The sequence below is a fragment of the Polypterus senegalus genome, chromosome 1 (genome assembly GCF_016835505.1).
Source record: "Polypterus senegalus isolate Bchr_013 chromosome 1, ASM1683550v1, whole genome shotgun sequence".
NCBI classification, from domain to species: Eukaryota; Metazoa; Chordata; class Cladistia; order Polypteriformes; family Polypteridae; genus Polypterus; species Polypterus senegalus.
In genome coordinates, this window is record NC_053154.1 from 31,647,712 (window position 1) to 31,791,890 (window position 144,179).

Sequence of the window (144,179 nt, forward strand, 5' to 3'; positions counted from 1 at the left end):
CATGACACACATAAGCAAACAATGCAGTGGCATAGGCACATGAGAATCCCCCACCAGACTCTGTTGAAGTTTGAAATAAAACTCCCAGACAAGAGGGGGTGCACTCACTAAATGTATTATCTCTTTCTTCCTCTTCAGTGCAAGAAGTGACCCAATGAGAGCAGCTAAGCCCTGTCCAGGGGCTCTGTCCCTTCTGGTCCCACACTTTAAATATCAATGCCCCCAGAATAAATGACATTAGATTAGGAGCAGTGTACCCACATATTGGACATCCCAGAATCTGATCCATTCAGCCAAGCAGTAACATTAGAAAGTCACAGGTTAGTAAGGCAGTATGTACACCTTTTTCCTGTTATCGCGCCTATGAGCCCTATTTTCAGTTTACTTTTTTAACCCCTAAAATAAATGGGATGGCACAGTTGGTCAAATTCTTCTAAGGACTCCTTCGCTATTTTGTACCTTCACAACAGTTTGCCCTTTAAAACACCAGAATCTATAATCAATTCATTTATAAAGGCCAAAGGAAAAAAATAACATCAAAAGCTTGATCATGACAAATAGTGGTTTTTAGATTAGCTACAAAGTGAAACACCTCTTTTCAGGACTGTGCTCATATTCAAGCAGCAGTTATATCATTTTATTATCTCTGTATTTCTTGTTCTCTTTGTCAAACCCATCCCTCAAATATCCACTTCCTTCTTCTCTTACACACTTACGTCTCTGTTTGGAGAGTCCGCTTTCTTTAATTCCTCGGTCAACAGACTTCTGGCCGTGATTTTTCCATACCATGAAAATAGGATTTAATGATAACCAATCAGATATCCTTATTGATAAATTGATATTTTTGCCTTTAAGCTATCTTCTGTGACCCCTCCCCATTATTGTTGACCACAGCTCACATCCATTACACACAGTCAAAGCAGGAAGAGCAAGGGTTTTCTTTATTAAGTGTAGGTCTAAACAGTTTCCATATCTAAAGAGACTATGCATGCATTTTTTTTCAAATTATCTTAAACTAATTTTGGTTCATGGTGATCAGAGTCTATTTCAGCAATTCTGAACACTAGGAGGGAGATTACCCTTCACATAGCACCAGTCCATTATGGTATATTCATACTCACTTATCACTGAGCTAATTTAAGGTTGTCAATGAACCTAAACTGTGGGAATGTGGGAGAAAAAAGAGGTAACTCAGATGAATACTCATGCAAAATGGAGGAGAATGTCCACACAGATGATGACCAAGTGCAGGGATCAAATCAAGGATTTACTGTATGTGTCAGTAGTACTAACCAATGAGTCTCCTTAAAGACAGTGCACAGTTTTTAAAAAAATCAAAGAAAAAAGAGAGAAAATTGCTGGATGTTCCTCAGCTATTCACTGAAGTGGAATTGGAAAAAAATATACTTGCGGTGGAATGGAAGGGATGAGGATGAGGAAGGGAAGAAAAACTGAGGTGATGAAAAGATCATAAAGGCCAGAGTGTGCAGGAAAAACTGTCCAACTAAGTAAGTGAAAAGCAAGGTCAGAAGATTAGTCAGATGTTTACTGCTGGGGTAATGTGAGAATGACTTTAGGGTCTGTTTATGTTTAATGGGCTTCTTTGGATACTTATGTCAAGACTTAGATGGACAGATCAATGAGTCAAAGATCAAAAGAAATGAAATTTGCCGAAAGCGGATGAAAGAGGCCTTTGAACTTGATAGCTCTGACAAGTTCCCTTGAAAAGATGTGCAAACTATCTACCTGTGAACGTAACACCTTTGTGAACTGCTTAACTTGTTCTGAAGGAAATATAGTAATTAAGATTATCTGGACAAGCAGGTGAGTCCCTGGGCTACATTAAAATGACCTGAAGAACTAGATATACTGTAAATGTATTGTTGAAGGTATAATTATGTGTGAAGTAGGAGATCCCATTGCAATATAAGGTCCTTGATGTGGGTAAAGATTTAGAGTTGAGAACTAATTGGAAAACGTTTTTGTGGGAGAGAGGTTTATGGTGGATGTGTTGAAATAAGACATCTGTAAAGGGAACAGTCTGTTTATCAGGAAAACTATAGTTAATGAATTGAAGAAGAGGAACATGTAAGAATGGAAAAAGGAGTATTAACATGCCACGGAAAGCACCTACAGTAGAGGGGGCCATGGAGGGGTCTGGGTCTGCACATATTATTATTATTATTATTATTATTATTATTATTATTATTATTATTATTATTATTATTATTACTAGAAAGAAGCAGACATCAATAATTCTATATAGATTTTCCAAAGTTTATTTAAAAAAGCTACAAATCACAAAGCTATATATCGAAGCCTACAACTGAAACTACTTCAACATAAAATAGTCTCAAATAAATGCCTTCCGACAAGAAACATTTCTTCATCATTCACTTTCTACCATTTTCTGAAATACAGCATGCACTGAAAATATCATGCTTCATACTGTTTCTTTGTAGCTTACCCTGATTGCACTTAGTAATAGAAATGCAGGCTTTTTCATAAATGTAAGGTTAGATTATGATAAAAAATAAAGTGGCATCATTTCATTCAGGTCAGGACTTTTATTGTTATGTACAGTACATACACAGTGCAATGAAATTCTTTCTTCATCTGGTGTTCCAGATCTCATCATGTTGGTTATGTAAAATATGTAAACATAATAGGCAGTGATGAGTGATAGAGCTTTGTAACCTATCGGATAATTCACCAAATAAACATTATCTCACATGCATAATGTGTTTGTTGCTATCACACCACTGTACATACACAGTGCAATGAAATTCCTTTCTTCATCTGGTGTTCCAGATCTCATCATGTTGGTTATGTAAAATATGTAAACATAATAGGCAGTGATGAGTGATAGAGCTAATTAAATAAACATTATCTCACATATAATGTTGCTATCACAAAACTCACTAAATAGTATTTTAGAATATTTAGCATCTTTTTACAGTTGGAAAGAAAGGAACATAAAAAATGCCAGTCAAAGTGGTAAAGCCTTTTTAGACACATGCATTTCTCAGAAAGAGTCCATATCAAAATAAATGGCATTTTTTGGAAATTGAGCATGCTTAAACACAACCCACAAACAGATTCAAAGAATTTACTAAAGATACAATTCAAATTGCGTGAGAAATTAACACTGTAGCTATGGTGCAACTGATATTTAAACTTTGTGAAAGATAATAAATGTGTCTTCCCATCATCCCCAGCATATTCCTGCTGCCTGATGGGAATTGTAGTCCATCTGTTGACACTGGAGAAAGGTATGCAAACAAAAGGAAAATGTTGGGAAAAAATGGTTTTATATATTCTTTTACTGAACTTATTTCTTTCTGGGTCCTGGCATGAATTTCACTGACCACAAAATGGCAAAGTTTCAAGATTTTTTTTTTCTTTTGCAGAGTGAAACTCTGAAGTTTTGCTGCAAATTCAGTTCAATTGCTCGGATTGCTGGCTTGTCACAATAATAGACTAATAGTAGCCCAGGCCTTAACTTGGGTGGCTGCCCCTGTTCTTTGGTCTATGAATATACTACTTCTCTTTGAATGAAGATCGCCTGGTCTACATTTAACTTAATAATATTTATAATTTCTTCTCTGCTGTTAAAAATGTGTTTTAACAAGATATAACCATAGTTGATGTTCTTCGTATGGTTTTATTTACTTTTTCATGTATTAATTCACTTCAGTGTTATTTTTGTGTAGTGTTCTAAAGTGAGTACTCACTTCTTTTGAAGCAACATGTGCACTGTTTTATTTTTCCTTAACCCTTTTACTGGATCACTACCACTACTACCAAATGCAACAGTGTACTTGCACCCTGTAATACCTATGAGGTTAGTCATGTAACACCCCAACTTCACAAAACACCTACAACATCAGTCACAAACGCCTATCACATGCCTGGCAACAGTATGGTTAAGAACAGGCTTGTGTGAGGGTTATCTGACTCAAAGGGCATTATGTGACTAATGTTGCCAGCATTACGTGACCTATGTCATAGGTATTGCGGGCTGCAGTTAAACCCATCTCAACAAATTCACAACTAATGTGGATCTTCACTCTTTCCTAGATGCATCAACTGTACAGCACTTTGGGTAATATTAGGGGTAGGCTTATGTACTACACAGAGGTTACATACAAGCCCATACAAAAAGGCATTGCCTTTAAGACTTGAATATACTGTAACATTTCCAGAATCCTTCTGCAAGCTTGGTTTGCATTTAAATGTATTCACAACTTTTCCACTAATTTTTACCCCACTACTAGGATCAGCATTGCATACTGCTCGCAGTGTGGGGGTCTGGTCTACTGTCCTCTCCAACATTGGCTGCTACACCTCTAAGATGTGTAGCTGGCTTTGCAAAGCATCATTGGGCACTGGGAATAAAAAGTTTGTCTAAGCTGTCTGCACAGCAAATTTCCAGAAAATATTTGACAAACAAGGTCACTAACGAAAATAGCACTGTGAAAAATGTTTTGGTAAATTTTGCTGATCAACACTATTCATTGTACTTAAGAAGAGGCACACATTCCTCAAAAACTAAGTTATTTCATGTCAAGCCAAACACTAGCCTAAAAATGCCCAAACACATCTCCAGAAAAGTGGCAGAGAAAACATGTTCAACAGATAGACGTGTATAGTTTTTAACCCAAAGTACAGCAAGTAAATTAAAAATGCAAAGGAAAGAAATAATATATTACAACACAAAGGTAGCAATACAGAAGGGTACAGGGATTTGGAGGGAAATGGCAGAAAAATAACAGCGCAAGCAGAATGAAACCTTTCATATTCCACTCTGCCTATTTCTTCTAACATCCTTCCTTCTTGGACCTCTCATCCTCATGCCAGGTGAACATCCACACCCCTGCCAACTCAAAGTTCCACTGGTATGTGGTTAGTGGGGCCTTTTCAGTCCTTACCTGAAGCTTCTTCCGGAGAAAATCCAAGTACTTCTTCCAGGGTTAGAAAAGAGTCATCCTGGCAGAACTCCCCTTAACCGCCCCATGTAACCATATGTTCCTGGATCCCATCTTTCCAGTACAAGTCCAAGCACCCTCCCTAAACACTTGTCCACTACACTGAAAAGCAGAGAAGAGACAATACAATACAATACAATACAGTTTATTTTTGTATAGCCCAAAATCACACAGGAAGTGCCGCAATGGGCTTTAACAGGCCCTGCCTTTTGACAGCCCCCCAGCCTTGACTCTCTGAGAAGACAAGGAAAAACTCCCAATAAAAACCTTGTAGGGAAAAATGGAAGAAACCTCGGGAAAGGCAGTTCAAAGAGAGACCCCTTTCCAGGTAGGTTGGGCGTGCAGTGGGTGTCAAAAGTAGGGGTCAATACAATACAATACACAGAACAGAACAATTCCTTAAGACAGCATAATAATAAAAATTTTAGAATTACGGTTTAACAGTAGATGATATGACATAATTAGGTTTGGATATTTTTAGAGTCCTGGAGACCTCATCCATCTAGCTGCCTCCCCATTTGGCCATGCCACGGCTGAAACGTTGCTCCGATGAAAGGACCCCTCTTTCCCATGATTCCTGTGATCCTCCATCAGGGATGACTTTACCATAGGCAGGCAAACAACTTGGCAGGTGGGCCGGGGCACCAAAGGCCACATTTGGGTACCGAGAAAAGAAACAGAATAGGTGAGGGTTAGTATTCAAATATAATTATCATGTTACTTATGTTATAGTGCTAATGACTAACAACAGAGATGCAGTATGTACAGTTAATCAGCAGCTCTAGTCAGGATATGCTAAACTGAAGTAGTGAGTCTTCAGCCGGGATTTAAAGGCTGAGACCGAGGGGCATCTCTTATGGAAGCAGGAAGACCATTCCACAGTTTAGGGGCCCTGTAACTAAAAGCTCGACCTCCCACTGTTATTTTATTAATCCTTGGAATCCTAAGCAGACCGGCATCTTGAGATCTTAATGTGCGCTTAGGTTTGTAAGTCATGATAAGTTCAGACAAGTAAGCCGGACCTTGGCCATTTAATGCTTTATATGTTAAAAGGAGGATTTTGAAATCTGCCCTGAACTTTACTGGGAGCCAGTGTAAAGATTTAAGAACTGGGGTTATGTGTTCATATTTTCTTGTTCTTGTAATAATTCTTGCAGCGGCATTTTGGATTAACTGGAGGCTGTATAGAGAACAGTTTGAACAGCCAGTGAACACCGCATTGCAGTAGTCAATCCTACTAGAGATAAATGCATGAATTAATTTCTCACAATCCTGTTTATTTAGAAAGCACCTTAATTTCCTAATATTTTTAAGATGGAAAAAACATGTTTTGGACGACTTTGTAATATGCGCTTTAAATGACATGCTAGAGTCAAAGATAACTCCTAGATTGCGGGCTGATTCAGTAAAATTAATTGGGATTCCAACTGAGTTAAATGACGACAAAATATTGCTGTGATCAGTGTCATTCCCTCCAACAATTAACATCTCTGTTTTATCTGTATTTAAAGACAAGTAGTTCTCATTCATCCATTCCTTTAATTCACTAACACAACTAATTAAAGACAACATCGGAGAAACTTCATTTGATTTAAATGAAAGGTATAACTGGGTGTCATCTGCATACGAGTGAAAATTAACATTATGTTTCCTAATGAGAGATCCCAGTGGAAGCATGTAAAGTGAAAACAGTAAAGGTCCCAGTACTGAGCCCTGCGGGACACCATATTGAACTTCTGTGTATAATGATGGAGTACTGTCTGCACATTTCTGTACATACTGGAATCGATTTGATAAATAAGAATTGAACCAAGCGAGCACGGGGCCTGTAAGCCCAACATCATTTTCTAGCCTGTGCAGTAAAATCGAATGGTCAATGGTGTCAAATGCTGCACTTAAGTCCAACAACATAATTACAGTGGAATTTCCTTCATCAGAGGATATCAGAATGTCATTTACAACCCGTGACAGAGAGAGAGATTAGATAAAATGTCTTCCTTCTGACATTAAATGGCATAGTGGATTTCAGGCACTTGCTCCAGAGGTCCATATACAATATTGGGACATTGGCATGGTACATTGTACTTTTAGTACATCCAACAACCTGACTCCTTTCCTGCTCTGATGTAAAGGGTTAACCTTACAGAAAGAAAAATGTTTTTGAATATGGGTATGATTGTTGAAGACAGATATAGTCTTAGAAACACACCTGAAGGAAGACATAATTATGTGACCTTAAACTGGTTTTCAAGGCTCTGATCAAACATTTTTACAAGTTGTCATATTAGTGTTTCAAAAATGAACATCAAGCCTTTCATAATCATTCTATTTTACCCCACATACTGTACACAAATATATCACACTTAAAAAGTGACAAAACTATCAATTAGGAAATACAACAGAAAATGTGAATTAGCTATTAGCATTTTAGAAATAAGTTAAAAATCATAATCTTTTGATCTTGCATTTCACCTTCATTACAGACGTATATCTGGTAACAAGCCATGAACGTTCAAAGATGGAATTTAGTCCACATGATGCACTCACACACACCAGTATGTTTTAAAATCAGCATTACACCAAACAAGGTCACCTTTCACAACCATTAAACTCATTTAGTCTCTTGGTCAGGGATCAAGCTATGATTTCAGGAACTGTGTGACAGTGGAACCGATCATCACACTGCCCTTGACAACAAATGAGCTCTCATAATTGTTTTGGCTACTTAAGATTACTTGCAAATAGTTTCAAAAAGTAGGCCTGGCTATAGGAGCTTGGAGCTGTAGTGCACGTGTCAAGTTTTGTCTCTTTTAATCTTCTTATTCACAAACTTAAAAAAGAGCATTAATGTCTGAAATTTTAAAAAAAGATTTTTCTCTGTGTATTGTAACAGTTGTGGCAAAGGCACTATATAGGCATCAACCCGACACAGACTGACAATGAAGGCACAGGTGTAAATAAACAAAAAGATTTATTTTTCTTCAGCCGTGGGACACGTCTTCCCCGTGTCCCACAGGTCCTACACAGTCCCAAAACCACACTAAACGAAAAACACCCAAAAACACACTCTTCATCCTCCACTGCTACTCCTCCCAGGCAGCTTCGTCGTCTTCCTCCCAACTCTGGTGCCTTGAGTAGTGACTGCAGGCTCCTTTTATAGCCCTCCTGGAAGTGCTTCAAGTGGTAATTGGCCTAATTAGGCTGCACTTCTGGGCGTGGCTGCATTGTAGCCCACATGGGCTTGTTAAGCCATGCAGCTACTCCGGGTGGTGGCCACGGAGCCCAACAGGCCTGAGCCATGAAGTCCTACGCCTGTGGCTCCAATGTAACCCAGGAAGGCTTCCACCACACGTTCCAGGGGACGTAGTGTGCATCCCATGGCTGCTCCCCTGGTCCCAGTGTCAAAGGGGCATCCCAGCCAGGCATGGGTCCTGGCCGTCCACCACACAGTATATTTATTTACCCTTTTACACTATTCACTCAGTGTTTTATTATATTTGCAATTCCACTTCTTTGCAGTACAGAACAGCATATTCATTCAAAATAATGATAATCTATTAATTTTTCTCCACCCTTCTTCTTCCATGATTGGTTCCCAGTGACCCTAGGTCAATCCCAGTATCATTAGGCACAAAGCAGAATGCGTTACTGGATGGGAAGCCAGTCCATCAAAGGACATGCTGACTTAGGTTTTGTTCTTCCTGGAACTAGAGTATGGTCAGCCCCTTCGGTCAATCAGGTTTTAGCTCGGCCTCTGACAACTTTATGATTGACGGCAGTTGATGCCAATTCTTTTAGTGAAGGATTACAAAAATTAAGTTACTGTGGAAATTTAAATTTGTCTTTTTTTTCTTTTTTTTTATCATGTATGCATCACAGATTTTCCACACATTGTTCTTAAATGAGCAGGGTGTGTTCTCTTTCTTGATTCAAAAGGGTTATATTGCGTGCTTTTCTTTTTTTTTTTTTTGCACTTCCTGATTTCTAATGTCACATATTTAGTTTAAAGCTGATTGGCTGAAGGGAAATGACTGTCCTGGAACAACAGAAACTCCCAGATATTAGAACATCCTATAACCTACTTGTACAGCCTAAGTTTAGAGCTACAAAAAACGTGCAATGTATGTCTTTTGGAATGAAATTTTGCTAAGATAAAACCTATGTGGACACAGAGAGTAAAGAAGAAAACTCAGAACAGACAAAAAGAACACAACTCAAACCCAGTGCCCATATTTATTAAGTGCCTCAGAGTATGAAAACAATTCTAAAAAAATCTAAGAGTGACACAAATTGAGCAACAGCATTTTGTCAATATTTCTGATTTAGCGAACTACTCCTATCTTTACCAGGATTTAGGAGAACTCATGAGCTGTCCTAACTTCAGTAGGAGTTGCCAGAAAATGCATTCAGGGAGAGATTTGCATGTACATTCCAGGTAACGCTGAATGTTTTGGAAATGCTGGACAACTATGAACTTGTAAAAAGATTTTGATTTCATGGAGATGGAATAATATTTGTAAAAAATCTTTTACGTTATTTGATTAATCAATCTACTGTATGTTGAGAAGCATTGAATTGTCAACCAAATTGAAAGTGGTGGTACTATTATGATTTTTGTCAACAGGGAAAAGTCTGCAGCTTTGTAATAGAAATGATTTTGGTATTCTACAACCAACTGTTTCTCAAATGTTTCACCAAACTTTGAATTCCTTTACAAAACATGAAGTAATACAACTTACAACTCTATGTAAAGAAATGTTAAAGCAACACTGATTTCATGCGAATCGACACAACATACGAAGATCATTACCCCAAGTGTAGATAAGCAGGAATATGTAAATTTCAAGCGAGCATCTCAATATCTCAAGCATATTACCCTGAAGAAAGGAGGGGCTGGATGGGAGATTGATAGCAAAATGTCACACAGATACACTGAGCTTGATATTTGAAATGCCACTGGAACATTCGTACTGTACCCTTCAAGCTCAGGAAGGTTTTATAAAGTCAGGAAGGGACTAATGGGGATCATGGAGAGAGCAATGGCACACAAGTCTGGAAGATAATTGAGAACAGTGGAATAGTGAAAGCTATTTTTGAAACAGCTCCATGGCTAGTTTCAGTAACTGTTATTTTACAAGCTGTTTTCCATGGCTATAACAATAGGATTTTTTTTAAACTAGACTGTGGATTATTTATTAATTAATGGGCCTGTTATTAGGCTTTATTATCTTTCAGTGTGTGTGTCTCAGTCTATCTATCTAGGTATGTATTATAGCATTATTCTTGATGTTTTTGAGAAGAGGCAACAATTATGAGCAGCTTAGCACATGCAGTATAATTTATGTTTTACTTCATCATATTTTAATGCTTCTTTGTCTTCTTGTTCTTCTCTTACTACTTTGAATATTATCGCTATTATTATTGCTTTCTTTGTGGTGATGCCTCACCTTTAGTATCATAAACCTACAAAACGTCATCATGAGCATCAATCTGCGGCATTGGGATCCTGTAAAATTTTGATTTCATTCATTCTCAAATGTGGCCTCCTGCTCTGCAAGTGAGAGTAGGACACTTCATAGCAATTTCTAATGTCTTATTCTTAGGCAGGACAAATTCTGGTCCTATTCATTCTTTTAATACAATTCCTAGCAGTAATTCTGCTTGATAAATACAGGCACAGAATTCAAATATATGTCTATCAAGCTGTGAAGCAACATCACTGATTAGTAATCAAATAGTATTATGCATTTAAATTAAAACTCATAATAATTGTTACTGTATTTAGCAACAGATTTAATTATTCTGAATATTTTAATCTAAGTTTATCTTGTACATATGTGAAAGTATCTCGTACGTACGTGAAAACATCTTGTATGTACGTGAAAGTATCTCGTACTTACGTGAAAGTATCTCATACTTACGTGAAAACATCTCGTACATACGTGAAAGTATCTCGTACGTACGTGAAAACATCTTGTACGTACATGAAAGTATCTCGTACTTACGTGAAAACATCTTGTACGTACGTGAAAGTATCTCGTACATACATATCTCGTACGAGATACTTTCACGTAGGTACGAGATAAGGGTTATCCCATAATTTTTTTCACTGTGCGGTTCAGAGCTTCCGCACTGTTTAGTGTTAAATAGAGAATAAATTCTGGTTAATGATGCACAAAATTAATTTTTTTTTAAGAAATAATGCATCCAGGTCAGGATGGCCGAGCGGTCTAAGGCGCTGCGTTCAGGTCGCAGTCTCCTCTGGAGGCGTGGGTTCGAATCCCACTCCTGACAAGTTTTGCAATACAATTTAACACCTTTCCTATAACTATGTAACCAATACCAAATGATTTCACATGCTGCAAATACGCGAGTGTCATTATAAGTTAATGATCCAAATTAATATAACACTCCTTCACACAAGGACAACTGAAGAGAAACACGGAAGGCAATTGTGAAGTTAATTTCAGAAATCCAGAAGATCACATGCGGCTGAAGAAATCGGCGTTATCTTCAATTAGACAACCGTTATCGGAGTATACTTGACCAATGTGAATAAGTGTGTTTACTTGATTGAATTCTGCGCTGGCCCACCACTCTGATCAGGTTTGATGGTGTACATGTTACGAAGATATTGGTCTCACATTTTCTTCAGGTTTACAAACTTGGCTCTTGTCTGTGTCTGTGTGTTTGTGTGTGTTTAAACTTAAAAGGACATATGATCAAGAATGATAATAAAAGTCACTGCAGCCGAGCCAGTTGGATGCAAGGCGAAAATTCAAAGCGAATGAATAATATGGGTGTGGATTATGGCAAATTAATTTAGTACACTATTATACTACAAAATAATGAATACATAACACTAACAAACAAGAAAACTCAATACGTAAAGCTTGTCATCGATTGACTAATAGCTGAAATATTACCAATACAGTATCTAGATCTCCAGGTGCTTTTACATGAGATTCTATGTAAAGAATCTTTTTTTGGTTTCCACCGGCGATTTATTTATTTATTTATTTTTTATTTTCACATTTGTGGTAAGACTGTATCTTCTGAATGCAAACTTTACCTAGCGTATGTCGAACAGTTCCCTGCTATGTAGGCCCCGCCTTTTATTTTAATATCAGACCTTCTGATGGTACATATGGGTTTAAGAAAGTAATTGTAAATAATCTGTAAACGCGAACATTGTCACTAGTCATCTTAAATAAAACGGCCAGTTACGTATTCTGTATTGCCTCGCATGGTAAATAAATAAGACTCCATCTGTCAAAGCTGAAGATGCATCTGTTTCATTACTTTCTAGGATGACCTCATTGATTTTTCTTTTCATTTTCATTTTTTTTTAACATTTCACTTATTAGTCAGATACATTTTGCATAATTTAAATAAGCAGCGTAACGGAGATTCTTACAGGTTTCATAAAAATCGTTGAAATCGTTCTAAAGATGTAATCGAATTTGGGTTTGATAATCTGTGATGCGTTCCATGAAATCGTCGTAAATCTAAGAACATCATAAAATTTTATAATAGATTGTTAATTTCAGAGTATTCCTTAACCGTAAACCTTCGTAATCTATAGATAACCTAACCGTTTGTTAAACGTCAAGTGTTTCTTGAAAGGGATAGCCCTTTGAGAATACTGTACATTGTCTTGACAGTTCGCAGGACATTTAAAATGCTAAGATTTACAATTATTTTTGTGATGAAAAGCACTCATGCATTTGTAAGATTATGTTTGATGCACTAAATGTTTGAATTAATTTAAATAATTCAAACTGTTAATTACACTTATCCTTGTAATTGATTATGTGTCCGTTCTTTAAAGGTTTAAAAAATGTTGTGTTCTAATGTTTAGTTTTACTTTGACGGTGACATTTTCTATTGAAATTGGTTATGGGGAGAAGTGGGAAAAAAAGAAAAGGGAAGGACGGGGCATGGAGGCTGGCACGTTTGGACTGAGATAGTCCGGCTGCAATAAAGAAACCCTACCATGAAGAATATTAGCTGAATTCCGTGACTGTGTTTCTGACCTGCACCGCAAGAGCCTAACATTTACACGTTACTTAAATGAATGTAATAAGTTGCAATTGATACCCATTTTAAGCTGCAGTCTCTTGGAACCCAGTCACACTTGGCATATATATAGGTTCTCAGCACTGAACTCACAGGTGGCTTTAACAGCCCTAAGGATAAAGCGGCTGTGGAGTTCACGTAGCCTACTAAAGCGCAACGAAGGGTGAATTTAATAATGGGCGGCTACAGGATGATAGCTGGTATCCCCTACGTCCAAATCTGTTGACACGTGTACCTAACCCTCATACGGCGGTCAAAAAGCATTCAACGAAACACAGCAAGCAAGCTCGCAGCACGATGGACAGCAAGGTACTGGACCTTACGTGTAGCTGTAAGGAAAATGCACCTCTGCTGTCTTCATAAACTGTCGGGTGACATTCGATTTTCATCTCAGCCGCTGTGTATTCTGCACAAAATTGCAGTAAATGCTCGAGGACACCAGTGGAAATTAAGGGGAAGTGCCTTGAGGACTGAAGCTAGAAAACACTTATTTTACGCAAAGAAAGAATTGTGAAAATCTGAAAAAAAAACTATTGGGACATTGAAACCGAAACCGTAAAAATACCTGTACGAGATCATTGTTTTGCAGCAAAAGTCCTTTTAGAATCAAGGGTTCTTTCTGGTACTTTCATGTGGATCGTTCCTTTGGGAGCCAAAAATGGTTCCCGTTTATGACATTGCGCTGAATAATCATTCTGCTTTAGTTTTAAATATGTATGTGCAACTTGATGTATAAGATCAATAAAACCTTTTTAAAAATGTCTTGCACCTATAGCACACACGCTGCCCGATTAGTCCCCCAAGACCCCCTACTCTCAGCAACACTGAAACAGATAATGAACATTAGGGTATGTTAATTAATATTAATTTCCACACACCTATGGACACTATTATCTCGAAATATATTGAGAACCATGAGCGAAAAAAGATTTATTTTCCGTCCTTTTCCAACTTCTACAGTACTGCATCCAAGACTGTAACTTGCCCTGAGTGAGACAAAATTCCTTAGCAAATAAATTCAGATACATCTTAAAATACTGTTTTTAATGGCACTTTATGCATTTTTATTGGATTATGTGGTTCATCGGTTGTTTGAAAAAAGTATCATTTCATTCTGGGAAGGATTCTTTGCATATGAAATTCTTTGTGCTTTGCAAACAATCCTATAATGTAAAAAAACAGAAATCTTTAATGCATGTTATACTAGCAGGATATGATTAAGAAAACCAGGACTAACCCTCTTGTTAGTATACAATTGGTGCTTTTATTTCACAAATCTGTTAACTTCTAGTCATGGTTATATGGAGCCTATTACTGATCTAAATTAATTTCTTTTTAAAATTTGATTTGGAGGACTCTTTTCGGAATCAAAAATGGTCCCCTATGGCATCCCTCTGAAGAACCAATCTGACACCTTTATTTTTAAGAGTGGAGGATGATTCTTTGTGTTCCAATAGAAATAGCAATAACCTGGCTACTACTTTTCCTGTGACAACAATATCATCCAAAGAATAAACGAGTTGGTAAGATTCATGAATGGATTTCAGAAATGGCTACCTTCCAGTTCAGTTGAGCTATGTGTAAGTGTGTGGTGATGTTCTCCGTGTGCATACCGTTTCCACCAAGATTTGATTAAGACGTGGTTCATCTTTGAACCATCAAGAGTTATGTGTCCGAGCTATAGCTCGCTTTCCTAAACTGATAGAATAGGAATTTTCTAACCCGCTAGCCCTGATTAGGGTCACTGTATCCTAGGTGGCATAGGGCGTAAGGCAGGAGTAAACTCTGGGCAGTGCGCGTCCATCTCATAGCAAACATGGGGGCAATTTAATATCACTAACCCACCCAACCTGCACGACTTTGGACTGTGAGAGTAAACCGGGGTACCCGAAGGAAACCCACGTAGACACGGGGAGAATGTATGGGGGGACCCAGGACACAAAACCCTGGTCTCCTCACTGCGTGGCAGGAGCATTACATCTACACCACCGCTGATAGAGTAAGGTCAGCAGTAAAGATGAGCCCTTACTTGAAAGCTGTCAGTTAAATATGCTTAATGAATGCTTAGGTCATTCTACAAAATTAAGTCAAATTAAAGTTGCCAACCATGCATGTAGGGCGACGGGGGACTGCATTTTATATAGGAAGAACATATGGAAGGCTGGAGCCAAAAACACGTTCTGCTTTTGAGCAAACTATAAACTGTCTAGACCTACTCACATGTGTCATCTGCAATCGACTTGCCTGTCGTGCAGGATTATGTCTTTTGTTGTTACAACTGTTATAGGGACAGGCTTGCTGGAGCGGAAGAAGTCCGGCACTCGCGGTTTGTTTGTTTTTATCTGTTTATTTATTTTCTTTAACTTGCTCGTCACTTCAGGGGTGGCTCTGCCTATTCCACCAGTACTGAGAACAAGGAGAAATCTATTTAGGGGCATCGCAGCTATTCTGCACGGTTTGTGCTCACGAGTGTTAATAGTGTTGTTGCATTTCCTGTCCATCATATTCCTTATTACATCAAAGAAGCGTTGATATATTTACACTACTTTCCTATCTTTCCAGGACTTTTTCTTTTGATATCTTCAGGAGTTTAAAGTAAACATTAGCAAAGTGCACTTTGAGAATACTATTGCCCTTAGGGTTTTTTGTTTGTTAACCTAACGGGAGACTATTCACAAATTGTTCCGACATTTTATATAAATTCTCGTTACCTCGTTACAAACAATTATATTTGGTACATCTTTAAACATCATTAAGGCATGTTTAACTTTGTAAAATGAAGATCCTAATTACAGGGCCAATCCCACCGCACCACATTGAGCGCGCGTGCACACACACGGGACAATTTAGGATCGCCAATGCACCCAACTTGCACCATGACTTTGGACGAAACCGGAGTACCCGGGTCTCCTAACTGCGAGGCAGCAGCGCTACCCAGTGCGCCACCATGCCGCCGGTAAAATGAAGATGATATATAAAAAATGTATTCCATGATCCGTAACCGTTTATTATTTACATTCATAAAGCCTGATGTGTACCCTTTACCGTAGTTGTCAGGATGGCCGAGCGGTCTAAGGCGCTGCGTTCAGGTCGCAGTCTCCCCTGGAGGCGTGGGTTCGAATCCCACTTCTGACAAGCATGACCTTTTCAAATTGATTGCATGTGGTTGGGGGTGTTTTGCGATAAATCCATTCATAAACGTTTCAGTAACTCTGAATGACCCTGTCGTATACAAATATTGTATAAGAACAGTCAAAAGGATTACCATTGAAGTGTGGTACACTTGATATACAATGGTTTAGCAGAAACTCAAAGGGATTTATTCCTGAATTAGACAATATCTACAATAAGAAGTCAAGCACAACTCCAATGGAAGTGTTGGTAATAACAGAAGAAATAAGAGCACTGGGAGATGGCCAATTTGAACTTAAAGAAACATTCATACTCTGCAATAACAAGAAGTAGACACTCATTGGTAATGAATGGGATCACAAAGCGAGGGTTGAGAGATTGCTTACTGAGACATAAGTACATACATCTGAACCAAGGCAATTTGTTTAATCTTTTTTTTTCACTTTATGAATATGTTTATTCCCATAAAGGTCTCTGGAAGCCAGAGCCTTTCGTGACATTATTGGGGGCAAAGAGGGAATGAATCTGTTGATTAAGGTGTATGCAATTAATCATGGTTGACTTTTGAATGTGAAAGGAAAATGTAGTAATTGACGAAAAGTTATTGGCCATGGCCATGTTAATGCATGGACATGCTGGGCAGTTGCCTGTGGGCCCCATGCTAATATATGTAGATTGTGACTTGCTGAGTGATTGTGTGGGTAGGGGCCCCAGTGCACTGCAATGCTGATAAGACGGCCCTGATATAAGCGAACCTTGGAGTGACATGCAAACTCCACACGGCCGAGACCTCTCTATACTTAACGTTCATTGTGTTTGAAATTATTCTTATAATGTATTAAGTATTATGTTAATGTCACTGGTCAAGTACAGTGTCAAGTCACGCTCTGGGAATTCTTATTTTAAACCAGCTGTGAGCAACGTTGGCTCCGGAGGACCGCAGGCAAGCCTGATTTCTTATGAGATGTCAATAATTGCTTATGCTTTGTTTTAGATGCCTTGCTTCTTATGGTTCTCTATACTGTCAATATCTTATTTTAGAACAGTTGCATTCACTATTTGTATTGGATAGATAGATAGATAGATAGATAGATAGATAGATAGATAGATAGATAGATAGATAGATAGATAGATAGATAGATAGATACTTTATTAATCCCAAGGGGAAATTCACAAAGGGTCTTTATTGGTCTTTATTGATAATAAAAGACAAACATCAAAGGAACTAGCAGTTCACCATCTGGCTTGTTTCCATTTACACCTATCTATTCATTGTGTGCAATCTGTTTTAATCAATTTTATTAATTTAAATTTAATTTTTCTGATGTTATATGCATCTAGAGTTCCTCTTGGGCTTAATCTAATCTAATCTAATATTTAGAAGGAAAATAAAGAGAAAAAAAGTGAAGAACTGAGAATTATTCGTACATTTTAGATTTCAATACATTTGGATGATGTCCTAGGAATGGAAAAAAAGTCTATGATATAAGAAATACCTGACCTGGCAGTGTTACAACACTAACAGGCCATTATATGAAATAAAACCTATACTATTGGCAACTGGGTTGAAAAAAAGCTGCTGCCACTGCAGCCCTCCAAGACTGACGTTGCCCACCTCTTTATAAGCCAATTTTTTCTAACAATGTTTTGTATATTTACTACACTGTAATGCAATGTGCATAAAGATTAAGAGATACCTCAATATGAACTTAAGGTAAGTGCAGTTCATTTGTTAAGATATACGAAATTCATTTCCAGATGTCACAAAATATGTTCCTTTAGATTTAGGATACTGTATCTGCAATACATTTTGAGATATTTCAAACACATTTCAAGATAAATATATATTTTAAAATTACCACCCTATTTCCAAAATATCTCAAACTGACCTTGCATGAATAAAAACTTCCTACAAAATTTCTGATTCTTACAAAAGGACCTCATGTCTATTTTAAGATATTTTGAAATATCTCAAAATGAGCAGTAAGTTATTTTGAAATTTTAAATGCATTTCTGTTAAATGAAAATGGATAGGATTCTTTTGAGATACCTGGAAAACACCCATCCATCCATTATCCAACCCACTATATCCAAACTACAGGGTCACAGGGGTCTGCTAGAGCCAATCCCAGCCAACACAGGGCGCCAGGCAGGAAAGAAACCCCGGGCAGGGTGCCAGCACAGGGCACACACACACAGAGACCAAGCACCCTGCACTAGGGACAATTTAGGATCGCCAATAAACCTAACCTGCATGTCTTTGGACTGTGGGAAGAAACCAGAGTACCAGGAAGAAACCCACGCAGACATGGGGAGAACATGCAAACTCCACGAAGGGAGGACCTAGGGAGCGAACCCAGGTCTCCTAACTGTGAGGCAGCAGCGCTACCTACCCACTGGAAAACATAATATCTTAAACTGAATTTTTGATATCTGAGTAAGATAACAAATCTTTTACTACAAGTTTGTTTTTTAAAAGTGTATTAAAATGTATCTGAAGTATACTTTTAGATATTTGAAATGTACTTGAGATTTATTTTAAGATATCATGAAATGAATTTGACATATATCTATAAATGTATACCTGAATCATGAGTCAACATGCAGATATTTGAAAGGCGTTTTAAAATATCTGGATTACATTTCTAGAGGATTACATTTCTAAATATCTTAAAATAACATCCAGACTCTTCCGATGTCTGAAATGCATTTCAAGATATCTCAAAATAATTTTCTGATTATATCAAGGATCTCAAATTCATTTTAGTATAAATTCCCGATTCATTTTAAAGGAAGTGAGTTTATATATTATAGATTGCATTTCTGATATCTCTTAATGCCTTGACGTATTTTAAAATGTCTGAACATGTCTAAACATTTGACATGTCTCATAATTTTACATATTTCAAGAATTCAAGATATTTTGCAATCTTTTGGAGATACCCTCAAATGCATTTAAGATATCTAGGAAAAGACATTTTCTCATACCAGTAATTTATTTTAAGATAACTTAAAATGCATTTTGAGGTTAGTTTGCCATTGTGCCATTGCATTTTATAAAATCAAAAGAAAATTTAAGTCAAAACAGAAAAATACAGTATAGTCTATTTCACGATACACCCGATAGAATCAAGGTAAAGATTAAACTAATTTTATAATGTGCTTGTTAAACATTATATAGATGTTTCAGGAAAATGCCAGTTGTGCAGTTAAATTGCTCATTGCCAAAGATTCATAGATCACACTTTTTTCAAAGGCTTCAACTGAACAGGTTTGTTTCAGTTGTGATCCGCCTCTCCAATTGGCATCTTAAGAGATGGGGTCAAAACTGTTTTCCATGATCCGTAACCTTTAACGTAAATTCCTAATTTGAAAGATTTTGATCATCAACATTTAGGAGAAGCCTAAGAGTGTGGTCAGGATGGCCGAGCGGTCTAAGGCGCTGCGTTCAGGTCGCAGTCTCCTCTGGAGGCGTGGGTTCGAATCCCACTTCTGACAAGTTTTGGTCTTTCCTTACACGCCCTCTGAAACAGCTGGTGTCATAAAAACTTTGGACTGGTTGGTGCAACCACATCAGTGTACGATTCGAGTAAGAGACTGATTGTCTTAATTCGATAAAGTCGGGTTAAAAGTTGTATATGTTAAGAGCACTCTTGAAAATATAAGTTTCAAACTGGTTCTTGAGAGCGACTCCTTTAAGACGCATCCACATGAAGGTTGCAGGAAGAACGTTTATTTATTTCAAACCATAAAAGGCTCCATATTGTAAAAGACCATTAGATGTGGTAACAGCTTGGTGAAATTCCAGTGGGTATGAATGGACTCTTGCTGCAAACACTCAAAAATATTAAATTGGATTTACTTAATTGTTGTATGTATGTTAACCTTTTCCACAAATCTGAGTTGTGTAAATTGTAAATAAAGGTATTTAGTATTGTGTACATACACTCAGTCAAAACAATGTGGTCAAGTAAGATCAAATACATTCCTTATGTTCAGCAAACTAAACTAACACAACCTCAATATTGTTTTATTTTACTGGATTTAATGTATGAACTAAATGGACTTACATAAAATATACCATTTTATCTTTACATTGTTGTAAATAGAAATACTAATGAATTACATCTTGTGTAATGTTCAAACTATATCAACAGTGTTTAATTATGTGTATAGTTATTCAATTATTAACGAAGTTATATTTTGGCTGATTGCATTTTTCATACAGTAACAATGACTATATTGTTGTATTGGAAACAAAAAAAGGTTCTTGTCTGATGTCGGGTGTGCGACGTGTATCAAAAAAGTATTATAAATCGGCATCCATAACCTCGCAAAACCATGTCATTTGGGAAAAAACGCTTTGTTTCCAAGTATACAAAGGGGAGGGTGTCCTTTGGAAAACGTTGTGAACAAAAGATGTGTTTTTTAATGCAAAATAACAGACTTTGTGCCAAACTGGGATTATCGTGTACATAAAATGTGATTATTTTTAGTAAAATAAACTTAATTTAACTGTGTAAAGCGAAAATTATTGTAAAGCGAAAATTATTAATTTTGAGTAAGATTAACATAAAATACATAAACTGAAGATCCCAATATTTCATTTTTGGACAATAACATAGTCAAAGCGGTTTCCTTCATCTGTTAGTGACCTGTAGCCTACCATATATTAAAGATTTCAGATTTTCTCTGCCTATTAGGAAGTTTTTTTAAAGCACAGAGAACCAGCTTCTATAAAGAAATGAATGAAGTCGTGCTTTTTCAAACAATATTATACAAGAAACTACCCAACCCGGTAAAACACCATAAAGCGCCTTTAAAGAACCATTATATTTAAGAGTGAAGGTAGAGTGTCTTAGGAGAATTTACGATCCCTTTAATACCACTGCACATTCAAAAAATTTGTCTTCAGCGCTTTTTCCTTTTCAACTTAAGCTGAAAAGTAAAAAAAAAAAAAAATTACATTAAGCAAAACGTTTAAATCTTTTAAAATAATCTGACTAAAAGATGAAATTCATGCTGGTCATTTTTAATTTAATAATGTGACCACTTATAAACATACATTTTAATTACATTATTATTATTATTATTATTAATAATAATAATAAGGTTATAATTTCGGTTTCAAAACGTTGTTTTAAAATAAGGTACAACAACATGGCTTAATAATGTAGGTAAAAAAAGAGAAAAAAACCTTTAAGAAGTTGTATGTTCCTTGTCTTGATTGCTTTGTCATAAAGTGCATTTTAATGTTTTCGGCCACACACAGTTCCTTTTAATCGGAACTGCAGGCGATTGTCCATTAAATATGCATAAAATATTTCATACGTAATAATGTCATATAAAATATATTTTTTGGGTTAATATCCTTAACAGACAGAACCAGAGACCTGCGTCTCTTTTACTGCGCGTTTAGGTTTCTCTGTTGAGTTTTATGTTCACATCATCCTTAGGAAAGCAAGGTGTGCTTTAAAAGTTCAGAAAACAGACAACAAACACGGTCTTGAACAGTGAGTTCAAGAATTAAGTATAGCGTTATCCATCCTGATACTTACTTTAAGTGATTTTTTCCCCGTAATTATTCATTTTAGAGTTATTAGAGATTAATTTACATAAAACTGCATGAACATGGATATCCATAATAAAATGTTCAATTTTCAAAATTCAGTCATATTACAGTACTTGATTTTTATTTGTTCAGTTACATTTTCGTCTAAACGCACGATTTCTTTCAACAGTTCTTTTAATCTGCTTATTCCTCCTGTCACACATAGTAAGTATTTTAATCAGAGGTTATATGGTGGTTAGTATCTAGTTTATTTGTACGTTCAAGTCGTACGTTAAGCAGGCTGTTCTGTAATGCTAGCCTTCATGCAGTATACGGTCAGAATAACACACCTTAAAGTATAAACACGATAATGTTTTGGGAATTCAGTTAAGCACCATTTATCAAACGCTTTACACCAATCTACACCGGCAAGGCGATATTTCTAGGCGTCCGCTGGACTTGTAGAAGAGTGCCTCACGAGGGTCTTTTCAGACACTTTCTAGCGGTTGACTTATTTTCAGTCTCTGGTTCCGGTATCTCAGGCCACTTCCCGGACGAAAAGAGCTTGTGGGACTTGTACAGATATTCCCGAAAAAAGTGCCACACTTTGTAGTCCTGGAGAATCCATGTATTTTTATCGTGGTTGGAAGGTTTTGAACATTTGAAACTATACAGCTCTCCACGTGTGGGCGGAAGGAAAACGAGAGCAGGAAATTGTAACGAATATCGTTTCAAAAATCTCATCCACACCCCATACCTCATTGCCATCTCATCAAAAAGATCAAGATTTCCTTAATGTAAATGATGCCTTGTCAAGGGTTCTTTTTGGACGTCCAGTATGGGAGAGGCACTATATAAAAGAATACTTTCTCAATAAGCCTCCCAGTTACCAGACCAGCATTATACCACAAAGGCCCACACATAGTCAAAGAACGTTTTAATTAATATATAAATGCATATTAGAAAATTATATACTTTCCTGTATGTGTGAATTAAGCTAGTCTAGATGTTGTTCCTGCCTCACGCCCAATAGTTGTTACAGGTTCCGGCTGTCCCTCGACATTGCCGTTGATAAGATGCTTAAAATGGGTGGATGAATCGTTGGATAAGGTGTGATGCTTGTTCATATATTACATGTACAAAGTTAGATATTTTTTCTGACACTTTTATTTTTCTTGTGATACCACCTTCAGGTGTGGATTATTTAGGGATACAAACAGACAAACACGTATTATCGTAATTATTATTACACTTGGAAACTTGGAAGTGAGTTCATCTCTTTAAATGAAATATACCTGCTTCTGTATACAGCACATGCTGCTAACACGAAAATGTCATATGGAAGCAAAAGTTACCTTCAGAATCAGAAATGTAAGTGGAATATCTGTGGAAATCTTGATTGTAGCTTAGTTTCACCAAATGTTGTTTTTATATTAATGGAACTGTATAACAAATGCAGAACCACCTCTTTGTGTTCAGAAAAACTGGGAAAACGAGCCTCACACAGTCTACTTGTTGACCCTACCTTATACTCTTCTGCATATCAAACTAAGCCTTTGGAAAAAAACTTTGTTAATACAATGGATAAAACCCAAACGGGATTCATGCATTTGTGAAATGCATTTCCCTGGATCATGTGATGCCAAGAATAAGTAGGCATATAGTTCCTTATATCCGAGAAGTGTTAAAGATTAGAGACTTGAAGAAGAGTTAAACGAAGCTGAGAAATCTGTTTGGCAGATCTTCGAACGTTTCAGCACAAACATTTTGGGAAATCTTTAAGGATGACTCTCGCAAATCACTCACTCGAGTAATGTATAAGGTGCAATATGTCATTTCTGGGAATTTCGCTTTGAAACTTAAAACATGCCGATCAGCTCCATCAGGATATTTCCAACACAGAAAAGTATTACAAGTAAAGTGGAGTTCCACCATGCTGCATGGTGCTGGACTCTTAAGAGAGACATTCTGGAGGTGAAGTACACCATTATAGATTGCAGGTTTTTCATTTTAATAATGTTCCAGAATTTACACAAGATAAAACAGTAAATATCTGTAAGAAGAAGACGAATTTCGTGGTTTGTGCAGGTTGGGAGACAATCGAGATAATTCTTGATGCCTGCGATGTTGATGCCTTGGCCGGCGAGAGAGACGGATGTCCTGAACAAACAACACGAATCATTGAGGTTTGTGTTTGTTAAAGAATCTACTCATCAGTGACATAGTAGCCACTAGTATTTTCCTTAAAGGGCAGCACTGCTAGTCTGTAATTCTTATTTATTTATTTGCTTGCTTGCTTGTTTGTTTGTTGGCCCAATGCCAGCTAATTTTCCTTTTCTAGTAATTTAGATTTTTATCAATGTGCTGCGAATATCAATTTAATCAGAGCAGGATTTTACATTTTTGATATCATTCCGTTTTACCGCTTTGAGTAGAAAAGCGCTATATAAATGTAATGTATTTCTTTTTACGTTTAGAGAGTTTGCTTTACATTTTTCGTACATTTCGTGCATTTATTACAATATTTTCAAAGTTCAAAATTCGAATACTCTCTTCATTATTTCATGTTAAATTGCATTGTTCACATCAAAGCTTAAGGCGACCGCGCTACTTAAAGGATTTTTTTTAAATACATACATATATATTTCCTTTTTTTAGGGTGTGACTTCTTTTCACGTTCCTAAAATTCTCTTCTCGTCAGTCTTCTCGGAAGGCTTCGAGAAACGGTCGAAACATCTGAACGACAAAGCCACGACCGCTGGTAAATCCCTGCTTCTTGTACCGAGCAGTAAAATATTCACCCGCGGTCTATTATTATTTTCTTAAGGCAACTGCTTGAATTTATGTTTCGAAGATTTCAGGATGTTTTGGATGCACTTCTGTCTTGAGATGATTTTATCAAAGATAAAAATACATGCACACATATATGTAAACTTGGCTGGTACTTGCATTTAACAAGTCATGTTTACTGATTGTTTTTAATTTGGATAGTTGAAGATTTCAGTTAAGATGTTTTAAGCTAACTTTGAATACGAGCTTCCTGTTCAACGCTTTGACTTTATTGAACCACTGACCTGGATTCGAATGCCGCGCCGGACTTTTTCCATTTAAGGCTTGCACAGACTCCTCGTGACTGCGTGGGTTTTCCTCCCAGTAGTCGTATCGAGTCTGACCTCGTGTGAATGACAGAGTGGGTGTGAGTGAATGAGCCTTGACACAAATTTGACGACTGCCAAGGACTGCTTTCTTGCGGCTGTTTATGGGATGACGCCCGACCCTGAGTAACCCTGAATTGGATTAAGTGAGACTGAGATGCTCATGTTTCCTGTTCTCTTTATAGTTCGTAAGCATATCATAAATATTTGATTTGGGTTTCCGTAACAAGTGATATACCTTGTCACTGAAAAGTTATCGGGTGATTAATTTTCCTGATCTAAAAGTTACGATTTGCTCACCCAACTGTTACCCAAGTTCAACCTTTTTGTGATATTAAACTCTAAAATTAATATCAAACCGGTCAAAGGTTTCTTGCAACGTCACTGACGGTTATTTGATTATATTTAAAGATAAATCTAAAAGATTATCAGCGTATATTTTGAAGCACCGCTAAACGTCATAAAAAATGTATAAAGAACTGGCCCCATCTATTTTATACAGACTCCAGAGTTTTTTTTTGTTGCGTTGTCGTTTATAGCATCCGCAAAAAGCACTCGATGGACGGGTTCGTAAAACCTTCCTTGGTTCATCGTTGAACGTAACTCATTTTAATCAATTTCAATTAATTGAAACAACGTTCTGCCCTGGTTGGCTACAGTTATTGGTAACATGCAAAAAATATGCAGTGTAACGTACACCTCTGGGTACAGTTTCTGAGGCTTCATTCCGTGTATTGCTTTAAGAAATTCAAAAGGTGGCCGTTCATCCTTAGAAGTGGCCCATTATATATTCTTCAGATGCTTCAATTGACACTTAAAAGATGTTGACAAATAACCGGATGTTAGTACAGAAGTGATGTTAATATTACGGAAACAATCATTCTGCGCATAAACCATCTTAACCCACCGCCAACATAGTGCACGGCGCCCCCGATAGGTACTGTGGTCGGGTCGATTACACCGGAGCCAATGAGGGTGGTGCTAAGGTGACCATGTGGTCGTTGTCTCGCAAGGATTTGAACAGGCTAACTTGACAGAAAAAATGAAAAGGTTAATGGTGTTATAACTCCCACTAGAGCTTAATAACGACTATGGCCCTTTACGTACCTTATGATTAACGTAACTTATTGATGGTGGCAATTCATGATTGGATTTAATTTCATGGAGTGGGGGAAATGTATTTATTTGTTTGTTGATTGATTGATTGATTGATTGATTGATTGATTGCACTAAAGGGCAATAAATTCTAAGTGTGACATGGCTAATGTAATCGAACTGAGGAGCGAGGGTCAATTTTGCAATCACAGAATCTTAGAACACGCCTTGCAATTAATTTCAGGGTGACGACGTACCTACAAAAAACTGCGTGCAAATGTCTGCCTAATTTACTTCATTGAGAAATTAGGTAGTATATCTAAAATTATGTTTTAACAATAAATCGGGTCTCCTAAATTGTCAACAGAGTGCAACTACAGCCAGCAATACCTATGAAGTCAGTTACACCCTGAGGCTTTTATATGAGAGTTCCGTTGTTTTCACAATAAATATTGAATGGTCTATTAATCCATGCCCCTGGAAACTTTCCTTTATCTGCAAACCCATAAACATTAAAACATAAAACTGTAAACAACACTAAAGTAAAAATCTCAATAAGGAGTAAAATGAATTAATACACAACTAGGAAAACGGAATAAAGAGGCAGGACTGACAGATTCGGTAGAACAATTTTCAAGGACAATGAATGGAAATGGTAGGTAGCCTAACGATAATACACGACCTAATGGAAATGTCACAAAAAGTACTGAATATAATCCGAATACGTGTATAGTAATACTACATTTGAGACGTGTTACGTTTATTAAAAACCTATTAAGGGTGAAGAAAAGTTTGAATTAGATACAAAAGATCATGCTCTTGGTGTACATGCATTGTTTTTATACTGCATATTTCAGAATGGCTTGTTTTTGAATACTCACGTGTAAACATTTTTTTTTTAAATAGGGAATTTAAATGCAGAATTGTAAGGTTCAAAACAAAAGAATTATATTTTACAAAAAACGCAGGCAGCCGTCATGTTCTACATAATGTCGTGTGACAGACATTTGTAAAGGACGGCAACACACACACACGCACACACCACACACACACACACACATGCACACACAGAGAGTCCAAAATAAAAGTGACCTTTCACAATTTTCATTTTACAATTGATGCGTTTGTCTATCTATCTATCTATCTATCTATCTATCTATCTATCTATCTATCTATCTATCCTGTTTGCTGATGTCGGAATATTTTCTTGATGCATTTGGGTACTGAATTCAGACTTATGATTGAAGAACAATAACATCATGTTTATTTATCCTTCAGATTTTACAAACCAGCCGAAAAACAGACATAACATTTAAGACTTAATATACAATTGCAAGTCCCCGTCACTAAACATCCCCACACCCCAAAAATCTCAACCATGCTGACTAGCTCCATCACGGTCTGGTATGGGAACTGTGGAATTGCTTAGGGCATCATTGGTGCCATCAGGAACACACAGCCTCCATAAGGCGTCCAGCATTGTGGCTGACCCTTCGCACACATGGCTCTTTGAGCTCCCGCCGTAGAGCAGACCACGGTATCCAAGCCAGTTCATCCAAACTGTTCATTTTCTTCTCCCACGCTTTTCGACTCTTCAGTGCTTTAACACCCACAGCTACTCGCTGCTGAACTATGTACTTTACATTATATTTCATTGTGTGTATCTTTGAAAACTGTCAAAATCAAATGTGTGGTATACTTTCCAGATGTACATTTGTGATCAGTTTATATTGCACTTTAAAAAAAATAATGTTGCGACTGTTAAGCTGTTACTTATCCGGTTACAATTGATCTGCTCTATTTTGTCTTTGTCAATTTACTGAACGCTGTCTTTTTTAAATGCACTGTATGTTGTATTTGCACTAAATGGTGTACACGCGGTCTTGTTGCATTGTATTTGTACCGTGGTCCATAAAGGCATGCAATTTCGTTTTAACATATACCCTGTATCTGGATTAGAAAGAAACTTGAACTTGAATAGGCCAAATTAACGACACACATTTTTAAATATTTATTTGTTTATGTATTACAATTTTTACAGTGCAAGTGCATTTAGGCCAGTGTGTAAAGTATAATGATTATTTGAAAAAGGATTTCTATTCAAGGTAAATCTAGTACATACTGTCAACATATCTATTCATCCCGTGTAAACACATCTAAATCTAGTTTCGCAGGGGGAAGGCGTAGTATTGGGGGCAAGCAACCTCATCATATGCTATTGATTAGATCCTTACAAAGTTTTTGAAATCAAATCATCGAAATAGTAAAGAAAGAAATTGCTTACGACTTTAAATTGTTGTGATTTTCGTTTTCAGAGAGTATGCGTTACAAAAAACATGCTGCGCTTTCCCTTTTGTTTAGAAAAAATGCCGTGCATGACCGTACAATAAGTGATCTCATTTTGCCTTAATGATAAAGCTATACATTTGTTTGTAATGTGATGCAGTCCCTAAGTTATTAGATGTCAACGCCATTAAAGGTAACAGTTTAAACATCGGAACATTAGGATAGTTAGTAAAAACAATTGCTACTACGTATAATAAAAAGAAAGTCATTGCAAGCTACATTTTCGCATGTAATAATACCAATTCCGCTACTATTACTACTACTACTACTACTTCTGCTACTTATAATAATAATAATAATAATAATAATAATAATAATAACAAGAAGAAGAATTTGTATGTTGTATAATCATCATGATCGTCATTCTCACGACGTTTACCATAAGCGACTACACTTCCAAAGACATTTCTCTAAATTACTTCCAGGATATTCGAAGGGGATTTCCAAACACTTTTCCAACAATATGCCTGCAGAAAAACACAGCTGACGCATGTGCAGCATTCACCACATAACTTGGAATTTTGGAGAGAGAAGCACATGGCGCTCTTAAAGCTACAGTAGCTGAAGAAAACTGAACAGTGTCGGTGGGACAGGCGCCACGTTGGGTTTTAGCATTAAAAGACAATGCAAAATGTTAAAATATTATAATCATTTATTTGCGAGAAAATCGCTTGAAAGCTACGTTAATTGTATATTAGAAAATTTTGGCAAACCTCGACTAATACAGACTATGACAGAATCAAGTGAAAATTAGAACTAAGTGATTCAAATTTCTAACAGAATTGTTTAGACTCCAATATTTTGTGAAGTGAAAAGCTGCGGTTGATTTTGCTTCTTTTTTAACGTTTACTTTGTTTTCTTTGCATTTATTTCGAAGTAAATTTTTATATCTGTCAGGTTATTATTTTTTGCCTGATCGAGTAAAATGTCATCGTAATGTTCAGTTTTTCGAAAATAAAATACCTTTTAAAAAAAATTCCACACGAAAAATATGAAATACAATTTAGCCTTTAGCCTATTTGCAGGACGGCTTAGCTTGGTTTTGCAGTGGAAAGAAATAATATAAAAACGTTTTATGACACTAATTTGGTTAAATCTGTGACTCACCTCTTGTTTGTATATTTAATGATTGGGTTTAATCCAATCATGTAAAAGTGACTGCCATGGAGATTTCATTTTTAAATATCAAACAAAATGGGAAAATAAGCAGATAAATATATGGAAGTAATTAAGAAATATTCATTCTTTCTTTCAATTTAGAATTAGCCAACAATAGTAAAAATCTAGGTGAGGTGCCAGTGCCATGTCATATCAGCGTTAGGCACTGCACAGATAGAAACGCCGGAGAAAACCGCCAAGTCCGTCTCAAGGCCATACAAAGTAACACAAGCATCAATAAATAAACATAAGGAAAAAATGCAAATTACATCTAAACTAATCACAGTCAATATTGACCAAACTGAGCTTCACATACATTGTACAGTAAAAGTTTACAATAAAACATTTAAATGTACTTTTGGCAGTCATATTCTTAACTGAAAAAAGTTGTTTTCACAGATTAAAATACAAGATTTGTAACATAAGGATATTTCTATAGTAAAAACAAATAGGTTTAAATAGGTTGTAGTATAAAGCGATAATTCAGATATATATTAAATTATTATAATTTATTCAAATATACATTTATAATGTAACATTCCCTTATGGTTAAGGTAAGGTTTTCGTAAAAGAAGCTCTTTATTGTCTAGAATTGAATACCATCTGCTCTTCAACAAACAATCGCATTTCCATCCATGTATCTTCAAACACGCTTTTTGTATTACATGTCCGTAATCTGAACCTATCTGCCAAGACATATACTGTATATACACACACTCACTCACTCTCAGATGTGAATTGTTGATGTAAATTGGTCTGTGCGTTGTGTATGAGTGCCCCCTGATTTAGTCTGTTGTCCCATCTCGAGTTTATTGTTGCGTTGTTGGCTCAAGCAGCATCGTATGGTATTTTCAAACATCTAAAGCACAAGAAAATGTACTAAATAAATAAATACCGTAGACGATTATAGTATAATAGAAATATAGTGAAAGACTATATAAACACTGAAAATGGTATTGTACATATCCTCGAAATACTTTGCAGGCAGTCAAACAAAGTCACTTTCAATCTTTATTTGCTCACAGATTTACTTTTCTCTGTTTTATAACCTGCCTAAGAACAACATGACTCAAAATATATTGTATGTATGTATGTATGTATGTACAGTGTAATTTGTTTTTTTAATATCTATCTATCTATCTATCTATCTATCTATCTATCTATCTATCTATCTATCTATCTATCTATCTATCATGACATTGTCTCTTTATTTCTCCTATCCATCTATCATCCGCCTTTGCCAGGAGGTAGAAGCAATCCATACGAGTCCTTTACCTTTAAAAAAACGTGGTGCATTTTTAAAACAACTTCTTTCCGAGAGGCGATTGGCAGAGAAAGTTCCCCAGTTTCTGACGTCAATCCAGAAGCGAACAAAGCGCACTTCTGTACTTCCTCAAGTGCAGTTGTAGCGCAAGTGTGTATGTTGTAGCGTGCTTGTTCACAGATATGGGAGCTAAGTCTAGCCGCGCACAGACAGCTAATACAATTTTTGAGAAAAATAAAGTAAAATTGAACCACCACAGAAGGACAGGAAGATGCAGACCTAAAAGTTTCGACAATCTGGCCATTTGTGACAGAGTTTTAGAAGGAGTGAATGAACCGAATCGGTCTGGGGAGAGCATCGCGGACGTACGAACAGAGCGTGACAGTGGATCGAATCAACCGAGCACGTTTACATCAGATGTACCGCAGCATCGGCTTGGAGACAACAATAACCTCCTTTCTGTAACTAATGGAGCAAGCGGCACCGATACAGTGGGACTGTCCGATGGACTGCAGTTTTCAGATGGAATTGTGCCCTTACGGATTCAAAGAGGTTCAACTCGAAATAGGGTCTCCCAGAACCGCCCTGTTTCGGAGCCGGTGGTGGGGGTGTTGCGGATTACTAACAGGCATTTAAATTGCGGTAAGTGCTCATCTGTGTCTGTGACGTTATCTTGCTGGACGCAACTAGTAAGGAAGGAAATTAATAAAACGAGAAAATTAACAAAAAAAAAAACAACAAACTGAAGTGCCCTGGCTATTGTTGGAAGTATGCTCGGTGGTGGGTTCTGCATGTGTGTTTATGTCTTATTAATTCGACAATTGGATACAGCTTAACCTTAATAGTGTTCCGTTTGGCCTTGTGAAAATGTATCTGTTTTGGTATTCTTCTTGCTTTTTTGTTGGGTTTATTGGTATTACATTACAGTAAAGCAAGTTCTTAATCGTATAAGCACGTCTGCCTTTAAGATGCTGAAACCGCAATTGTGTTGTTCTCATGTATGCTGTGCCTCTTTGTATCTCCGCCTACGGTTAGACTTTTGTGCTCCCACGCGCATTTTGCAAGATAACCGCAAGTTTAAAGTGACTTGGATGATGCCATGCAGTATCCGAGTATTTATCAAAATGTGTGCGATGTATAAAAACCAGTTAGTTGCGTCAAGTATGTTGATGGTAATCATAAGATTTCACACTTCTGCAAAGACGATAGAGAAGTGTGAAAGAAGTATTGATGATTGTTTAACAAAAAAAAAACCTGCTCCCTAACCTGAAAATGTTTGATACTCCACAGAGTGAGGGCTGTCGGAATAAGTCAACAATTTGCATGTTAAATACTCTGAACTATCCAGAAAGGAATAAGTCCTGGACGGGATTCATGATTGTAATGTGAGCATTCGAGATACTGGTTGAGTGATGTGTATGAGTGTGTTTCATAGTCTTGGGATGCCACATATAAGAAGCATTTTATGATTTCTGAGGTTGTGTTTAAATTATATGACTAATTAATACTCCATTTACTACTGCTTTGTTCAAAGCTTCTCATTTTAATTTATCAAGTCAAGCTAACTGATTGCCATAGTAACAAGTATTTTTATTTGGTAGTATGGGTTTATAAATAAGATTAAAGTATATTTTGGATCTTTAAATGTTTAGTTGGTGATGTTTTTAATGGGGCTAAATTAATTACAGTTGTCATGAGGAAACCCCTCACCTTTCCCATAACCGTTTCCTGTAAATGACTGTTTAAAATGGAATCCACTGGGCCCAATTGTGTTGTACTTTGTCTTGTTTCAGTTGAGGCTTTGTCTTCACTGATCTGAAATTAGACTTTAAAATCCCCCTCCCCAAATCCCTAGTTTTAATTTTTATTCTGTTCTTGTTTCGTGCTTTATAGTAATCAACAATATGTTTCTTTTTCAAGCATCCTTGCCAATGGTCATATATAAATAGAATAATATACCAAACTATCAGCAACTGTAGAACTTTCAAGATTCTTGCATGGATTGCTCTTATAAAATACAGTCTGATCGTTTTGTAAAGATACTAGTTAAGGTAATGATTATCTGATTAACCAAAATGTGCTCTCAATTAGTCAGTCAGTCATTTTCCAACCCGCTTTATCCTAATACAGGGTCAAGGGGGGCTGCTGGAGTCAATCCAAGCCTGGGCAGGGTGCCACACACACACAGACACCAGAGACAATTTAGAATCACCAATGCACCTAACCTGCATGTCTTTGGACTGTGGGAGGAAACCTGAGCACCAGGAAGAAACCCACACAGACACGGGGAGAACATGCAAACTCCACACAGGGAGGACCCAGGAAGCGAACCCAGGTCTCCTTACTGCTCTCAGTTATGCTTTGCCAAATCTTTATTAAATGCATTCAAGGCTAACAATGGAAAATGTATGCAAACCCTCAGATTTAGTAAATAATGGAACCTCCTTTAGCAACCAAACACTTCTTGGTATGCTGATTAGACATAATCAGTATTTAGGAGGTGTTTTGGCTTTTCCCATTTTCTGTTTCTCGAATGTCTTGCCATTTCAATAGGAGTTTGGGCAGAACTCCTACTTGATCATTTAAAAGTATTATTACTTATTTAAAACCACTTTGTCTTGGGTTTTTCTCCGGCCATTATTTTGTTTGTATTATCCATCTTATTTTAAGTTTCTGTCATAACCGCTGAATGCAGCACTCAATTCCATAGTTTACCAAGACAGCTGGATGCCTTCCTTGAAGCTTCACATGAGGGGTCCTCATATTCCCTCAGAGTTTGATAATACAGTTTAGAAATCACTGTTCCTCTGGTAATTGCAAACTGTCATGGAAGGTAGCAAAGGAACACCACATCATGGTGCTGTCTCCAGTATGCTTCAGAGCTGGGTTGAGCCTTTAATGTTGGTGTGTAGAGTTTGTTTTCTGCAAGCCTCAGTGTTCTCAAATTCAACTTCTGTCCCATCTGTCTGGATCATTGATTCAGTAGTGTTGCAGTGGGACATCCAAATGGGCATTAGCTGGCTTGAGATGGGCAAGATGTTTAGTGCAGTGTAGCGATTAACTTTATAGTAGCTTACTCAATTTTTCACAGACCTTAACAAATGCAAGTGATTCCTGTATATTCTTGATTATCACACTATTTTCAAATAATGGTTCTTTAATGGCACTGTGTTGTTCTTTGTGGAACCATTCTTTGACAAAGAAGCATTTAATTCTGCAAAGGGTTCTTGGCATCTCAAATGGGTTGATTGGACATTGAATTAGTTCCTTATCTTTTCATAAATCAGATAATCTTTAATTTATTGGGTACCTAGCAGGATGCTGACAAGTCAAGAAGACCGGAGCCCATCTTTTGTTACAGCAAAAAAATTTAAAAAATCAGTAACTTGTTGGTATTTCACAAGTTTTATCATCTACATATAGATATTTATGGAGTCTGTTATGGCTCTAAATGAAGAGAGATTATTTTGAGAACCTTCATCTGGATTGTTCTTTTGGGAAACAATAATTGTTCCCTTATGACATTACAATGAAGAACAACTTTGGCACCTTTTTAGGGTTGTTTTTCATCCTATTGAACAAAATTTTGGGAGTTTCTGCAGTGATGTTAGTAGGACACCAACCACCTCTTAGGAAAAGTAGTGACATTACAGATTTTTTTTTCTCTGTTTTTGTGTTATCTGCCTGGTAGCAATCTAATGGAAGCCCAGACATTTGACAATTGTTTTTAAGCTTTATAAAAAATGGATATCTCTTCTAAAGAATTTGAACATCTGGAATTGGCCATATTGTCTCCCAAAAGATCTTTGTCCTTACAGGGAATGCACATCAAATACAAAGGTTGAAAATTATCTAATTTGATTGGAAGACCTGATTATTCTGGGTTTTGTTTTTAGTAGATGCTCACTTTCTTTTCCTATACTTCACATTAAATATTCAAATAATATGTAAAAATATCCCAATTTTGAGAATACATTCTGTTTGGACAGCCCTTATCATTGCTTACATATGTTCTCCTTCTCTACTGAGTGCCATTCAGGTATTCGTGAAACATCAAAAGTTTCGCAAAACGGTTTTGTCACAATGGTTGGATTTAGAAATGGATGGATGCATTATTTTCTGCTGCCCTTTTTTCGATGTGTGGATGTTTGTGTGTATTTACTGTTATATGGGTGCATAAAGTGTAAGTTTAGATTGTGATCGCGAGTGAGTTTTCTGCTGAAGTGTGAAAAGTGCGAGCACAGGTACTTAAGTTGAATGTTCAAGCTGGAGGGTCTTTCCACGGTTATCGTCGACTTTAAAATTCAAACACTAGCTAGCAGTGTATTCTCTTTAAACGCTTAGCCACTCCCATAAAAAAGAAGAACTTTGCTGAAGAGCTGCGTGTCTGGTTATCTAAAGCCAAGCCGCTTGTGTATTGCGAGCAGCGCTTGCGAGTGTCGCCTCGCCCACATCCTGATTGGTATCGCTGAGCAGAGCGGAGAAAGACGCTTTGTTGGCTCAGCCTCGGGCGCTGCACAGCGGAGGGGCTGTGGTGCCATCTGTGCCGAGTAGCGTCTCTCCCGGGGCAGTTAGAATCGAATTACGCTACTTACGCTAAGATTGCCCCCACAGACTTTTGCACAACGCATTTTGATACTATTGTTTCGTTTTCGTGTTGTCTCACTTTATACTGGAACTCGACATTAGGAAGACCTTAACCAAGGACACACGCATAATGCTCAAAGCAACCAGATTACAATTCTTATTTAGTCTATACAAGATAGTTCGAATACAGATAGTGCCATAAAGGCTAAACGTCTTGATACACTTAAGAGTAAATTAGCAATATTATCGGGATCACGAACTAAAATTGGCGAATACATGGAATAGTCGTCTGTACGGGAGAAACTGTAAACAATTATTGTGGTAATTGTTTGATTTGCACCCTCCTGAAGAATCATTTTAAAGTTAATTCCTGTAATAGATGATGCGGTAATGTCAGATCAGGATTCTTATCGACATGTTAGTGCAAGCCAAAAACTTGCAACAGAAAACAATTTGGGCTTCCAAAGAAATGTTAGGAGTAAAGTGAATGCATCACTTAATAAATAAAAGAAACGCCTGTCATTTGAATAATAGAATAAAAAGAGACAAGCAATTAACGTGTAGTATCAATACTGTATGGGCAGTGCCGCAGGTAAATTGGCTGCTTTGCAGCACTTGGACCCTTGCCTCAGTTTTTCTCTAGTGTGCCATCCATGATATGTTTGCCTGTTTTTCCTTGTCTTTATTTTCCTCTTCCAGTTATTTTGATTTTGGACTCTGAAATGCCTCAGAGTCCGTGATTGTTTATCAGCATGCCATAGGATGGACCGGGAGTTGGTCCTAATTTTGGGTTTCTTGCTGCCATATTTGCCTCCAGTATGCAGTGGCCACCTACTGGGGGAAAAAAAGCACGATCAGAGCAATACAAGATGCAGTTTTTAATTTTTCATTTTTTTAATAGTAAAGAGCTACTCTATTTTATAATGTGATGCATGACATAAACAACGTGTCACTTGATTTTGTCACAGTGATAGTTTCCCAATCTAATTACTGACTGGGGCATTTTTTTAACACATTTGCCTGCTGTTGCTGGATTTGAGTGAGTTTCCTATGAAGTCTCTGGTTTCCTGTCACAGACAGTACATGTGATGTCTGCCATCTGTAAATCGGCCCCATGGTCGTGTACCCTGTCCAGAGAGAGTCATGTATGTCTGGGTTAAGCTGTTGCTTCGTGGGATTCTCATCTGGGGAATGTAACTGAGACAAAGGATGGAGGAGTCTTATAAATACATTTTGATTTATTGATTTTTTTTTTTCTTTAAATGCTTCACATTTCTTAATGCACAGTCTATTTCCATCTAACCCTGTGCCAAGTAAAAGTCGGTCAGTGTTATCAAAGTCTGCAGCTAAAGTGCCATTTAGATGATCTAAACACATGGTGGTTGGGCCAAGGTTGAGTCCTTTTCTTTTGGAGCTTTGTGCAACCATTGTCCACTGTGCCGCAGCTTTATGCACTGTCATTTTTTGTTTTTAATAGAAACCCTGAAGAGAGCATTGACTATTTAATTTCAGGGGGTGAAGCGCAGGGTGATGATCTTAGTCAGGCTTTTTAGTCTTTAAAATAAAAAGTGCCACAGTGAATCTTCAGAGTGATGCCATAGGGCATGGTTTCTTAAACTATGGGCTCTGTGGGTTGCTGCCTTTTTGGTCACGCTGGATCGTGACTCACCATTGTTATTAATGGGAAAGGGTTACATAAGGTTTGCAATGCGTCTCGTGACGGTTTGCTACAGGTAGCGTAAGCAATCAATATTGCTCTGCTGTGATTTTTGGCAGTGATTCTCCAAAAGGAATACCATCCCCCAGAGATCTGATGGGACTCTGTGACACTAAGAAGGCCAAGATTAGGTCACTAGAAAAAACCTTTAAGAAACTCTGCCAGAGGGCAGCCATGTTTGGTTCCCAAAAGAACCATCCACATGATACTTCCTTAAGGAGCCTTTCTTTATTTAGATCTGTAATATAAATAATCAGTATACATGATTAAAAGATTTTTGAAATATGAAAGGGTTATTTATTCTGAAAGGACTTATGCTGCCTACAATAACATAGGCTATGTTCGTGGTTTCTTCATGTCTTGATGTCCTGTTAATTAACCTATACTATACAATAAAGATTTCTGTTTTGTCCACATTTGACAAACCTTTTCAAAGCCCAAAGAACCAATTTCATTTGCAAAGAATGCTTCCCATAAGAAATATCTCTCTTAAGCAATGGTTCTGTAAGAAACCCCACATCCAGTAAAGTGCCATTGAAGAACCATTATTTTTAAAAGGTGTACTGGTCACATGTGATACACAGTAGATTGAGAAAGTACCTAGGCCCTTCATACTGAAACCCCTCGTTCATATAAGAATCCCCTGTATACATTCTGATATTGGCTATTTCTGAATGTTTATGGCACATACAGTAAAATGTAAGAGGAGATCATTCAGGTCGTCAAGCTCGTTTCGTTAGGTAATGCCCAGGCTGTCTCAGTATCTCATCCAGATACCTTTTTATAGTTTGAAGAGACTTCTGCTTTCACTATGCTGCTTGATTCTTTGTTCTGCATTCCTGTGACCTTTCGTGTGAAGGCTTCAGTCTTGAAAGAATTCTAAGTATACGGATGGGTCTGTTTTATTGCCTCAGTTGAGAACTTTGAAGATCTGGATTAGTCCTTCTATGCTTAAGACTAAAAGAGGTGTATTTCCATTGTGCTGTCCGAGTAGGACATGCCCTCAGCCCAGGGATGTACTTGATTGCTTTTCACTGGCCTGCTTGTAGAGTTGCTGAGTTTGATCTGTAATGTGGTAACCAGAGCTACTCGCACGACTGCAGATACAGTCCCATTAGTAGGAATACTTATAACATCTCCTGATTTTACATTTAACACATTTTATAATCTAATATTTAATTTGCCTTTTCAATTGTTTCTGCACAGTACCTAGATGATGAGAATGGTTTGTCAACTTAAGCCCCAATAAGCTGCTTTTTATAGGTCAATGTTGCCCATTCTTTTAATTAATACAATTTATATAATAAATATATATATCACACAATGAGACATATCAAGGTTTGGGATAGCCACCCGTATAATGTGGTATCCTGGCTGCAAATCGTCTGTTTTAAATGGTAGCACTGTTGTGCTCAAAACCGAGTCCAATACAGAACTGAGGGAGAAAGGAAAAGGGGCAGGCTTTTAAAGGGGAAGGCAGGAAGTGAGGTCATAAGGATCGGGCACGTGGTCTTCAATCATTGGATCACACCCGGACGTGACATCAGAGGGGCCGGAGCTGGTAAGGTCTACTTCCATTGGCTCGGTCCCGGAAGTGACATCAAGAGAGCCAGGTGGAATCTCCCGGGGATGCTCTACAGGAAAGGGAGAAAAAGAATCGGTGCACTCTGCCACATCCCGTCATGCCTCAGAACAGCCTTCACTCAAGCCCTTTAGCTGCCTCCCATGCGCACGCGTGTGACAAGATATATATATATATATATATACCACACACGCGCACACACAGAGGGTGGTCCAGATCTAATTATGCCGATCCAGATCGTCTGGATGACTTTGATTTATGTGGGGACGATTCCAGTTTGGTGCGAAGACAATTAGTCAGTCGATGGTCCGGGATTTTTCAGGTGATTTTCTATGTAATAAACTTAAGTTATAGCTTAATGAAAATTGCATAATTAGATCTGGACCAGTCTCTCTCTCTCTCTCTCTCTCTCTCTCTCTCTCTCTCTCTCTCTCTCTCTCTCATATATATATAAGGCATATATATAAAATTTTACTAGTTTAATAACTATATATCACAATTAATGTCCTCAATATAACTTAAGCCCTTCTCACACTACACCAGTTTTACCGTGATTTCCAGTAATAGCCTTCATTTACATAATATCAGAGAGTTGGGGAATGTCATGGCGTACTCATCTGGCCACCAGTCTTGTAGTTGGACATCTCCAGTGACTCGGTGAAACCAGTCTAAAACTCTACCCAACAAAGTCAAGCAGGATTGATTTTTGTCTGAAGTTATTGTGGTGGGATCATATGTGTGCCAGAGCTGACAACCAACAAGCAATTCACCTGGAACTACAGTGCATAAAATGTGGCCGCAAGAAAATGATGGAAGTTAGTGTTTTGGACTGTGCTAATAGAAAAGATACTCATCTCTGTCTGACATCTCACATTTGTCATGTTTGAAAGGGTTGGGGGGGGATGCATGGGGTGGGGGCCAAGGGTCAGAGATTGTAGCTGAACTTGCCATACCAGGAATATTCATACAGACACCAGTGTTGTCAGGCAGCACGTTCTTGACTGCTAGAATGCTGCGGGCTCCTGATATTTTGGAAATTTAAAACTGTGCCGAGAAGTTGCGAGGTAGTTTTGCAATCAGTCATTACCTGTGATTTCTAGTCAATTTAATCTGAATTCTTCCAGGCAACAAGATCTAGCAACTACAGTCGTGAAGTTTTATAGACTTTCTGACTAGAAATTATGTAATGCGTTGCCAACTTTAGAAAGAGTAACATTTAAAGCACAGACTCCTGAGAGACCCCACTGATTACCTTATCAAATGCTCCTCTTATCTTTACTCTTTGTCTCTGACTTGAGTTACCAAGTCAAAATCCATTTTTAAGTTATCTTTGATACCAGTGGCTTTTATCTTCAAAATTAATCCACTGCATCAAAGGCTGTTGGAAAGTCTACGCAAATGATGTCATATGCTTTGATTTCTCTTTGTTTTTGCATTGATACCTCTGGTTTTCTCTTTCTTTTAACTGTGAATGTTATTTAGATTTGGTGTTTAAACATTTTAATCTCTTTTGTTTTAAATCCCTTCATCATGGAAGGTGGATTAGCTGATTGAAAGACCAAGGTTATCCCATCCCTCATGTGATAGGACTGGAGGAGGATGATGTCACAGTTAAAATGTATGTTATAGGGATAGAGACTGGTGATGTTTCAATAGAAGACCCTTAATTGGTTTTGGGGTCTCATTTTGACTGAAGAATCCTTTCACAATGTCTTTGAAAGCATCTTGTAATTAGATTCATTATCAACTTATACTTTGCTCCTTAATAGATAGATAGAACTTTGTCTCCAGGGGAAAATGTATAGATTTCTGCTGTATTTATCTTCTTGTCCCCAGTATACCTGGGATGAATTGTGTCAGCAGACATGATGTTATTGTGCAAGGCACTAAACTCAGTAATGCAATGTTATCATTAGAAATGGATTTTCCTGTAAGTTGCACGACTATTAACCAAATGTTTAAGACTTCCTCATCTAGTCACATATTGTTCATTTGTCTTTAACACGTTACATTTGGCTTCAGAACAATTATGATAGCCTGGTGAGTTGTTCGGTGAAAACTCGTCATTCAGGTTAGATTGCAATACCATAAGAATTTACGTCTTAGTGTGGTATCTGTTAGGACATGTACTGCCTTACCAGTCAGATACACCGTATGCACTGTAAAAATATTTCTGCTTCTTAGTAATTCAGTTTTCCATATTAAAATATTTTGGACGTTATTAAATAAATATAATGTTATCAACACCCCACTCCTCCAGCAATGCCTGAGGCATTTTTGTTTTTACTTGTTACAAAGGGACTTGTTTTACCGTCTTGTTCCGTAAACTTAATTAATTTACATTGTTTTCTGAACCTGCTTTTTCTGTTACTGAGTTTTATGGAGCTGGTTTATGTAGTAGTAGTAGTTTGTACAAGAATAGAACTAGCACTGGATGAGATGTCAGCCCTGTTTAGGACGCAAACCCAGACTCATTCATACCGGGTCAGACAGTTAAAAACATTTGGGGTACTGGAGCAGAAAATAAAACATGTTGACAAAGAGAAGGAGTCAAATCTAAGCAGAGCTTGAGTGTAAAATAAATCCTGGTTCCTCGAACTTTGAGAGGGGGTGCTATCCTTTTAGTTTAATTTATGATTTTTAATTTAAGTGTTAAATATTGAACAGTTATTGTTATAGGTAGCATAGCTGGTTCATTTACTCTCTGGGGTGTTTCCTCTTTGGAGTTTTCTGATCCTTGCTATTTACGCATTGTGTTTCTTTATATACTCCAGGTTTCTCCCGTAACCGAAGGACATGCATTTAGATTGACCCCAAATTAAACTGCTGTCGGTGTGTTAAGTGATAAACTTCAACCTTTAATGGGGTTGTTTCCTACACTAGTGCTGTAAGATAGGGAGGTGGTTTGTTTTTAGATAGTCTTTCCTTCCTTCCTTCCCTCATTCCTCCCTTCCTTCCATTTCTAACATAACACCTTCCAGCGCAGATAATCCAACTCAGGATTGTGGTGCACCCTATCCCAGCAGAACTGGGTGCAGGACAGGAGCTGGTCATGGACAAGATGCCAGTCTCTTTGCAGGCCTCCCTAACACATACTCAGAATCTCACTTACACTTATACTGTATAAGGGGACGTATTTTATTTTATCTATTTATATGTCAGTTTAGTTATTTTATCCAATCATTTTGAAGCAGAAGCCTTGACAAGCTTTCAGAAGAATCTGGATGACAGTAGTCCAGACATGACAAGACCAAAGCCTGGACCAAGAGTTGTGCTGCATGCTCTGTCAGATATTGGTTGATCTTAAGGATGTTGTAATCAAGTGTTGGTGGTGGATGTGCCATAACTTTTTTGTTCTTATAAGTCCTTTCTCCAGAACGCAAACACTTTGATGGCAGCTTCCCTTCATGTTGGAGATAGGAGGAATTAATTGAAGCCAGTCTGACTTCCTTTATACAGAGGGTTTTCTGTCCACTGCAACTGATGTGCTCCATTTCTTCTCATTTTTTTGTGATTAGCTAGCTTTGCACTTGCCACCTTTTTTTTATATTTATATTTGCCTTTTATTTGCTGCATTGTTAATCACTCTCTGAATTAAGTCGGTTTTCTTTCAAGTGGAGTCACAGTGTGTGAAATAAGAGTCACTGCAGTGCTTAGTCAGTGCAATGCTTAGTCTGTACATTTTGAAGGGCCATTTACTACAAATGATTAACCTCTTCCACAGAAAAAAGACAATTCAAAAGTGACGTTGGTTTCATGTGACTATGAATTGGGAATGCTTGTCTGAGTCACCTTCAACAGATGATTCAAAGTGGCTTAGAGCGGAGTATTGCTTTCTGTTGGTGTCACCAAGTTTGCAATTCGTCTGCCCATGTAACTTTTAAGAATAATTTTGTATGGAAGTTTTAGATAATATATAACATTTTACAATTTATTACAAGTGTGTGTATATATGTGTATATATATGAAGCCATAACAGAATAAATTATATTATACATAGGGAAAATGAGTGCGTGTAACTCATGTAACTAAAAGCTGAAAACTCAAGATGTCTCTGCTTCATCTTGGATGAGGTACCAAAATAATTTACCAAGGTTAGAATGAGAAAATTGAGTAACAAATACCCCTCTTAACTAAGCAATGTTCAAAGTAATGGGAGAATCGACATGACTCAGAAATTACTGGTGGCTTTAATTGATTGGAGGAGATAAAATATATATAAATTCCTACTGACCTATTTATCGATTATAGACCGCACTCCAGACTAAAGGGGAGGAAAGGATAAAACACTTCACATAGAAGGAAGTCTGCACCAAACTGGCCAGTCTTATTCCTGAAGCAACAACATTGTCAACTTAAGAATCCAGTAGTCAAGAGATGGTGGTTTTTAAATGAGGATATAAAGTATTTCATAAACAACATTTACCAATAGTTCAGGTATCCCAATGTTTTATTTGCGAAGTTGGTTTAGTTGCCAAGTACTGTTGCTTGTTTCACATTCCCAATAAATTTTTTGAATGGATGTTCTAATAGGAATGTCATAATTTCTGCTAGGTGTTCTCAAGTACATGGTATACAATTCTGCATTGTTTATTTTAATAGTTCTCTTTGTGAATTCTGTAAAGCTGAGTTTGAAGTCCATATTGCTTTTCCTGTTAAGGCCCTGTCACTTTATAACAACTTTTTCAATTTTGTTTTTTCTCCATTTGCGGACTTCATCACTGTAATCGTAAAGGGTTAGAGGCAGTTGCAGCACACTCCCATAATCTGACATACCCAATGACACAGCCCAACCAGTCTAAGATTAGCTCCAACAAAATCAAACTAGTTTGATATTTGTCTTAAGCTGTAGGGGTGGGTTGTGTGTCTGTGAGAGAGAAAGCTGACAACCAATGAGTGCTCAGTCAGAAGTACAATACATATAATGCAGCTATGAGTAATAAGAGACATGGGTGTTTTAGACTTGATAAACAGAAGAAAGGCTTTAATGTCTGATATTAAGTGTTTTATGTACCATGACAAAATGGCTAAAAAGGAAGAAAAAAAAAAAGGCAGTGATTACAGCTGAACTTGTAAATATTATAAAGCCATTGCATGGACACTGACTGTGTCAGGTGGAATGTTATTGGCTGTCAGAATAATGGATATGCTCGTAACACTTTTGTAATGTGAAACTATGTTGGAAAGTCATTACGCAGTTGTCTAATTTGACATTTGGTGTGATTTTTAGTAGTTAAATTTGAATCGGGTAATGAGATCAACAACTCGGTCATCAATCTGACGTTCCTTCCATCTAGAAGTTATGTAATGTGACATTGACTTTAGAATCTGCTAACATTAAATCCTTGTCAATCTGTATTAATAGTTTGGATTGAACAAACATGTCAGTGTCAATAGCACCTTCCTCAGAGTACACCATCACACAATGATTTTAACAAGTTTTAGTAAACCTTTGATTTTTACTTCTGATTTTTTTTTTTTTTTTCATATATCTTTATTATTATTTATTCATGCTGTCAACCAAGCTAACTTTACTTATAGGTGACTTTAAAAATATGTGACATAGGTAATGATTTTAATAGTGTGAGTCCTAAAGAAGTTCTGTCTTGGCATAGATTCTGTCTGGAATTGTATTACAAGGATACTTTACCATTTGTTGTTTTGTTTATAGTATTTGGAAATTCTCTTATGGTCCTCATTCCACAGGTACCCCTGCCTGGTGTTGTCTTTCTCTCCGATTTCCATGCCAGTATCGCTTGAGTCATTATTACTTGTGAAGTCTCAGCATGTTGAGCAAACTTAACTACCAGCCCTCTTGCAAAACTGTACAAATTTCTTCTTTGAGCTATGGTGTGTAATTTGATTTGCCAATCATTTCAGCTCATGACTGTATCCATACTGTGATGCTATTTGTCTAATTATATCAGTGACTTGTATAGAAGCACTTGTGTGTTTTATTTGTAACCTATATTTATTCATATCTACATTTTTAATATTTCTGTCTTCTCTATGTGCAAATTAAAATGAACAGTTTCTAAACTGGATACATGGATGTACCACTTGTTTCAAAGTTATTGAACTACTAGTGTTAAGAATCAAATTAGATTCTGGTGAACACTTTTGATCCATCTTTGTCATATAATGAGATTATGATCATCTTCAGAATATGATTTTGATCTTCAGTTTAGTTTGGGGTGCTTGTTGCATGCTTATTGTTATTTGTTTTTTCTCTGTAGTTTTAATTACCTTACAATGAGGTGAATCTTCTAAAACTATACAAAGGTGACAGTAACATAAGAAGATAACATTCTTAAACTTGCTTGAGGTCACAGTCGGGCAGAGCTGATCCTAGTAGCTTCAGGTGTAAGGCAGGACCTGGACCTGAACCTGAATAGTGTGATAGTCCATCGCAAGGCCTGGTCATGCACCTGCCCACCATGTGGCCTATTTTGAGATGCGGATTAACCTAACTTTTAACATGCACATGTTTGGGAATGTGAGAAAGAAAATCTTAGCACCACGAGAGAAACCCATACAGACAGACTATGAAAGATGTACAGGGACAACACCTGTATGTGGGGTTCAGACACAGGGTCCCGGAGTGCTAATTACATTCACACCGTGTTTCCCAAGCTATTCCCCATATTTATACCCATTCTGGTTCCTTCTAAAATCTGATTTGTGCCAGGGCAGCGATGTGACTGGCTTTACGAATCCTGTAGTCCATAAAAATATCTAGAACATTGTTTCATATAGTTTTCTTCTCTTGTTTCTTAGTTTGTATAAGATGTACAGGAGGAAACTCAAGCAGGTTTTATTGTTTGCTTCTGTTTTTTTTTTTTTATTATTTATTTGTTTGTATTTTTGTTGTCATGGGTGTGCTTGACGCAGGTAGCAGCTCTGTGTTTGTTTGTATAGGTGAACAGCTTTTTATTGTCTGATTTGGTTCAAGGAGGGAGGTCACTGTCTTGTGGGCATGTCCACCCCTTTCAGGTTTCCACCACTAATTAGTGTGTATTAGGTGCATGGTTTGTTGAGTCACACTCGGATTTTTATTCTGTTGTGATGTCTCACCTTTGAACCTGACAGCTTGACCCTGTGTTTAGGTTCAAATGAACTGGTCATTTTTTTTTGTAAACTGAAAATCCGCTTGGGTTTCTGAAAGGTGTTGGTTTTTTTTTTCCCCTGTAACAATGATTAATGTAAAATTAGGTTTATACAATATTTCATCAGAGCTTGTGCCTCCAGCAGTTTCTTTTCAAAATGTTTAAAAATAAAACTGCAACAGGCATAATCCCTTGGCGGGATGCAGAACTTTTATAGGACATACTCACACATACTTCAAAGTATTTATTTAGAATTAACAATTTATTCGTATTCTATATTAGGCAGGCAACTTTACCCAAGGTGACTTACAACATCATATCTATTTATAATTGTTCCCATTTATTGTTTAGGTGAAATTAGGTACTGAGCATCACACACTAAGAAAGAAGCAGGGACTGAACTTGGCAAACGTGGTTTAAATTCCAGCACCCAGACTAATGTATCTTGCTCATCTGTGAGATATACGGTCAACAGAATACCTTAAGGATTTCAACATGACATTGCAGAGAGTCTAAAAACTGTAATCTCTACAGATTCCTAGAGCTACATGATGATGATGACCCATGGAGATTCAATGAGAAGTTGTAGGTAACAGCCGAACCATTGGAGAGCACACAAAGACATCGGAGAACAAGCGGACTCCACAAAAGTGGTACCAGAGCCAAAAATTGAACCATCCATTCACACCAGGGTAGAGTAAACAATCAACTTAACATCTGTGAAATATGAATGGAAGCCAGAGTACATACATAAACTCCACAGTCTGTGACATCAGCCAGGAAAGAAAGGTTAGCATGGAGTTTTGTGGCAGTTTAACCCAAACAATGTTCCATTATCCTGCATTAAAATATTTTCCATGACAAATACAGTAGAAAAGAGCACATTAGCTCTGAAACCCTTGTAAGGTGTGTTACATAAAGAAATGTGACATGCGAGAGGACACCATTGAGTCCTTCGGTCTCATTTGTTTAACTAATAGCTATGTTGTCCCAATATCTCAATCAGAAACTTCTTCAAGGTTCTTACGGTTACTGCTTTAACTTCGTGACTTGGTAGTTTACTTGTACGCAAATCTAATGGAGGTTCAGCATCCAAAATATTTTTGTTTCTTACTTTTATTTTTCAGTAGTGGGGATTAACATTTTTTGAATCCTCTGAAGGAAAACCTCCTTTAGATTTCTTTTTTGATGTGCTGTTCCATGCCATGAGAAGGTATTTACTCCTCTCCTGAATTTTTTTTTCACATTTATTTGCATGTTTTTATTAGGGTGAACTATTGTTGAATGTAGGAGATTGTCTAAAGATGCCACATTATGTTGCTTGATTCATTGATGTGGTCTGCAAGCTCCCAGTGAAATTCACTTAATTAAATTATTAAGAGTAATTTGTCGGTAGAATTTGGATAACAGTGAGGCCTTATTTCAGTCATATGAACCCAGCATAAATCTGACAAAGGCTGGCCATTCCTGCTGTTGGTGATTTCTCAGCACAAAGGTTCAGGACACACAGTATTAGCCTCATTTTAATGGTCAAGCACAATGGTGATAATAATGCAGGACTTTGGACAGCTTTGCCGCATGAACTCATTTATGTTGTGTCAAAAAATCTGCTCCAAATCAGATCTTTGGCCATCCTTTGATGAGCTGAAGATGAAACTGTGAAGAAGGCAATGGTCTTAAATACATAAGCAAGTTTACCTCAGAAGCACAGGAAAAAGAAGGATTTGCAGTTGGTGGTGGTTATCTCCGCTAAGGTGGCATAGCACTTTATAGCATAACAAATTTGAATGCATAAATCAAACAAGTACCAAAAGTTTCTGTTCACTGCAAACTTTTTAATACTAGCATTTGGTTGAATATGTAATTATTAACTGAGAATAGGCATATAGTACAAAATAACTGGATTGGGAGTACTGTATATCTATTCCATGAGCACTGAGTGAATTCTTTTTAAAACATTGGGGTCATAATAGTATACTGGCTGTAGTGGATGAATGTCAGAAACCAATAAATGAATGGGATTAAAAAAAAAAAAAAGCCCTCCTTGTTTAGTATTTAGGTGGCATGGTTGGTTGGTTGGTTTGTGAGTGATATTGCCACATTACAGCCCTTGTGCACTTATGCCATTCTAGCGTGGAGTAACTTTGGTATGAAGTTTTGAAAGAGTTTCCTCCGGATTATATGACACGGCAGATGTTTGTTTTTCTGTTTATCTATGGCTAGTTTTAGGGCTCCTGGAATGACTTTGTATCCTCTTCAAGACTGATTTCTTCTTTGCAAAGGAATGGTACTGTTTTTACCATTTATCTTCTTTCAGAACAGGACAGCAGAGTGGCACAGTAGTTGGCGATGCCAGCCTCACAGTTGCAGAGAGTTGGATCTGAATCCCGGACCCCACTTCTCTCTGTACAGAGTATGCCTAAATGTTTTTGTTAGCTTCGAGTTCTCTGACTTCCAGCATTCATTCCAGAGATGTGCAGCATAACATACATTCATTAGCCATGGAAAATATGACCTTCCTAGGGGGACATTTTGTATGAACACCTTTCCAAGTGCCAGCTCCCAGGGGGAAGATTCAAAGTTTTCTTTGCCCAATTTTGCTAGTCTGTGATATAATTTCATTTAAATAGTTTGTTATAAAATGAAAAAAATATATAATCCTTTCAGCAAGAAATGGCATTTGGTAAACATGGTATGCTTGGAGTGATTCTGTATTTGCCGAAAAAAAAAAAAAAAATGTCGGCAAACTCTGTTGCTTCTTGTGTTGTTTAGCTAGAAAATCAATAGTGGCCTCATGCTTTTCAAAGATCTCATACTGGAAATTAAATGAATATAAATAGAGTAAACTTTGAAAAGGTGATGTCCCAATTGTTAGCTTAGAAAGTCACAATAGCACATTATCATTATTGTATCATTTGGGTGATTTGTGACTTCCCCCATCGGTGTGGTACATGTACTCTGTGTGAATTGATGATCTTGTTCAGGGTTTGTTCCTGCTTTGCATGTAATGTTTCTGGGATGATCTCAGGTTTCATAGAAGGGTAGGTGGATACATTTGGAGTATCAGTCAGTTTCATTTTTCAAGCTCCACCACAGTACACAACTTTACTAGCATAACCCCACCCACAGTCCCGTCCCCCCAAAAACGCTACAGTCCTCATATAAATAACCTTAGGGAGTTATGGACAGTCACAGCTTACACCTGTAAATTGCTAGTCATATATTGTAACATCCTGTTTTATTGAAGGAGTGTCCTAGGTCCTATTCTCACTTTCAGACTCTTTTTATTACATAGATCTGTGCCTTCATTTTTCACGTGTCTCGGAGAACCACGGACCTAACTGGCTCAAAAATCTCAGAGTGATGCAAATTTGGTCCAGTTCTTCGGAGTAGGAGTAAAGGCACTTTATTAAGTTATGAAACTACTCCTGACTTTACCAGGATTTAGGATATCACAGTATCAACACACAGATGGTCATGGGTGCAAACTGTATATTGTATAGCTGGCAAATTACCCCTAAGATAGCAGGGCTGGATTGGTACTTGAAAAGGAAATGTCAGGTACACTGATATATGTATATATGTGTTGATCTTTTACAAACCTAGAAAGGTTAAAGAAGGCTGGCACAGACTCCTGGGGCATTGGATAAATAGAGCCATACAGATGGTAGGGTGGGATCACGGAGAGAGGTATGGCATGCCACAGTGGAGTTCAAGGATGAACTTCAGTAATGTGGGTAGTTTCAGTATAACTGTTACTTTATGAGGCGTTTTCTCATGTGCTATAACAGCAGGAAGGCAATTCTTCTGGCTGTGAATCATTCATTATTAAATAAACGTGCCTGTTGTCATGTGTGTATGTCTTGGTCTTTCCATCTCGGTGTTCATTACAGTATTATTCATAATGTTGCAAAGTGGCAACAATTTTATATACAGCTTAGCTGAATATCCTACCTTATTCTGTTTTTTTTTCTTCTACATTGATGATTATTATTATTATCTTTGTGGTTACACCTCAGCATTACTATCTGAAAACTACAAAATGTCATAAAGAATGTTAATTTGTGGCAAGGGCTGTTTCAGAATTTTTCTGTCATTCATTCACAGACGTGGCTTCATACTCATTGCTGGTACTAGGTCTACAATGCTTCATAAATACTTATGTCCTATTCAGAGGTAGGGCAAATTGTTATCCTAGTGTGCCTTTTAGTGCAGTTCCTGGGGGTAATTTTGAGAAGCTTGACAAGAGAATGTCCCAAATCCCAGCTATAGCCATTTTAAGTTTACACCTACCAACCTGTCACAAAAAGATGCGGATGCAGTCTGTAGCTCCATTGTCCATTTTTTAATATCTACAATCCTAGATGCAAACATAGAATACCAAGCCAAGAAGAAGAGAATGATTATACTTTTATTATTGCATAATACTGCTGTGGGCTGGCGCCATGACCTGGTTTGTTTCCTGCCTTGTACCCTGTGTTGGCTGGGATTGGCTCCAGCAGACCCCCGTGACCCTGTAGTTAGGATATAGCGGGTTGGATAATGGATGGATGGATGAATATTGCATAATATATTAATTTTAAATTCCTGAATGTTCCCAGAACATAATGCAAATATGAGTTCAACAAAATCATACCACTAAGTAGCAGTTCATCTTGCTAGGAGTCCAGACTACCACATGGATCTTTGCCATTGTAAATTGAATAGTCTCTGATCTGGCATGGTCTCTGGATATACAGACTGGAAGAGATTATGGGACTTCTGTATTAGCCTGGTTTTATGCTGGTCTTGTCCTTCCTTGATGTACCTCTTGTCCCATTGGAATATCGTAGAGTAGGGACAATTCGTCAGTCATTAGTTCAGGCCTCATGCCTTTCCTATTTAGTCATAAATTATAACTTTGAAACATCTACCAACTCATCTTTTCCCTGTAGCCCTTGGTCTAGGCCAAACTTGTTGTTTGTAAAATAAGAAAGCAAACCACATTATTGACATATCACATCCCCAACGACTCAGTTATTGTGCTTTGTGGATATCCATGGCAAAATTAGACCGGTTTGGTTTTCTGGTAGGTTGTAGGGGTTGGCGCCTATGTGGGCAAGAGTTGACAACTAGTTTAAGCTGAGGCAGATGTAAAATGCATACAGTCTACATCCAAAAAATGTGGTCTCCTCTGGGTTTTATGACATACCCTCTTCTTTATTTTTCTTGTAACAGAAGAAATCACTGACAACAACCATAGCAACAGCTACTTCTTGGTTGCCCTCCCATATTGCTAGTGTACTTTAGCACAGTGCACCAATTCTGGAGTGGTGGATCTGAGGCTAGGGATCTGCACTGGCAATTGTAAGGTTTCCAGTTCGAATCCCGTAAAATGCCAAAAGGGACTCTGCTCTGTTGGGCCCTTGAGCAGGGCTTTTAATCTACAATTGCTCAGCGCTTTGAGTAGTGAGAAAAGCGCTATATAAATGCAAAGAATTATTATTATTATTAATTCCCTTGTGCTCCAGGTTGACTGATTGCCAAAATGAGTCAAACACGTGATACTTTCACAGCTCAGTAGTAAATCGAAAAATGTGAAAGAGTTCTGAGAAGTCACGAAGGTGTCAAAGTCCAAGCTGAAATCTTCTATCTTGCAGTCATTAAGTGTGAAATGCTTTCACAGGACTCGAAGTTGTGTAGTGCAACGCTGACCTTAGGGGTTTACTTTGAATCCGAGGAGGGTGTTGAACATGCAGTCTTCTGATTTGTAGTCCATTGTTTTGACAACTAGGCTGCTGCTGCTGCCTGCTAATGCTATGTTCACATACTCTAGGATTATTCAAAGCTCCAACTTCTTAGTTCATTGCGCTCATGTGTGTTTTCAGTTGGTCTATTTGAAAAAACTCTACTTGAATCGGAAATTAGAGCAATTAAATGGCATTTCTATGAAAATAAAGAGAATATTAAAATGTATTAAATGTGTGTCAGTTTGCTCCAAATACAATTCAACCCAACTCTGGCCTTTCTAGCTGACCTCGTTATATGTTTTATTTAATTTAACCAACTAAGGTGAAAGTTCAGCATTGCATTACAACTCTGAGAAATCAGATGGCTTTTTTTTCACCAAATTGTCAGACTCGTTGAGCGTTCACATGGTCTTTCTGACTTGGAAACTCATATTTGCAGTCTCTCTGAGGGCACTTGAGTGACAGCCATAAAAAATAGCAGAACTATTGTAAAGACAAAATGGGGTGGGGGTGAAATTTCTAATGTTTTAAAGAGGGTCCCTTTGTTTTATAAAATGTTTGTATAGGCTGAATAGCATCATCACTTTGGGGTTTTTATGCATATGTAGGTTTTCCATTAAATTCATTTTATGCAATCAGTAGACTAATTGATGTGGTCAAACCCATAAAGGCAGGTAGTGGTGAGAATTGAACCCAGTAGCCTTGTTGTTTGTTATCATCAGTAGGCTTCACTGCTTGAGTAATTTTTAGTAGCAGCTTATTTTTGGCCATTTCAAGAACAATGTATAAATATCTTGCCTCCACAAGTGTTCATGTAAATAAACAAAGTGGAAAAATTCTTTATTTGTAAAGGTTTAAGTACACTCACATAACACCTTCTCCTCAGATTTTTCCAAAGGATCTGTTTTTTCCATAGCTTTGTGGTTTTAAATTGGTACTGACTTTACTGCTTAAATATTTATGACCTTAATGTTAATACACTCGATCAGGCTCAGTTTCGGCCAAGACCTCCACACTCTCACACATGCTGGGACAGGAATTTACTGGCGGAGCTTAACAGTGAAGTGTCTTCTATTGTTAATAAAATGCCTGGGGTGGAAGGGGGGGGGGTACTGCAGCTTTTTCTGGTTTTGCTCAATGGAAACTTTATTCCCCCCTTTAGCCTTATTCCAAAACTCATTTTCTCAGCTGGTTGGCCTACCTTCCAGTAAATATTATTGACCTCAAAGGAAACTCTCTAGAGGGAGGAAGAAGTGACCTAAAATAGCTGACATCTGCCATCATTCATACTTGGTTATTTTGGGATTTGTGTACTAATAATGCAAACTTGCTTTTATTAGCCGAATATATAACAGTATTGAGGTTAGAATTTTTTTTTTTTACTTTGTGAGCCACACTCAATCCTCACCCCTTGTCCAAACAAAGTGCGCGTATTCCAGCAAAATCATTTTATTTTCAGTTAATTCTTCATCTATCCATACTTTTTTTTTTTTTGTCTAAACCATTTGTAAGGGGGTGATTTTGATGAAACAATGGGTTTGTCAAGAGCTACAGGGTTAATGACCCCTCCATCTTCTCTTATTTAACTTCTTCATGCCTCCTAGTGGCACATAAGAGCTGCACATGACATTACCATTTCTCTTTGTTTTGGGCTGTCTTCCGTGTAGTTCTCCAAATGATTCCTGAAGTCTTCAGCTATTTCACCATAGTACGTTTCCATGTTTTTCTGTCTTTCCTCGCTTTCTTTTCCTTTCAGAGCCCAAGTTAGTATTACCTTTGCTGAGTGTCCAGAAGGCATTAGGTACTCCTGTCCCAGGCACTTCCATCACAGTTTCTTCATTATGGTTGTCATTTTTTCCTTGTTGGTGGTATTATGGAGTCTTTCATTAGATATTGTGGCTGGCCGCAGGATTTTCACGATTCATTTTAGGCAATTTTTATGAAAACTACCTGTCTGTTTGTCTGTGTTCTGCTGCCAACATTCTGAGCCACACAGAAAGGAAAATGCTGTGATAAATTCTCAGCTTGGAGTTTCTTGAGCTGATAGATGAATGCCACGGAAGTCAAATGCTGGCAAAGGCTGCTCTGGATTTTTCAAGGCATGTCTTGTTGTCTTCTTAAATTTCCCCCTGAAGGTTTTGATATTGCCCAGGTAGCAGAACTGGTTGACATTCTCTATTAACAGTAACTGTTTGCACTGCAGTGCTGTTGGTCATAATGTTAGTTTTAATAGTGTTGATATTGAGTTTGATGGACTTGGCAAACTGCTGTAGAGCAATTTGTGACCCAATTATTCCTCTTTTGTGTCTCGGAGACCCATAATCTCCACCGATAGTAATCAGGGGCAGTCCTCTTCAAGAATCAATTCCACAGGTCATAGTGGAGCAAACCATACGTGATCATTTCCTTTTATATAAAATTCTGAATCGCGACTCTGTGTGACCCAAATTTGGACACACTTGGTGTCCCTTAGTTTAATAACCTATGCTCCACACTGATTTTTTTTTTTTTTTTTTGGTATGTGCTCAGATGTGTGGGATATCAGAACAAGCTCATCTGCAGAGTCTAAGTTATCTAGTGAAATAAAAACATTTTGTGATGCTGAGCAGTTGTCATCCACATCACCCTAATGAATCCTGAAGTCTTCAGATATTCCTCCATAGTGCATTTCCATGTTTTTCTCAGTCTTTCTCTTCCTTTCAGAGCCCAAGTCAGTACTACCTTTGCTGAGTATCCAGAAGGTATTAGGTACACCTGTCTCAGGCACCTCCATTAGTTTCTCCATTATGGTTGTCAAGTTTTCCAATTTGGTGGTATCATGGAGTCTTTCGTTAGATGTTGTGGCTGGCCACAGGATTTTCACGATTCATTTTAAGCAATTTTTTTGAAAACTGTCAGTCTGTTTGTCTGTGTTCTGCTGCTAACATTCTGAGCCACACAGGAGGACAGAAAGGAAATTGCATTCATTTTGTGATGCTGAGCAGTTGTCCTCCTCATCACTCAATCAATGACAAGGATGAAAAGAAAAGCAAATATGACACAATCTTATTGTACCAGGTTGGGAGGTTGGGAATCTTGTCCTGAGCTCCTGTGCGGCCCAGGATGGTCTATGAAAAAATTAATTGTTTTTGCAACACCACCCTCAGTAACAATATTGGCAAGAGTGGTAGCAAAAAAAATGAGTGGGGCTACTGAAGGCAGGGAACACACAATGACTTGAACCGAGTGGGCCATTCTGCAAAACGACTCTTTGCTTCTAATGTGTCACTGCCAGCCGTAAAACCAAAGTAGCCACTTAACTCGGCATGGTCTTATTTATTCCATAGTGGCTCACCAGGTGGATCTTAAACAGGCAGCTGTCTAAAATACAAGAGAAATGGCTGACACACAACGAAAGACCGAGCAGTCTTTTCTGAATGGGAGCTTGTTTGTCAAATATTTTGTGTTTAATTTTGCACATGTCATCGATAACGTTGTGAGGTAGATTCTAAAAATATTAGTGGAGTCGGATAGAATTTATTATATTTTTTCCATGATGTTTAAAAAGCTGTTTTGTTGTTTTTTGTTTGTGTTTTCTTACACTGCAAAAAAAAAAAATCTGTTAATGATATATTCAGTTCATATATATCCAAAAAAAAAAATGCATACCTGTAATGTTTTGCATTTGGGTTGAAATGTTACGTAACATATGTTAATGATGTTTTTTTATATGGTTTATAATCTTAAAAGAATGATTTTGATAATGTTCTGTTAACAACTATGTAAATGACAAATATGTGGTAAGGTTGAGCAGAGGCCCTTTAGCACAGTTCTATCCTGAACCTCCACATGTATAATGGCGTCTGTGCAAACAATTGATCCATCTATTCTCAAACTGTTAGTACGATTTAGAGTTCACTGGGTTAGAGCTTGGGAAGGGAGGGGTGTTAATTGGATTGTAATGCTCGAACATATTCCTCCAATTTCAGGTCCACAGGGTAATAAGCAAACCAGTTTGCACAATTGCACACACACACACACACACATATACACTTGCTTTTTAAATGGCCCAATTCAGAGCCACTAACCGACCTAACAGCAGCACATCTTTTGGGAGAAAAAAAATCATAAAACTAAGGTTTGAATTGAGAACATTGAAGTGTTTGTTGTTTTAAAATGAATTGGTACAGTGGATCCAGGCTGTTACTTTACTTTAAAAAGAGCTCAACTAGAACACAGAAGCACAGTTGGGAATTTTTGTTAAGGGTAAATTTCGCACAAATGTTGAAGTTTTTGTTCATATAGAGAACTTTAGACACATGGAGTAAGTTAACAAGTAGTGGGGTAGACAGTAGAACTTTAGGGGCATTCAACGCTCTGCTTCATCTCATTTTGGAGGAATGAGGTGGATAAGGTTGTCAAGCTCTGTTCGGCTAAGTGGCCTGTTCTCTTCAAACGTTTTCTAATGCTCTAAAAATTGTGGAGCTGTGAGGCATCCCTAAGCACAGTGACGCTCCTTCATTTATTTTGTAGGGCTTACTGCGAAAGGGACACAAATCATTTGCTGCTATAATAAAAAAAAAAATAAGAGTACAATGCAGGCTAACCTGGAGGATAAAATTGTGGTCTCTGACAACATATCTTAAAGATTGAAGAAGCTGCTTGGATGAGCAGTGAAACTTATCTGCCTAACAAGAAAGAAGTCCAATTGCCATGACTCAACTGCAGCACCAGATAATTTCACCTGGATGACTGAGAATCTTCACAGACAATGCAGGCTAGATTGGTGATAAACCAGAGGGAGTACATCACTGTGTGTATGTGCACATGTGTGCATGCGTGTGTGTGTTTGTTTAGGAAAGTGGGTCATTTGGTGATGATACAATCAGTGGGTCTCCTAGGAAATGGATTGTGTGCAAGAAAGGAAAGTTTGGGCAGCACTTTAATCTTTTATTGTATAATGAATCATGGCTTGGCTTGCTTAAAGACTCGGCGTGCATCAAGAGCAGGAGAGCACATACAGATACCACACATTAACTGTGTTTATTCCACACTTTGTTTTGGCTTGATACTGTGACCTTCACTCCCATAATTAACACTCTGGTTCTTTAATAAAGAACTGAATTTGGTTTTCTGACTTTAAAAATAGGCCAGTGTGTCACCTGCTAAGCTCTGATCCATGCTGGCATAAGGGGCTGACATATCTGACCTGCTGCCTGTCCAGACTAAGGACTTTATTGTTAGGGAATATGAATCAGCCTTCAAGGCATGGCATCTGGTCACAAGTGGTGAATGTGGAAAGCTTTTTTATTCTCATGCATCATTGATGAGATCAATATTACTGGCTGGCAGTTATGCCCGATGGTATTCTGCCTGCATACCAGCCAGTAACATTGCCAGTGCAAGTGCTAAGCTGTGTCTTTTTAATAGCATGGGTGGGAATGCTTTCTTGTTTTCACACAGTTATTTAATTTATTACAGTTGCATTATAACTAATTATATAAGGTTTTCTTTTATCGTCACTCTTAAATTGACATATTCCAACGTGAGATGTTAAGCCTAATACATCTACATCAGGATGAAATCATTCGTGGAAGGGCCCCATTCCATCACTGGGTACACCAACACTCTGACTGGGTTGATTTGCAATTCACAATTAACATTTTCTTCATTGGGAAGCAAGCAGTGGAGAAACAGAAATGATTCCCCAGAGAATGAATATGCAAGCCTTGCACTGATGGCAACAAGGCATGATGTTTGAGCACTCAATGCTAAATCTATGAGCCAGAAGATCCACCTTGTTGCCCTTTTCATTTTGTAGTATTAGATAGATACTTTATTAATCCCAAGGGGAAATTCACATAATCCAGCAGCAGTATACTGATACAAAAAACAATATTAAATTAAAGAGTAATAAAAATGCATGTAAAAACATACAATAACTTTGAGTAATGTTAGCATTTACTCCCCTGGGTGGAATTGAAGAGTCGCATAGTGTGGAGGAGGAACGATCTCCTCAGTCTGTCAGTGAAGCAGGACGGTGACAGCAGTCTGTCACTGAAGCTGCTCCTCTTTCTGGAGATGACACTGTTCAGTGGATTCTTCATGATTGACAGGAGTTTGCTCAGTGCCTGTCGCTCCATTGCGTCTATTATGATGGTTAGTTAAAGCATAACTGCATTATATTTATAAAAATGAATATTGGGGGGAAAAATACAGCATTTACTTGAGCATCATTTTTGACATGGTTGTCTAGTGTATTAACATGCTTAGTTCGACAGTCATGTGCCTATTTGATGGAACAATGTCATGGGCATGTAGTCAGCAGTAGTGGACATTAAAAACAAAAAGCTGGCTGCATCAGGGCAGAAAACTGAGGCACATAAACAACTTGTTGAACCAATGAAGATATTTTCGTCTCCTCCTCAAAGATGGACTAAAGAAAAATGTAATGAAAGCGATGAGCAAAGAAGGTGAAAGATTTTGATATTTGAGAGAGGTTTCCACAAGTAACTGATACCAACATTAAGGAAGGCTTTCTTAGCTGGGCCACATGTCAAACATGACACCAATGACAAGCAGTTTGAAGATCTGCTAGTGAGACTGGAATAAATCGCAAGGAAGGCATTCAAGGAGGTGGCAGAGAATTTTCTTGGTACCTACAGAGCACTAAACTACAGTCAATTGGATAACAACATGCTTCAAGCACACAAAACCAGGAAGTGCAAAGATTAATCTTCTGCCTTCATTCTTGGGTTCAGTCAGTGACAGGCGTTCAGTGCATTTATACTGCATGCGCCACACAAAGTGAGACTGGAATAAATCGCAAGGAAGGCAGCCTCATTTACTTATGCAACTAATCTTCTGGGATTCTCCTTTGCCAAAATGCTCCAATGTCCTTAAACTGTGCAAAAAAGAATTAAACGTCATAATTAGCTACTGTGAGTCCAAACATAAGCATGACGCCTGTGATCATTTTCTTGTGTTTTGTTAAATTAACACTTCATTTATGTTTGTTACCGGATTGCATGGTGCAAAATCTTTTCTGCTTGGCTGTGTGATTGAGACTTGCAAAGAACTGACCCAGTATGTGTGCCTGTTGCCTTCCACAATGTATTGCAGTATGTTACTTGTTACTTTAAAATGTAATCGGTCTACGTAATGCACGTTACATTTAATGTGTTACTCTACTGCTCTTGAGAGTGTGTTGCTGAGTTTTAGCCCTGTATGTTCAGCTCATCAACATAAATGCATCAATTTCTGGAATACGGATTATTTCAACCAACAGAAGTAATAAAGCGATCACCCAAACATTTACCTCTGGAAATGTATTATGTGGGCGCTTCTACCTGTGGCTGCTGAAAGTGTGTGAGAAGCAAATACATGTGGAGGCTCACAGAGCATAGACTACAAAATCCTTAACAGTAACCCGATTAAGAGTTTACATGTCCACATAATTGCATTATTCACAGAGAAATCTACCTGTGTTAATCAAGCTTCTCAGAGGCCAATAACAATTGGTTTAAGGGTTTCTATGGCATATTAGAAATAGGTTTCAGTGAATATTTGGGTTATTAAAACACATGTAAACATGCTAATAGTAAAAGATTTCACCAGGACATTGCAACAATGCAAGAGTGCTATCAGGACGAGTGTAATCCATCAGTGCTGGCTGCCTGCCTGTTATGGGACACTGAAATGAGAAGCTTCAGATGCTGAGTTCAAATAAAAATATGCAGCAAAATGTTTTCAGCTCAATTAAACAGTTATTACCTCTTTACCCAGAAGTCGTAAAGAATAAAATGTTACTTCCTAACTTACCCTCATATATTAATTTATATTGGCAGCTGGATGGCAGAGTGTTTAGTTCTGCAGACTTAACGGCCCAGACTGGTTCAAATATACTTGCACATTGAATTATCACTCTTATGTTGATTGCACTGCTTTTTAAATAACGCAGTGAAGAAGTTTTATGTTTGCTATTTTAATGATTAAGTTGAGCAGGCCTCCTCTGTGGCTATCAAACTAAGTTGGATCGCAGGCTGACTTTTAAAACCCATATTAGCTACATGTGGTGCTTTTGGGGTCTCTGCTTACTGCAGTATTGGCAGACTGGAGCTACAGCTCACTTCGGCATCTGCCATAAAAATAGCTTTTCTGAAAGCTGATACTGCCTTTTCCCAAGTCAAACATATTCATTTATGGATGTTGTATGTTGATAGTTGAAATTCTTTCAAACGTCATCATAGAATTTCCCAAAAGCCCTTGTAGAAAGTAAAAGTGGGTAGAACTAGGCCAGTTCCACTATGGACAATTTGTGTGTGTGTGTGTGTGTCTTTGGAGGGAATACCCAGAGGGCTGGGGCTGTCCGTGTATCTTTGAATTGCTTTTCTCTATTTTCTCACTTTGCAATTCAGCCACTGTTATCTTTGTATAAGCCCCCTCAACACCTGACACACCATCAGCATGCTGTATTTTTATTTCTTGAGGTTTTAACTGTAATGCCATCCATTCATGTCTGTCAGCCCCAGAGTTAAACCTTCAGAGTTAAACCTGGTGTTTTCGCAACTGCTTTTATTGGTGTTAAAGGCAGTGAATGCAGTGTGTGACTGTCTACGTGAATCACCCAAGAAGTGGAGGGTCTGTGTTTTTATTGCCTTCCTGCCTGCTTTCACCTGGCCTGGGCATTTCCTTGTTTTCTCATCTGTCTGCCTTGCTCCTATTGTCAAATTCAGACAGACAGTTGTGTGTGTGTTTCATTGTGGCTTTTTGAGTCAGCCCAGTTTCATTTCTCTATTTATTTCACTGCGTGCCTGAAGTGAGTCCTGCCTGAACAAGTTAGTTATGTGAAAACTTCAATGTTTGTAATGCTTATGGTCTTTAGTTCCTCTGAGGGTAGCATGTGCTGTGGCTGGGCATGCTTGTATTTAAAAACTTTAGATAGACAGAACTTTAATTGTCTCAAGGGGGGGATTTTGGATTTTTACAGAATCTCTTTAAATAAATATATACATTTTATTACTGCCTGGCTCCTATTGTACATGTTTCAACATAGCCAGCCATTACCCAATTAGAACTATATTGTAGTCTTGGCTAATGTATTTTAGTAAAATTCATGTCTCTCTTTTGTTAGTGAATCTTTATCTCCACCGCATGAGGACAATTCCTTACACACCAGGGTGTTTTCATAAGAATGGAGGAGAAGTTGATGTCCTTGAATTTACTGACTCGGCTGTTGGCCTTGTCTTGTCTGCCCCGATTGTACAATAAAGCTGCCTGTTGCTGGCTCCAAGATTGTTTTAAATTTTATCCAGTTATATTTTATTTTTCCCTTTGTGTATGTGATATATCTTTTCACTCTTTAATATATTCATGTATGTGTGTTGGGGGCTGGGTGGTGTCTAGTGGGGTCTGGGTGGTCTCATGGCCCCTGAAACCCCTGGAGATTTTGTTTGTTTGTTTTTTTCAGCCCTCTGGAGTTTTTTGTTTTTTCTGTCCTATCCATCGGACCTTACTTTATGCTTTGTTACTTTTTTCTTTCTTCATCTTGTAAGGCTCTTTGAGCTACATCATTTGTATGAAAATGTGCTATATAAATAAATAAATGCATCTAATCCAATTCCTTGTACTTAACCATAAAATGGGCCCAAGCTCCTCGTAAATCTGGATTAGGCTAATCTGGAATAAGGAAATGAATGGATCCATGTTTTTCCATATATCTGTAGTATCACTCATTTTATGTGTACATTCAGAAGCAATATATGCATCATCCACTGTTGAAGATTTTATATACTTTCCCTCCGTCATTGTCATTCAGTGTTTTAAAGACAAGTCTATGACTGTAATATTGATGGTAAATTAGCTCAGAAGGTTTTTATTTTTTTTATTATTTTTATGAAAATTTCTTAATATTTTGGTCATCCACTTTAATCTAATGAAGAATATTTTAAAGTATGCTGAACTCCATATATACTATGCAACTAAAAAAAAATACAATATTTTGCTATTTAATTTTTCAGGTGTACACTTTCTGTTTGTATGGTTTTAATATATTTTAACAGTAAAGTAACAAAAGATAACATTTGCAAAACCTGCACAATACACATCAGGGTCAAAAGAGCCAGGTAGGAACCGACCCTAAGATAGACCTCAGTTCATTTCAAAGCCCACTCACACAGAGCTAATTTGGAATTGGCAGCTAATCTAAAATGCAAATATTTATTATCAACCGACATTGAAATGGTTCTGAGTGCAGTCCAGCTCCAACAGTCACGTTCTTTGGAATGGATGTTCTGGTTTCGCTTTTTCTTTTATAGCTAGAAGGGGTGGGATGTCCCTCGTCTTCTGAGGTGCCCTCCTCCACTTTAGTGTTGGAAGAGGACAAGAGGAGAGTAAGTTTAACTTGTGAATAGTTCCTTCTACATCCTCCCTAAACTTGCATGCAGTCATAACAATGCGTATTAGAAAGTGGCAGCTCATACTTTTGGCAGTGCCTAATTTCACATACGATATGTATATAAATTGATGAAATCAAAGAGAAAACGGGCGAAGTGCCTTTTCATTCTTCCTGTAGTACACTGGGAGGCTACGCAAAATGTGCAGAGAATATTGTCCAGGTGTCCTAGCTTGTGATTGGTCAAACACAATTATTAATCCAGCCACGCTTCTTAGTCAGTCTTTAAGCGTACCTGAAAAAAGAACTGTTGAACCTGTTAAATGTTGGATTTTAATGATTGCTGAGCTGTTTGTCATCTGAACAACCTTCACAAACAAATTTATCCAAGGCAATTTACAAATTGAAGTCCAAATTGGTAAAATACATCAGAGTCATTAGCAGGAAAGTACACATCTATAAAACACGGATGTAAACTGTAAAGTAGAAGCCAAGAACCCTAGTAGTACCCTTACTGTCAGTAATAGATGAACATACACAGTCTAACAAAGCCACAATTGGTGGGTTGATAGGATCACCGGTGTCACAGACAGCTAAGAGGACAGAGGCGTTGAAGGCCAGATTATTCCCAAGAGGTTTTGTCACACAATGTGTTTTTAGAAGAGGCACTTGTCACAATCGTGTTGGCACTTAAAAGCACAACCTGAGGGACAGAGTATTTAAACACATTCTTCAAGCAACCATTTGTGAAGCTGAAGTACTCCATAACTGAAGACATAGTCTTTGACATCATTTGGAGTGGCTTTACTTGAAATGTAAATTCAGCCTAAAAGGCACAAAAACTCCACAAACAAAAATGAGGAACGGGGGAACCGGTGAAAGTAAAATTAACAAACAAAAGGTTTTCAATGATCCGATACACTGTAGATTATTACAGGGTTTCCAACTGCCACCAAATAACATGGAACTTGAATGAGTCATGAGAACCAAACTCTGCCCAACACACTTTGCTAGTTTAACCTTAACACCATGATTTGAGAAATATGTAAAAATATGTACTTAAGTAAGTTAGTTTATTATAATAATCACTTTTGAAATGTCCAATGCTAGACAGCGGACATCATTTGCTATCTTATAGAAGAACATATGTGAAGTTGCAAGAATATTTAATCCATACAGTATATCCATGTACAAATAAATTTGAACAAATAGATGTTTCTAATGTAAAACATACAACTTTAGATAATTATTTCAGATGATGGCTATGGCGTGTTTTGGTTTGTATGGCCCTTTTTATGATGATAATCCCCTGTTTTTCAGGATTTAGATAGTTGTTTTTTTTTTAAGTCATTCAGCAATCAAGGACCTTGAATTAAACTTAAACTTTTGGCCTTTAGTATTAAAGGATTTATCTGTTGTGTTTTCTTATTATAAACACGATAACCTTTACCTAAGAGAAATGTGTCTTTTAATTTAGTTTCACCATATACTTATTATTAATACTCTCTCACCAGCTGCACTGCATTTCTCATAAGGATTTTTTCCATAAGCTTATTTTGTTCTATTATTACATAGATCCTCATAAGATAAGTGGGTGTACACGACAAAACCTGCTTAACACGTGAGGCGTTGTGCATAAATGAACTTTGAAGAAATGGACACAAGCAAGAATGTTTCAGAATGCAGTTGAAAAGACTGAGTTGGTTTCTGGCTGAATTTTTCTTTGCTTCTCAAATCTCTTTCTTAATGATATCATGAGGAGTTTAACTTCTGAGAGCATGTTGTAGGCAGTTTTCTGCAGAGCAAGTAATTAGTCGAGAAATTGGCAAATTGTTGTTTGTGGTTGCTCTTCTGCCAAACATTATCTGAGAACAGTTTGGTAAATTAAGAGTAAAACCAGCACTGTGAGAATTCTTCATAAAGACAAGGGAAAGGATAAAAGGTGTACCTTTATTTCCATGTCCTAAAGCTTTCTTCTTCCTGGTTTACTACTTGGATTAGATTAGATAAATGCTTTATTAAACCCATGGGGAAATTCAGATGCATACAGCAGCACAAACATATAAACAAGTATATAGACTCACAGGACAAATAATACAGCCAATCAATCAATAAATTAAGAAAAATAAACTTGGTTGGAGGCATTGAATTGCCTGATAGCAGTGTGCAGATAAGACCACCAGAGGCCCTTCTTGGCACACTGTGGCTAAAAGTACTTCAAGAGATCACATTCTGGAGGGGATGGAGATTTTTCATGATAGCATCCAATTGTGCCATCATCCTAATTTCCATAACAGCTCCTAGTGTGTCCAGCCATTGTTTCCTGATACATTTTTTCAGGCATTGTGCGTCTTTTGAGTTCAGGTTCTGTAGATGAAAAGTGCTGGTATTGTACTGGAAGTCTGTTGTATAAAGGGTAAACATGAAGGGGGACAAGACAGTTCCCTGAGGTGCTCCAGTATTACTCACCACCGTCTCTGACAACACAGTCACTCGGCCTCACAAACTGCTGTCTGTTGGTCAGGAAGTCCATCATTGAGAAGATTGTGTGAGCATCAAGATTCAAAGATTATGCAGAACATAAGACATTTTTCAGAGCATGTTCATGAGCAGGAAATGGTCACTTTCAAAGGGGTAAAACGTTGTTTGCAGGCTAACCAATTTAAACAGTCCATCTTCTATAATGGGTTTTAAAAAATGAACTGCAGAGTTACCAAATTTCCTCTCTGTAGTGCAGCTGTGCCATCTTACAACAAGATTTGTTTGCTTCGGTAACTGACTTACAGACTTGTTTTTGTAAAGGCTCAAATCTTCTTCAAGGGTTTTTCTTTTTCTTTTTTTAATGTCCAAAAGGAGAAGTTGACAAGAGTACTACATTTTTCAATGGGGAAAATAAAAATACAAAGATGAGTTAGTTAATGCCACTCCGAAAAATAAAAAAGATAATTGAAACACAACACTTCTGCTTTTGCCATTTTAGCAGATGTGTCTCTCTGAGCTCCCTATATGCTTACAATCATTTTTTTTTTTTTCTTTTAAGATCATTGCTCAGTTCCCAGGTAATCTGAGCAGACTTGTGCAAGTGCTGAGCTGAGCGTTTTGTCCATTTTCAAGTCTGCTTCACTCATGGCTTTGCCTCGAGCTGAAACTAGAATTAAGGCGTCAGCCTTGCAGTATTCTACTCTAATTATGTCTCTGCGGCAAACTCACCCATTTGACAGACAGGCTGTGATGTGCACTCATGCCTCCTGGCCAGGACAGCATGACATCTGTCTGGCCTGCTGGCCCACATTTTTCCCTCATTAATTCATTGCAGGACAGTTGGAGTAGCCAGATGACAATGTGAACATCTTGTATGACTCCCTTGCCTTTAAGTTACGGTGGACAATTTTAATAAAAAAAAAAATTGTGGTTTGACTGCTTATTAATTAATTTGGCAGTGCTCCTCAGAATTATTTAGAGATGGTTGTAACATATTTACAGGTCAGTTTGATGTTTTGTGTTTTCATATTTGCCTTATCTATGAATCAGAAAGTTGGGAGGAGATATTCTTGTTTTTAGATGAATCTGCTTTGGTATCTAAAGGATTTTTTTTGTTTCTGTTTTGGAGCATCTTCTGACATTGTTATATGTTGGTGGGGTCACTATAGTGCCATCTTAGATGTTTTTTATTTCTTGTGATCATCACAATTCTGTGCTGTGTTCAGATGGCCATGGCCATGTCATTTATAACAACAGCATCCATTGCTAGCCATGGAACTGGACACCTTTTGAGGCATGCCATTTACTATATCTTCAAATGGTGTGGCAGACAATATTGTGTTAACAGAGCACTGGATAAATTATGAAAGAAAAAAAATGTTAATGATGGGTAAGAATGCAAGTTAGTGTGAGAACCGTTAGCGTGTTTCTTTCACTTTGACCTCCGGTTTGGGCTTTGGGGAGCAGTTTTGCGTGTGATCTTATGGTTTCCCGTCCCCTGCCTGTTAAAAGTATGATTTTCACAGCTTTGTTTTTTTTTTTGCTACCTTCATTTCCTGGTCATCTTTTATTTTTCTAAAACAATTTTGAACACTTTACTCTGTGTGCTATTGAGAACATTATCATGGTGTGCAATATTGCAACCCTTTAGTCCGCAAAGAAAATGTGGTGCCATTTTCCTGCCTGAAAGTTATTAAACTCGTGCCTTGAGTAATGACCAACAAAATGAGGTCACAGTTCCTTGGTTTGTCACAAAAGGAGATTTGTATCCAGGTGAACTTTTGTCCTTTAAAGTTGCATCATTTTGTAAAAATCCTAAAATAAGAGGTGATAAACCGAAGTGCTTGTTGATAGTAGTGATGTCTAACACAGGATGAATGCCCTTTTGGAGTTTTGACCGGGCAAACACCTTGGCATACACATCATTTCCTTGCCCTGCTCATTAGAACATTGGTTGTGCACTTCTGGAACTTTGAACAGGGAATTGTTACTCTGGAAAACCACCCTCTAATAACAGAAAATAAATGCCAAAGGTTGGGATGGCCATTAAGAGTCAAGGGTAAGCATTGACATTCTCGTCTATCTGAAACCAACCCAAACTATTGAGAAGAATAACGATTCTTCTAACTTTGTCATAATTCTCCATAGCCCAGCCATTCACTGCCTGTGTTTCATGCACCTTTATACTCGCAACAAAGCATGGTGCCATTTATAATATGTAGTTAAAGGAGTGTAGCATATACTGTGCTTTCCTATTCACTTGAAATACTAGCAAGGTGTTGGTTATGTGCCGTCCACTCGTTTTTGACTCCTAATGACCACATCAATAGATTTTCTTCAATACAAACTAGTCCTTAACCTGTCCTTTCAAGTCTCCCAAAGGTGCACGTGTCACCTCTATAACTAAATCCATCCACCTTGCTGCTGGTCGTATTCTTCATCTCTTTCCTTCTACCTTTCCCACTATTAGAGTCTTTTTCAGAGAGCTGGGACTTCATATAATGTGTCCAAAGTTAGGATAGTTTGAGTCTGGTCATTTGTGCCATGAGTGAGAAATCTGGATTGATTTGTTTGAAGATTTTAATGAAGCTGTCCATGCTTTTGGTTAGTCTTGCACCTCAAACTAACCGAAATACTTCAAAAGACTACATTTGTGATGAAAGTTGCCCATTCTTGCTGAGGTCATTGCTTGCAAGTTACATGCCGATGTCGGCCAGGACTATGTACCTTGTTAAAAAAAAAAAAAATCTGCATTGAGCTGTCTTCATCACAAAGTAATCAAAAACTCTTGACTCTGAAAAAAACTTGTAGAGAACTTGTCTTCCTGAAATGATTAGAAAGAAACCTAAAGCAAAAAGTGAACTGCAGTATTAATTGCTGCTTCATTAGTTCCTGTTCACAGTGCTCACTTTCAATATTCCATTATTTAAATGTTTTACTCACACATGCTATCTGGAATTGAGGAAACTATAGTTCTAGGTGGAGTATAGTGATGAGTGACACGATTCACACAAAATTGAATTTGCATCAGAATTCAGGGAAATAAATTGTGTTTCAGTTCCAGTGAAATCTGTGCCATTCACAACAAGAAGAAAATAATTTACTTTCTGTCTGGAAGCTTTTGCATGCATTAATTCTGCATGTATCTACATGCCATTTAGTATTTAAATAAAGCTCTCTAGTGAAATAAATAAATTACCTGAAGTGTGCATATTCTCAAATAGGATAAGGTGCTAGGTAACAAGCGTGTGAAGGGAGAGATCCGGCAGATTAGATTACAGCAGTGGAATGACAGTTACTGTTGAGGAAACACAGTAATGTGCACAATGGTGTGTTTTTGTGTCTTCATATGGAAAATATGCAGCCTGTCACATTAAAAAAAAAAAAAAAAAATTCTGTATTTCTTCATACTTATTTAAACAGGAGGCATCAATATTGATTTTACTGGTGTGATGTATATAACATGTGTTAAGCAGCTGCAGTGTAAATGATGCTTTACAAAGCAATGTTCATTATTTTCTACCCAAAAGAAAATGTGCCTGTAAAACTAATTGTAGTGTCGGTTTCACAAACTTGTATGCAAATTGAACCTTGCCTGTTTTGGTCATCTCAGTGTTGTTTTTGGCTTTCTGACCAACACATGAAAGCTCATCAGGTATACCTTGTACATGTACATAAAAAGGATCCAGTGGAACAATTTCTGATCAGGTCATCTATTTTTTTTTTTTAACCCCAAGGCTTAGGTCACCCCACGTCAAAGGCCACAATTAGCCTGATTTCTGTGCATTCCATAATGCTTCAAATGTCACCAGACTCGAGCAAGAGTGCCTTTTGGTTTGCTCTTGACAGGCTGGTCTTGTGCCAGCATTATCAAACACTGGATTAAGTGGCTTCACTGTATCCTGACTGCACACAAGGGTTCAACAAACTAGTAGGACAGTCAAAGATCTGTTTACCCTTGAGTTGATCACACTGGCCTATCTGAGAGAGAATTTTAGAACAACTGACAGGTGCAATGCCAGACAAGACGGGGAGTAGCAGGTGCTGTGCTGCTGCTTTTAGAGCAAGGCCGTCTGCCAGAGGCTGTCTGCTCACACCTCCTACCTAAGCTAAGCCCTACAGCAGGACAGTACCAGGCCACATACAGCTGCTGTAACCACAACTCTGCTGAGGATATGCTGGTGTTCAGGTTCTGCCTTGGACTGCCTTTTCTCTTGCCTTAGACTGCAGTATCCAGAGAAGTGGCCCTCTGTCCTCCAATGGCCAGCAACTTTAACAGGCCCTTGTAATGTCTCAGAGGATCGCAGATCTAGAGGCTGATTTGCGTTGTGCACCAGAGGCGTCAATAAGTGCTGGCTACAAGATGAAGCCACATATGGTAGTGTAGGACTGCAAGACAACTGTTTACAATGTTCACAGTGTGGTATACTGGGGCCGTACTGCTCCCCAAACCCGGACAGAGACAGGCACAGAGACACAAGTGCAAAACAACACACAGTTTATTTCTTCGTGGAGCAGCTCTGTTTTCCACTCCCCACTTAAGAGCACATTACACAATTACCCTCAGCAATACTGCTCAGTCCCTTCTCTCCCTCTCACTTTTCTTTTTTTTTTCTCTTTCATTTTCTCTACCACCTCCACTCTTCTCCCAGAAAGTTTTGTCTTCCTCCTCCCAACTCTGGCTCTCTGAACGGAATGAGACAGCCTCTTTTATAGTGTGCCCAGAAGTGCTCTCCGATCCTCTTCCTGCAGCTCTTCCGAGTGTGACACAAGTGCTACAGTCCAGGGCTTCGGAAATGTCCAGGCAGCCCCCAGCAGTGGCCACAGGCCCCAGCAGGGTTGAACTTCTAAGCTCCAAACCTGTGGCCCCGGTGTAAGCCAGGGGGTTTGCCCTGTTGTGTTCCGGGGGAGGTATTGCCCAGAATATGTCCTCCCCTCCGGTCCTTCCATCAGCAGTTATTCTTTTTCTATTAATTTTGTTGTAGAATGGTTTTTGTTTCTTATTATTCTCATTTGTTTATTGCTGTTTCACCAACAATGAGCATTGTGCTTCTTTTCTAATGCTATGTCCACACTGTTATGCTTTAATTTAAAATTGACATTTTTAAACAACAATCGCCATTCATACTAATGTTTTTGCATGGTTCACAAAAGTATCTCCACCCACTCTAAAAACACTGAAAACGCATATGATGTAGATGCTCACCTAATCCTTGAAGAGCTGGTAATGCCGTCAGCATGGGTATTTATCACAAAACATCGAGTGACCAGTAAATTACTTGTGTGCAGCATTCTCACTATTCATAATGCTGTTTAGATGTGTGCAGGTAAGCAACGCAAAAAGCGCCTTTTAAAGCAATTCCCCTATGTCCTCTATGTTATAATATAGATTTCTTCCGCAAAGGCTGACAAATCAGGGAATGATACATTTTAATTAGCAGGAACCAATCTAGGAAGGTATGTTACTAGCATGAGAAAATCAGAGCACAATAAGAGTCTGCATTTTGAAAAGTCTACATTTTCACTCACCCACATTGTAGATCCGAGCTGGTGTTTTTGACTTTTTCAGTTGTACCAGTAGTGTGGATGAAAGGCAAAAATGGAGATTCACATTAGCTATCTGTTAGTATTTTTAAACAAAATCATTGTAGTCTGGATGTAGCATCTTTATGCATTTGTGTGTATATATTAATAAACACAATTTATATATCTCTCTATTATAAAAGAAAATCCTGAGACAAGACTTTCTCAGAGATAATTTCAACTCCTGCAAGAGATTATTTCAGGTCCTGCGAGACCAGACTTTTTTTGCAAAGAGATTTTAACAAGTCCGGCCCTCCTCTCAAACATTTACAACCACGCCCATGGTCCACTCACTTCTCATTCATGTGAATGTTATTGTCAGACACAGTTCCTACACTCTCGGCTCCAAACAGGGTCAGAAATAAGACAAAGAATAGAAGACAATGTAGAATGTCGTAAAGAGGTTCAAAAACGTTGGCACGATACACATGCAGAGCAGGTTAGAGATTATGGAAGTACTAAAATTCGAAAGTCTCAAAAAACTCAAAAAAAACATTGCATTAGCGCAAACAAATGGAAATTGTTAAAATAACAGAACAGCAAAAAGAGATCGAAGATCTGGACATAGGTGATATGACAGAAGTATGTAGATAGTGTTCGGCTTTAAACTTTAAGTTGGAGACTTGTAGATTATCTAATTCGTCTTGCGATCAGAGAAAAGTACTGTTTCTTCCGAAAGTATCTGCGAGAATTTAAAGATTTGTTGTTTTGCGAAAGTGAAATCCACATACGCGAGCAACAGAGATGTGAAGTGGCAGGCGCATAGCGCCCGCCTGGGGGTTGACGAGCGAAGCGAGTAGGGGACAGAGCCCCCTAGTACTATATATTATATACAGTATTTGTTTTGTTTATCCAAAGGCCACCAGCAAGTTCCATAATTCCACTTTGTGTGATAGTATCTATACTAATAAAAGGCAAAGCCCTCACTCACTCATCACTAATTCTCAAACTTCCCGTGTAGGTAGAAGGCTGAAATTTAGCAAGCTTATTCCTTACAGCTTAGTTACAAAGGTTAAGCAGGTTTCATTTCGAAATTCTACACGTAACAGTCGACAACGTCCGCCATGTTGAGCTTTCTTATTCGTGGCCCCATATTCATGAAATTTGGTAGGCGGCTTCCCTACGCTAACCGAAACCAATGTACGTACTTATTTCGATGGTATGACGCCACTGTCGGCCGCCATATTGAATTTCCTACGTCACTAATTTTCCAACTTCCCGTGTAGGTAGAAGGTTGACCCCATCTTCACGAAATTTGGTAAATGGCTTCCCTACGCTAACCAAAACCGATGTACGTACTTATTTCAGTGGTATGATGCCACTGTCGGCCGCCATATTGAAGTTTCCAATGTCACTAATTCTCGAACTTCCCGTGTAGGTAGAAGGCTGAAATTTGGCAGGCTCATTACTTACAGCTTACTTACAAAAGTTAAGCAGGTTTCATTTCGAAAATCTATGCGTAACGGTCATAACGGTCAACAACGTCCACCATGTTGAACTTTCTTATTCATGGCCCCATCTTCATGAAATTTGGTAGGTGGCTTCCCTGCGCTAACCGAAACCAATGTACATACTTATTTCGGTGGTATGACGCCACTGTCAGCCGCCACATTGAGCTTTCCAACGTCACTAATTCTCCAACTTCCCGTATGAGTAGAAGGCTGAAATTTGGTACTTATTTCGGTGGTATGATGCCACTGTCGGCCGCCATATTGAACTTTTCAACTGTCTTTGTTACTTATGGGCCCATCTTCAAGAAATTTGGTACGCGGGTTCCCAATGCTAACTGAATCCTACTTAGGTACATATATACGTCCATAGCCTGCAGCTCGGTCACCGTGTGAGGCGGCGTTGGGTCCCCCATCCCAACGCCTCCCACGTTGTTGACTACCTGACTATATAAGGTTGTCCGTCACTCCAGTCTCTACATTCCCTTCCTTGCTTCGCCACGGGATTCACGTCTCCCTGCTGATAACTACAGCCTTTTTATTTAATCCACGGCTTCTCCGCTGTTTTATTGTTCATTTATTATGATTATAGTTGTTTTGTAGGTATTTTAGACTTACTTTACATTGTTCAGGTACCCATTTCCTTTATCATTCCAACCGTACCCCCATTAACATATCTATCGAGGTGATCACCATCGATCAAAGAACTGTCACTTACCGAGTGGTTTCCATGCCCGGAGATGGCACCTACCTTTTCCATTCTCTTTGTTACATATTGCACGGCCATATCAGGCTCACTCTTGATATCGGAGGAACATTGTGTCTTATGTATTGAATGACTGGGACAGGTTCAAGGTGTGGACTGATGACGATACAAGAGATAATCAAACTACAAAGGAGCACTATAAGAGTGAAATGCTTAAGCCCTTCACCTATGCATCTGCATGTGAGTTGATGGCTGCCGCTGAATTGTTCGGTTGTCGCTTTCAAGTGTACCGAAATGGCCAAATATTTTACACCTTTCGACAACTGCCAATGCCTCTTAAACATCTTAGATTGACAGGTGACGATTTCAGTAGTGGACACTTTGATGTTTATGAATGTTTAAACTCTCAAAAGCTGGATGTGAAGTTATCGATTTAAACCAGTTGTATACTTACAACGCTTGACAGATGCCGAATGTTTCTTCAACACAAGTCCTACAAATACTGTCATAATTGAAACAAACCATGAAACTCAAACCGATTATGACAGCAGCAAACCAAGCTGTGAGATTTGGAACAAGATTACTGTTCACATGGCCAACTGTACGTTGCATGCTCAAGAGTAAGCTCAGCGCACAGTTTATTCATATTACAACCAGAGGGCCGAACTCACAATGTGGTATACAAAGAGATCCTTAACAAATAATTATTGGTATATTTTCCCTCAGTTTAAAAAGGTCTAATTTTCTTCTTAATAAAAATTTTAAGGCAGTACTTCGCCGCTGCGAAGTGCGGGTATTTTGCTAGTTGTTAATAAAGCCCAGTCTAGATGATCGATGCAATGCCAGACCTAATTTCTTTTTCTAGCCTCAAACCACCTTATTCAAATCTAGGCAGGCACTCATTTTGCTGTTTAGTGACCCTGTCTTCAGTTCTTTTGTAATTCTAGTCTGTTTCAGGAATTCTCTAAATTAAAAATTAAGGCTGAAGTTTCAACACTTAGTTGTTTTTTTTTTTCAAATTGAGCATTTTATGTAATTTATTTCCTTAATTTTTCCTTTTTTCTGTTTCCTTTCTTTGTTTCATAACCCTGTTGACTTTTACCGTGTTATCTCTATCTGATATGATGTTTCCTAGTCATTTAATGTATTGCTTTACAATTACTGTCATGTGTGTTTTTGGTTTTTTTTTTTTGAAGTACTGTACTCTATGCTCATGAATCAAATAATGTGATTTTAGGCGATATCTTTTTTTATCCTGCATGCCGGTTAATTTCTTACGTGTTTTTTTTTTTTTTCCTCTTTTTCCAGCTGTGAAATGCGCATTATGTACAAAATGCTTCCCAGCCAGCCGCATTGAGGAGCACTGGGTCAGCTGCCTCACAAGGCCCAGACTTCCCTTCAACAGTGAGTATCATTTCCTGTTTCTTCACTGCTCTCACTGTAGCATGAGAGTAATTGTACCTAAGAGATTTCCACACTTCCCTCCATTTTCAATGCCTGTCGGCTCTTTACAGTAATAAATATGAGTTTTGCTACCCTATTCTGTTCCTTTTTATGTTTTTACAGAAAGTGATCCGAAACCCTACCCCTTCAACATTTGCTATTGACCTTTGGCATTTTGACAGTTGAGGCACTGTGTGTGTTTTTTTTATGTTATTCATAAAATGTTCACAAAAATGACCTATTTATGTTTTAATGCCTGAATTTCATGGTTAGCAAACACCGATTGCTTCTTTGCACCACTTGAAAGGCTTGTTTTCTTTAATGTGTTCCTCTCTTCATTTGAAGAGGTAGACACACAGGATTTTGAGGCCTGTTGTCCACCTACAACTGTATGAGAAGGTGGTATTTAGTAAAGAGAATTGTTTCTCCCCAAGTTCAAATCCCACACTCAGTTTTGTTGTCCTTATGGGGTTTTCACATTCTCCTTGTGTCTGATTATTTTTCGCTCTGGATAATCTGCTTTTCCTGCCTTTTCTGGTGCTGGTTAGGTTAAGTGGTGCTTCCAAATTGGCTCTGTGTAGATGTGTTTGTGAGTGGACACTGTGATAGCCTGGCCTGCCTTGTGACCACTGCTGCTGAGATACCATCAAGCAGCTCTGAATTAAGAGGGTTTGAGAGTCAGTGTTTTATTGTGTTGTTATGAGATATATTATGTTAGCAGTGATTTACACATTTATTTAAGAAAGCTCTGACAGCTAAATTTCAGATTTTGTGTCATTAGTTACTGTATGTGCACATTTATTCTTTTACAAGACACTGGACAACAAAGATTTTGCTTCTTGAACATTTCTTGGGTGTATCTCCTGACCACAAAAATCACCTTTAAATTTCCCTTTCACATATCATTTTATTACATCTTCCTATGTTTGTGGTCATCTGTCATATTATAATTATACATATACTGTACAGTATAACAAATCTGATGATCTATATGAAGTGGCACTGTTACTGGGAATGCAGCTCAGATGAACCAAGTCCTGATGTTTCATTTGTGAATGGGACAGCCATGCTAAAGAGTCTCACTATGTCAAAAAGAACTGACTAATGCATAAGCTTTTGGTTCAGTGCCAGAAATGTGTGGCACATCAACCACTTGTCATCTCAATAAAGGTAGTTTTTGCGTCTTCTTTATATAAAACCTTTCCTAATGAAAAATTTTGTGAAAGCAGTGAACAAGAATTGTAAAGGATTTCAGTATTGAGACAGATATTTCTACAAATGCCTTATGCCAACATTCAGGAAGGCATTTTTGTTGGTCTACACATCAGACAAGTCATCAGACACAAGCAGTTTGAAGATTTGCTAGTGGGGCTGGAGTAAATTGTATGGAACATATTCAAGAACATGGTTGAGAATTTTCTTGGCAACTACAGAGCACCAATTCTGTGTCTAGCTGGTTGACAAGAACATGAAGTGTAGAATCCAACGATGCTGATGACTATTGAGAGACATTTTTAGATTAATTGAACTAATGTAGTGTGACCACATCATTAAACAATTTAAACACACTAAATGTCATGTCTTGTTAAAATTCTATGTGATAATGTCAACCTGAAACTACATATGTGTTCAGCTTGAGTTTGTCTGTCATGATCAGCAACACATTTTTCAGCAAGTGATATTCAGTGTATATTGGTGTAGTCAGTCAGTCAGTCATTTTCCAACCCGCTATATCCTAACACAAGATCACGGGGATCTACTGGAGCCAACAAATCCTGGGCAGGGTGCCAGCCCACTGTAGGGCACACACACACACACACACACACACACCAAGCACACACTAGGGACAATTTAGGATTGCCAATGCACCTAAACTTGCATGACTTTGGACTGTGGGAGGAAACCGGAGCACTCGGAGAAAACCCACGCAGAAATGAGGAGAACATGCAAACTCCACGCATGGAGGACCCGGGAAACCCGCCACCGTGCTGCCCTATTGGTGTTTGTTAATACATTTGCTGAGAGAAAAGGCAAAGTGAGTAACCACAGCTTACTGTAGTTAGGTCCTACAATTTTAGGGATGTCCCCCTATATTGCAATCATGCTTTCATTTCATTCAGTATACATTTACATATGTATGTTTGTGTGTCGGTGGGAATGTACAGTTTGTATATACAGCATATATAAACATATCCATACTAATGTTAAACACACACTTGTGTGCCCATACTTTACATTTTAAATGAATACAAACATCCATAGCTTTCACTGTATGATCTGCACTTGTGCACTTTGACATATTTCTTAATCCTAATACTATGCATTTATGTGTGTGTGTGTGTGTACCGTATGTATTGACCGACAAGTTTATATATATTTTGTTCAGTAACCTAAAAAAAACACACATTTCTAATGTGCTTGTTTCATTTTAAGGCACCATTGCTTCTCACTATGGTTTCCTGTTGCGCTAGCTGCTCCCACACATTGTTTCCTGATTAGCGAGTTACCCTGTACAAAAAACTCCGTGCATGGCTTCTGAATTCAATTTTCAGGCCCAAACAAGTTTGATTTTAAGTTTATTGCTTTCTTACTTGCTTGCTTTTAGCAGTGTGCTGGCACCTAATGAAATCCTCAGACTTACCAGGCATTGTGGAGTGTCACTCCTGTGCTGTTTACAACAGCTTTCAGATACCCGCTGTCTAGCCCGGCGAGTCACTCTGTACTTGACGTTTAATGCAATTCCATTTTGGCACTGCATATTAAACCTCAGGAGGTTCCTTTCTGTGATAAAGCTCAACAGCCCCACTAAATTTACCAGTCTCTCCATTAATTCGATGTCCCAAATGTTTTTTTATATTGTACCCTATGTTGTTATGGCTTTATTTTGCAAATTATTAATTTTAGCATTATTTTTATTTGAGACTAGTAGTTTAAACACCATATAGTGTTTGGATATGGTAGCTGGGACCAGTTGGAGACCCATATACTTTGTCTGCCCTGGCATGAACATTGGTCAAATCATTATCCAGGTTAAGGAATGAGATCTTTTAGTAATACATTAGCTCAAATAACAAAGAGTCATGATTCTGTTGAGTTTCAATTAAGGGTTCTTTTCTCACAAAGAGATCCTTTTAATACTCCTGTCTATAAAGAGTACATAAAGGTGCCACCTACCCATATCCAAAGCCATTTATGGTAGAGACAATTCTTTCATAGCCATATGCTGAACGTCACACTTCGCTTTAACCCACCATGATTTCAGAGCATACTAGGACCTGGAATCCTTTAGCCAGAGCCAGCAAATATCATTATAATTGTTATCAAAATGGTAACAAAATATGAAGTCTTATGTTGGTATATTTTATTTGTGTTACTGTTTTACTATTCCAGTGTACCTTGCATTATTGTAACCGAGTATCTCTTTTAACAGCTGACATTCTTGTCAGAGACTCAGGGGAGTGTTCCATTTGTCTAGAGGAGCTTGAGAAGGGAGATACCATCGCCCGACTCGCCTGCCTTTGTGTTTACCATAAAAGGTAAGCAACTGTGCTTTAGCAGCTCACACCCTCTAGTGGCTCTTTAAGGTTACTGCCTGTCAAAAAGCATTACTCCGCACAGCTGTTAATGAGAAAAGGGTGTGGGATAGAGTAAGGGATAAATGGAATTCTTCCTGTGGCATTCCAGTCTGTTCTGCTTACAATAAAGTGAATCAAAATTGAATTATTACCCTTTCTGTTAGTCATAATGTTCTCACTACAGTTGACAGTTTCTTGTACTTGCATTGCCTGTGACTCATTTTCACTATTTAGGAAACTTGCAAATATACCTGAGCATGCAGCTCATTCTGGTGAACTGATAGTTATCAATTAAGGTGAACAATGGTGGGTTTTGTTTATTTATTTATTTATTTTATATATACAGTGGGTACGGAAAGTATTCAGACCCCCTTCAATATTTTCACTCTTTGTTATATTGCAGCCATTTGCTAAAATCATTTAAATTAATTTTTTTCCTCATTAATGTACACACAGCACCCCATATTGACAGACAAAAAAAAAGGAATTTTTGAAGTTGTTGCAGATTTATTAAAAAAGAAAAACTGAAATATCACATGGCCCTAAGTATTCAGACCCTTTGCTCAGTATTTAGTAGAAGCACCCTTTTGAGCTAATACAGCCATGAGTCCTCTTGGGAAAGATGCAACAAGTTTTTCACACCTGGATTTGGGGATCCTCTGCCATTCCTCCTTGCAGATCCTCTCCAGTTCTGTCATGTTGGATGGTAAACGTTGGTGGACAGCCATTTTTAGGTCTCTCCAGAGATGCTCAATTGGGTTTAAGTCAGGGCTCTGGCTAGACCATTCAAGAACAGTCACAGAGTTGTTGTGAAGCCACTCCTTCATTATTTTAGCTGTGTGCTTAGGGTCATTGTCTTGTTGGAAGGTAAACCTTCAGCCCAGTCTGAGGTCCTTAGCACTCTGGAGAAGGTTTTTGTCCAGGATATCCCAGTACTTGGCCACATTCATCTTTCCCTCGATTGCAACCAGTCGTCCTGTCCCTGCAGCTGACAAACACCCCCACAGCATGATGCTGCCACTGCCATGCTTCACTGTGGGGACCGTATTGGACAAGTGATGAGCACACCCACACCCACCCACCATTATTATCAGTTATTACGCATTACTAATATGTCCATAGCAGTAGAATGTTGTACTGTGTTAGCCATAGATTGAAACAGGAGAAAGTAGGGTAAAATGACACCTTTTATTGGCTAACTAAAGATTACACCTTGCCTGATGAAGGGGCCTTAGCTGCCATAAAAGCTTGCATTTTAATCTATTTAGTTAGCCATTAAGAGGTGTCATTTCACCCTACTTTCTTCTACATTACTAATATGTAATACAAGTGTGCACTGCAGTTCACTGGTTCATTTTCTTTTGCAGGTGCATAGAAGACTGGTGTAAAGTCAAACCATCATGTCCAGAACATCCATTTGACTGAATGATTGCCACAGATAAACTGCAGGTAATTACATTTTGGGTTGTATTTTGTTCATTGCAATGTATATTTTATTTAGCCCAGGAATCACACACTTACTGAGCAAATTATTAGGAATACTGTACTAAAACTGTGCAGAACCTTGCTTTGCTGTCAAAACAGCCTCAGTTGTTCATGACACAGATTCCACAAGATATTCATTTTGAAATTCTGGTCTAGGTTGACATGAATGCAATCTCAATTTGCACATATTTTCTAACTGAACATTAATGCTGCGTATCTCTAACGCCTACACATGTTTCTCTAGTAGGGTAACCAAGCATGGCAATTACGTTATGTTTCTAAATCCAGCAGAGAAGAGCAAAACAAACTGAGCTCTTAAAAGTAACTTTGACTGGAAGCCATGTATTCTGAAATTATAGATAATTCACTCGTAAAAAAAAATTCTATTTATAAAAGCAATTACATACCTGCAAGTTGTGGACCACTGTAGCAAATGTGGTATTTCTTTATTATTACTTAATATTTAGCTGATGCCTTTATCCAAGGTGTCTTGCACCATTTTGAGGTGCCACTGGTTGTGTTTCTTTGGAGCACAGGCAGGTGAAGTGACTGACTCATGGTAACACTGTGTCAGTTGCGAGATCAGAACCTTAAGTCTAGAAGTCTAAAACCTTAACCACCATGCCATATGCTTGTTTATGATTTAATATGAGCATTTGATACGGGACTTACTAGCAGTAGTAAGAAGCTCACGTTGCTAGTAATGTTTTTATTTTCACAGGGATTTCAACAGGAAGATATCTGTTGGTCTGAATCATGGAGTCGTGTCACTAAGTAGACTGGATCTTCTCATTGTGACGTGATATTTGATGGTATTAGCCTGGAAAATCAACTTTTTTTTATTATTATTATATGGAGTGCACTGTCTGTTGATGCACATGAAAGGAAATGGACGGAAAAGTTGAGAAGTTTGCTAAGGATGTCATTCTTTCCAGGCTTGAAAAATTGTATATGCATATTTATGGCCTCATGTGCTTTATGCCTACACCATTGCTTGTGTATTTATTTCTTTGTATATCTTTAGATTTTAAATCAGTTCTTTTTCTATTTATTTGTATTTTTCAATTGCCAAATCATATTGATCTACTTCCTTAAAAGTCAAAAAATACTGTATGATCACCACCACCACCTCTTCCTTACCACTGTAGCCGATGCTGAATGGCTAAGCATACATTAAAGCACTTTATCATTCAGTGCTCTTTGAAACTACGTCTGATTTCTGCCTACATACATTGTTTGGTGTATGCACCTTAAAAAAGAAGGAAGCTGCAAGCATCCCGTTGTATTAGAATCCAAAAAGGTTACTTGTGGCTTCTTCCAATGATTGGTGTCTTTTTTTTTTTTTATGAGTGAATCTGGTTGATTGACTTTGTATTATGAAATGGAAAGTGTCAGTTGCCACCTGGGTTTTTAAAGTTAGGTGGCCACCTGCCCTGTCAGTGAGCTGTCATCATCTTGCCACTATGCTTGGCTCTTATTCGGCACAGCAGTTTCAAGTACTGTATGCTTTCTGTTATGAGAGGATCACCAAAGTTTTTCTTTATTTGCAGTTTTTATTATGTACTTTACATTATATGTCATTATCACTATGGTTAGATGTTGAATTAATAGAGATGTAAGCTGCATTTTCAATACAAATATGGTTTGGACAATATATTCAGGGTGTGTAATAAACTGTCAATTTTGTGTGAGTGTAATTACTGTAACAATAACCCCTGGTCTGATGGCCCTGGTCTTCTTAGGAAGCAGTGTTTTCAAAAAAGGTGTGTGTTTATTAATACTGTATATTTAAACATCATTTTCATTTATTATTAGTCACATGTCAAAAAGTCAATCTCAGTAGCTAGTAAGTTATACTTTGATGTTTATTTGTAAAAGTGATTGCTGCTCATGAGATGACCTAAACAGAAAAATGTATTTTTTGGGGGGATGAGAATTCAGGGTCATTTTTTCTAACTTTTCTTTTTTGCTGCTTTGGTGTTTAAGAGAGTAAATTGAGCTTTTTGATTTTTACTTTAAAGTGCCTAAATTAATGCCAGATATGCAAATTATGTCCATTGCAGCCTTAAATTCAAAATATGTGAGGTCAAAAGTTACTTTTTTTTTTTTTGGCCTTGTCTATGTGGCTATTTGATGGAAATGTGAAAAGAAATTACTCCAGCTGTAAAGCAAGGTCAGTCAATAGGAAATACTGTCATCATCTGATTGATGGCAAAAACCAACATAGATATGCTTTTCTTTCAGTTATGAATTAGCAAATCTTAATAATGGTAAGAAAAAAAAAAAAAAACCTTGATTGTTTTTGTTTGTTTTAGCCTATGTTAAAAAATGTAATTTGCAAACTGGCTGTTTTTCAGTGAAAATGCCAAACTGTTTGCCGCTCCTTCCTCGGACCTTTTACATTTCCCGTTTCTTTTTGTTCAATTTACATTGCCGGTTTTTCTTGGTACATTAAACAAATGCACAGCTGCTGCTGCCACAGTTGTTCATCTCATTTGAATATTTTTTTTAAAAGTGAAAGTATTTTGTTTTCTTCTTATAACTGATGAGAGGTTCCATCACTCTCTCTCTCTGTCTCTCTCTCTCTCTCTCTCGTTCAGTTTGACACCAAACAGGAAGTGGTGGCTGAACCCAAAATTTGAATATTCAAAGATAACACTTTGGAGGAGTACAGTATTACATTTATGCATCATGTATAAAAATATGAACTTTATATACAATATGTTCATATGTTAGACTTTTTAAACTTTACATGCCTAATGGTGGGATTTTATTTTTTTTAAACTGTGTACATTTTTTAAACCATGGGTGTTACAATGTTCACTTTTTTCAATCCAGTAAATGAGGAAATATTGTGCTGATATGTTTATGGATATTAATATGCAATAAAACATTTTTACTTTAAGCATGTTTTATGTTTTGACATTTTGTGGATTGCATTAACTGTTTATAGATAGACAGAACTTTATTTGTCTTGAAAAGGACAGCACGCATTGGCTCCATTCCCTTAACTGCCCACAAGGTGAATATAATGGAGAGATTGGGCAGGATCCATTGAAAAGCTGTATTCTCCCTAAATCTGCTGGATGGCAGCATCCCTGGGCTTCAGTACCCATTCAGACACCCACAGGGAATGCTGGGAACAGTAGTCCAATGAGGCAGCCCTGCTGAGCTTTATGGGTACCGCCAGAGAGTACTGCAGGGAGTTACTCTCCCTACTTTATAGGAATTGCGATTGACCTGGAAGTGGTTCCACTGAGCTATGCCCTGGCACCAGAAGTACTCCCACGTCCAAAATAAAAGAAACCACCCAACCTCATTCAGGCGAGTTGGAGTCGGATGTGGAGGACAGACAAATCTCACCTGGGAGGTGTAGAGGAGACAAAGACAGAGATACAGTGCATCTGGAAAGTAATTACAGTGCACATTTTGTTATGTTACAGCCTTATTCCAAAATGGATTAAATCATTTTTTTCCTCAGAATTATACACACAACACCCCATAATGACAACGTGAAAAAAGTTTACTTGAGGTTTTTGAAAATTTATTAAAAATAAAAAAACTGAGAAAGCACATTTATATAAGCCTTTGCCATGAAGCTCAAAATTGAGCTTAGGTGCATCCTGTTTCCCCTGATCATCCTTGATGTTTCTGCAGCTTAATTGGAGTCCACCTGTGGTAAATTCAGTTGATTGGACAGAATTTGGAAAGGCACACACCTGTCTATATAAGGTCCCACAGTTGACAGTTCATGTCGGAGCGCAGACTAAGCATGAAGTCAAAGGAATTGTCTGTAGACCTCCGAGACAGGATTGTCTCGAGGAACAAATCTGGGGAAAGTTACAGAAAAATTTCTGCTGCTTTGAAGGTCCCAATGAGCTCAGTGGCCTCCATCATCCGTAAGTGGAAGAAGTTCGAACCGAAAAGGCACATGGCAGCCCGCCTGGAGTTTGCCAAAAGACACCTGAAGGACTCTCAGACAATGAGAAACAAAATTCTCTGGTCTGATGAGACAAAGATTGAACTCTTTGGTGTGAATGCCAGGCGTCAAGTTTGGAGGAAACCAGGCACTGCTCATCACCAGGCCAATACCATCCCTACAGTGAAGCATGGTGGTGGCAGCATCATGCTGTGGGGATGTTTTTCAACGGCAGGAACTGGGAGACTAGTCAGGAAAAAGGGAAAGATGACTGCAGCAACGTACAGAGACATCCTGGATGAAAACCTGCTCCAGAGCTCTCTTGACCTCAGACTGGGGCTACGGTTCATCTTTCAGCAGGACAACGACCCTAAGCACACAGCCAAGATATCAAAGGAGTGGCTTCAGGACAACTCTGTGAATGTCCTTGAGTGGCCCAGCCAGAGCCCAGACTTGAATCCGATTGAACTTTTCTGGAAAGATCTTAAAATGGTTGTGCACTGACGCTTCCCATCCAACCTGATGGAGTTTGAGAGGTGCTGTAAAGAGGAATGGGCGAAACTGGCCAAAGATAGGTGTGCCAAACTTGTGGCATCATATTCAAAAAGACTTGAGGCTGTAAGTGCTGCCAAAGGTGCATCGACAAAGTATTGAGCAAAGGCTGTGAATACTGATGTACATGGGATTTCTCAGTTTTTTTAAATAATAATTGACAAGGATTGGTTTCTAATTAAGCAACCGTGTTAGAACAAAAACCTGCAACCACTGTAGCCCTCCAGGATTGACTTTGCCCACCCATGTTCTAGATAATAAAAAGGCATCCCTCTAACATTCTAAATATGAATTTCTGGAAAGTTTGAATAAATACAAAAAAAGAAAACAAATACTGTGTGAAAGTAAAAAATGGGTAGCAAATGATGGACTGACATTTTTCTGCTCAATTTACAGTCATATGAAAAAGTTGTAATTAATTCTTTGGATTTTTGTTTCTCATTGGCTGAGTTTTCAAAGAAGTAACTTCCTTTTAATATATGACATGCCTTAAGGAAACAGGACATTGGACAGGTACATAAATTTGGTCAACCCAACAGAGATATTACATCAATATTTAGTTGAGCCTCCTTTTGCAAATATCACAGCCTCTAGACACCTCCTATAGCCTTTGATGAGTGTTTGGATTCTGGGTGGTATTTTTGACTATTCTTCCATACAAAATCTCTCCAGTTCAGTTCAATTTGATGGCTGCTGAGCATGGACAGCCTGCTTCAAATCATCCCATAGATTTCCGATGATATTCAAGCCAGGGGACTGTGACGGCCATTACAGAACATTGTACTTCTCCGTCTGCATGAATGCCTTTGTAGATTTCAAACTGTGTTGTGGGTCATTGTCTTGTTGGAATATCCAACCCCTGTGTAACTTCAACTTTGTGACTGATGCTTGAGCATTTTCCTGAAGAATTTGTTGATATGGGGTTGAATTCATCCAACCCTCGACTTTAACAAGGGCCCCAGTCGCTGAACTACCCACACAGCCTCGCAGCATGATGGAACCTCCACCAAATTTGACAGTAGGTAGCAGATGTTTTTCTTGGAATACGGTGTTCTTCTTCTGCCATGCAAAGCACTTTTTGGTATGACCAAATAACTTAATTTTTGTCCAAATCATATTGTTTCAGAATGAATCTGACGTGTCTAAATGAGCATTTGCATACAACAAGCAACTCTGTTTGTGGCGTGAGTACAGAAAGGGCTTCTTTCTCATCACCCTGCCATACAGATGTTCTTTGTGCAAATTGCCCTGAATTGTAGAACGATGTACAGATACACCATCTGCAGCAAAGATGTTCTTGCAGGTCTTTAGAGGTGATCTGTGGGTTGTGTGAAACCATTCTCACAATCCTGCACATATGCCTCTCCTGTATTTTTCTTGGCCTGCCAGATCTGAATTTAACAGCAACTGTGCCTGTGGCCTTCCATTTCCTGATTACATTCCTTTCAGTTGAAACTGACAGTTTAAACCACTGAGATAGCTTTTTGTAGCCTTCCCCTAAACCATGAGACTGAACAATCTTTGTTTTCAGATCTTTTGAGAGTTGCTTTGAGGATCCCATGCTGTCACTCTTCAGAGGAGAGTCAAAGGGAAGCACAACTTGCAATTGACCACCTTAAATAACTTTTCTAATGATTGGACACACCTGTCTATGAAGTTCAAGGCTTAATGAGCTAATCCAACCAATTTGGTGTTGCAAGTAATCAGTACTGAGCAATTACATGCATTTAAATCAGCAAAATTACAAGGGGACCCACATTTTTGCACAGCCAGTTTTTCACACTTGATTTAATTTCATACAACTAAATACTGCTTCAAGAAAACACCCCAATACTCAGATGTTCCTAGGAAATGAAAGACATACAGCTGTTATCTTTTTTGTTGAAAGTAGAGTCAATTATTATGTAGGCTGACAGGTGTTCCCAAACTTTTTCATATGAGTATATGTTCCAAATAATAATCTGAACATTAAAAATATTTATGTAATTAAAAAAAGTAACTTTTATTTAATTAATTTTTAATGGATTTTTCCATTTAATCTGATAAAGCACGGAAATGGTTTGTGATAGAGAAATTGCAGTTTCAGTAAAGGATTCAGCAAACCTAATCCTATACAGTACACCAATTTTTTTTGTGTTGGAAGATATTTGTGTATTATTTTCTGCAGCTTCTTTTTTTCCTATCTGTGCAAATCTGTTCTATCTAATAGCTTTTGTGTTTATCTATACACTTGGCTCACTGATATTTTTATTTTTAGCCTTTTAATACATCGGGTTCTATCTTTATTTTATAGCTTCTTCCCCATTCAAATTTCACACGCAAACAATAAAATACAAAGTTAAAGAAATGTAATATAATTGTATTTGGAATATACTTATTAAGTCAGCAGAATTTGTGGAGTTATGCTGATGGAAAGCATACTGAACAGGGTAACATTTGTCTTTATGCACCAAGTCCAGGTAAGTTAAATAAGCTGAAAATGCACCTCCTCAAAGAAAAACCTGTCATTTCTTTAAATATTAAATACAGTTAGGTGAAACAATCCAATGGAAATTGTTGACTTTTTCAACATATTTGAACAAACCTGATTAGATCTTCATGCAAACACTGCCTAGAGATAAACATGATATTCTTGAATAAATGACACATAAACCTGACATGGTGTATTTATTTACATAATCTAAATTCAGGTTTGTCACATAGAAATACTAAGTGCTCCCAAACAATAATCATCACTTCAAACCTATCACATTATATCTGAGTATTTAAGATTAGGTGCCAATGATTAGAACCTTTTAGGGAGTATGGAGGTGGAACTTGCCTTAATTAATCTTCAGATATTGAGAGTCTGGTGTTCTCTTTGCTTCTGAAGTGTGTGGTATCATCATGACAAGATGAAAGGACCCTCAGAAAGAAGGTTGTGGATGCCTATCAGTCTGGCAAGATATTTAAAAAGATCACCAACTTTTTTTTTAAATCAGTCACTCCATTGTAAGGAAAATCATCTACAACTGGTGAAGATTTCAAATGACTGCAGATTTGTCCAAATTCAGCCCAAGAGCTCAACGTTTAATACTGTGAGAACTCTCCAAGAACCCCAATGTTATGTCATGTTGAGAGTCCCAAAAGCACACAATTCCAAAAAATACTTTCAAAGTTGCCCTCTAGGGGGAATACTGTTGAAACCCCAACTAGAAACAAAAAGGGGCAATGAATAATCCTTATAAAATAAAATATTTATTTTAAACAAAGGCTCAGTATCCATGAAGCTCCTAAGAGCACAAAAAGAATTACCTGAGAAGCAAGGAAATCCACTGCAGACAAAGATGAAATACAGAATCCAAAGGCAAAGTCAAAAACACAGCACAGTTTCAAAAATAAAGAAATCACGAAAAGCAATACAGGACAGCAAAAACACAAATGACATTCCACTCCTAGTGCATTCAAAATGAACAGCCAGGAACAATGTAAGGTCCTCCAAAATATAGTATGGAGGGCAGTTCCTGGCAGCGATTGGCAGGTTTACCCTTCAAATAGCATAATAACCCACAAAACACACAGGGCACAATCTAAGTATTTTCCCATTACAAATAGGCACCAAGAAAAATGTATGTCATATTTGTGGTGTAAAAATTTGTATATAAGTTGATAAATATGCTATATGTCTTTATTTGTAAGTCAGACAAAGTGTTTTATTTCATTGATATCCTTTCATGTCTAATCCAAGAGTATTTAGGACTGACTCAGGAAGTGAATTTTATGACAGGGTTGGGGAAGTGACTAAACCCAGTATGGCAAGTGATTCTCTGCAGGTTTCTCTCAATCGACCCTCACAGGAAAGCCAAACTACCTCGCTAGCAAGCTTCACTCAATAAATGTTTTTTGGGGGCAGGTGTGAAAAGAAGCCTGTAACTGGGGGATGTGCCACACCAGAATTCCATTGGTCTAAAGTTGCCTGTTTAGTTTTGAGTCAGAAGCCATATTGGCTGTAGGATTTGTACAGAGAATGTATAAATTTGGTTGCTTTACCCCTCCCTCTCTGTCTCATACTATTACCGTGAAAAGGATAGCTCAGCAGCCATATTGAGACAGGTGTGCGGCCTGTCTTGAAGAAAGCTAGAAATGATGACTTAACTAAAGACATGTAAGTACGTAATAATTCTGTGTGCTGCCTGAAACTACAAATCAGCATTTATCAGGTTGTACGGTAGCCAATATGCACTTGTACTTTGCTTATTGTTATTATGTTAAGAATATTATCAATAATACATTATTTAAAATTGTAACTTAACTCCTGCTTGTCCTTTTACTCTATCTAATTGCCTGAGGGTATAAATGTAGAAGGGAAGGTGGGCAGAAGTTAAAAAGTACAATACTTTATAAATAGTGTTAAGTCTATGGTATTTGAGGCATTCTGACAAAGGTTGCGCAATAAAGAATGCAAAAGGAGAAAGCAGAGTAATATAGAGCTCTACCAAGACAAAACAATAATAAACAATATAAACAATGACACAAATAAATGGCACAAAATTAAACAAACCAGACAAGAAACACATCTTTGAACCCCAGCCAGGGGAGAAATGCTGGCTGAAACATGACACCCAACATTTCATTGTAGGCTCTGCAGGTAACCTTTGCAAAAGTTGGTGTCAAAGAGCTTGCGTCCACAATCAGAAAAAGATTGCTCAAATTTAACCTGCATCTGAGGTGAGCCATCAAAATTCCTTTACTGACCGAAAAGAAAATTAGAGCAAGATTACAATTTGCCATTGAACATCTAGGCAAAGACCAGACCTTCTGGAACAAAGTGCTTTAGACAGATAAATCAAAGATAGAGTTGTTTGGTTACAGTTACAGCATTTTAGGAGAAGAACCTCATACTAGCTGTGAAACACGGTGGTGAAAATGTTATGGTTTGCTGCCACAGGGCACAGGCAGCCATTAGTCATAGAGTCAACCATGAATTCTGCATCATATCAAAATAAGCTTGAGAGGAAAGTAATGACATTGGGTCCAAAAGCTGAAACTGAACTTGAAAATGGACCTTCCAATGTGATAATGATCTGAAGCACGCTAGCAAATAGAGAGTTATGGAATGGCCTAATCGTAACACTGATATGAATCCCATTGAAATGTTGAGGAGGGTTCTGAAATAGAAAAGTACATGCAAGAAAATCCACAAACATCTTGCAACTGAAGGAATTTTGCATGGAGATGTGGTCAAAAAATTCAGAGCTGATGTCCAAGACCAGTGGGCAGTTATGCCTATCCTAAAGGGAGCGATACCAATTTCTGTGGATAAGGATGTACTTACATTCGTTTCTCCACATTAACATCTGTTAATATTTCTGTTGAATAAATTATTGAAAAGTCAAATTTTCCTTGTGTTTTTATTAAAGTATGTCATATTTATTTACAGACAATGTTTGTATAAAGATATTTACCTGTACATATATTTTGAAAAGGTCAACAATTCCTGTACATGTGACTGTATACTGATGAAGTTATGTCTGTCAGCTGTGTACCAATAAACCTCAGAGACATGATAGTAGCAGCACACTCTTGATTTAGCTCTAAATTTTTTTTATTAAAGATCACAGGGAGTCTAAGAATGGCACAATCGCATGCTCCTAGCCTCTCTCTGTGTGAGAGCTATACCACCGCATTACACCCACAGACTTATATCCATACTGTGGATAAATTACAGCTGTAAATTCAGTTAAAAACACCTTTATGGGATGTGGGAGGAAAACCACAGAGGCAACAAACAAGCTCCATATATACAATAAGAAGACTGGGAAGTAAAACTGTAAAAGTCCTTGCTATGTACTTTAATATTTTAACTAATGGAAACAACTTTGATAACATAATGACCCTTGCTGCAACTAAGTAACAAGATACTTTCATCTCATTTCCTTAAGCTGTTAAGATATTTTAAAACATACGTAGTATTTTCCATTACCACGAAGTAAACACATTGTTTTGTAAAATACAAATCTTTCAAAAATACCAGAATGCGGAGTTATCATACAGTTTATTTTCAGGTATAAGCTAAATCAAAAGTGTTCCAGAGGTGTTAAAAAATGGTAGGAGAAGGAAGGAGACAATAGAAACGTCTTATCGATGTAGCTCTGATGGAATCAGATGTCATCCAGTCTCCCAGTGGTCGTCCATCAAAGAGCTTACAGATTCATTATTGTCACATGTAGAGAGTGCTCTGAAATTGCATGTGATAATCAACAAGCAACACTTTGACAATCTTATAGGATCCTTGTTCTAAGAAGTTGGCCAGCTTAACTCCAGGTACTCTACAGAAACAATCTCTGCTGTATGTTCTTCTTCCTAAAAATATGTGCACAATTTCAAGTACAAATAAATTAATTTCATTATGTTTCATGAATTATTTTTCATTTATTAACATATTGTACAATGGAACAAACATTCATAAATATTAACCATTTCATTAATCTGCCAAAATGGCTTAGAATTGGATGTAAGGCAAGCATCAGTGCCAGTCCACGCTAGAGGACCTCCTATAAACACATCAATACTCATTGATAGAAGACGAATGTAGACTCAATACTCAACATAGTCTATCCAAATAGTTACTAGGAACTGTAGATCTGCTGTATGTTTGATAAATATGTGACAATAGTAATCCAGCACAGCAGAAGCTGACAAAATAATTAAAACATTTATTTTGTACATTTGTCAATAGGAAATGGGTGATTTAAGCAGTTCCTCACAAATAGCATCTACTTCTGGATAGAATCCATCCATCCATCCATTTTCTAACCCGCTGAATCCGAATACAGGGTCACAGGGGTCTGCTGGAGCCAATCCCAGGGCACAAGGCAGGAACCAATCCTGGGCAGGGTGCCAACCCACCAGGACACACACAAACACCAAGCACACACTAGGGCCAATTTAGAATCGCCAATCCACCTAACCTGCATGTCTTTGGATTGTGGGAGGAAACCAGAGTGCCCGGAGGAAACCCACGCAGACACAGGGAGAACATGCAAACTCCACGCAGGGAGGACCCGGGAAGCACTACCACTGCGCCACCATGCCGCCCTGGATAGAATCATGCAAGCCACAAATTACTTCAAACTTGATTTCCCAAATATATCTACAATAAATTGTGAAAAAGTAGAGGTCCTACCCATGTGAAATGAGACACTATTAAAACAAAAGCGCTCTCAGAAAAGAATGTCTCGGTTCACACAGGCCCCTTTTTCTACTGAGCATGGCTGGCTAAGATGGCATTTGCCAAGCCCGATTTCTGTTGCGCCATTGAGCACTTATTTGCATTCAGGTTTTTGGACAATTGCATTAAATAGGGTGGCCCTGTTGACACCCCAAATTTTCTTTAGGACTCCAGCCATCCTTCAGTTTATCACAATGGGTTTCTGTTGGAGTGAAGGAGTACTCATCTGTTGTTGCTCCTCTTTGTATGTTGTGCACCTCAGGATTCTGTGTTTGGTTCTGTTTTATTTTCTTTATACATTCAGCCTTTAGCACACATCTTTTGAGGGAGTCTAGTATAACTTTAATGCACAATATCCAGCTTTTTTTTTCTTTTAAGCCTCAAAATCTATATAAGCTGTCCTCTTTAATTACGTGTTTGTCTGAGATTAACCGATGGTTGTCTGCTAACTATCTACAGTTAAACTTCATTATTGCTCCACCTTATTTATATTCTGGAATTAATCAAAAGTTAAAGATTACTCCTTTTCCTCTTTGTAACTCAGTCATGATTTTTGACCAGCATCTGAGTTTGGATGCTTATGTCAGTTTTTCTAGTTTATCATAATTCTATATTTACTATATTTATATGTCCATTTGCTACCTTTGGTTTGTTTTTAGTGATTTGCTCAGTTTTTAAAAGCATTTCTTATAATATTGCATTGATGTAATTTGATACTACTTTGTACAATGCTGTGTGACTGAAATCAGAGATGGGTATTTTATAAATAAATAAATAAATACAGCACGAATATGACATCAGCTTGACTGTATCATGTAAGAATTTACAGAAACATGAAATTAACTTTAGCATTTTTAATTGCTTATTGATGCTGATACATTGTATTCATTTAATTGAGCTAAAATATTTTGCTACTGATTTTCATTTGTACTCAGCTTTTGATGCTTCTCCTTTCAGTAATCAACAATAGCCAGCAAGCACTGACAGGCACCATTTTCCCTAATACTACTCTTTCATCATTGCAATGTCCCAAGAAAACCTTTCACCATGTTTGTCACTGACTGCGGCAAGATTAGCAAGGACAAAGATTGAGTGCTGTGGTGGGCTGGCACCCTGCCCAGGGTTTGTGTCCTGCCTTGCGCCCTGTGTTGGCTGGGATTGGCTCCAGCAGACCCCCATGACACTGTAGTTAGGATATTGCGGGTTGGATAAAGGATGGATGGAAAATTGAGTGTGAATGCAATACAGAAAATGAATTTTTAGGAACATGTGGCATTTCACGATCTTGTGTACTTGAAGCATGTTGTCAAGCAGTTGGGTATAGTTTGAAGCTCTGTAGTTGCCAAGAAAATTCCCAACAACCTGGTCTATTGCATTCAATGTGATTTCTTCCAACCCATCTAGCAGATCATTGTGCCACTTGCCATTGATGACATGTCTGATTTGTGTACCAATGGATTATGAAAAAATGTCTTCCATAGTCTTGGCATCTGATACTTTATTTGAGTAAACATCTATTTCAAACTGTTTTACCTTCCTTGTTCACTGCTTGCAAAAAAAGGTTTTCATCATTCCAAGCTTTGCATGACGAGGATGCAAAAATATCTTAGGTGGGTTGACAAGTGGTTATATGTGTCACATCTTTTGATCCTGAGGCAAATGCTTATCGAATGCTTTTAAAGAACATCCAGTTCTTTTTAATAATAATGATAATCGTTAACAAGGCTGTCAAATTTGCAAATGAAACAACAGAACTTGGTATATCTGAACAGCAGTGCGACTACTTTTAGATCACCACAGATGTTTGAGTGGTAGCTGTTGCACTGTATATTTATACTTAAAAAATAACAGGAAGTCAAGTCATTGCAAAAAAAGTGCTAGAAAATTTTAAATGTGTGTTTTGGTGATCAGTAGAGAAAAATGTATTTGATATGCCCTAAATGTGTTCAGGAAGCAAAATCTTCATTGTCCAGTGCTTTTGTCCAACTTATTGTTGATTTTGTTCAAAGAGTTAAAGTTAAGAACTACATACAGACCTAAACCTATAATTAAAGGCCAACTTCCACTTTTTCACTTCCTTTGAAAATTTCATTTATTTTTTCCCCACAAATGTCTAGAATATATAAATAGTTGGCAGGATGTTTACTTGCTTTTCTGTGTTATTTAGCAAAGATGTACATCATCTTCATTCATTTTGGCTCAGCATTGTTGTATTGACTCAGTTTGTACTTTTCTTATCTGACTACCTGTACTAAATGCAGAGGGTTTTGGGGTATTGCAAAAATAACCTCAAAAAGATCAGCTAAAGGTGGCCAATGGTCATTGGTGGTTTTTAAAATGTAGTTCGGGTCAGCTGAGCTGAGATAGGAGAGGAAGTTAGATGTTTTCTGAAATGAGAATGTTGAAATGGATGTATGGAGTTACAGAAAAGGTCAGAATAAGAAATTAGACAATGAGAGGTACAACAAAAGTAAGAGAGATATCAAAAAAAAAAGTACAGGAAAGTAGGTTGAAGTGGTATGTACATGTGACGGAGAGACGGCAATGAATATGTGGGCAAAAGAGTGATGCGAATGGAAGTACATGGAAGGAGAAAGTGAGGGAGGCCAAAGTGGAGGTGGAATGAAATGGGCTTGACAGGAGAGGAGGTGCAGGATTGAGCTGTCTGGAGAAGGTTGCTTAAGCACATGAACCCCACATAGAAGTGAGAAAAGATTAAAAGGAAGAAGTAGTTCTGATAGAACACTAGCTGTTACTTTAAGTAGAATAGACTGAGCATACTTCACATTTTAAGTATTTTACTTTATTCTTCAAATGTTACCATTATATACACAAAAAGGGTAAAGCAAAAGCACAAGACAAGATGCAATATCACTTCTGCTCTGCAATGAGTGTTTGAATTTACAACTGAGATATTCATGTGAATGTCTAAAACCTGTGCTCCAAAAGCAGGGAGGACCAGCAATGTACCTTGGGTATTGTTTGGTTTAGTTCCTCTTTGACAAGCATTTTTATTTTCACAGGTGTAGTGCAAATATTGGGGGAAATTAATTATAGCTCTCATCTACCACCAAATAAAAATGTTCCCTTTAAGTTTGGATTGAGTAGAGTTAAATCCCAAATAACTAGCAAAAGAGCTTGGCACAATGACACATGTCCATTTTATTCAAGTTTAGTAATTTGTTTTGTGTTGCAGGGTGAAGAATGACAGTTTCTTTTTGATTTTGTATTATTCTGTTTCAGAAATACTTAAAGTATTTTATTAAAGTTATTCTATTATAAACATGTTCAGTGCTTGAAGTGCAACAAAATTACTGGTGGTACTGTATTTAAGGTGATACTGTGACATTTGATCAGCTACAGTAGTTGGGAAACAAGGGTGGTTTGTCCCCCATGAAGATTTCTAAAGAGTAGCTGGTACTCACCGGTACGCTAAGAAAACATGCCAGTACAGTCAATCGAAGTGTGGTCTGGTCTTTTAAGAGGTGCCAGTTCTCATTAGTGCACTATGCTGCATTGTATTATATGTCCCGGTTTGAATCTAGGAATAATGGACAGACAGGATGACTGTGGATACTGGAAATAGTACTTACCCCCACACTTAAGGTGGCAGTGTTCCTCTAGGTTGATCCCAATTAGGACACCCACATGTTTGCATGGGAATTGGAGTGCAAAAAAACGCAGCCTTGTCGGGGTCCTTGGACACCTCGAGAGACCGCTGCAATGGGGAGGACAACACCACTGGTTTCCACCTTCATTCAGTGTGTCCATTATTCCTTGATTCCAGCCAGGATGAATATTACAAGACATGTTGGCCATGTTGTGTCTCCACCCCTGTAATCCTTCAATTATCACCTCCTGGCTAGGCAAAAATTCAATCTCTGTCCCAGCTAGAATGCCCATATATCTTCCATGGCACTTTCAGGTGAAATATTGATAGACGCAATACAATGGCAATTGATCAAAGTGAGAGGAGTTTCCCATGATGATTTCTGAAGAGGTTCCAGTAATCATCATTATGCATGTATCGGTCCACTTCAAGCACTAAATATATATTGCCATAAACGGCGTTTGTATTTGGTTAACACCTTAATTTCCTGTTTGCAATAAGCGTTGTTTTTCTTGTTCTTAAACGTAGACATCTTGTCAGAGCTTCCTTTTTCTGATCACATATTTTTAATGCATAAAGCAAGTCCTGTAGAGTTACCTGAAATTTGTACGGTTTAGTGAATAGAGGATTTGCATCTTGACTATGGCACTGTACTTAATGATCTGCAACAAGGAATTTATCTTCACTTTGCATTCATTGTCCCTGTCAAGCAGAAATTTACCTTCAGCATTGTGGTGAGATGATGATATGTCAGCCCTAACACAAGTAATATCAGAATTGTTTTAGCCTTTATTATTCTCTGTGCATTCACCTGTGCATCACCACAGACAAGTTATACTGACATCTACATTTTACAGAAATGAGCATAGTAAATATTAATGTCAGATTTGGAAGTACAATAATTGAGGGGTACAAAGTTAAATAGGAGGGGACTTTAGAAGCAGATCTTAACCAACGTTTTTAGCTGAATTCTTTAACCTAACCCAGTAACAGTGCAGTATAGTAACTAGCCAACTGCTTTACTCTGGTTTGCTGCCCTGTTTAAAAGATGTTAACATAAAATAGCCTGGAATCAGTGATTGGGTTCTTAGATGGATTGTGTTCGAATCCAACTGCTGACTGTTGCCTTGCAGTTTACACTCCCAAGATAGATTCTAGCTCACGATGACAATAAAATTTAAATTTCAGAGACAGAGGTAGAATTGATGGATTGATAGAATTTTCCAGTATGCCTTTCATCACATAAAATTACAAGGGCCCACTTCTCCTTCCCTTCTAGATCTCCGAGAAGGAGCAGCAAACAAATTGCAGTTTTCATTATCTTTATTACCATTGTTCTTTATCTACTATATGCAGAGAGTGGGTTGGGTTTGCAGTGTTCATGAATTTATGTTAGGGGCCATGCACAAATTCGAGATGCTGTTAATTTGTATCTATACAGTGGATTCAAAAAGTATTCAAACCCTTTCACTTTCTGCAAACTTTATTGTGTTGTAGATTTAATTTTAAATTGATAAATTTGCCATTTTTGCCCATCAGTCAACACTCACTAGTCTATAATGACAAAGTGAAATAATGTTTTCAGAAAGGTTTGCAAATTTAGTAAAAAGCCAAAACTGAAATGTTTCATGTATGTATGTATTTACACCTTTTGCTGTGGCACCCCACTTTGTGGTCAGGTGCATCCTGTTCACTTTACTTCTCTTTGAGATGTGCTTAGAACTTGGATGGAGTCCATCTGTGGCAAATTGCATTGATTGGACATAGTTAAGAAAAGGGGTACAATTCCACAATTCACACTGCATGTCAGGACTAAAACCAAGCCATGAAATGCAAGGAACTCTCTGTAAACCTCCATGATTAAATTGTGCTGAGGCATAGATCAGGGAAAGGGTCTAAAACCATTTTTTAAAGTTTTACGTTTTCGGAGGAGCACAGTGGTCTCAGTAATTGAGAAATGGAAAAAGCTTGGAACCACAAGGATTCTTCCTAGAGTTGGCCCTCTGGTCAAACTATATAACCAGATATGAAGAGCTTTGGTTACTCTAATGCAGCTTTGAAGTCCTCCCTTGAGGTGGGAGAACCTGTTAGAAGGACAACCATCTCAGCAGCACTATAATCACTACATCAACAAGTGTTTATGGTAAAGTGGCTAGATGGAAGCCACACTTAAGTAAAAGTCATATCACAGTTTAAAGGACTCTGAGAGTAGGAGGAAAAAAAATCCCTGGTTTGATGAGACAAATTTAAACTCTTTGGCCAGAAGTATGTCTAGTGAAGAGCAAGAACTGCTCATTACACGCCTAATAACTTCACTATGGTAAAGCATGGTGGTGGTGGTGGTGGCATCTATGCCAGAGTGACTTTGGAAAATGTCTGACTCTCCTTGAGTGGGCCAACTAAAGCTCAGACTTAAACTCCATAGACAATCTGTGGAGAGATCAGAAGATGGAGGTTTATAGAGGCCTCCCAACAATTAAATGGAGCTTGAGAAGAAGAATGGGATTACCCTCTCAAATTCAGGTGTGCAAATTTGTAAAGATATATCTCTCAAAGCTGTAATTTCTGCCAAAGGGACATCTTCAAAGTACCGAATTAAGGATCTGAATACTTACATGAATGAGAAATTTCAGTTTTGGATTTTTATTAAATTTGCAAACCCTGTCATTATGGATATTGACTGTAGATTAATGGGCAAAAATGGCAAATTTGTCAATTTTAAATTAAATCAACAGAAAAACGTGTGCAAAAAGTGAAGGGGTGTGAGTACTTTCTGAATCTACTGTATATGCACTATATGTATATTCACTAGTAGTAATTAACATTTTTCTTGTGGGATGAAATAGCGCAATTATTGTAGGTGTACAGGAAACATAGAAATGCACAGAATACTAATGTAGTACATATGAACTGGAGTGATCGTTTTAAACTCACTTATGAAGGAGCACAAACGTGAATTTATTTACCATGTTGGGTAGGTAAAGAAAGCAAAAATTGTGATTTCTTAAAGGGTATTAATAATGTAATCAATTTACATATAAACAAAATGTGGACATCGTATGGAACTTTCAGTTTCAGTATTATGTGACGTTTTAGAAAAAATAAAGACATTTCTTTACAAAAATGCAATTTTCCAAGAAGTTGCGCAAAGTTCAATGCCATGCTTTTTATGATAGTTTTATTCAATACTTATCTATAACAGAATATTGTTGGAAATGTACTTCCTAAAGCTTATGTAGTAGAAGAATAAATAATTCATTTTAAATTTTTGGGTTTACTTACATTATTTTATACATATGCAGTTATTGCTCACCCATTTGCAAATTGCATGACCTTCCCAGACAAAATAAAATCTACTAGTATTGGATGCCATCTCAATGTTCTAGACATTGTTTTTAAAATGTCTTAATTACTAAAAAGTTTGGCTAGGAGAACTGTTAATTCCAAATTAACCCTGTGTGTGTGTGTGTGTGGGTGCGTATGTGTATGCGTGTGTGTGTGTGTGTGCCCTTCTTTCTTGCTTTAGAGGTAGGACAATGTATTTTCCTTTTTTAACAGATCAGTTTTCTTATAAGATATTAAATCCAAATGTACAAGGGGACTTTCCATTTTCACTAAAGCCTTACCATGAAATCAAGACACCACCTCCACAATTTGTAGTGGACTGGCAGCAAAACTTTCGCAAGGTTAAATTTTCTTTCTTTTGAGTGTGGTAAAGGATAGACTCATTGATGTTAAAAAACATTGGAATAGGTGAAATTGTTCTTTGTTTTATGTTAGGCAAATCCATTAAGAGTAACACTTCACTATATTTTCTTAATGCAAAGCAAAATTAAGACCAAGGTGAGAGGTGGCCGAACTAATTGCAGTTATTTTTGACTATTAAATGAGAGACATCATTGCAGTTTACTCCAATTTTTTTTAATTTATTTATTTCATTAAGCTACTTTCAAAAGAGTCGAGGTTTATCTCCAGTCTATTGAAACACGTAACAGTCGGGTCTCAGTCACGTTGATCAGAAAACAAGCATTGAACTTGAAACATCTACTGTAGTCAGTTGTATAGGCAGTGTAGTGGAGTCAGAGACAACAGTGAATCGGTGAACTCGGGGGACTTGTTTTCAATGAGATAACCACTGGCCAACCATAAAGACATTTTGAAACAACACATAGAGAAAACAAACTTGGAAAATTACACTGTTAATAAAGTATAACAGTACTATGTTGTAATGTTATCGTAAATTGTGCTCTGTTTTACAGTTACTGTATTTTACAGGGTCTATTCATTTATTTGATCCAGTTATAAACAAAAACATTGACTGCACTTTTGCTTCCATCCATCCATTATCCAACCCGCTATATCCTAACTACAGGGTCATGGGGGTCTGCTGGAGCCAATCCCAGCCAACACAGGGTGCAAGGCAGGAAACAAACCCTGGGCAGGGTGCCAGCCCACCGCAGGGCGACTTTTGCTTTTAAATTAATTTATATGTAAAGCACAATGTGGGTGGGAGTGTGTCTGTGTTTATTTGTTCTTTATACAGATCTACACATTTCTTCCAATCTCAACAAAGCTCTGCACACATGTCCCGTCTTCTCAGGAAAAGACAGTAGAAAATTTGGGACCTCAAAATTTGGACCGGTTGCACTTGGGGTCCTTTTTAGTACAGTGAGTTTTAAGGACAGTGTATTTTTTTTTTTTTATTTTGAGCCCTGAAATAAATTCAATTAATTGAATTTGTCTCTGGGCGGGTACACTTAAAGCAAAACCATTTACAGAAGTTAGATGAATCTGTGGGTGGCATGGTGGTTCAGTGGGTAGCGCTGCTGCCTTGCAGTAAGGAGACCTGGGTTCACTTCCTGGCTCCTCCCTGCGTGGAGTTTGCATGTTCTCCCCGTGTCTGCATGTGTTTCCTTCCGAGTGCTCTGGTTTCCTACCACAGTCCAAAGACATGCAGGTTAGGTGCATTGGTGATCCGAAATTGTCCCGTGTGTGTGCCCTGCGATAGGCTGGCACCCTGCCCGGGGTTTGTTTCCTGCCCTGTGTTTGCTGGAATTGGCTCATAGGACATAATGGGTTGGATAATGGATGGATAGATGGTTCTGTATTAAAATAAGTTACCCAGATAGTGCTGGGTAGCTGCTTGTACAAAACAAATTTCACTGTTTCAACATGTTAATCCTCTATGTATCCTTAACTTTTTCACATGAAACTTCTTAAGGAAATACATAACATATATTGAAAATGGACAAAACAGTGAGATAATTTAAAAAAAAAGTAAATTCTTTTGTAAAAAAGACCAACCCCTTCTGGGAAGCTGACTACATCCCTGCACTACTGTGTTTTCATTTACAAATGTTTCATTTACAAATGCTGTTTTTACTTTTCATTCACATTACCCACAAAACTACCAAAAACTGAGACTTTTGAAAGCATTTTCTACTTAATCTACTTCTGAAAAGTTGGGTTGTTGGGGGATGTGTGAAAACATCAACTTTTAATTTTTTTTATGCCTATTATATAGCCCTTCCCTGAATGGATCCTACTTATTAGAACATCTCATTTTCTGATTGTGCATTCATGGAAGAAAACTATACTTCAACACAGTAGACATAGTGTTGTTGCATTCCATGGCACTTGTTGTGTTGCTTATGTATATACACGAACATTTAAATTGTGTTTTGTATAGTTTGAATGCTGCATACATGAGCAAAAGGCAAATAATTTATGAGTCACTACAATTTTATGATTCATCTTATTGTCCATGGCATTATCGTTCCATCATGGGCCCAGAGTAGGTGAAACATTTATGTCATATGTGTTTTTGGTTATTTTAGTGTAGGCTGAAATACTTTTGTAAGCAATGTGAAAATGCTAGTGTCATCAAAGAGCATTTTGTTTTTAAGTGAAAACACAGTAGTATAGACATAGCATTAGAAACTGCATAATATAAATCTACTTAGTAGGAATCTACACCAGTTATTTCCTGATGATTGCACTAATGAAATGTATAAATCAATAAACGTAAAAGAGATAATTTGTTAGATAATCCTGCATAAAACGTAAAGTTCTTTTCTGGTTTACCTGTTTCATCTCTCCATGCTCATGACTTTTGGTACAGTGCAGACTATCAACACATGAATCTAAAAAAATAAACAAATAAATAAGACAGATCCAAAGCCTGAAACACATAATTATAATCACTATTAAAAACACTGAGGAGCCAGTTTTTGTAATTCAAAATTTACATATATCCCAACCCAGGGCCTCAGGTAACTCACAAATAAAATAGTCTCAAATGATATGTGACAAATATGAACTCTCCATCCATCCATCCATCCATCCATCCATCCATTCTCTTCCACTTATCCTGGGTTGGGTCGCAGGGGCAGCAGCTTAAGCAGACTTCCCTCTCTCCGGCCACTTCTACTAGCTCTTCCGGGAGAATCCCAAGGTGTTCCCATGCCAGCCGGGAGACATAGTCCCTCCAGCGTGTCCTGGGTCTTCCCCCGGGCCTCCTCCCGGTTGGACGTGCCCGGAACACCTCACCAGGGAGGCGTCCAGGAGGCATCCTGATCAGATGCCTGAGCCACCTCATCTGACTTCTCTCGATGCGGAGGAGCAGAGGCTCTACTCTGAGCCCCTCCCGGATGACTGAGCTTCTCACCCTATCTTTAAGGGAAAGCCCAGACACCCTGCGGAGGAAACTCATTTCAGCCGCTTGTATTCGCGATCTCATTCTTTCGGTCACTACCCATAGCTCATGACCATAGGTGAGGGTAGGAACGTAGATCGACTGGTAAATTGAGAGCTTTGCCTTACGGCTCAGCTCTTTTTTCACCACAACAGACCGATGCAGAGCCCGCATCACTGCGGAAGCCGCACCGATCCGCCTGTCAATGTCACAGTCCATTCTTCCCTCACTCGTGAACAAGACCCCGAGATACTTGAACTCCTCCACTTGGGGCAGGATCTCTCCCCCAACCCTGAGAGGGCACTCCACCCTTTTCTGGCTGAGGACCATGGTCTCGGATTTGGAGGTGCTGATTCTCATTCAAGCTGCTTCACACTCAGCTGCAAACCGATCCAGAGAGAGCTGAAGATCGCGGCCTGATGAAGCAAACAGGACAACAACATCTGCAAAAAGCAGTGACCCAATCCTGAGTCCACCAAACCGGACTCCTTCAACACCCTAGCTGCGCCTAGAAATTCTGTCTGTAACAAAGGGCAGCCCTGGCGGAGTCCAACTCTCACTGGAAATGGGCTCAACTTACTGCCGGCAATGCGGACCAAGCTCTGACACCGGTTGTACAGGGACCGAACAGCTCTTATCAGGGGGTCCGGTAACTCTCTGGAAGGGGTATGAACTCTCTGGAACTACAAATACATTTAGAATCATAAAATCTCCTGTTTTATTAAGTTCACTATGAGCTTTAGCTTCTCTGAGACCCTGCTCGGGATAAGGAGGTTTGAAAATGAATGGATGGATAGCTGGACAAATGGATGGATGTTTGATTAAAAAGCCTTACGCAACTGAAATCCATCATTTCTGCCCACTTGCCCCAAGCCCTGCCTCCAGGCAAAAAGGTAATGGGTGTGTCTGAAATAATATGGAGTCCCAAAAATCCAGATAGTTAGAACTTACCAGACAGTGTTGGTGGAGGGGGCTTCACATCATATTTGAGGTTTAGGCCCCAGCAACCAGATGGATAAGCAATGGCAACAAGCAGGCAGTAGCGTATGCTTGGAATCAAGGATTGAGACAACATTGAGAAGTTAACATTTGACCTCGAGGCTGATATTCAGTCTTCTCAAGACAAAGTTAGACCACTTTTCAGAACTTAGCAGTATGTCACACCTAATTCAAGCCAAGGCACTCGTTTGGTAAATATCTGTATTTTTGGAAAACTGCAATATGTTTTCATTTTCAGGAAATGATCCTCTTCCACCATCTCATTAACTTCTAATGTACAAAAGATCACCCATCTGTTTATTTTCTCCCTCCACAATTGCATCTGCATATAATTATTCTGACATCACTGCCTGCATGGCTGTTTATATCAAGATGACACATCAAACAGAAACAGGAAGTGGTTTTCAGTAGCACCACACAGAATAAGTCAAGAAAGAGGACATAAACAGACCTTCTTCTCAGAAGATGTTCTGTTTAAAGCTGTAATTCATGTGACCGATGACATTTCAAGTGCATTAGTGTTATCATTATACTTGTAGAGTGTGCTTTGCCACACATTCCTAACAATTATGCCCACAGAGGTCTCTTTCAGAACTTTGTTTCTGCACCACTCTTTTCATATACTGCCAGACAGTAGTCAGCACTGTGTTATCTAGATATTCATTGTGTTTTGTTTTTGTTCTTCCTCAGGGCTCCATCCCTCCATTATCCAACCCGCTATATCCTAACTACAGGGTCACGGGGTCTGCTGGAGCCAATCCCAGAGCCAACCCAAAGTGGAAACTATTAATAAACATTTTCATGTATTTGGCTACATTAAGACAGTTTAAAGGAAAATTCCACCCAAAAATTGCATTTTTTATGTTACTTACCTCAAATAGTTTGTAGTGGTGGCCAGGAAAAATGTTTAATCTCATATTTACGACTATGGCGGCGCGTGCGTCACGCGAGGCTCAGCGTCTCTTCAGATTTTGTAAAATAGCAGTGTTATTCCTGCTCATCTCGGGTCTGTTCGTTCAGAACAGCTTCGCTTTTACATCCTACACCCGACAAGAGCTTTTGGATATTGATCTACACAACTCGGGCTGTTTTATTAGCAACCTTCATCTCATCCCTGAGATAAGAAGAACACCCGACGCTTCGCAGGCTACCCGGCCGACCGGAAGTACTCGAAGACGGCGCAGAGACCGTGTCCTTGAGTGTTTGAAAGGCGCCTATAAATAAAATGTATTATTATTATTATTAAACAAAGGCGGGGGAAACGCGGAGGGCTAACAGCTAAGCTAAGGCTAACACCACATCGGCTATCCTTACCCAGTATTTTCCTTGCTAATGTGCGGTCCCTGGCGAATAAAATGGACGAGTTGCGACTTTGGATCACTGACAATAGGAGAATACTGGACTGTAACATCATGATATTCACAGAAACATGGCTACACAGCGGTATACCTAACGATGCTATAGAGCTAGTCGGGCGCCACATTCTCCGGGCGGACAGAACAGCTGATGATTCCGGTAAGACAAGAGGCGGAGGATTGTGCATTTATATTAACAAGGCTTGGTGTACAAACTCTGTCATTGTTGGAAAACACTGTTCAGCTGACCTTGAGTATCTCATGGTTAAGTGTAGACGAGGGAGTTCACCTCCACTATAATAACAGCTGCATATATCCCACCGGATGCTAATGCTAAGCTTGCTATGAAAGAACTCTATGAAGCCATTAGCAAACAACAATCTGCTCACCCTGAGGTTGCATTTATTGTAGCAGGTGATTTCAACCACTCCAACCTAAAGATGGTGCTACCTAAATTTCACCAGCATGTCTCCTGCCATACCAGAGGGGATAAAACCTTGGATCATGTTTACACTAACATTGTTGGAGCCTACACAGCTACACCCCTCCCCTACCTGGGACAGTCTGATCACCTTTCTTTGTTTCTCACCCCCAAATACTCATCACTTATCAACCGTGTGAGACCAACAGTGAAGACCATCAAAGTGTGGCCAGCGGGGGTTGACTCTACACTCCAGGACAGGTTTAAGGACACAGACTGGAGCATGTTTGCCTCTCAGGCCACCTTCGACTCACAAATAAACATTGACTACTACACACACTCAGTACTGGAACACATCAGCACCACAATTGACAGTGTTACCACAGAGAAGCAGATCACAACGTACCCGAATCAGAAACCATGGATGAACAGGGAAGTGCGGCTTCTGCTAAAGGCACGTAACAATGCCTTCAGATCAGGTGACACACAGGCCTACAGTACTTCCAGGGCAGAACTGAAGAGGGGCATCAACAAGGCCAAGCTTAGCTACAAACTGAAGGTGGAGGGGCACTTTGTCAACTCTGACCCCCGACGTATGTGGCTGGGCATCCAGGCCATTTCTGAGTATAAGTGCGGCACTTCCACACAGACAGCCATGGATATGTCCTTCCTCAATGAGCTGAACGACTTCTACGCTCGCTTTGACAAGGACAACAAGGAAAAGTCCACCATAACCCTACCCTCTGATGACTGCCATACCATCACACTCACCCACACGGAGGTTCATAACGCACTAAGCCGCATCAATGCTCATAAGGCTGCTGGCCCTGATGGCATCCCTGGACGTGTCCTTAGAGCATGTGCTGAACAGCTGGCAGGGGTCTTCACGGATATTTTCAACCTGTCCCTTGCCCAGGCAGCAGTGCCAGCATGCTTCAAAACCACCTCCATAGTGCCAGTGCGAAACACTCATCACCAATGTGCCTGAATGACTACCGCCCTGTAGCACTCACGCCCATAGCTATGAAGTGCTTTGAGCGACTGGTACTGGCACACCTCAAGACATGCCTGCCCCCCACACTGGATCCTCACCAATTTGCCTACCATAACAATAGGAGTACAGAGGATGCTGTATTCACAGCGCTTCACTGTGTACTCTCACACCTGGACAATAAGAAAACCTATGCAAGATTGCTGTTTGTTGACTTCAGCTCAGCATTTAATACAGTCATCACTTCCAAGTTGATCACTAAACTTGTGGATCTTGGTATCAATAATTCTATCTGTAATTGGATCATGGACTTCCTGACCAACAGACCCCAGCATGTCAGGTCTGGCCATAACTGCTCTACCACCATTACACTCAACACTGGCGTTCCACAGGGCTGCGTGTTGAGCCCGTTCCTCTACTCCCTTTTCACTCATGACTGCAGGCCCATGTATGGATCCAATTCCATCATCAAGTTTGCAGACGATACCACGGTGATCGGTCTCATCAGTGATAACGATGAGTCTAATTACAGGGAGGAGGTAAAACACTTAGCTGCGTGGTGCGCTGAAAATAACCTGCTCCTGAATACCACCAAAACCAAGGAGCTCATTGTGGACTTCAGGAAGAAGAAGGAGACACCCACCACCCCATTCACATCAATGGCATGGCTGTCGAACGGGTTTCCAGCTTTAAATTCCTGGGGATACATATCTCGGAGAACCTGTCATGGACAAACAACACCTCCAGCCTGGTCAAGAAGGCCCATCAGCGCCTCTTCTTCTTGAGGATACTGAAGAAGAGCCAACTATCTGCTGTCATACTGGGCAACTTCTACCACTGTGCGATAGAGAGCATCCTGACTAACTGTATTACAGCCTGGTATGGGAATTGCTCTGTTGCTGACCGCAAGGCACTGCAGCGGGTGGTGAAAACCGCACAACGCATCATAGGGACTCCACTTCCGGTCATTGAGGACGTTCACAAGAAGAGATGTTTACGCCGAGCTTGTTGCATTCTTAAGGACTCCTCTCATCCAGCCAACAAACTCTTCCAGCTCCTCCCCTCCAGAAGGCGCTACAGGAGCCTTCCAACTAAAACCAGCAGGTTTAGGAACAGCTTCTTCCCCACAGCAGTCACACTTCTGAACTCAGTCCCCCGTTGAACCTTCACATCCACACACTTAATCCTCTACACTACTCCTCCTCCCTTCCTTGTACATATCTGTACATACCTGTGCACACACAGCACACCTGTACATTGTACATCATATATCACATCTGTATATATTACAATACTCATAGTATTACAGCACATACATATCACATCTGTATATTGTACATCTGTGTATATATATAATAGTACTTATATTATTACTGCACATACATAACACACCTGTATGTTGTACATCTGTATGTATGTATATATATATATATATATATATATATATATATATATATATATATATATATATATATATATATATGTATATATATATATATATATATATAGTACTTATAGTATTATAGTACATACAAATACATGTATAGGTACATAAATGTATATTGTAAAATATGTATATTTGCCATCCGCATTTAGAACATTTGTGTATCTATTTTTATATATCTATATATCTATTCCCATCTTCACTGTGCTCTTAACTGTACATATCGTATTTAACTGTATATATCGCATTTAACTGTAAATAATATGCACATATTATATTTATTGTACTTCTGCTCTTTGCACTTCTGATTAGATGGTAAACTGAATCTCGCTGCCCTGTATTTATACATGTGTAATGACAATAAAGTGAATCTAATCTAATCTAATCTAAAGATTGGAGGGAAAACTGCTCATGATATAACAGAAGTCAATACTGACCAAACCTGTGCAATGACAAACAATGTGAATAATAACCATGGAAAAGAGAAAAAAATCTTATGTTACTATTATGTCAAATAATCCACATGTCCATTATCAAGCTGAGTGCTCAAAAAGTGCAAAACACATGATTTTTTTTTACTAAAATGATGTTCGATATATATTTCTGAAATCATTAGTGCACATCATAAACAGCAAACTAAAACCGTTCTTGGCTGGTCAAAAGTACTGTGTTTAATTGAAAATGTCAATCCCAGAAGGCTTTAGTTTGTTGTCTCTAAGATGTGTACCGATAATTTCAGAAGTATATTGTGGCAGATGGTCGGGACCCATGGCCGGTCGGGATGCCCCTTTGACACTGGATCCAGGGGAACAGCCATGGGATGCACACTACGTCCCCTGGAACACTTGATGGCAGCCCCCCTGGGTTGCATCAGGCCCAATATTTTGGAACACCGGAACTAATATTTGTTGGGCTCCGTGGCCACCACCAGGGTGAGCAGCACTGCCTAATATGCCCGTCTGGGCGGGAATGCAGCCACACCCGGAGGTGCAGCCGGAAGTAGGTCAACGAGCATCTGCAGCACTTCCGGGTGGGCTATAAAAGGAGCCGACAGTCACCACTCCAGGTGCCAGAGTCAGGAGGAAGATGACAAAGCTGCCTGGGAGGAGTGAAGGAAGAGGAGTGATTTTGGTGTTTTCTTTGTGGTGTTTTGGGACTGTGTTGGGCCTGTGGGACACGAGGAAGACGTACCCCACAGCTGAAGAAAAATAAAATCTTTTTGTTTAATTATAAGTATGCCTCCGGTGTCAATCTGTGTCGGGTCAATGCCTATACAGCACCTTTGCCACAATATATTTAACATTATTTTAGCAAAACAGCCTGCATTTTGCATACAACTGGATAACGGATATGGTGAAATTAACAACACAAGTAACAGGAGAGGTTTTTTTTTTCATAGACCTTTTCACATCATTTGCCGTTGCACAGCTTTGGTCACAATTGCCCAATACTGATAAGTACATGGGGTAAGTAACACAAATAAATTAGTGTAGTATTCCTATAAATGGTCAATTACCTAACTCACAGTTTTTCAGAAAGTACGAGGAAAATTGGATTACCCAGAAGAGACCCATAAAGATTTGTAGAGAACAAGTGAACTACAGTAAGTGCAGTGTAGTGCCAGAGATGAAAACCCAAATTCATGGAACTATAATCGAGAAGTGTAAATCATAGTGGAATGAATGATATGTCAAAGTTTCTTGGCCTGTGATTTTGACTGTACTCTGTGAAAATTTGTAAATTTAAAATGTATTCCAACTATGGGGGTTGCCACCTTGACAAATGTTACACCCATTTTAATTGTTGTCTGTGACATTTGGAACATTTATTAAATGTTACTTGTAATTTAGTATCAGAATTAGGGCAGAAGTAGTAACAGTTTTGTAGTAGTAGCATTGTTACATGTACAGAGTACAGTGAGTTTTTTTCTCCTACCATACAACACATTGCCAAAACATAAAATACATAAAACAAAAACACAAATCAGCCTAACTGATGTACTTCTTACTCTTATTAGAAATCTTAAACAGTTATTCGAAAGCTAGAACAATTGTGAAGAGAACAGACCATTCCTATCCAACTAGATTTTCTAAAATAACATTATTTTGAGTTCTGTAGGCCTCTAAAGTCCTACTCTCCACCACGTTTTTTGATAACTTATTCCATGTCTTTGTTTCTCTGTATGAAGTGTTTCTAACATTTCTGAGAAAGCTGCTCTCCACAAGTTTCCAACCATGTCCCCATATTCTTGCTGAAGAATCTATTTTAAAGAAACATCTGAGATAGATTGTAATAATTCCTTTCAGATCTTTAAACAATACAATTATATAACATGTTTATCTCCGTTTGAATAAAATACTCTCAAAACAGTGATGACACAAAGAGCAAACTAATTTGAAAACTTTATTTGGCTAGTTATGTGAGATGAATTATTGTATGCGACCTGCTCCTGCTCTTGCTGCTCCCTCTACAAGGTTGATTTGAATCTTGCATCCAAAACAGCTAACCCTCCATGACCTGGAATCGGGTTAAACCTATTTAAGAATTTTTTAATATGTAAATTATTTGCTATATAGTGAATGATTGCTAACACTATAAGAAGCAATGTTTGGAACCAGGAATCAATGTTTTCACTGTTGTACACATATTTAACAAGTTTAAACAGTAGTGCATAATCAACAAATATGAAACCGGTCAACAGAAAGGGGTTCATAAAATGCAAAGGGTACAGCAAGATAAAGTAGTTATCTTACATGATTTCAAATGCAAGGATTTACCTATTTTCTTCCGGAAATAGCAGCAACAAATAAAGATGATGAGCCCAGCAAATGCAATGATGGCCGTGCCAATGGCAGCTTCAAGCCATTGAATGTTTCTGTGTTCATTCATTGCTGTAAAAACATAATGTGGAGGGTTATATTGCAGTGAAATCCAGTATTTATGCTTTTAAATATCATGAGTATAATATAAAAATATGCCATAGTGATGCTTGAAAATTTGTGAATCCTATTGAACTTCTTTATCTTTTCACCATTATAATCAAATCTTTATGTAACTGAAAAAAAGGGTATTGGAATTTAAAAAGAAATGGGCAATGGAAACAACACTTTCCTCTAGTTCAATATTTCCTGAAACCCTTACACTACATTTTCCAAAACTCTTGATGTCTTCAATAATTTCCTAATTATTGTCTCTCTTGGCACAAACTGTGTCACTTTATAGGAGGATAAAGCTATGGGTGCCCTAACATATGAGTATGAACTAAATTTTATTCTTTATTATTTTTCTATTAAATAAATCAAATCATCTAAAGAATACATGGAAGATGTTTCTTTTATCTGAATATGGCCTAGTTTTGATAAAGTATTCATTTCTTAATGAAATAATTTAACAAAATTATTAGTTCAAAAATTTACATTCAATTATATATACAACTTAACTTATTGGATAAGATCCTAAATAAATGGTATAAGATCTCAAAGGCCTTAGTTGGTTCATATTGATTATCAAATCTGGAGTTCTTAATGGATGCATCTTTAGATAAGGAAAACTGTTTTGGGTTTCCTGAAAACCTGAAAAACTGGGCAGTCTTCACGAAATTACATTTTTATTGCTTAGTTAATCATGCATATCCTTAAATATATACAGTATATATATTGTCACACAGGTGAGCTTGGGAGTCAACCAAAGGGACCAGAAAACACCAATTTCACGGCAGGCCAGGGGGTGGCTGGTTGAAAAACCTCACTCTTTTCTATCTTCAGATCAAACATGAGAAATTCTGCCTGCGTATGATTACGGTCCAAAGACATCACTTCCGGTTCAGCTCCGATGACATCACATCCCTTGAACCGCCTTAAAAACCCTCCATCCTCCATACTTGAGCAGTTCTGTTTTAGACTGTAACCTGTAACACTGTACGCAGATTTAAGCCTTTTGCAGCCAGGGAAACTAAACGGGTGGCTGCCCCAAACCTTTGTTGTGTGTCTGGCTATTTCTTTCACAATATGGACTGATGAACGAAAACTTATGATGACGTGAATGACGTTGATCATCTCACAACAACGGTGCATATCAAGATCCGGGATATATTAAGCAATACATTAGGTACTCGTAGTTGACATTTTGAAAGTAGAAGGTATTGGCAGGTGTAAAGACCTGAGTGATTTTGATAAGGGATAAATCATTGCACATCTGAGGCAGAGCATTTCCAAAATAGCAAGGCATGTGGTGTACTCAGAGTTAGTCATTTTGAGCAACTGACAGTAAAAATAATGAACCACCGACAGCATGTTCAGAGGCCACTTTCCCAACTAAGTGCATTCACTTCAGTTTCTGGTCAGACTATTTAGAAAAACAAGAGGTTGAGGTTATTGAAACAACATTTTGTTATGGCAATAGAGAACCATGTAAATGTATTAAATGTGTATTACTTCACTCCAAATGCAATTCAACCAAAGGTTATATTTCAGGCTAACTAGGTGATTATTTGTATGTTTTATTTTAAACAATTGATAATTTGGGTAGCTTTGCTTTCTATAAATTGTCTGACTTGTATTTCTGAGTTGGTAAAGTATTTGCATGGAGTTCCCAAATCAGCAACTTGGATTTACCTTCTGCCCAAATGCATTTGAACACAGCACAACATTCATTGATGTGTGAGGTTAACAAAGGCTACCCCATCTGGTATGACCCAACAGAAGAGTTAAGGTGGTACAATCTGCATATAATTTTAATGATGATTACAGGAGTAATATGTCATGAATGCATCAATTCCTGCTGAGTATTGGATTGCATATAGCCATAGGCCAGTCAGAGTACCTATGCTAACCCCTATCCACCTTCAAAAGCACCCAAAACAGGAACACAAACATCAGACCTAGACTTTGGATTAATGGTCCAATGAATCCCATTTTGTTTTGCACCATATGGATGGTCTGGTGTGTATGTGTCATTTACCTGGGGAAGAGATATCACCAGGAAGCACTGTGGGAAGAAGACAAGTCAGTGGACAAGGTGTGATGCTTTGTCAAGGTATTCATGTGGACATAAATTTGACATGTACCTCCTACCTAAATATCATTGCAGTCCAGGTAACACCCTGCCACGCAAATGTGCCTGGGGACCATCTTCCAGGCACTGGTGAAATTAACAGTTCCACCCTGGGATGAGAGGAAGCACTGACACTGTCTTTATCTTCCCTTTCCCCTGTAGCATTGAATGGCCAGCCAAGAGCAATTCCTACCTCTGCCCACACCCTTCCAGCACCAATGATATAAAAAGAGGCTACCAAGGAACAGGGTCAGTATTTGACCTACATAATGGGGGGACATGGAATTTAATGGGAGGGAAGGTTTAAAACTATTTGTGGAGGAACAAACAACGTTGAAGAAATAAAAATGCATACTAATATATTTATAACCCAACATTTAAATGTAAAAGGAATAACACATTAAAATTGCTGGCCTTACTGCTAGAAGTATCAAAAATAAGGCAAGTGAGTTGGAGCTGTATGTAGCAGAGAAGAATTATGATATTATAGCAATAACAGAAACCTGGCTAAATAACAAACATGGGGATAAGTTTAACACAGAGGGATACACATTTTAAGGAAGGATAGAGAGAACAGAAAAGGAGGTGGGGTTGCAGTTTATGTAAAGCAGAATTTAAATGCAAATCCTGTTCAGTTGGTCAACGAGCCATGCCTTAGTGAGGACATGTGGCCTTGTCTGGAAAGTATTAGGGAAAGAGGCCTTATTTTAGGAGTGTGTTATAGATCACCCAATGCAGAGAGTAATTTCACCACACATCTTTTAAGTACTATCAAAAAGGCAGGTTTACAGGGAGATATTATAGTCATGGGGGACTTTAATTATCCAAATATTAACTGGGATAACCTTTCAGATGGAGGAGCACAAGAGTTTTTAGAAGTAATCAGTGACTGTTTTTAACACAGCATGTTAAAGCACAAACACGGGGTGAAGCCTGTCTGGATTTAACATTTTGTAATAATCAACATAGAAATGAGGGTGTAGAGGTGATTGAACCACTAGGGTCAAGTGACGATAATATGATGCAGTTCTCAGTGTTTTGTAAGAGTTCAGATGCAAAGACTAAAATTTTTTAACTTTGATAGGGCAAATTTTGAGCAGATGTGGCAAAATCTAAGGAGGACAGACTGGGATAAGCTTTTAAATGTGGAAACAGTCAAGGAGCAGTGGAACAGGTTTAAAAATGTTTTACATCTAATGCAGGACAGGCACTGTAAATACCTAAATTTGGAATTAATGCAAAATTTCTAAAAACTCCCATGGTGGGTTAATAAATAGTTAAAAAAAACAAGCTGCAAAGGAAAAAAACAGCTTTATAAGGCATATAAGACTAATAATTCCAAAGTCAATCGTAGGGTGTATGAGAACATGAGGGCAACCATTAAGAAGGTAAAGTATAAAAATGACAGGTTTGAATACACAATGGGAGGTCTGAAAATCAAGAGTACACCTTATGAGAAGGATTTAGAAGTCATAGAGAACTCTAAGCTATCGACTTCTTGACGGTGTTCAGAAGCCATTAAGAAGGAAAACAGAATGTCAGGTTATATAGCGCAGTGTGTGGATTACAAGTCTGATGGGGATCTGCTCCAGCATTATAACACACTGGTGAGGCCTCATCTGGAGTACTTTGTGCAGTTATGGGCTCCAGGCTACAGAAAGGACATAACAGCACTAGAAAATGTCCAGAGAAGAGCGACTAGGCTGAGTCCAAGGCTACAAGGCTTGAATTATGAAGAGAGATTAAAAGAGGTGAACCTTTTAAGTTTAAGCAAGGACACAGTTGGAAACTTGTTAGGAAGTTTTTCATTACACAGATAACCATAGACACTTGGAATAAGCTAACAAGTAGTGTGGTAGACAGTACGATTTTAGGGACTTTCAAAACTAAACTTGCCGTTTTTTAGAAGAATTTAGTGGGTCAGACTGGCAAGCTTTGTTGGGTTGAATGGCCTGTTCTCATCTAGATTGTTCTAATGTTCTAATATGAGAAGGACAGAGATCTCACACATTGTCAGCAATAATTTAGAATAAGGCTGATAGTAGTCATATTTGCCTTCAATTTTTAATGCTGTACAGTTATATTTTTTGTTTTAATTAAATGGGGCAACCTGGCTGATGCTCTGTTTACAGTAGTCTGCTTTCCCAGACACATTACAACTCCTTCAAAACAACAGTATTCCCCAGTGGATGTGGAATCTTCTAGCAGTATAACATGATGGTCTACACTGCACAGATTGTTTGGGAATGGTCTGAGTAAAATGTAATGAGTTCAAAGCGTTATCCTGGCCACCATATTCTCCAGATCTCAATACAATTGAGTCTCTGTGGGATGTTTTGGAACAGCAAGTTCAATTTGCAAAGGCTCCACCATGCAACTTAAAGTAGTTAGAGGATCCGTTGCTATCACCCTGGTGCAGATACCACAGGACACCTTCAGAGGTCTTGTAGAGTTCATGCCTTGGTGTGTCAGAGTTGTTTTGGTGGCATGCGAAGTAGCACCAGTATATTAAGCAGGTAGTCAAAATGTTTTGCCTCATCAGTGTAGATGTGTATGTATTGCTTTATCTATTTCATGTAATCCAACTTTAAATTTATAAAATGTACTATGCCATCTCACTGTTCACATAGGACCAATTCAGACAAGCCAGTCAACCAAATGTGCATATTTTTGGGATCTGGTAGGACTACCAGAATAACTAGTGAAACACTACTGAGAACCAAGGAGAACAAGCAACGTTAATGTAATGACTGATCAGTGATTTTGGAGCCCCACAGGGTTTTTTCTAGTAGTTTCCTCTTAATTTCACTTTGTTACTTTGCCTAAATGTATAGTCTGCAATCTCAGAAATAAACAACACTGTAAGTTACATTTCTCAAACAAACATGCAAACAACAATGCTAGTTTTTTCACACCTTTATCACACAGAAGCCATACACTCTTAAAAATATTGATTATTTAATGGCACTTTATGGTTATTTACTGAATTGTGTGGTTCATCATAGATGAGCAAAGTACAGTTTCATTCTGGGATGGTTTTTGCATATGAATTTGGTTGTTTAAGCTTTGAAAAACTTTCTTTATGCAGAAAAAAACCTGAAATCTTTACTGTATGATAGACTGCATAGCAGGACACTAACAAATTAAGAAAACCTGCTTGTGTTATTGTATGCAGCAAGACTCCTTTTAAAATCATGACATATTGGTATTTTCACAAATCTTTTACCGTTTGTTAATTGTTCATGATTCTTTCTGGAACCTAAAGGTTGATAGATCTTTTGGGAACCAAATATTGTTCCTGTATGGCAATGTTCTGAAGAACCACACTGGCACCTTTTTTTTGTTATTGTTCTCACTTTTCTGTTAAAGTTTTGAGGTTATTAACAATAGGTAGACTGTATCAGTAATGTTAAAAACAATTAAAAGAGAGAAAGTTCACAATCGAGAGCTGCTAGTTACCTGTGGATCAGAGAACATTTCATTGATGTTTTCAAAATATTAAATGACATGGTGTAAAAGCCTGCAGGCAATGTGTCCCTTTGATGCTAGGGCTACTGACACTGGATACAGATATTAAATGGCAGAAACAATTCACACCAGTATGGCACTTCTGCAGTAAGTGTGAATTACAAAATCAGAAAACTATAAAGTTAAATCTGACTGAAGTTGATTGGTTGTTCATATAAATCAAAGGACTCCTGAAACAACATATGTAGATTTTTCTAACTTTGTTAATCTAAAGAAAGGGTCTCGGATTAGGTTGCAGCCTATCCCAGAAATATCGAGCCCAAGGCAGGAAACCACCCTGAACTGTTAACCAGGGCAACACAACTCCAGCAATGCAATTAATAAAACACAAATGCTGACAGGAAATTCTTACAATTCCTCCATTAATTAACTAATCTTCTAATTATGATTTCAGTCACTCATTAGATTATTAAATGATAGTAAAACTACTACAGTCCATTTACTAAGAACAGATAAGAATGTGCATATTTACTAATCTGACAAATGTGTTTTTAGACAGGAAATAGCATCGCTTTCAGGAGAACAGGAATAGCATATTTTCACTCTTGAAATAAAAATAATCACAAATATTACTATGTCTAAATACAATGTGAAAATTGTCACTAGGGATAAATCCAAAAATGAGAATTTATCATAAAAGATTATACTAGAAAATAGGTTACCTTAGAGAAGAGTGAGGTGCTTAAGTCTCATTCTGCAGTTTCCTGGACTGCTAAATGTCAGAGGTTTAGCTTTATCGTTCTGCTCTCCACCCAACAACAGGATGTTAAGGTACTTGAAACATTTTAATTGAAAAACACCTGTTGACTTTAAAATATGTTTTCAAAACTGCTGAAAATGTATTTACATTATATGAGTAAATCTGATGTCTGAAAATATTTATATTTTAAAGTGCTAAAACCACTAAACCACACCAGGTATACATAAGTTGAAAAGACAGAACCAGTTTTGTTGTCATTATAATTATTTATATATTGTTATTATTATTTCATTCAGCCCAACATCATACTTTCGTATTTCAACATAAATTGGTCTTTGATCAAAAAAGGAAAATACAACCTTAACTTGGAAAATGTTAGGACGGTATAAAAATACAAATAAAAACAGAAAGCAATCATTTAAAAATTCACTGTGACATGTAAATCAATTTTTAGTCTGGTCACCATATTTTTGTAAACACACATCTACTATATACTTGCCATTGAGGGTCTGCAACACATTCCAAAAAAGGTAGGATGGGGCAATTTAGGGACAATAATGAGTTAAAAAAAGAAAATAATTATGTGAGTAGAAACACATGATGTGCTGTATGTCCGTGTAATGTCTCACTGGGACTGAGAGAGTTCAGTCAGAACTTTTCTTTCTTTTCAGTTTTCTTGCTTTATAGTCATCCTGGTGTGTGGTCTACCAAAGTGTGCATGTGTTTATTTATTTATTTGTTTGTTTGTTGGCTTGTTTCTTAATTGAGATTCTGTAAAAAAAGTTCTATCTATCTATCTATCTATCTATCTATCTATCTATCTATCTATCTATCTATCTATCTATCTATCTATCTATCTATCTATCTATCTATCTATCTATACACAAATGAAAGTCCACAACAGCAGGCTGAATTTATAAGATTCAGTATCTTATATTGAGAAGGAACATCCATTCAGCCTTCAAAATACAAATTCAGAATAATCGTTAAATAAATCTCAATGGCTTCCAACAATTTTATAATTGAGCATCACTAAATTGAACAAAGGGGTTTGAAACAATTTATATCTTAGCACAAAAATTTCCATATTATTCTCTTATTTCAAATTTCAAATAAAAAATGTCTTATGTAATTCTTCATAATTCAATTAGGATGCTTTACCTTTATGTATCAAACTGGTTTAAAGCCACGATGTCAACCGGATGTCCTAACATCTACTGCCATTACCTCTTGTGTCAAATCATTTTGGGACTACTTCTTCATCCAGGCCTGACATAAACAAAGCTAAAATATTTAAGTGAAGGTTACATCTATAATAACTTTAAAATTTACCCTATGCTCAAAATAGATCTTACAATCAGGAAAACAGGAAACACACACCAAAAGGGTCCAGAGAAACCCTTATATTGGACTATCACTCTCTCCAGGGTTGGGTTGCTTGGTTGCACTCACTGTTACTGGGATTGGCGCCAACTTCATAACCCTGAAAAGAAAAGATAGTTTGAAGATGGATGGCTACTTGATTAAAAATAAATTGAAAGATAATATTTAATTGACTCTACACACCAAGGCTCTGTAGGCGCTATTTAGTGTAGGTTCCAAACAGTCTGCTCCACTAACTTATACAGAATGTGAATTTCACCTCAGCTACTGTATCAAGGCTCAAATCTTCATCCGAAGTAGGTCAGTAAAGAAATTCTCGAAAGTCAGAATAGGTAAATCAACAAACATTTCAGTAATCAGCTGTCATGATCACCACCCTAGCCACAGGCTAAACTGTTACCAGAAAACATATTGAAAATGTGAAAAATAATAAATGAACAAAGACGGGAGAACAACTGTGTGAGATCTACAAATACAAATACGTCAGAAAAAATGTCATAGAGATGAATCATTGAATTCATAAGGATGTCTTATGCATTGTTGTAAAATGAGGGGATTACCGATGCAATTTGAAAACTAATAACACTATCAATCATATAAAAGTTAGATAAATGGTACTGCTGAATGTGTGTTTTAGGCAGATGACCTGTTTATTTCCATTAAGGTTTATAGGGCCATTCTTGTCATGTGCACAGAGTACAGTACAATCAAATTCTCACTTGCATGAGGTAATCAACATGCACCACATCACCACTTTCTGGTGCCATTATAAGTGAGTATAAAGAAATTTCCATCTTATTTACTTGAAATATTTTAACGGAATATCAATAGGTAGAACTTTATTTGTCACCAGGGTGAAATTTGACGTTTTACATGAGCTCATTAAATAAATAAATACATACAGAGATAAATAAATATAAAAAAAAACTGAACACACACCAGAATGACTAAAAAAGAAAAAAAAGAAAAAGAACGAAAGAAAAGAAAACTTCTGACTTGGCTGTCACGGTCACAGTGAGGCTTTATGCAGACACATTGTTGTTGGTATAAAGGAGCCCCCGTAGCATTTCTTTACACACTTTTGTTGAATGATTTGTTGTCTGAAAGACCTCAGCGTTAGTGTGTCTGAGAGAGGATGTGCAGGTTTGTTCATAATGGCACTCAGTTTTACTTTTAATGCTCTCCTTTGCTACTACCTCTGGGGGTCCAGAATGTGCCCCATATCTGAACCTGCCATTTTTTTTAATTTTATTGATTTTATTGTAATCACACAACATTCCAGACAAATAGATCAATTTTTACAAAAATAGGATCGAAAACAAATCAACCCCCACCTCTGAGAAAGAGAGCACGCCAGCAGAGTAAAACTTAAACCTAGTAAACATAAGTAAATAGATAAATTAATAAGTGAATAAAGATAAATGGAGAAGAAAAAGAAATAGGGAGAGAATCTACTTCCTCAGCGCTTTAAAAGCTTATTCTAAAATGTTATTGATTAGATCCTGCCAGGTTTTGAAAAAGTTCTGCACAAATCCTTTAAGTGAGAATTTGATTTTTTTCAAGTTTCAAATAATATAAAACATCAGGTACCCCCGACTTAGAATAGGAGAGTTAGGATTCTTCCAGTTGAGCAAGATAAGTCTGCATGCCAATAGTGTAGTGAAGGCAATCACAGATTGTTTGTCCTTCTCCACTTTAAGCTCATTTGGGAGCCCACCAAACACAGCTGTTAATGGGTTAGGAGGGATTGTGACACCAAGGCTGTCTGAGAGGCATTTAAAGATTTTGGTCCAGAATGATGTTAATTTGGTGCAGGCCCAAAACATGTGGCCCAGTGAGGCTGGAACTTGATTGCAACGTTCGCAGGTTGGATCTTTCCCTGGAAACATTTTTGAAAGTTTTAAATGAATCAGATATACTCAATATATAATTTTGAGTTGAATAATTGTTTGCTTTGCACATATGGAGCTCTGAGATGTAGAATGAGAGATCTTTTTCCCAGTGTCCTCTTGGATCTTTGAAAGGGAGGGACTGTAAAATGATTTTATATTTTGCAGAAATGCAGTCTGAGTCCTCAAGACTGATCAGTATTTTGTCAGGCATAGAGGTAGGTGTGAGGTGAGGAAAATTGGGCAGGTTCTGTATAACAAAGTCTCTGATTTGAAGATAGTGAAATAAATGTGCTGCTGGAAAATTAAATTTGGAATGTAATTGTTCGTAGGATGCAAAGATGTTGTCTATATAAAGATCTCTAAGTGATTTAATCCCAAATGTTTTCCAGACATTAAAAACTGCATATGTTTGCAGGGGTTGAAAAAGGTGGTTCTTGTGCAGAGGTGCCACAGTTAAAAGCTTCTCTATCTTAAAATACTTACTACATTGGTTTCCATATTCTGAGTGAGTGAAGCACAATTGGGTTGTTATTGGCAATAATTTTCATTTATTAGGGAACAAAGCGAGGACTATAAAGAATTACTGCAGGATTTTTTTTCTATCACGGACCAAGCCTGAGTATGTTCATCTATTTGTGTCTATGTCCAGGTTTTTATAGTTTGTATGTTTGCTGCCTTTTTAATTTACTTGTTGATTCAATGGGCCCCCCCTTGAAGTGATGTTAGCAGCCCAACACACCACAGTGTAAGAATACTGCACTGGCCATCACAGAGTTGTAGAAGATGTGAAAGACATCACTACCCATATTAAAGGGATGCAGTCTCCTAAGGAAAAAGGGCCAGCTAGTTCCTCTGTGATCCCAGACCAATCCAGCCTGTCACTGATGTGGACCCCCAAGTAATTGTAGGAATGGACCACCTCTATATCCACTCTTTGAATGCTGACCGGACATTTGGTGCAGCAATCGTCAATAACCAGTTCCTTGGTTTGCTGATGTTAAGCTGCAGACAATTCTCTTTGTACCAAGAAACAAACTTCTCCACCTGCCTCCTATACCCTGTCTCAGCTTCCTTGTCAATACACCCCATATGTTAGAAGCAATGCACTATAAGTAACGTAAATTATTTTGTCAGATTACCTTTTAAAGTAATGAGTAATGTAATGCAATACTTATTCTAATGAGATAAAAAATACCTGTGTTACTTAAAAAAAAGGATATGTTGCTGCTTACTGCAAGAAATAAAAAATGACTGAAGTTATTTTACAGAAGTACAGTAATCCCTTGCTATATCGCGCTTTGACTTTCACTCTATCGCGGATTTTAAATGTAAGCACATCTAAACATATATCACAGATTTTTCACTGGTTTGCCGTTTTCTGCGGACAATGGGTCTTTTAATTTAGGTTACATGCTTCCTCAGTTTGATTGCCCAGTTGATTTCATACAAGGGACGCTATTGGCGGATGGCTTAGAAGCTACCCAATCAGAGCATGTATTGCATATTAACTAAAACTCCTCAATGCTATAAGATATGCTTCCTGCGCTGTGCTTGTTTGCTTCTCTCTATCTTTCTCACTCTCTCTGCCTGACGGAGGGGGTGTGAGCAGAGGGGCTGTTTGCACAGAGGACACGGACGCTCCTCTACAAAATGCCGCTTTATCGCGGTGCTTCTGCATACTTAAAAGCATGTATTGATTTTTTGATTGTTTGCTTTTCTTTGCGAGCGCTCTCTCTGACATTCTCTGCTCCTGACGCGCTCCTTTATGATGGCGCTCCTTTGAAGATAAGATATGTTTGCTTTCTTTTAATTGTGAGAAAGAACTGTCATCTCTGTCTTGTCATGGAGCACAGTTTAAACGTTTGACTAAAAGGTGTTATTTCATGTCTAGAGGGCTCTAATAATGTTAACAGGGTGGGGGAGTTTATAAGGGCTTAAAATATATAAAAATAACCACACAAACATATGGTTTCTACTTCGCGGATTTTCACCTATCGCTGGGGGGTCTGGAACGCAACCCCCGCGATCGAGGAGGGATTACTGTATTTGCCTTTTTGGCAAAGATGTTGCTTGCTGCTGTCGGTGTAATATCATCTTTGTGCGCATGCTGTCCATCTGTTCACAGCTAGTGACAGAGAGGTTAAGTGCATATGTTAGCCTGCAATCAAATAAAAAGAATGGGACAAAAGTTATATTGTAGGTATACATTTAATCCTGACTGTGCTGACATGCCTAGTTTAGGGTTCACAGGGAGCCAGTGATTATCGTAACAGTTCTTTTGCAAAGCAAGAAGTAAACATGGCAGACATTACTAGTGCTGATCGCTTGCAAAGTCCAATTGCACAGCCAAGCAGAAAGGAGTCTGCTGCGTGCGGAGAACTAAGGGAAATCTATAAATTAAGTGTATGTTTATTTTCATATCAGTTATTTGCTATAGATACGGTAAAAGATTGTGTTCTGGTGAAGTGGTGGCCAATGTTCTAACTGCAAATCTTCAGGGTCTCAGGGTGGGGATGGAAACAGGGGATGGATGTTATTAGTTCAAAGCACATGAAGGACTAAACATATTTACAAAACGCAAGAAAAATATCAAATCTGGTCATTTTCATAAATTTTCATAAATGGGCTTAGAATTTAATAACAATGGCTGGCCAGATAAATGAGCAGTTTTGTATAAGAAAGAAGAAAAAGTAATATAAAAGTAATGCACTGTTTGTAAAGCATTACATTTTATAATAAGTACCTGTATAACAATTTTAGTTACATTTTTTTAAGTAACTAAGTTACTTTTAAAAGTAACTTTCCCCAACACTGTTAAGCATGACTACTCATTATCCAATTGTCACCTTCTACTTCTGTTCCTATCATTTCAAACGTAAAAGGAATTAAATTGTAGTTTTTAGAAACACATCTATCTATCTATCTATCTATCTATCTATCTATCTATCTATCTATAACCTTTTTATTTATTAAATATGACTCAATTATGGTATAAACGGGAGGAGTACAAAATGCAATCTTTTAAGCTTGTGTCACACATGGCGAAATTCAGTGTTACATTACTTCTGTCTAATTTACTGAACACAAGTGTCTAAATTTGATTTTATTTTAATTCTGTCTCCGTTCTTTACAATGCAGTTGGAGTCTATATCAAATCTTTCATTTTTTTTAATCTAAACTTGTAAATCAAAAAAGGTGTCATTTTGCTCGAATTTTCACTACATTCATAATTATAGAAAATTCATGAGGAGGAGGATGAGGAAGAGGAGGAGAAGAAGTATAAATTATCATTTTATATGTGTACAGGTAAATAGATTGTGTCACACATGCGCGACAGGGGGGCGCCTTCTCGCCTCACCTAAGATATGTGGTAGGCCTACCATCCGTGAACGAAAGGGGCGTGCTGTCGCTAACAGTCTTGTCTCCTTTTCCCCACCTTTTTCCCACAAAGCCACGACAAAGAAGATGGGTCTAACTGCAGCTTGCAATACCTCGGATTTGGAGATGGTGTGGCGTTACGTCACTGACCTCATTGTTACTGCGGTCAGAAATTACACTCTGTTGCAACAAACCGCATCGGGAAGGCAAATAAGCCCCGCCCCTCTCGGTCCGCTTTGTACTCCTGTAAGGTGGCGTCTGTCCACAATAGAGAATGTTACTGATTAGAGCGAGCACAGGTTCAAGAGAATTATCCCTTACTAAAAACGCTTACGCTGTTGCAATTAAACACGGTTTTGCCCAGATTGGATTATTGTCTGATTGGAGTTTATATCTGATTGTTTCATTTTGTGCCATTATGGGACAAAGATGAGGAATCTACATCATATATTTTAGTTATTCGCCTTCATAGGACAAAGGAATACAGGACAAACCTAATCTTTCAAATCTATCCCAATATGATACATACAAAGAGGGGTCTAAATAATATTTCTTAGTTTTGTCCCATTAGAGGACACAGGAAAGATATATAGTATATGTAATCTTTTGATTCTATCCCCAGTACAGTGCAAGGAAATTCTACACAAAATTGTAGCTGTTCGACATATTCATGACAAGGAATAATGATAATACTGTATTACCATATTAACAGCACATCTTTAAAGTCCATAATACTGTATTACCAATGTATAACAAGTCGCATCATGCTAAAGTTGTTAAATTAATCACGTTTTCATTTGACATTTTAAACCCGTTTAGACCAGTTCAGGGTTATGCATAGCTTGTAAATTCCACCTTAAAAACAACAGAAATGTAACAATTCAGACGTTCTACTCACAGATTAAGCCAATGAGATAAGGGGCAGCTCCCCACTTCCCTTTAGTATTGTAGGAACAGTAACAATAGTAGTTAAACACTAAAAAAAGTTAATATAGTGTCCTTACTTATGTCATTTATTTCTCTAGAAATACGTTTAATTTGTATATTGTAGTGGAACATTTGAGAAATGTGATCAAATGTAGCAGGAGGGGAGCGGATTTCTGCTTAAACGGTAAAATATGTTGAAAGAAAGTATAAAATTATTTCACGCGATGTGTAGAAACATCTACATATCGGTTTAGCCAATAAACCTAAAATGCACAAAACGGATTACTATTATAAAATATGAAGTAGGTTTCTTGTGTACCAGGATGGCCGAGTGGTTAAGGCGTTGGACTTAAGATCCAATGGACAAATGTCCGCGTGGGTTCGAACCCCACTTCTGGTAAAAGACATGTTTTATCCACTCCGTTAACATTTCGATCTTCTACAAATACCGCTTCCCTTCAGCTTATCAAATGCTACAAATGTGGAAAGAAAAAAGGAGCCCATCGATCCTTTTACACATATAATTTTCCACGACTTAAGATAACAAATACAAAAATCTCATCTCTCGAATGTTAAATAGGAGTAGTCGTGGCCGAGTGGTTAAGGCGATGGACTAGAAATCCATTGGGGTCTCCCCGCGCAGGTTCGAATCCTGCCGACTACGTAGTTATGCCTTATTAATATTACATTATAAATGTAGCCATTGCAAAAGTTGAAACACACGTAGTTCTTTTGAGGTTTATTGTACTAGGGTGTTGTACCGTGTTAGCCATTATGAGTGTACAGAAAAGCCTAGCAAAATGACACCTTTTATTGGCTGATGCAACTAAAACGATTACAATATGCAAGCTTCCGAGGCAACTCAGGCCCCTTCTTCAGTCAGGATGTAATTATTGTGAAAGCATTTACAAACACCCGGAGTGTACTATGTCATTTGCCTCACTTAATGGCGAATTCCTCCGAAACCTCTTAATGATGTGAACAAAACGCGGTGAATCGATTAGAACGGCATCAAGAGTCATTAAAACAGACCACCATAAAATAAGATGTGTCAGAAGTGGGATTCGAACCCACGCCTCCAGAGGAGACTGCGACCTGAACGCAGCGCCTTAGACCGCTCGGCCATCCTGACTCTTCGAAATATGTTTTCGACGGCAAAGCATAAATGAATACATGAGTAATTTATATTTTGTTTTCTAATCACTGTGTGAATTTATTTTCAAAAGTGAACTTCTCATCAGTAAATTAAGCATACGCATATTTCCAAAACTAATAGGCTCACTTTAGCGAATATTACAAATAATAATAATAACGTGTGATAAACGAGTAATACGAGACTAATATAAAACTGTGTTGAACACTCGAAGGACAATGACGGTTGCGAAAGCATACGCCAGGGGTAAACATATTTATTACCGATTTTCCATCGATCGAAATTGTTAACGAGTTTCGTTTAACCAATACGACCAGTTTATTATTTTAATGAGAGTTGTGAATAGAAAATCCTTACTGTATTGTAGTATTTCAGCAACATAAAAATAGGCTACTTACCCATTATGTGTACAGCACATTAGTGCACTGCAAAAGAACCACGGTGCCAGTGTTTACTGAATTTAATACACTTTGTGATATTGACAGTGGTAATATTATGCCACATTCCTATATTTTTATATTAATTACACTTGAAAACAGGTTGTGGTAAATCTTTTTACTTGAAAGACTTCTGTAGTAGTCGAATTACAGGAAATCATTCTCAATACTAAAATTTTAAAAATAAATGCAGGTATGGCAAACCAACACAGTAAACATTATATAGACCTGAAAAAGTATTTCTGATGTCCTGAAAGGTGTATTCAGTTATTTTCAGATATATTATTATAGTTATTATATAGTTATTTTCTGTGTTTACTACACAACACTATATTCCAAAATTACAAAGCAAAAACGGTAAATTTATTTTAAAAAAAAAGCTGAAATATCACAGTATGACGTGGATATTCTTTGCCATTTGTCTCAGAGTACCCTCAACATGCTCCAGTTTGGATAGAGACTGTTGGTAGACAGCTACTGTATTTTCAGGTCTCACTAGAGATGTTTTATTGGGTTCAAGTCTGGGCTTTGGCTGGGTCACTCCAGGACATGTATAGAATTGTCCCTATGCCACTTTGTCATTTTTGTTTTGTGCTTTGGGTCACTAACCTGTTGCAAGGTGAACGTTTGGCTCAGTATGAGATCCAGAGTGCTCTGGAGCAGGTTTTCATTAAGGAAGGGTCTCTCATTTGCTGCATTCAGGTTTCCCACAACCCTAATCTCCCAGTTCCATACTTCACCATTGGAATAGTATTGCATAGATGATACTGCCTGGTTTCCTCTGGACATGACAATTAGAACGGAGGCCAAACATTTCAGTTTTGGTTTCATGAAAACAGGGAATCTTGTTTGTAGGCTTTCATGTGTCACCTTGCCCCACTGCCACAAATCCCAGAATAGAGAAAAGGTTGCAGTGCTGGGTGTCTCCTGGAAATTCCTCCAATCTCAACACAGGTTCTTTGAAGATCAGCCAAAAGTGACCATTTGGTTCTTGGTCATCTCTCTTACCAAGGACCTCACCCCTCAGATTGTTTAGTCTGGGCAAGCAGCCAGCTCTAGGAAGTGTTGTTGCTGTTCCAAACATAGTCTAAGAATTATGGAGACCACTGTGCTTTTGTCAACCTACAATACAGAAATTTTTCTGTAGCTCTCCTCTGATCTGTGACTTGACACTCCTGTCTCTAAGCTTAAGAAGCAATTCTATTGACCTCATGGCTTGCTTGTTGTTCTGATACAAATTGTGAAATGACATTTAACATATATCTTTATTCACATTAATTCATCTATTTACTTATTTTTACTAGCTTTAAGTTTTACTCTGCTGGCCTAGCGCTCTTTCTCAGTGGTGGGGGAGGATTTGTTTTCAAACCTATTTTTGTAAAAATTGATTAGATTTGTATGGAACGTTGGGTGATTTCAATAAAATAAAGATCCACGGTACATGTTGAGACACCTGAATCACATTTGAAGATATCACTATTACATTTTCTTATTTAAAAATACATTTTGTGCTTTTCAAGATACAACTGAAACTAATTTTGAGATATCTTCACATGGCTTGAAATATTCTTCAAAGATTTCAAAGAGGACAAGAAGCTATTTTGAGGTATGTGGAAACAGTTTTGAGATCTCTAACTGCATCAGACCTACCTGCAAATAACATTTACATGTTTAGAAATTACTTCTTTTTAAAAAATATACTAAGTATCATCAAATCACATTTATCATATCGTAAGACACACTTTAAAAAACCTTAAATTAGCAAGAAATGAAAAAGAAACATTTGATACTTCACTTTGCCACATGCTTTTTAGATATTAAAAACAAGTATCTCCGAAATACATTCTCACATATTATGACCATTAGCAACTTCAAGATACTTGAACTGCACCTTTGTTTACTTTGACACATCTTTAAATAACATTGACCACTTTGGGATACTTCCCAAATATTAAAATAACTTCTTGATTTCAAGATGTCTCAAATTCCCCCAGTATTTTTTCCAGTAACTCAGTATATTAGTTTTAATGGGAGTTCTTAGAGAGCCCTATTCAAGATACCTTGCACTTGAGTAGTACCTTGGAACACGGATATGCAACAGGATCTCTCATTTCAAGATATCTTAAAATGTTTCAAGTTTGCTTTAAACTTTACTTTGAATTACCATACACAAAGAGTTGAGATATCATTTAGAACATATGTAACTATACCGTCATTCCTTCCAATCGTAAAAAAGGTCTTGCAGCAGGCCTGCTAGAACACGCAAGTATGCAATATTTGGTAAATTGGACTTTCAGATGTCTTACTATCTTACTGGCCACTGCACAGTACTGTCAAAATGTTTTCAATGCATTTGCTTTTATACGATTAATATTTGAACTGGATGCAAGCAAAACTTTCCCTACTGCAACTGTAGCCGAGACAACTGGGGATATTTCAACACTCATGCCAAGGTTTCAGATTCATCACTTTAGGGTACATTTCCCTTGCTGTCTGACTGTGACTTAGATGAAGGAGGAAAATTTAATTACAAGCTTTGCTGGGTTAATTCAGAATTTTTTTTTTATTGTTCCTACTGAATGTGGCGATTTTTTGTGTATTTTCCACTTGGATTCTGACAAAAAGTAAAATGGCTGAACTGGAGTAAAATTAAAAAAATGAAAACATTGAGTGCTTGTTTTCTCAATTATCATTCATTACAACTTACACATCAATCTCCAAAACACATATACAAAGAGAAATAGGACCTTAAAATGATTGTGGGTGTATATATCAAAAAATTAATCAAATTATTTGCACATGCAGTTTCTGGGGAAGTAGGAAGGACTTTGATCAACACTCCAACAGTTATGTGCTTACATTTAACAGCGCAAGACATTTAGGCACAGAATATGCTGTCATCAAAATGTACACCCCATGCTACAAATGAAAGCTCTGCGTTATGTTTTCCACAATGTGTAATTCAGGAAGAGGAATGTATCGGTACAGCAGTGATTTTTTTTTTTTTTTTTAAATCAACTCTTTAAGTGAAGGACCAATATATTTTAATAATTTAAAAAAATGTTTTCATAAAGAAAATCAAAAACCAGTTCATTATTATGGTCCTATACTGCACTTGTTTAAAACAGGGTGCTCAACAAAACAAATTTAAATCGTCTCATATTTCCTACATTTAGACATATTTCCAGCCTCCACTTTTATCCAACACCCCAAAGAAGCTAATGCTATATTAAATAGGAATTAACTGGCGCAGCACGAGTGTTTGCTTGTTACTTAAGGACTAGCACATTAATTTGGTTGGCTTCCAGATGCTACAAGGATCATGTCCAAAACATGCTTATCGGATTCCTTGATAATTCATTACAACTAAAACACATTTCAAATATGTGCTCTCAAAATGAAATGGTAGTTGAGAATTTTTTCAGTTTCCCACATGAACGGCTCTTTCTACATCGTTGCTTGTCTATTTAATTTTGTGAATGATGCTCAGCCCATATCACTTAGCAGACTTTAATGTCATAAAATTTAAGACAGTTTTTCACTTTTTAATCAGAAGTGCACCAATGTCTGTGTGGTGTGCAGATTAAAAAAAAAAAAATAAGACTGCGTTATTAAATAGAAAACTTTATTAAAAAGCCAAGATCACCTTGTCAATTATATTTGAAAATGTCACATTCTTCACATACCTAGAAAGGAAGGATGATAAAGTTATTACAATAATATTCTTTGACTTGTAAAAAAATGTAAGTTGATAGATGAAATAGCAAACTTAAAATGCAAAAAAATAAATATATATCTGGAACAGTCATTAGCCATTACGTTGACTGTCACTTTTTTATTTACTGAATGCATACCATGATTGAACATCTCCAAGCTATCACCAGAAACAAATCTTTTAAAGGTCTAACAGCCACCCATAGGTAAAGTAAGGATATTAACTACATTTTCAGTTCCATCAAATGTACATTATATGGAAGGAATGACCATTTTAGAAGCTTTTACAATTTCCAACTCAAAATGCTTACAGAGGACAGTTTAACTACTCCAAAATGTCTAGAAAACATGCATGGCAATAAGCTAAAAAATGTCTACATGAATACAAAAAGTGTTGACTGCCTGGTACAGTAATGATGCTTATAGCAGTCTCTGAAACAATCAGTTTAAAGTTAAGCAGGACAATTCGTTTTAGTCTCTCTAAAGCAACACAACATGCACTTTAAAATTTGAATACATTACTGAAGTGTACAGATATCCCTAGACCAAGTAAACACTTAGTAATATTGTTAAGATGGTCATGCCTCAGCAGGAGACAAATTGCTCCAGCAGCTCAAAAATCAATTGCAATATACACTCTGTAGGACTTGTTAAGTTTTGTGGAAGGTCTAGTTCAGAGCATGTAAATAATCATTAGTGTCAGGTGAAACACGGACTAACATGCAGCTCATCACAACTGACCACTAACCACGCAAAGTTTATATAAAACAAAGATAACCAAACTCACCTTTCGGCTTACAAGATTTCTAATCGAAAACCCTGTAAAAAACACAAGAGGTTTAGAAAATCGCAACAATTCAGTTTTACATTAATATACTTTTGTAATTAATGCAGGCCTTAGTGCATGCATTGTACAGATATTCCTAGACCAAGTAAACACTTAGTGATATTGTTAAGATGGTCACACCTCAACATGAGACAAATTGTTCCAACAGCTCAGAAATCAATTGCAATATTATACTCTGTAGGACGTGCTTAGTGGTGTGGAAGAAGGTCTAGTTCAGAGCATGTAAATAATCATTAGTGTCAGGTGAAACACGGACTAACATGCAGCTCATCACAACTGACCACTAACCACGCAAAGTTTATATAATACAAAGGAGATAACCAAACTCACCTTTTGGCTTACAAGATTTCTAATTGGAAACCCTGTTATATATAAAAAAAAAAAACACAAGAGGTTTAGAAAGCGCAACAATTCAGTTTTAGATTTAATATACTTTTGTCATTAATGCAGGCACATTCTTGTAATCAGAGACATCAGGCGAAACAGACTAACATGCAGGTTATCATAGGTACTTGCTGCAGAAGTCAAGATATTTCAGACAAAAGACTTGCTTTGGTATTAAACACCCTTGACCAGAGCTATGGAAGAAAGACTGTCACATTACACAACCTCGCCAGCCATTTTCAGTCATTGCCTTCATTTACATAGTCATAAGAACACAGAGGCAATCGGGGCAAAAACCAATGAAACTGATTTTGTATTTAGTCCTAGGGGTTGGCTCAGAGTGCATGGAAGCCAACAACTAATTAATGTTCTTCTTCAAATACAATGCACAGAATAATGAATGCAGAGGTTTTGGACCACAGAAAACTGAAGAGAAGCTTCAGGTTGCAGCAGAACTCATAGTGGTTAACCCTTTGCACAGTGCCAGCTCCATCAGCCAGCGTGCTATTAGCAAGCACGTCCGTGCTACAAGGTAAGCCACTCATTTGGTAAATGTGCCGTGGGCAGCGATTTTCAGTTGTTTAAAGAAATGAAGTCTGGTTATAACAACTGAGGTTGGCAAGTCTGACAAGCCCCACGTCTTGAAATTGCATAACATGACATCAGAGATCTATGACACAATCGCAGTGTAGACCACCGTAGAAGACATTTGTTACATAAAAGTAATGTAATTTTACTTGTGCTGTAAATGTGTAGCTTATTATATATACTAGTACCATTAAATGGCTTTCTTCATTGCAGTTTATATGGCATTTTGAAAACGAAGAACACTTCACTTTCTACAATGACTTTTCAAAGTAAAAATGTGCACCCTATACCCTAAAAAAAAAATTCACTATATAAAGACTGAGAAAATAAAACAGGTTTCAAACGAATTAAAGGATGAAAAGGTGTTGTTACACTTGCTAATATTCCAGGGGTCTTTAAGACGGCACCTTATGATGACAACTCATACTCACTGGCTTGTCTGTATTATTTAATTAATATCCTGTGATTTATGTTTGCACTGTAAAACTGGGAACGTGTGATTAAACAAGTGTAATTTTGAAAATTCCCACTAACACAGCACAAGAAAGTGTAAGGGGAGTTGGGGGTTTAGACTGGACCACACGAGAACAGCTTTAAAAAAAAATGTAACTGATCACAGTATTAAGATCCTACTACAAAGTCTTGGAGAGTTGCAGCACTTAAAAGTGCAAATAAAGCGACAAATTATGATAACGCAGTAGGTACTTGAATATGAGTGAAGTATAGGTTAGAAAACCAAACGTACACATGCCTACACGTTTCCTAACAAATTAAGCGCACGAATTTCCTCCGGATTAAGGAAAGCATTAATTTAAAAATATAACCCTTACGGACTGCACTGCCATCAACGACAAATGGTCTATAAAAAAAGTGCGATACCTCATGTGGCGCACTAACCAAAAGTGGTGACCAGCAGGAGGCGCCGACCACATGGCGAGTCACGGGCCTAGCGCCAGAGCCAAGAGAGTCCCTCATAAGGAAATCATTGTACACTTGCAGTTTCTACATTGACTAAAAGCATCTCTGGCACACGGGCAATTATTTTCACTTCAGATATTTAAATTGACTACCTTTTCGAATCAACATGGCGAATAAGGATGTTACATGTTTTAACTTGCAGTGCAGCCTTCGAAAAAGTTAACCTTACTGATAGAGGAATGTAATGGCTCACCTTTCGTAAAGTTCCAGCTCCCCTTCATGCAACGCATCTTGCAATAACCCATGCTGCAAAAAAGGAGAGAGAGAGCGAGTTGAACTCAGTTCGGTCATGACTTTTAATATTACTGAGCTAAGCTCACAAACATCATCTACAATAACGCGACATCAATAACTCGCCTCACCTACCGTTGCGACCATACTGCTTGTCAAATTCTAGCACATTCGTTTGATTAACTCCGACACCCATCTGCAAACATTTCTGCACCAGTTAGCAACATTACATTTTCCTTCTAAGCGCACAAATAAGCTACACGCCTCCATTATTCGAGTGCACCTGCTCAAACTCCTTCCCAGAATAAAGCATACTCTAAAATGGATAACCATTTTGCTAATAAAACAAATTTCTTATCTCTCCCCATATTCCCCTTCTCCTTCTACTACCACTACCACCACCTCACTCGTGCTCAGTACAAAAAGAAAGGAAAACATCAAGCCCATCCTCTGCATCTCCTGTCCGAGGTGGAGCACAGTCGGTATTTCCGGTAAGCCTCGCCAATCAAAACAGCCAATAGGTGGGAACAATAACGGGCGGGGTCAACAGATTTTTTTTTGTTTGTAGCTCCCGCCCACTCACATTTTTCTTGCTCCTAATTGGAAGTTTCTTCTGTCAGATCGGCTTGACTTTGCAAGAAGAAACGAGACCTTGCGTGATTACGGTTCAAACACAAGTGGGATTTAATGCAAATAGAAATGCAGGATATACATCTGAGAATGAATAACACTGGTATACAAATATTTAACTCATAAAAATTGTTTTAATTGCGAAATGTTATTTTTATTTGTAGTCATGAACACAATAAAAATTAAAACTAAACTAAAATAAAAAGAAATCTAATTATAATTTAACAATTTGTACATGTTATGTCTGTATGCATTATTGTTCTAAATCAATTTAAAATTAAATACTTAGTCAATCTAGCATTTTAAAACATATGTAAAGGAAACAGCAATGCATATTGACTGACGTTTAAATATCGATTTTTTGTCACTTTCTTTTTTTTTTAAATCCTACACTTTGTTTTCTGCCCATCGTTTTTGCACATTTTCTGACGTGTCTGTCCCCTATGAGTCATTCAGCACTAGTCCACCATCACAGTGGCTTCACAATGTCCTTTCTTTCCAGGTCCTTGATATCCTGATGGAATCTTTCACCCTGCTCTTCACTCACCGCTGTAAGATATTTAGGGTAAAATTCCAAATGCAAATCCAAACTTTGAGACTCATATCGCAACAGCATTTCTTAAACGTAACTGATCGTTTTTTCATATTTTTTATACTTTGGATCTTTACTTAAACATATTAGAAATCTGTTTTCTAATATCAGGTTCGGCAAAAATGTTCCCTTTGATTGTAGCGCCTGACAAACCAGAAAACGTTTGTCACAAATACAAAAAACAGGCTCCATTTTGTGATAGGACTTTGACAAACTGCTTTATTAAACCAACCTTAATATGAAGTTTTGGTAAGAGCATTTTATCTAGCCAGGTCTGATAATGTTTTTGACACCGTGCTATAGTTTCTTACTGAACCCCAATGGAAATTCTTGGCTCTGCTGTCCCGCTCACAGAGAAAGCATGTGAATTTTGTATGCCCTGACTAATGACTCAGTACGATACATAGGACTTTCAGCTATATTCTGACCTTATTATCAAATAAAAAATTGTTTTGCTATAAACATAAATTTTAATACTACACAATATTAAATTCAAATAAATAATATTTAAATACATTTATATTTAATTAGTTATAGTGCAAAAATGATTTTAAAAAGATAATTCACAGTTAAAAGATGTGTTATATTAAAAAATGTTATGTGATGGGAAAAAATGTTTTCCATTTGCATTATGGGCCTATCAAGAAAGAGCAAATACCTGAATTTACAAGGTAGGATACCCTCTTTCCAGAAAAGAAACACACACAGTGTGACAATCAGAAGTTATTAATGTCTGCATTGTACAGAGTAAGTTACAAGCATAAGATGCAAATCTGAGAATTCTAAGGTTATTTATAATTTGGAGTCAATTTGGAGGTCATCTTGGAGCGATCTAACTGCTATTGTAAGGAATAACCTGGTCTCCACTATTTTTAATTTAAATTCAAGCTGAGAGGAAATGATGTTCGAATATAAAAGTGAAAATTCAATTTATTGTCATGTGTACAGAGTACAGTGGAATTTATACCTGTATGTCTAAGCAATACGCAACCTGTTGCCACTCTCGAGCACAATGATTGGCAAATATTACTAGTCACATGTCAACCATACCATAAAAACCTCTGAACACTTCTTTTATCAAAAGTGATAGACCGGTTAAAAATATTGCCATAAGTATGGTACAGAGATTAGCTAGCCAGCCAGCCATTATGCAACCCACTATATCCTAACAGAGGGTCACGAGGGTCTGCTGGAGCCAATTCCAGCCAACACAGGGCACAAGGCAGGAAACAAATCCCTGGGCAGGGCACCGGCCCACTGCAGGACACACACACCCACACACCAAGCACACACTAGGGACAATTTAGGAATGCCAATGCACCTAACCTGCATATCTTTGGACTGTGGGAGGAAACCCACGCAGACACGGGGAGAGCATGCAAACTCCATACAGGGAGGACCCGGGAAGCAAACCTAGGTCTCCTTACTGTGAGGCAGCAGCACTACCACTGCGCCACCGTGCCATTTACCAGGATGACTGATTAGTTAAGGCATTCAACTTAAAGTCCAGTGGTCAAATGCCCATGTTGCTTTGAATCTCTCTTCTGGTAAAGACAAATTTTGCCTACTGTGTCGATAATTTAATTCTTCCAAGTTAGTGCTTTATTTCAGTTTAGAATTATTCATTCATTTTTTACATTTTTCCATGCAGGTACACTCTTAAAAATAAAGGTGCCATAGTAGTTCTTCAGAGTGATGCCATAAGGGAACCATTTTTGGTTCCTAAAAAGACCCATCCATATAAAGGTCACAGAAAGAATCTTTATTTATTTGGATCCATATTAGGATCTATACAACAAATAACTATGCAAAGATGGTAACAGATTTGTGAAATAAAGATGAATCATGGTTTTAAACGGACTCTTGCTGTTTACAATAGCACAAGCGAAGTCCAGCTTCCCTTCATCTGTAAGTGTCCTGCTAGGCAGCTTACCATAAACTGAGCATGTATTTTTTCTGCAAATTAGGAAGGTTTTCAAAGCACAAAGAACTAACTTCATATTCAGAGAACCTGTCCCAGAATGGAATGTTGCTTTTTTAAGAAATGTTTCTAAGAGGAACCACACAATACAGTAAAGAACAATAAAATGTCACTAAAGAACCATTATTTGATATGATGGCCTTACTCATAAAAATGATGTTAATTAGTCTGATTATTCAGTAAACATGTACGTGAGTTATTTCATTATAACAACAACCTGTCACTGATTACCAAATTTTACTTACCTTTTTTTGATTTTTCTTGAGTAATAATGAAACTGCCATAATCTGAAAGCACAGGTTTTAACCTAAATAAATGAAATGCAGTTATGCTATACCTCTTAGAATAAACCTAATACTCAGGTAAGTCTATGTAAAAAAACAAGGGAAGGGAAGGGAAAGGAAGCTAGATGAGGGAAGAATTTTTATGAAGTGTTTAACTATTTTGCAGCAGGAAGACAGGAACAATGAAAGGATTAATGATGGAAAAGTCAGAGACAGTAAAGAGAAATTCAAACTATTTTCTTTTACGTGATGTAGTGGTTGGTAGTGCTACCTCACAGCTTTAAGGGTTTATGTTAAATCTCTAGCCCAATGTCGTTTTGTTCCTGTGCTCACATGAATTTTCTCAGAGAATCCAGTTTCCTATCACATTTCAAACACATGCATGTTATCTCTATCTCTCCTGGCTGTTTTAGTCCCTTGGTGAGGGGTCAGCCATATGGGTTCTTCGTTTACATTTGGTTCTATCCTCCTCGTCTTTGGGTTTAAGTCGTAGTTCTTTCATATCTTGTTGTATCATATCCTTCCACCTCTTCTTCTGCCCAATGACGTTGATGTCCAAATACATCTGCTACTAATAATTATTTAATGCAGCCAGTGTCTCTTTGCTGCATGTATCTGTACCATCTCAGATGTGCTTCTCTCAATTTCTCTTCAATGCCTGCTACTTCAACTGTACGACAGATGTCCTCATTCCTTTTCTTGTCTTTCAGCGTGACTCCAATAATCCAGCACAACATTCTCCTCTTGCCTCTGCCTCATACATTAGCACTGGTCTTATCATGGTCTTGTACACCTTCCCTTTAATACAGATTGGCATCTTCTTATCACATATCACACACCAGACAGTTCTTTTCACTTCTTCCAGGCTACTTTAATTCTGCGCTTAACATCCTCCTCACATCATCTTTTGGCATTCAATAGTTGACCCTAAATGCCTGATGTTATCAATTTGCTTCAGTACATTTTCTCTAGTTTTTTTAATTCTCAGGATTTATCAATCCTGGAGCACACCATAGTTTCAGTTTTCTGGATGTGGATTTTGAGTCCTTTACTTTCTGAGGTATTTTGCCATACATTAAACCTGGAATGTAGGTTGGCACATGAATCATGCATGTTATGTTATTTGGCAGCACTAAATCAGTCCAGGATAAATGAGCATGGGTGCTTACATGCCAAGAGTTGGTGGCAAAAAGGCATCCTGGCTAATGGTGGTTCCTGTAAGTAATATTATAAGAATAGGCCCTTGTCCTTTTAGCACATTATAGAACCGAGGCATCAAATTGCAAGTTCACACTGACTAGTTCCTGGGTTCAATTCCCAGTCCAGTGTGTATATAATTTCATGGCAATCTTGTTTTTCACATGTTTTTTGTCTAGGTTTTTCAGTTAATTCCAATATCCATCCAAGCCTTATACTTCTTGACCTGATTTATTTTGGGAATAGGCTTTTATATGCTTCTACAGTATAACCATCTAGCTTTATCCAATATTTTCCTGTATTTGTACCACAAATTAGGTATACACATTTATTTTTAATATAAGGCACATTTCATTCAACAAGCCTCTGAAAAAAAATTGAAATTCATGTTACAAGAGTGTGTGAACAAGTGTCCTGCTATTGGTGCCAACATGTTCTGAGCCACCTCCTTCTGGTCTTGTGCTTCTGTAAACTTTGGTGTGAGACACTTGTGTAGTTGCATAATTAATCACTAAATCTGTGTAATTTTGAAAAATTACTCCAAAAAGATGGTAAACAATAGAATTCAAATGAAAATGTAGTGTATTTTATTTTTTGCATACATTTTATAACATATTTTTTTGTGAGACAAGACAAGACAATTAGGGTCAGCCAGAAAGGCGAGCATTCTTTCCACTCAAGCACTGTGAAGACCTGATTTCTCTCTTGTATCCCAAATGTAAGCTAATGTACAGAAACATTCCCATTTATGACCACAATAACAGTTTCTTATTTAGGTCACTGTTTTATATCATGAAGATATCAAGAAATGATGTCTATATAGGTATTTAGGGTGTATATAAGATATATGTGTTAGTGATATTTGGAATAATTGTTTGGGGTTTTTCTGATAGTCTGGGAAATTCTTTTTCAACATCTTATTATTTATTTTCTAGACCATTTTCAGGAATCGACTGGATTGACAAAATGAGGTATAACTTACAGTGTTTTTCTGAAGCCCCTCTGGTGTATCACTTCTCAGTTTCACTGCTTGGTCCACTTCTTACTATTTATATGTTGCTTCTGGACTACCTGATATATCAGAATGACCACATGCTTCACTTCTCTGCCAATGAAACCCAAGACCTTACAGAAGATTTATGCAGTTGCACACCAGACTGAAGCATTCTCACTGCCTGTCTAAATAACATAAGTTTATGGCAGTCCAATATGCTCCCACAGTGGAACACACACAAACTGTAATAGCTTCTTGTGGTATCTCCAACTCGGATCATACATTTGATATTTTCTTACTGGACCTTGGCATCTTTTAACCTTTCAGTTCCTTGTTTTTGCTGATGTTATGACACTGACAATTCTCTCTCCACCTGACTCTTATATTCAATCTCATCCTCTTTATCAATTCACCCCATAAGTACAGAATGATCTTAGAATTTCTGCAAGTGACATGACCTGGTGTTATATTTATAGTCGGAGGTATACAGGGTGAAGAGAAAAGAGGTCAGGACTATTCCTTGTGGTGTTCCAGTGTTGCTGACATCTGTATCAGAAACACAGTTCTTGAGTCTCACAAACTGCAATCTGCCTGACAGATAGCCCATTATCCAGGATACCATAGGCCCATCCACCTGCATATCTCTGAGTTTATCCGTTAACAGAGGTGGCTGAATGGTACTGAAGGACCTGGAGAAATCAGAAAACATAATCCTCAAAGTATTGTCAGCTTTATCCAGGTAAATAGAGACTAAATGGAAGCGGAGTAAAGCCAGGTGGATTGGAGGTCGATTCAAATTGTTCTATCATGGTGTGGATGGGAGAGGAAATCAGGTAGGGATTATTCTAAAGGAGAAGTATGTCAGGTATGTTTTGGAGGTGAAAAGAGTGTCAAACAGAGTAATGATTATGAAGCTGGAAACTGACGGTGTGATGATGAATGTTGTCAGTGCATATGCCCTGCAAGTTTGGTGTTCAATGAATGAGAAAGAAGATTTCTGGAGTGAGTTGGATGTGGTGTTGGACAGTGTACCCAAGGGACAGAAAGTGGTGATTGGAGCGGATTTCAATGGACATGTTGGTGAAGTGAACAGAGGAGACAAGAAGGTGATGGTGTCAAGTAGAGGAATGAAGAAGGGCAAAAGATAGTGGATTTTGCAAAAAGGATGTGCATGGCTGTGATGAATATGTATTTTAAGAAGAGGGAGGAACATAGGGTGACATACTAGAGTGGAGGAAGATGCATACAGGTAAATTATATCCATTGCAGAAAAGTCAATCTGAAGGAGATTAAAAACTGCAAAGTGGTAACAGGGGAAAGTGCAGTTAGGCAGCATAGGATGGTGATCTGTAGGATGATGTTGCAGATGAAGAAGAAGAGGAGGAGAGTGAGGGCAGAGCAAAGGATCAAATGGTGGAAGTTGAAAAAGGAAGACTTCAATGTTGAGTTTAAGGAAGAGGTGAGACAAGCACTGGGTGGCAGTGAAGACTTACCAGACAGCTGGGTAACTACAGTAGAGGTATTAAGAGTGACAGCAAGAAAGGTGCTTCGTGTGACACCTGGACAGAGGAAGGAGGAAACGGAAACCTGGTGGTGGAATGGGGAAGAACAGGAGAGTATACAGAGGAAGAGGATGGTGAAGAAGAAGTGGGATAGTCAGAGAGATGCAGAATGTAGACGAGAGTACAAGGAGATAAGGCGCAAGGTGAAGAGAGAGGTGGCGAAGGTTAAAGAAAAGGTGTATGATCAGTTGTATGAGAGCCTGGACACTAAGGAGGGAGAAAAAGACCTGTACCGATTGGCTAGACAGAGGGACCGAGCTGGAAAAGATGTGCAGCAGGTTAGGGTGATAAAAGATAAAGATGGAAACATACTCACAAGTGAGGAGGTTGTGTTGAGAAGATGGAAAAAGTACTTTGAGAGGCTGATGAATGAAGAGAATGATAGAAAGAGAAGGTTGGATGATGTGGAGATAGCAAATCAGGAAGTGCAATGGATTAGCAAGGAGGAAGTAAGGACAGCTATAAAAAGGATGAAGAATGGAAAATCCGTTGGTCCAGATGATATACCTGTGGAAGCATGGAGGTGTTTAGGAGTGATGGCAGTGGAGTTTTTAACCAGATTGTTTAATGGAATATTGGAAAGTGAGAGGGTGCCTGAGGAGTGGAGAAGAAGTATACTGGTGCCGATATTTAAGAATAAGGAGGGTGTGCAGAGCTGTAGTAACTACAGGGGGATATAATTAATGAGCCACAGCATGAAGCTATGGGAAAGAGTAGTGGAAGCTAGGTTAAGAAGGGAGGTGATGATCAGTGAGCAGCAGAATGGTTTCATGCCAGGAAGGAGCACCACAGATGCAATGTTTGCTCTGAGGGTGTTGATGGAGAAGTTTAGAGAAGCCCAGAAGGAGTTGCATTGTGTCTTTGTGGACCTGGAGAAAGCATATGACAGGGTACCTTGAGAGGAGCTGTGGTATTGTATGAGAAAGTATGTAAGAGTTGTACAGGATATGTATGAGGGAAGTGTGACAGTGGTGAGGTCTGCGGTAGGAGTGACAGATGCATTCAACGTGGAGGAGGGATTACATCAGGGATTGGCTCTGAGCCCTTTCTTATTTGCAATAGTGATGGACTGGTTGACAGACGGGATTAGACAGGAGTCCCCGTGGACTATGATGTTTGCTAATGGCATTGTGATCTGTGGCGAGAGTAGGGAGCAGGTCGAGGAGCCCTTGGTGAGTTGGAGGATTGCTCTAGAGAGGAGAGGAATGAAGGTCAGTAAGAACAAGACAGAATACATGTGTGTAAATGAGAGTGAGGTCAGAGGAAGGGTGAGGATGCAGGGAGTAGAGTTGGTGATGGTGTATGAGTTTAAATACTTGGGATCAACAATTCAGAGTAACGGGGACTGTGGAAGAGAGGTGAAAAAGAGAGTGCAGGCAGAGTGACAGACGAGTATCAGCAAGAGTGAAAGGGAAGGTCTACAGGACGGTAGTGAGACCAGCTATTTTATAAGGGTTGGAGACAGTGGCACTGACCAAAACACAGGAGACAGAGCTGGAGATGGCAGAGTTAAAGATACTAAGATTTGCACTGGGTGTGATGAGGATGAACAGGATTAGAAATGAGTACATTAGGCGGCCAGATGAAGTTGGACAGTCGGGAGACAAAGTCAGAGAGGAGTGATTGCATTGGTTTGGACATGTGCAGAGGATAGATGCTGGGTATATTGGGAAAAGGATGTTAAGGATAGAGCTGCCAGGTAAGAGGAAAAGAGGAAGGCATAAGAGGAGGTTTATGGATGCGGTGAAAGAGGACATGCAGGTGATGGGTGTAACAGAGCAAGATGCAGAAGACAAGACTATCCGCTGTGGCAACCCCTACCAGGAGTAGCCGAAAGATGAAGAAGATCCAGGTAAAAACAAGCCTTGTGGAGCAGATAGATAATTGCATTCTCCATTTCATCCACCCTTAGTTATCTTGTTCTTTACCTTTGTGCATTGAAGCCTGTAATTATAACAAGTATTTGAAAGCATTTGTAGTTTCTGTTCAGTTTGAAATAAGTCTTTCTTTGCTATGTAAAACACCTTGTGTTAATATGATCTACATATGGTGCTATTTGCATTAAGATAAAATGACTGATTAAACCTGTATGTTTCAGGAAGGCACCTGCTCCCTTATATCCAGGAAAGCAGATACAGTACAGTACATTTACAAGGGAATTGATAATATAGGTACGAGTATACTGTAGATTGATGGAAACTGAAAATATTTTCATTAATATAGTTTCTGTACCTTTCTCTTTTTAACATTTTCATATGATGCATGCCATTCCTCCACTCACTTCCATGCCCAGCTGAAAGCACAAGACTAGTTAGTAAACCACAAGGAGGCTTTTAACAGGCTAGCACAAGTTTTCCCACCTTACATGACCTGCACTATTCCACGGTTACAAAGCAGGCAGGGTAAATCATCACCAAAACCTTACAAGACCACAACCTCTTAGGATTTCTCCCATCTGCCAGACATTATAGACTAAACTATGTTAAAACAAGCAGATATAAGAACAGTTACTTTCCACAGGTTATCAAGCTCATAAATGGTTTATTCAGCTTCCCTTGCTAGGTCTGGGCACTAACCTCTCACAGAAAATCTTGCAATAGTCTTAACGCATAACTAAAGTGTAATTCAGTATTTCTTGCACTGCCTTGCAATTTCTACAAATATTTTTATATTGTTTATCTTGCATTTATCTCAAGTGTGTACTTATCAATTGTGTGTTATGTCTGTCATATAACAACTACCTTTGAAGAGTCAAATTTCGTGAATGTGAGAATGCTTGGCCAATAAATGTAATTCTGATATAACTAATATTTAGGAGAACAAGGACAATTTATCAGATTCCCGAATTGTAAGATTATATTTTTAATAACAGAAGAATGGCATCAATATAAATAGAGCACATTTGTGACTGGGAAGAAGAAAAAAATATTTTAACAAATGAATCCATTTATTTACTAATTTGAAAATTTAGGGTGACAGGGGTGCTTGTGGAAGAGAAGTTCCAAACACAATTAAATGAAATTATTACAGTTCTCCATTAATTCAGATTACAGGCATAACAGTTTATTTAATACTAATGTAGAAAGTGTTGATTGATGACTAACTGAAATAAAGAAAGATAATTTTTATAACATAGGTGCAGTCATAGAATGTCGATAGCATTATTAACATTATTGCGTTTTCCATATATGCTAAATAATATACAGTATATTATTTAGTATAATCTAGCAGCAGTGGATTGGTTCAGAAGTAAAGATTAGATAGAACTTGTATTCGTCTGCTTCTTAACTTTTTAATGGAGGCTGGCAAACCAGATCATGGTGTATTACTGCCACCAGCTGGCCTAGAGTGTGATGCAGAACACAGGAGAGGAAATGACTAATTTTTATTACCAGGACTACCCAATTAAATATTACTTGTATTTCTCATCTAAATGATCTAATATAGTCCACACTGCAAATAACACAAAACCGCTCTGTGAATTAACTTTTCCCCTTAACTCATCAGGTAATGTAAATCGAAACCGTTACTCTCCAAAGGCTTTGAATAATCCTCAACTATATCACATTGATTACAAAATCTACATAATTTAGCGATATTTCTTATATGACATTGTGAATCATTTAACACGACACGTCCAATTCTAAGACAAGTTAAATCAATGTATTCTGACATACTAAATGTTACATGTAGATCAGGTGTTCAGTAGCTTAGGTAAAGCTTCAACTTTCTAATTTCTTCGATCTGTTTTAAATACTGGAATCCATAAAAACAAACTTGTAAACGTATACATTTCAAACGATACAATACTTGTGACAATTCTAACAGTAAATCAGGTCTAAATAAAGAACGACCTGTTCTAAAATCGAAAAATAGTCTAAACAAATTACCACCCTATTTGGATAACGTTCCTAAATCTATTATAAACTACAAATAATGGAAAGCAGTTTAGTTGAATAAACCGAAAATAATTATAAAGACTTTTCTTTATAAATCCGTAAGCAGCTTTACTCTGTTGGTCAAAACCGTGCTTATGTGTTTTTGTTAAACGCCGAACTAACAAGTCTTAAATCGTCCTTACTATCATGGCCGATATTACTTTCGTTTTATTTAAAGAGCATGCGCAAAAGACGTACTTGCGCGCTATGTGATGATGTAAATAAATAATTCCTTGTTCCCATCTACGGAAGCATATGAAGATACATTTATTATACAACCTCGTGCATAACTCCAGATGTGATTTTCCAACACATTCCGAAGCAAGTTATATACTTTCGGATAGGTATAGTTTACGTTATGAAAGTCTTGATAGGTAAGACTTTTTTTAAACGTAAAATAAGCTTGTAGTGCAATTCGTTTCATTAAAATCAACAGTTCACGTTAATGATAGTGTAAATCAGGACAATATTTAGTTTTGTATCTAGTGGTGATATGCAATCAGTAAGTAAATGAGGTTTATGTCACGGAGCACCGCCTCTTGTTTTAAATGGTTGACTCTAAAGGATACTACGTTTGTGTACTTGCTGCAGTTGTGTCGTCGTCCTTGCATTTATTAGTAGATTCGTTGACTATCCAAAGAAGTAAATATTGTAATGGACATTTCAAGTAAAGAATAAAGTTCATAACAAAGTTTGAAAGTGTGACTGATTTATGCTTTTTCTGTTCTTTCAGGCGGTGGATCGGGCTTTATTGGTAAAGCCTTAACAAATTTGCTGCGGGGCAAAGGACATGAGGTCACAATTATTTCTCGTAAACCTGGGCCTGGACAAATTACTTGGGTATGCCATGGATATGATGGAGTTCTTGATGTTGTTAAAACAATATTATTCAGGCTTTCCCTTTTCTTTATAGTGCATGGTTACCTTTCACCAGGGCTGGATTAAAAATTAAGCGAAATAAGCACATGCTTATGACATTAAGGGAAAAGGGGACTGGGACACCACTAAAATATTCCGTTGCCTGATTTGCCTTGGACCATATGGTTCACAGCTGCAAATGGAAATGGCGTAACTGAACCAGGTTCCACTAAAAGAGGCTTCCACGTTAAATTAAAAATTACAAATATCTATCTATCTATCTATCTATCTATCTATCTATCTATCTATCTATCTATATATATATATATATACACATATATACACTAGGGGGCTTAGCCCCTTGCTCGCTTCGCACGCCAACCCCTGTGTTTGGTTTTCCGGATACACACTTTTAAGATTTTTTTTTCTTTGAATTGTTGCTATTTCAGTAGTTTCACTTTTCTTTCAGAACTTCTGTAAAAACAATACTTGTAATCTTTTGAGTCCCAATACAGTATGCTGAATCTTTTTAATGAGGTCAGTGAGACATGTTGTTTAATGACTTTGTACCATAATTCAGGATAGGTTTCTCTGTTTGGAATTTCAGACAAAACGATCGACATCATCAGCAGTTAATAATTTTTTTTACAAAGTAACCAATAAATGCACTCCGTTTTTGAAATTCTCAAGATTCTTTATTTGTCACAGGCATAGTTATACAGGACAACACGCAGTGAAATGCATCCTGATCTGCTTATCAAAAACTGTGCAAAGTTACAAGAATATCAGTTAGATTAACAAAAAGTCAAAGATTGAAAGATAACAGTATAGCAGAACATAATAAATAAGTAAAATGAAGTGCCATAAAGTAGAATTAAGTGTTAAGGTGCGATAGTGTAGTGATTATTGTGCAAAACCAAAGTTAGACTGGTGCATAGTTAAATGAGGCAGTTTGTTTGTTTGCTCTACTGCAAACTTTCTTTTTTTATATTTTCTAATTTTCCTACTTTCCTTTAACTTGTGTATAGCACCAACATTTTTTTTTTTTTTGAACCTTTCTAATTTCACTGGTTTCATAATCTCTAACCTGCTTTGCATGTGTTTAGCGCCAACGTTTGTGAACATCTTTATGAAGTTCTACTTTGTCTTTTACTCTGTCTTTTAATTCTGAGCC

General features: G+C 37.8%; 2 protein-coding genes, 1 long non-coding RNA gene and 8 other non-coding genes across 11 annotated transcripts in view; 7 read left to right on the forward strand and 4 right to left on the reverse strand.

Moving 5' to 3' along the window:
* The first annotated feature begins 11,199 nt into the window (after positions 1 to 11,199).
* Positions 11,200 to 11,282, forward strand: trnal-cag. The gene has a single exon. It is a non-coding gene; the product is annotated as a tRNA-Leu (tRNA).
* Positions 11,283 to 16,119: 4,837 nt separating this feature from the next.
* trnal-cag lies at positions 16,120 to 16,202 on the forward strand. The gene has a single exon. It is a non-coding gene; the product is annotated as a tRNA-Leu (tRNA).
* A 3,412-nt stretch (positions 16,203 to 19,614) lies between these two features.
* Positions 19,615 to 19,697, forward strand: trnal-cag. The gene has a single exon. It is a non-coding gene; the product is annotated as a tRNA-Leu (tRNA).
* Positions 19,698 to 30,889: 11,192 nt separating this feature from the next.
* Positions 30,890 to 81,490, forward strand: LOC120523884. Its single transcript, XM_039745581.1, has 5 exons — positions 30,890 to 31,410; positions 73,388 to 73,483; positions 76,953 to 77,058; positions 78,465 to 78,546; positions 79,304 to 81,490. The coding sequence occupies exons 1-4, from the start codon at positions 30,951 to 30,953 to the stop codon at positions 78,520 to 78,522; spliced, it is 720 nt and encodes a 239-aa protein (XP_039601515.1). The 5' UTR covers positions 30,890 to 30,950; the 3' UTR covers positions 78,523 to 78,546; positions 79,304 to 81,490.
* A 41,464-nt stretch (positions 81,491 to 122,954) lies between these two features.
* On the forward strand, positions 122,955 to 123,037 carry trnal-uaa. The gene has a single exon. It is a non-coding gene; the product is annotated as a tRNA-Leu (tRNA).
* A 182-nt stretch (positions 123,038 to 123,219) lies between these two features.
* On the forward strand, positions 123,220 to 123,301 carry trnas-aga. The gene has a single exon. It is a non-coding gene; the product is annotated as a tRNA-Ser (tRNA).
* Positions 123,302 to 123,686: 385 nt separating this feature from the next.
* Positions 123,687 to 123,769, reverse strand: trnal-cag. Its single transcript has one exon. It is a non-coding gene; the product is annotated as a tRNA-Leu (tRNA).
* Positions 123,770 to 127,835: 4,066 nt separating this feature from the next.
* LOC120523905 lies at positions 127,836 to 131,396 on the reverse strand. Its single transcript, XR_005632720.1, has 5 exons — positions 131,105 to 131,396; positions 130,932 to 130,984; positions 129,119 to 129,150; positions 128,729 to 128,760; positions 127,836 to 127,913 (listed from the first exon to the last, which is right to left on the reverse strand). It is a non-coding gene; the product is annotated as an uncharacterized LOC120523905 (long non-coding RNA).
* On the reverse strand, positions 128,607 to 128,683 carry LOC120520191. Its single transcript, XR_005631785.1, has one exon. It is a non-coding gene; the product is annotated as a small nucleolar RNA SNORD126 (small nucleolar RNA).
* On the reverse strand, positions 128,994 to 129,070 carry LOC120520202. The gene has a single exon (XR_005631786.1). It is a non-coding gene; the product is annotated as a small nucleolar RNA SNORD126 (small nucleolar RNA).
* A 10,959-nt stretch (positions 131,397 to 142,355) lies between the features above and the next one.
* sdr39u1 (short chain dehydrogenase/reductase family 39U, member 1) overlaps positions 142,356 to 144,179 on the forward strand; it is an 11,735-nt gene continuing 9,911 nt past the window's right edge. The window contains exons 1-2 of the mRNA XM_039745619.1: positions 142,356 to 142,521; positions 142,881 to 142,987. Of these exons, the coding sequence (XP_039601553.1) occupies positions 142,506 to 142,521; positions 142,881 to 142,987 (123 nt within the window). The 5' untranslated portion in view covers positions 142,356 to 142,505. The remainder of the gene's footprint in view (positions 142,522 to 142,880; positions 142,988 to 144,179) is intronic.

Bases quoted from the DNA above. Each gene is read 5' to 3' on its own strand.
- LOC120523884 (XM_039745581.1), top strand. From the start codon at position 30,951: ATGGGAGCTAAGTCTAGCCGCGCACAGACAGCTAATACAATTTTTGAG. The intron at 31,411-73,387 runs GTAAGTGCTCAT...CTCTTTTTCCAG, and splicing joins TAACAGGCATTTAAATTGCG to CTGTGAAATGCGCATTATGT. The intron at 77,059-78,464 runs GTAAGCAACTGT...TTTCTTTTGCAG, and splicing joins CTTTGTGTTTACCATAAAAG to GTGCATAGAAGACTGGTGTA.